Source organism: Cervus canadensis, chromosome 24, assembly GCF_019320065.1.
Source record: "Cervus canadensis isolate Bull #8, Minnesota chromosome 24, ASM1932006v1, whole genome shotgun sequence".
In the NCBI taxonomy this organism is placed as follows: domain Eukaryota; kingdom Metazoa; phylum Chordata; class Mammalia; order Artiodactyla; family Cervidae; genus Cervus; species Cervus canadensis.
Window position 1 is genome coordinate 39168162 of NC_057409.1, and position 118966 is coordinate 39287127.

Below are 118966 nucleotides of genomic sequence, written 5' to 3' on the forward strand. Positions count from 1 at the left end.
ATTAAAGTCAGGAAAAGTGGCCAGAATTTAGTTTTGCTACGTGACGATATCTAATGATGATCAGTGGTTTGATTTCCTTCATAGGGTCCCTCTCACACATGCAGTTCCTCGGCTGTTGAATCAGCTTGAGTATAGGAATCCAGTAAAGGGAAGGGACAGGGGAGCCAGAGAAAAGCCAATGAAAACATGTTGACCAATGTATTTTTAAAACAGTTACATCCTTTCAGGCATCCCCTGGTCAGTCAGTAAAGAGTCTGCCTGCAATGCAGGAGACCTGGGTTCAATCCCTGGGTCAGGAAGATCCCCTGGAGGAGGAAATGGCAACCCACTCCAATATTCTTGCCTGAAGAATTCCATGGACAAAGGAGCCTGGCGGGGCCATGGGATCACAAAGAGTTGGACACAACGAGAGACTAACACTTTGACTTTCATATCCTTTCATTACCTCCCTTTCACAGATTCTGAAGGCAAGGCTATGGAACAGTAACAGATCACATCAGGCCAATTATAAGATTATTTGGTAGTATAATAAATATGGAAAGACCATCAATATCTATATTTTGTTGTTGTGTAGTCGCCAAGTCCTGTCCAACTCTTTCCGACCCCATGGAGCCCACCATGGGCTCCTCTGTCGGTGGCATTTTCCAGGCAAGAATTCTGGAGTGAGTTGCCATTTCCTTCTCCAGGGAATCTTCCTGGCCCAGGGATCAAACCCATGTCTCCTGCATTGGCAGGCAGGTTCTTCACCACTGAAGCACCAGGGAAGCCTGAATATCTATATTCAGGGAAGAATAACTTGACAGATTTGCTTCAGTCTTTAGCTAATGTTATGCTAGACAGTTCAGTATCAGTGACAGCACACACACAAAGTCAGTTCAATCATTTTGTATTACCTGGATCCATTGATATGTTTGCTTATTGCTGTCTCTGCTCTGCCCTGTCACTTCAATTGTGTCTGATTCTTTGTGACCCCATGGACTGTAGCCCACCAAGCTCCTCTGTCTGTGGGATTTTCCTGGAAGAATACTGGAGTGGGTTGCTGTTTCTGTACTTTCTCCAAATAATTTGGTACCAACTGCTGTTTTTTGAACTACACTGAAATAGAATTGTCAGTCATTGCATCCTTGCTTATACATCCTTCTGAAAGAACCCGTTCCTCCCACAGACCAACCCTAAGACATGGGCCTAGGTGGCCATGTTTGCTCAAATGTCCTTACCACATCAGCCTCCCAAATGGACACACCTGACTCAAGGAGAAACAATCAGAGCTTTCTGTTGCTCTCTCAAGAAATTTGAACTCAGCCAAATGGATGAGTAGGTCGGTGTCTGAGTGACAGCAATGGTAGTGAACAGAAGGAGGCCACAAGGCTGTGTCTGTGAGGTCTGTGGATCCGGTCAGGTTCACTGCCTTCATAAGACTCGGCCGGGCATTGGTTTTCCTTGGTATAAGTATCATTATAACAAACCACACTTTTAGTCTAGATTGAATAGATCCTGTCTCTTGACACCACATGAAGCCCGGGTAAACTGCATTTTGAAAGAAAAGCACAGTGTTACACCTGGGCTTCCCAGGTGACACTAGCGGTAAAGAACCCGCCTGCCAATTCAGGAGACCTAAGAGATACGGGTTCAAACTCTGAATTAGGAAGATCCCCTGGAAGAGGGCATGGCAACCCACTCCAGTATTCTTGCCTGGAGAATCCCATGGACAGAGGAACATGGTGGGCTACAGTCCATAGACTTGCAAAGAGTTGGACATGACTGAAGCGATTTAGCACACGTGCGTACCTTATGGTTTAAGAAAAATTACAGTCGTTTATTAAAGTAGTAGTAGTCATTCCAGTGCTCAGATAGTTCAAGCTTTTGTTGTTGCTTAGTTGCTAAGTGTCTGATTCTTTTGTGATTCCATGGAGTGTGGCCCTCAAGGCTTCTCTGTCCATGAGATTTCCCAGGCAAGAATGCTGGGAAAAAAAAAAAAAAAAGAATGCTGGAGTGGGTTGCCATTTCCTTCTTCAGGGGATTTTCCCACCCCATTGATTTAACTTGCATCTCCTGTGTCTCCTGTGTTGACAGGAGGATTCTTTAAGTTTTGCATGACAAAGAGTCATGTTAAAAACTGCTGATACTTGTGCTTTCTCTGTAGTTTTAAATGGTGCTTAAGGTACAAATGACTCTCTGAAAATTCAGGGAGATTTCAGATGCTTCTACGATGCTTCTGTACTTCCATAATAAAATGTATGATTTTAAAACCATGGCTAATTTTGGCTTTTTTTTTTTAAGTCAGCATCTCATTTATAGTGAAGAAAACTTAATGTTAAGGACTTCAAGTGAGGTCTTGTGCCCTAATCCTACCACTTCCCCTGCCTCTTCTCGTGGGGTTCTCAACCAAAGCAGTGAGACCACCAAGGACAGTAACTGGAGGAGAACTTGCCTGTCCTCAACACACAGCGAGGCATGTGAGAGTCGGCCCTCAACATGCAGGGCTTCTTCACGGTAAAGCTGAACTAGATTGGAACGTGTAACTCAGACTAAGAAACTGAAGCAAAGCGTCCTGTTCCATTCCCCTGGAGTCACTTTTGCCCATCAGTTATCAGCCAGAACTAGGAGGGAAAGTCAGTGAATACAACCATGGACACACGCCACCTTTCAAGCCAGTGGCCCTGCCCTTCAGTGAGACTCTACCCAGTGGGTGTCAAGCACTGACCGATCAGATGATCAGCTGCTTCTCCAATAGGTGGACATCTAGGAAGGGGTGAGAGAGAGCCATGGGCAGAGCTTCTCTCTGGGGACACTGTAGGAAACATTCAGCCCCATCTCCAGCAGGCTGTATTTCCCAGTATGAATCAGAACTATCACTTGTTTGAACCACTGTGGGGTGACGGGATGCTCTACGATAAACGCCCATAGGAGAAGAGAACAAAGTGATTTTAACCACTCTACCTACTATCATACATCTGTTCAAAATTAATATAAGATACAGCATTATGGGAGGAGGAAAGTATTTGTGTTTGCTATTGGTTTAAAAGTAATGATTGTGCCATTTCAAAACTAATATCTTTCAGAGAATTACTATTTTGTTGTGTTTGTTTTTCAACTGCTGCACTGGTTCTCAGAGTAGCTTATTACATGTAATGAACCATCTTGGAAAATTCTCAAGTCTGGTCTTCCCATTAGGAGTCACTTTAATATGAGATTATTAAAAGATAATTTCTCCATGTTATTAAAACTGTCCGATAAAGGCATGAGGGAAGAATATTCCGTCGGAATTTTAGAGTATGACTCAGATAAAGTCATTATATATATAAAGTGGTTACTTTATTGGTAACTGAAATACAGATTAAGTGTACACCCTTGTAACTGTAGCAGGCAGTCTTAGTTGCCCTCTCTACAGCCCTGCTGCCTTTTTCCTGACTAACTGAACTCTGATTTTGTTGGGATGGTCAATGGGCCCAACCTTCAGCCGTGAATCTTGATAGATCTAATATAGTCTCATTTACCAGTGATTGGTCTAGGGGCAGGCATGTGACCCAGTTTTGTACCGTGATACATGAGGAGAAGTCATCTTCCAGAGGGGCTGTATGTGTGAAAGAGAGAGGGGTGACGTGGGGTGGGGTATGGAGATGGGGAGGGCAGAGAGAAAGTGAATGCATGAATGATATACAAGAAGAAAGCGCTTTGACTTCCACCTACTTCCTTCCTGTTTAAAATGTTCTTCTACCAGAATGTAATGCTTGCAGCTTGGAGAATCATTTTGTGGCAGTAAGGACAGACATCACCGGCAGGGTACCACCAGGAAAGCAGAAGTGTAGAAGGAGAAAAAAACCTCATGCCTGAAACCAAGGCCTCAATGACGTCAAAAAGCCTCAGAGCCAACCCTGGATCAACTTGAGAGTTTCTATCAAACCAATGACAAATATCATTTAAGCCCCTGTTGTGGTTTCTGTCACTTAAACAGCCAAAAGCTATATAACTTGATAGGGAAATAGCTTTTATTTTGTTATTGTTATTGGGAATGAATAGGAAATATATTTAGATAATTTAGACAATTCTCCCACTCGGGTTCCAAAGCTGTATTGACTTTCGTATTTTTAGTGTTCTCAGTTCCAGTTAGTAAATGTTACCAGCCTAGTTCAGTCCTAGACCAATAGTTTTCATTGTTAACATGAATCAGAATCATATGTCAAAAACACATTGCTGGGCCCCATCTGCAGAGTCTCTGATTCAGAAGGTCGTACATGGGGCCTGAGAATCTGCATTCTTCACAAGTTCCCAGGCGGTGCTGCTGTTGCTGATCTGGGGACCACACTTAGATAACCACTGCCCCAGCCAATGGGGCTTCCTAAATCAACCGCCTCCCCAATTCCCTTTATCCACACCTATAGTCCTGAAGCTGTGGTTTTTCCAGTTGTCACGTATGGATGTGAGAGTTGGACTATACAGAAAGCTGAGTGCCCAAGAATTGATGAAGACTCTTTTGAGAGTCCCTTAGCAGGCAAGGAGATCCAACCAGTCCATCCTAAAGGAATTCAGCCCTGATTATTCATTGGAAGAACTGACGCTGAAGCTGAAACTCCAATACTTTGGCCACCTGATGTGAAGAACTGACTCATTGGAAAAGACCCTGATGCTGGGAAAGATTGAAGGCAGGAGGAGAAGGGGATGACAGAGGATGAGATGGTTGGATGGCATCACCAATGCAATGGACATGAGTTTGAGTAGGCTCCAGGAGTTGGTGATGGACAGGGAAGCCCAGTGTGCTACAGTCCATGGGGTCGCAAACAGTCAGACATTACTGAGTGACTGAACCATAGTCCTGACACTCACTTTCTGGCCACAGGATTCCTCCCCACACTGACCAGCCCAGTGTTTTAGGACTTCTTCATGCCACCCAGACTAGTCCGCCACAATCCTCTGAGCTTTAGTTTTGCAGCCTCCCCACGCTCTCACAGACCACTGGCCCTGCCTAGAGTCTTATCTCACTGAAGCCTCCTTGGGTCTGACACAGTGGGGTGACCTTCCTTCTCCTGGACAAATCACTTTTTATCTCAGAAAGAAGGAAATTATGGAATTCCAACAGACAGAAATAAAGAGCCTTTTCCGCCCTCTACTCCCCGCCAGGTGGGAAATAATGTTGTATACAACCTTCGTTTGCTCCTTTGCTGGCCTTAACATGAGTGTCTTTACCTCTAAAATGGTCCTTGGCTAGAGCTGAATGCTTACTCATTCTGCAGAGGACACGGAAACGTTACCCACACTGACAGCTGAGCTGCTGGAAGCAGAGCCCGTAACCCTCCCAAGCCTGAGCAGCTGCGCTGTGCCTTAGATTAATTTCTTCTGGGCAGAAATGATAAGCCCTCAGAGATCTCTGATCACAAGCTTCTCACTTCATTGGTCCAAGGAAGCATGATTTCTATACAAAGGGCCGTAAGCAGGGTTTTGCAGAGGCGTGGTTTCCTTCTTTCCTGTAGGTACAATACCTGTCTCAGGGAAAGTGGCCCCAGATCCGAGTGTCTCTTGCCAAAGAACAGCATGCAGTAGTCACTCAAGTAATGCCACCAAGTCAGGTTTTCATCCACAGCCCCCAGAAGTCACTGCGATGATTGAAAAATTTCGTGATGCATCCTCAGTCCTCAAACAGACTTGACCCATCAGCAGTGTTTGACCTGGTGGATCATTTCCCTCTCTTCGTATCACTTGCCTTCCAGGGCAGGGCACTCCCGTGGTTTTCTTCCTACTTTATCCCATGAGGTGCCCCATTTTTTCTCTGTATCCTTTGCTAATTCCCCCTCTTCCCTTATAAGGTTGGAGTGCCCCAAGAGTCTATCCTTGGTTATCTTCTCTATCTACACTCATCTGTCAATAATTCCATTTAGTTCCATGGCTTTACATTCTGTCTGTGTGTAGGTAACTCTCCAACTTATATTAGCAGACTTTCATCTCTTCCAAAGTTTACACTTCTCTATTTTTCTTCGAATTCCCAGTTAAATGGCAAATAGGTAAATAAATTGACAAGTCCCAAATTTCTCTTTTATTCCAACATCTCACACCTCAGACTTGTTCCTTCCACAGAATCTCAGTGAAGGGGAACTTATCCTTCCAATTGCTCTAACCAAAATCACTGGAGTCATCCTTTACTTCTCGTTCCCTCACGTTCTGCATCCAAGCTTTTAGGAAATCCTATTGGCTCTAACTCCAAAGTATGCTCCTGTAAATCAGATAGTATTGAAATGGAGCAGGATTGTATGGTCCTTGCCACCCCAGCATGTCTTCTGCCTGCCTTTTGTGAAAGAGTAAGTTTAATCAGAGAAGTGAGAAATGCTGAGACAAAGGAAAACAGTCAAAGGAGACTAAATAATAATAATGTAATCATTAAGCATAGTCAGGGGTGGCTACAGTCTGTGGGGCTACTAAGAGTCAGACATGACTGAGCAAGTAATACACACACAAATACATATACCAAGTGCAACTCAAACATACTTAGGGCTTCACTGTAGCTCAGTTGGTAAAGAATCTGCCTGCAGTACAGGAGACCCAGGTTCGATTCCTGGGTCGGGAAGATCCCCTGGAGAAGGACATGGCAACCCACCCCAGTATTCTTGCCTGGGGAATCCCATGGACAGAGGAGCCTGGCGGGCTACAGTCCATGGGGTCGCAGAGTTGGACACGACTTAGCGACCAAACCACCACCACTACCAGGGACCTTTAGCTCTATCTCAAGGGCTGTAGATAATATTCTGGGCCATATCCTGTGAGCTGTCTTATAGATACCAAAACACCAGGTGGAGAGGTTCACTGCATGATGACCACACTGTACCCAGGACATGAGTGCCATAGTTCTGAGAATTGACCGCAAAGAAATGGGAACAAATGGACCCTGGAACTAAGGATTAACTGTACCTAAAACAGTCAAGATGATGCTGGTCAGACCACTGATGATCAATTTGAAGATGACTGTTCGAGATGACTGTGCTATTTCTGCATGTAACCCCTCACCCCTGCCTATAAAAGCTCTCACTCCCTGCTTGTGGAGGGGAGGGAGGCTGGCCTTTGGACAGATGTCTGCCACCCTCCCCCCTCCCCTTTCCACCAACCTGTCCTGTTTATTGGCTTTTGAGGGCCAAGCGGCCATACCCAGAAATTCCTTTTGGTAATAGCATCTCATCTATGTTTAAAAGTCTGTAGAGGCTGTCTGTTTACTTCAGAGAAAAGGTCAGAGGATGAGGTGGTTGGATGGCATCACTGGCTCAGTGAACATGAAACATTGAGTTTATGTCCGGGAAATGGTCAAGGACAGGGAAGCCTGGCGTGCTGCAGTCCATGGGGTCACAAACAGTTGGACACGACAGAGTGACTGAACAAAAAGAAAAGGTCAGATCTTTACAATGGCCTCTCCCCATCCCCACCCTCACCTTTGCATCTCTCATCTCTCCTTGGAGAAGGAAATGGCAACCCACTCCAGTATTCTTGCCTGGAAAATTCCATGGACAGAGGAGCCTGGCAGGTCATGGTCCATGGGGGCCACAAAAAATAGTCAGACATGACTGAACGACGAACATCTCTCCTATGCCTCTCTTCCATGCTCTTCCCACTCGGCTCTGGCAGCACTGGCCTCTTAACTACAACTTACATCTGCCAAGAACTCTCCCTCCTCAGAGACTCTACCTGGCACACTCTTTCTCTAAATGGTGCTTAGCCAACGCCTTCACTTCCTTCAAGTCTTTGCTCAACTTTGACTTACTGAATAGAGCCTGCACATGCCACACTATTTAATACTGTCATACTCAGCAGTCTCAAATCTCTTTATCCTGCTCTACTTTTTATTATATTCTATGGCACTTATAACAATCAGTATTATTATTTGTTCATGTATTGTTACTCCATCTCCCATACTAGGATGTCAGGGTCATTATCTGTTCTCTGATCTTTTCTAAGCACCTAGAATAATGCCTGAGACATAATTGTGACCAGTATATGTTTTTGTCCCTCCCTTCTAAATTCTAATGGCAATCATTACTATTTTTTGAAGTATATATAAAAAAGGAAAACCAGTAAATCCAAGGAAGTGAGCAGGTTTTCTTCTAGGGTGATATTATCTAGGTAGAATCCAGCACCAAAGTCTATCTTCATCCTTGCACACACAATAAGAAGTATAATTCTCGGGCACTATTAATCATCCTCAAAAAAATAACCAAAACTAATGATAGAACTAGAATGCCAATTTATAAGTCTTAGGTTTAAAATAGAACCATCCAGGATACCAGATGTCCACAGTCCTGAGAGTGAGTTTACTTCCTATGCAAGCTACATGGGAACACAGATTATAATCAGAAGACTTGGAGTCAGAACAAGGAAAAGTATTTAGATGAATTGGAAATCTGAAAACTTCAGACTCTAATTAACTTTATCTCCACAGTAGAGCCATATGCCATATGGAGTGTTTGAGACCACTGGCAGGGTACTCTCTTCCTACACAGTGCTAACTAGTCTCTCCTGACTGACTTATCCAACACATTTCTTGGGTGCTTACAACGGCTCATACAACATGGGAAACAAGTACGCAGGATACAAGGAATAACTCTGCTCCCAATTCTGATGTGTGGGGATCTTCCCCACCACCAAAATACTCTCTGAGATCAGCCACACGTCCTATGATTCAGCTCAGTTCTTAACGCTGTCCACCTGGAGATCGGCTCAGATCCCACAGGCTGAGAGCTCAGTCCCAACACACACACACACACACACACACACACACACACACACACACACACCACTTCAGACACCAATCAAAAGGTCAGACTGTCACCAGTGCTTCTGACCAACGGCTGTGTATCAGCAGTTCCACTGACTCTCTCCTTGGGCGAGGTTACTCTCCTAGAGCATCTCACAGAACTCAAGGAAAGAGTTCACTTAATAGATTACTAGTTTGTTTAAAAAAAAAAAAAAAGATATAACTCAGGAGCCAGATGGAAGAGATGCAGAAGGCAACATATGGGGAAAGGTTATGAAGCTTCTATGCTACTGTCCCCAAATCTCCATGAGCTCATCAACTGGGAAGCTCTCTGAACCCCATCCTTTGGGGGTTTTGTGAAAACTTCATTGCAGGAATGATTGATTAAATCATTGTTGCTATTCAGTTGCTCAGTCGTGTCTGACTTTGCGACCCCATGGACTGTAGCGCCATCTCTCAGAGCTTGCTCAAACTCATGTTCCTTGAGTCAGTGATGCCATCCAACCATTTCATCCTCTGTCGTCCCCTTCTCCTGCCTTCAATCTTTCCCAGCATCTGGGTCTTTTCCAATGAGTCGGGTCTTCGCATCAGGTGGCCAAAGCATTGGAGCTTCAGCATCAGTTCTTCCAATGAATATTCAGGACTGACTTCTTTTAGGATTGACTGGTTTGATCTCCCTGCAGTCCAAGGGACTCTCAAGAGTCTTCTCCAACACCACAGTTAGTAAGCATCAATTCCTTGATGCTCAGCCTTCTTTATGGCCCAATTTTCACATCTGTACATGACTACTAGAAAAACTATAGCTTTGACTATACGGAATTTTGTCAGCAAAGTAATGGCTCTGCTTTTTAATATACTGTCTAGGTTGGGCATTAGCTAGCTTTCCTTCCAAGAAACAAGTGTCTTCTAATTTCATGACTACAGTCACCACCCACAGTGATTTTGGAGCCCAAGAAAATAAAGTCTGTCACTGTTTCCTTTGTTTCCTCATCTGTTTGCCATGAAGTGATGGGACTGGATGCCATGATCTTAACTTTTTGAATGTTTAATTTTAAGCCAACTTTACACTCTCCTCTTTCACGTTCATCAAGAGGCTCTTGAGTTTCCTCTTCACTTTCTGTCATAAGCGTGGTGTCATCTGCATATCTGACATTATTGACATTTCTCACAGCAATCTTGATTCCAGCTTGTGCTTCATCCAGCTCAGCATTTCACATGAGGTACTCTGCATGTAAGTTAATAAGCAGTGTGACAATATACAGCCTTGACATACTCCTTTCTGTTGGAGTACAGTCTGTTGTTCCATGTCCAGTTCTAACTATTGCTTCCTGACCTGCATACAGATTTCTCAAGAAGCAGGTCAGGTGGTCTGGTATTCCCATCTCTTGAAGAATTTTCCACAGTTGGTTGTGATCCACATAGTCAAAGGCTTTGGCATAGTCAATAAAGCAGAAATAGATTTTTTTCTGGAACTCTCTTGCTTTACCGATAATCCAACAGATGTTGGCAATTTGATCTCTGGTTCCTCTGCCACTTCTAAATCCAGCTTGTATATCTGGAAGTTCTCAGTTCAGGTACTGTTGAAGCCAGGCTTAGACAGTTTTGAGCATTACCTTGCTAGCATGTGAAAACAGTGCAGTTGTGAGGTCGTTTGAACATTCTTTGACATTGCTTTTCTTTGGGAAACTGATCTTTTCCAGTCCAGTAGCCACTGCTTAGTTTTCCAAATTTGCTCGCATACTGAGTGCAGCACTCTCACAGCATCATCTTTTAGGATTTGAAATCGCTCAACTGGAATTCCATCACCTCCTCTAGCTTTGTTAGTAGTGATGCTTCCTAAGGCCCACTTGACTTCACATTCCAGGATGTCTGGCTCTAGGTGAGTGATCTAGGGTAACCATCGTGGTTACCCAGGTCATTAAGATCTTTTTTGTACTGTTCTTCTGTGTATTTTTGCCACCTCTTCTTAATATCTTCTGTTAGGTCCACACCATCTCTGTCCCTCATTGTGCCCATCTTGGTGTGAAATGTTGCCTTGTTATCTCTGACTTTTTGAAGAGCTCTCTGTGCTGCAGGCTGTGCTTAGTCACTTAGAGTGTCTGACTCTTTGCTACCCCTTGGACTGTAGCCCACCAGGCTCCTCTGTCCATGGAGATTCTCCAGGCAAGAATACTGGAGTGGGTTGCCATATCCTCCTCCAGGGGATCTTCCCAACCCAGGTCTCCCTCATTGCAGGTGGATTCTCCACTGTCTGAGCCACTGTCTTTCCCAGTCTATTGTTTTCCTCTATTTCTTTGCCTTGTTCACTAAGGAAGGCTTTCTTATTTCTCCTTGCTATTCTTTGAAACTGCATCCAGGTGGGTGTATCTTTCCTTTTTCCTTTGCCTTTAACTTCTCCTTTTCTCAGCTATTTGCGAAGCTTCTTCAGACAACCATTTTGCATTTTTGCATTTCTTTTCTTGGAGATGGTTTTGATCACTACCTCTTATACAATGTTGTGAATCTCCATCCACAGTCCTTCAGGCACTCTATCAGATCTAATCCTTTGAATCTATTTGTCACTTCCACTGTATAATCATATGGGATTTGATTTAGGTCATACCTGAATGGCCTAGTGGTTTTCCCTCCTTATTGGCTACTGGTAATTGATTCAGCCTTCAGCCCCTCTCCTCTCCTTTGAGGTCAACGGAGTAAGACTCAAAGTTCCAACCTGCTAAAAGGGAGGTTGGTTTCTCTGGCAACCAGTCCCCTATCCTTAAGTGCTTTGGAAAGTCACCTCACTAACCTAACCAAAGACAATTCCACATTCTCATCCCTTAGGAAATTCCAAGAGTTCAAGGAGCTCACTGCCAGGAGATCATCTGGAGGAGGAACTGTTCAAGTCAGGCTGCAATCCATAGTGTCACAAAGAGTCTGACACAACTAAGCGACTGAGCGCTGAGCATGCCAGGAAAGGAACAAAGGGACAAAACCCAAATGTGCACATTTCTCAGTATGAATCACAGCATCACACAGAGAGGAACAAAAGATCTCTCATTCCTGCCTCTGAGGAGTTTGTTTTCTAGTAGAAGCCAATAATAAGTTAACAAATAAAGAACCAAGATGACCACAGGTTGTGCTAATAGTTATGAATAAAATGGAGTTATGTGTTGAAGCTACTTCAGATCAGGTGTTCCTGGAAGACCTCAGGTGTTCCTGGAAGACCTCAGGGCTTCCACTGGTAAGGAATCCACATGCAATGCAGGAGATGCAGTTCAATTCCTGGCTCGGGAAGATCTCCACTGGAGAAGGGGTAGGCTACCCACTCCAGCATGGCTCAGTCGGTAAAGAATCCGCCTGCAATGTGGGAGACTTGGGTTCAATCCCTTGGTTGGGAAGATCCCCTGGAGGAGGGCATGGTAACCCACTCCAATATTCTTGCCTGGAGAATCCCTGTGGACAGAGGGGCCTGGCGGGCTGCAGGTCCACAGAGTCACAAAGAGTCAGATATGACTGAGTGACTAAGCACAGCATGGAAGACCTCAGGGAAGCCTGAAGAATGAGTTTGTACCCTTAGATCAATATCGCCCTTTCGCTGCACATGTCCTCCCAACCCTCCCGTCAGCCCCCAGCCTCTATAACCATCACTCTACTTTCTGTTACAACGAGGTTGACTTTTTTCTTTTTAAATTCCACAGGTGAAATTATGTGACATTTGTCTTTCTGTGTCTGTCATTTCAAATTCACATAATATTCTCTAGGTTCATTCATATTTCCACAAATAGCAGGATTTCCTTCTTTCTTAAGGATAAATAATATTCCATTGTATATATACACATCCCATTTTCTTTATCTATTCATCCATGGTTGAACGTTACTGTTGTTTCTTCATCTTGCCTGCTGTGAATAATGCTACAATTTACATGGAAGTTCAGATATTTCCTTAAGATATTGATTTTTATCTCCTTTGGATGTATACCAGAAGTAGGATGGCTGGGTAACAAGGTAGTTCTATTTTTAAACATATTGTTTTCCATAATGGCAGTACAAATTTATATTTCCACCAACAATGCACAGCGGTTCTCTTTTCTCTACTTTTTCTTGAGTCAACTTTGGTAACTTTATTAAAAGAGTTCATCATGTATGTAAATATGTATGTAAAATTATCCTGTAATTTATGTTAAGGGACTACCTACACATTTTAGTGTGTGATGTGTCAAGGATCTTCCTTGTCTCTTGGAAGTTAGAGTCTTCAGATGCATGTATAAGAGCTATCAGATATCAAACAGAATACTGACTGCTTCAAAAAATAGTTTCCATCACAACAAGGAGCAGTCACCAGTTTCTGATTGGTGTGGAGTCTGTCCAAATCAGGGCAAGTTGTGATGGTACAGGTAGATGGAACCCTCTTCTCACCTGCTTCCTCAGGGTGGAGCTGCTTTGTCTCAGAAGGTAAAGACATTGTGAATTACAAACTTGTGATTTACAGGCACTTCCGCCACAGTGGGCTTCCCAGATGGCAAGAGCAGTGAAGAACCTGCCTGCCAATGCAGGAGATGTTAGAGATGCAGGTTCGATCCCTGGATTAGAAAGACTCCCTGGAGGAGGGCAAGGCAACCCACTCCAGTAATGTTGCCTGGAGAATCTGATGGACAGAGGAGCCCAACAGGCTACAGTCCATGGGGTCACAAAGAGCCGGACGTGACTGAAGCAACTTAGCATACACACGCGCACTGCCATACTAGTAAAAAAAATGACAGCTTGTCAGTTATCTATGACGTTGAAGAAATATAATAACTTGTTTTGACTTATAACCCAAACAAACTATGAAAAAGAAAAAATGTGACTAAGTCTATGTGAACTTGAACCAGGAGGTGCAACAGTAATTAAAAACTCCCAGTTAACAGAAGTAAGTGAAACTAAAACTGTCCTCGGACCTTTCATCTTAGCTATCCAAAACCATCCAGGCTCAGGACTATCAATTGCTGCTTAAATTACTTTCCAACATCCCCTAGTTCATTCTCATGTACTTAAACATTTGTCTATTCAATTATATCATTTGCCTGGAACTTCAGACTATCAGACAACCTTCTTTTGGGGGGAGGGCAAGATTTTTGATCCATATAATCAATCAGTGCCAGAGATTGGCTCAAATCTCAACATGGCAGCATTCAGGAAAACATTTCAACCTTCCTCTTTTGCCAGGACCTCAAGTATTATGCTGTCTTGTTGCACATATAATGAAATTTAAAAACGTTAAAATCTGTTCTCAAATTTAAGTCTATATCACTCAAACAGATTTCCAGTGAGGCAGATTTTCTCCGGTCCTAAATTGTCTTATCTGCTCCCAGAAAATCAACAAAATTTGTAGAGAGAAAAATAAATTATACACTTTCCTCTCTCTACTTTATCCCATTCTTGTCCCATTACTAATCAATTTTCATTTTTCAAATGTCCCAAGTTTCTGGTTTTACAAAACCAGTAGTGCCATACTAATACTTTTTGAGAAGAAAGGAATAAATTGGCTTTTATTGGAGTTGATACTGATTTTTCTCATGGTGTTTTCTGAAGTGTATTGGTGACCACTTATTGTTGTAGCCACATGTTCCGGGAAACAAACTCATTCAGAAGGACAATGCAGAGAGTGAAGTGCAATTTATTACACCTGCAGGCCCGTGGCAGAGTCTCCTCTTAGCCAAGGATCCCCGACCAGTTTTTGTGAAAACCTTATATACCCTAAGCATAAGTGCTCAAACCCAGCTCCCCAAATTCCCTGAAACTAGTCTGAACAAAGGAAAAAGAAAGATACAATCAAAGTTAACCTGTGATTCATATGCCTTAAGCCTAGGTGGTTAACAGTGGACAATTATCAATAGGCTTGTGGTCATACCCCAATATATGGAATGTATTATTCTATTCAGTTACACAGATAATTCGGGTATTCTTTTAGGGGATAGAGGGCCCTGGGGCTCTTCCTTTCGGAGGTCTGGTTTTCCAGTTGGTATGTCGTTTCCATAGATACTGGGCATATAGCTCACAATCTGGCCCAAGATGGAGTTCTGCTTTCAAGATAGAGCCTGTTCTGTTTCCTCCTTCGTTATAATTGTTTTAGGAGCATCAATTGTGTTACAGGGAAGAGCCAATGCTGACTCTATCTTGGATCTGTTACTTTAGCCTTTGCTTCCTGTTGCTTTTGTTCACTAAAAGGGTACCGTTTATACATAATCTCCTGCCCCAGGGAACCCTACCCCTTTGCCTGAAAATTAATCCAAAGTGCCTTTGTTCAGGACCACATTCACCTGTGGATAGCTACAGGAAGGAAGAAATTAGCGCATCCCCTCCTGGAGGCTTGTCATTCTAGGAGATATTTGCAAGAGTAATAGCCTTTTTACTTTGTTTCCTCACCTCCCCCCATCTCCGTTCTATATAAGTGGTATCCAGACCCCTACAAGATGGTTGTTTTGAGAGAGTCATGCTGAGAATGCGAATAAAGTCATATTCCTTGCCTCAACACTTAACCTCTCAGAGCAGAGTGAGCTTGGACTCGTGGACAGCTGGGAGCGAGGACTCCCTGATGCCCTGGTTCTCCGGCCACTGCTCTTAGAGTCATGTACCCACGCGTGGCATTCCACCCCTTCTGAAAGACAGGCCTCCAGCCGCCTGGTGACGTTAATGGTAAAGTTCTAATACATTTGGGTTCATGTGACATCATTTTTAAAAACAAAACCTTATTAGGATTACAACAGATACATTTTTTAATTTGAACTTAAAATGTGTGTTTTCAGATTATACTTAAAACTTAAGAGGACAAGTGCATTCATAAATTATTATTATCCTTTTAAAGTCATATTTGGTGCCTTAAAAAATCTATAGCTCTCTCTGTGTGTTCCTAAAAGAACTAATAATCAAATGAATTAGACTCTATTCCTAGGTCAGTCTTATTACCTGGGATGGTTAGTAAGGTGGCTGTTACCCAGGATGTGGGGCCGTTCTTACTGTCTCCTAATCTCTACGGTAACCCCTGCTCTGGACAGCACACAGAAGAAGTTTTACTTGTCTCTCCCACACACACGAAATCAATATGAAATAGCCCTTTGAAACAGAGATGTAGGAGTGGCCTTAAATTATTCATCATCTTTATCACTAATGAATGCACTTCTGTGAGCCCTTAAAAACAGGGCAGCCTCGACATCAGTTTCTTGTGTCATTGCTGGGCAGTCAGAACAGGACATTGACTCTCCATAGGAATGCCACGTCTGACAATGTTACTACTCAACTTGTCCTTCTTCCAAAGCTGCTGAGTAACCACTGCAGAGTGTTTGACTAAACTGAGTCCCCAAGGAAACTAAGGAAGGTAAGGACCTGGCAAGGAGGCAGAGGCACTGTATTTCCAGGAGCGTTGTTGATAGGATGGCAGGCTGGACCCTTCTGCACCTACCTGAGGACTTCGGGATGGGCTCAGGAGAACACCAAGAAGCGTTCTAACCTGATGGCCCTTGCTACAGCTTTTCAAAACAAATCTTACTTGACTATATTTGGAACTTTCCTGGTTTGGGGCCAAGTCTGGTATTATAACTGTTGCTATCATATTTTTAAAGAAATAATGTAAATCAATTTTGTTTTGGTATCTCTCTTTGTAAAGTGTTGCTTATCTGCCCAATAATTTGTACCTTAATTAATATACTCATTAGAAGTAGAAGTCCTTTCTAAGCCTAATTATCATATAACTTTTAAAGACATTTTTCAACTGCTCATATTTAGAAATGTCTTACTCTTAAAACTGCTTAAGGTTTTATTATAAAACAACTTACTCTTTTTGTTGAAAGCAAACTGATACTCCATATATACACACGCACATAAATGCACACATATATGTAATAATGTGTTCAAGTAGATAGTATTTTTCAGGTATTTAATGTGTAGAATTATTTAATATAGTGCTATTAGAAATTCAAGCATTGAGAACTTCAAATTTTGTCCTTCAAAATTCAAGTAAATTTCTACTTTCTTGAAGTGAGAATCTAGTCCACTCTTAAAATGATAATGTCTCAAAAGTTCTAAGTATTCACCTACAGCATGATGACTATAGCTAGCAATACTGTATCATTTTGAAAGTTGCTAAGAGAGTAGATCTTAAAAGGTCTCATCACAAGAAAAAAGAGTATGATAATGATGTTAAAACTATTGTGGTGATCATTTTGTAATATATACATTTATCAAATCATTATGTTATATACCTTGGATTAATATAATGTATGTCAATTATACCTCAGTTTAAAAAAAACAGTTCTAAATATTCACCATATTAGTTTAAGGATCTGGTTCCAGTTTCTGAGATACAGCTCTAAATCCCTAGAGATGCTGCTGCTGCTGCTAAGTCGCTTCAGTCGTGTCTGACTCTGTGCGACCCCGTAGACGGCAGCCCACCAGGCTCCCCCATCCCTGGGATTCTCCAGGCAAGAACACTGGAGTGAGCTGCCATTTCCTTCTCCAATGCATGAAAGTGAAAAGTGAAAGTGAAGTTGCTCAGTCATGTCCGACTCTGTGCGACCCCATGGAGTGCAGCCCACCAGGCTCCTCCGTCCCTGGGATTCTCCAAGCAAGAGCACTGGAGTGGGCTGCCATTGCCTTCTCCACCCTAGAGATGGGACCCATATTAAAAGCCTCCCCCTGCTTTCCTATTTTTTATCCTCCCGGAGATTTCGGTCTCTCTGAACACCTTGTAGTCATTGCTCCACAGGTAAAAGGACTTTGCTTAGTTGTCTTTTTGCTTCCTATCCCACTTGAACCACTTCAAAACCTCCTGCTTAAAATATTGGTTTGCTTCCAGTTACAAGGACCTTCTTCCCAACTGTCTTTCCAGGAAAGTCCTAAAATGAACCTAGATAAACAAGGTAAGTATTATTGTTAAGTTTCTGAGCACAGTTCAAAACAATACAGAAGTATTTTCAGACTTCCGAGTTGCAAAGGAGTGACATTTGACAAATGCCTGGCTGATAAAGAAACTGGGGGATAGAGAAGATTTTTTCCTTTTTCTAAACAGAAATTCATAATATGTTGGGTATTTGGTCTGTGGCCCCCATAGCACCAAAAATAATTTAACAAAGACTTGATCTCAATGTAATTGCACTTCAAATTGCTATTCAAATACACAAAATAGCTCATCTCATTTATATATGTCTTAGTTTTTTATTATTAAAATGACATCATTGTAGGTATTTTAGTTTTGGGGTAAGTTTACAGTGCTATGTGAGGCCAACGTCGGGAAAGAGACTTTCCTGGTGGTCCAGTGGTTAACACTTCACCTTCCAAAGCAGGGGGTATGGGTTCGATCCCTGGTTGGGGAGCTAAGATCCCACATGCCTCACGGCCAAAGAAACAAAACATAAAACAGAAGCGATATTGTTAACAAACTCAATAAAGACTTTAAAAATGGTCCACATCAAAAAAAAAAAAAAATCTCAAAACAAAGTTGAGAGAAAAAAGCTCACAGCTGTTACTATATGAATATTTGACATTTGATATATGGACAGGGGGAAGCTGATTCCCTCTGCTTCCAGCATCTCTGAATGCCAGGGTAGACCCACGATCGGCATGTGGTAGTTTTATTTCAGGATCTAGTAGCAGTCTTATTCCTCTGGCTAAAATCTAGATTAACTTGGCTTGTTTTATGTAAAATTCTGCATGCTCCTAAGTTATTTATCTAAAACAGCATTCTGAATATTTCAAATTATCTTTGGATTTCTAAAATTGGGCCTTCATACTAGTTAAGCTTCACACAAAGCAGTAGATAATGTATTCAAAGCCCACTTTTCTCTCCATAAAGGAGTTTTTTTCCTACATGTAGTATGTCTGCATCAGAATCGCTGGAGGGTTTGTTCAAATGCTGGGCTCCACCTCCAGGGTTTGTGACTCAGTAGACCCAAAGTAGGGACTGAGAACATGCATTTCTAACTAGTTCCCAGGCCATGCTGATGCTGTCCACTTAGGACCACACTTGGAGGACAACTGGCCTAATATATCTCTTTCTGGATCATCCAACTACATGAGGGACTGCTGAAAGAAATTTTTATTCCATTCTTAGTATCTGTAGAAAATGACACATATTTATTTGGCTAAGTTAAAATATGAGTCGTTTAAAGCAAAATTTGTTCCCCAGTTAAATTGCTTCCATGAACAAGACCATATGTAGCTTATGTTATCATTTCTTTGAACATTGCACATTATTTTGTTTATAGCTTTGGGTCTGATACATCCAGCAATTTTTCTTCTTTTCTTGAGTTTTCTCCTACCAGCAGGAGAAAAAAAAAAAGAAGAAGAAAAAGCCTTGAGGAAGCAGGACTGCTGGTGAATCACCTGGGATGCTCGTTCATTTTCCCCACGTACTCTATCACAGCTTGCCATGTTATGCTGCATAGCTTCATCAGATGACACTGCAAAACATAATTTGACAGGAGTGTGATGGGCCAGATGGTAGAGTAGCCATAGAATCACTCTTCCACCACGAGCAGCATCTGGGAACCTGCAGACTCCCTAGTTTGCTGATTCTCTGTGTTCATTTGGTGCATCTGAGAGGAATCAGGGCACAAAACTTGGCCACTTTCCAAAAGGAAAACCAATGTTGTACATTACATTTTTATAAGTCATTTCCGTACTATGGTGGCTACTCTCCATGTGTTTTCCTTCTCCAGACATGGAGCAGAGAGGGGTGACTTCTTCCCTTCTCTAACACTGGACTCTTAACTGAAAGCTAAGCCTTTTTAAAATGTCAGGAAATAGTAAACAGAAGAGTTAAAACTGTAGGTCTCTGATATGGTTATACCTGTTCAAAAAAGAATTTTAAAAATATGGAGGGTTTTAAAATAAGCTATCTTGTTTAATGATAGTGTTAGGCACAGCCCACATTCCCCAGAGGTAGGTGTCTTTGGGACTTCCCTGGTGGCTTAGATAGTAAAGAATTTGCCTGCCATACAGGAGAACTGGGTTTGTTCCCTGGGTCAGGACTCATGATCATATATTGATCATTGAATCAGTGTATGTTTAGAAACAGGTCAGAGGTGTGCTCCAAGGCCTCAAGAGTGGGTCTGACCTGGTTCAGTGCCATAACACCCTTGAGTGGCTTAGAAGAGTGCCCCGCACTCAGTACCCACAGGTGGAACAGTTAGGACTTTAAGCCGCACCACTCAAGGGCAAGAAACAGCTGCATGCTTGTTTGTTTTTTACTTTTTGGCCTCGCCCCATAGCATGCGGGATCTCAGTTACCTGATCAGGGGCTGAACCCATGCCCCCTGCATTGGAATCACGGAGTCTTAACCACTGGGCCAGCAGGGAAGTCCTGAAACAGTCCTTTCTGAACCAAAATCAAGTCATCGCTTGGTATGAAATTTAGACTGAGTTGTCTGGGAAGCAGCCATCTCACAACAGAAATAACTCAGATTTTAATCCTGAAAATCTGGTCCCAAGTGTTCAAAACATCTGCTCTGAAGTGGCATCATGGCTGCCACTCACCCTGCTCTTTGCCCTTGGCTTTGGGGTCCACTTGAAGATGTGAGACTCTATGTCAAGACTGGACACAGAAATCCTTGCCAAGCCTAGTGGCTGGTCTCCCTGGTGACACCATACAGTCGTTCCCTCCACCCAGGAAACTGCTCATAATAGTAAGGGCAGCCCTGGAGTCAGCCCACAGATTTTAACCCCGGTTAGGCATCTCCCGCTTGCCTGTCCAGAGGTTAGCATCTCTCCCACCCCAGGGAAAAGAGAGGCATAGCTAGAACAACACTAACATCAAGATTGGTTTTCAAAGGCAAGGGAGATCCTAGAATGTCTGGATGTATATGGGTTAGGGCTGAGGGGCCAGGACAAAGGAAGAGGTTGAGATTCAGGCTGTGGGGGAAACAGCCAGGTGATATTTACCACAGAAAAGTCCCTCTCAGAGGCAACCTGCTCTGCTGACCATCCTGCATCTAGTCATGTTTCTTCTGGTGAAGCAGTGCACCTATTTTCTTGTGGAAGAACAACATCCCCCTGCTCTTAGCCCATGTAATTGTAGCAGTGTTGATTCCAACTCTCCTGCGCATGGATGGAATTGATTCTTGGGTGGGCCTTTCATACTAAGGCCTGAGTGGGTTGAATTCGGGGTGGCCCCCTAAGCACTGGCCCCTTAAAAGATGGTAAGGAGTAAAGAGAACTTAAGCCTGAGAACACACACAGAAATGGACGTGGAAACATTGCCTTTTCATTCTTTTAATTCTCCCACTGCTGTGAGAACAAGGAAGGAATTAAAATCACCATAATTTATCCTGCTACATGTTTTTGAATCAATGAAATCTCCCTCCTTCCCCCCAATAAGTCCTTGTTTTGTTTTGTTTAGGGCCCACTGTGTTTCTAGTCACAAACACTTCTCTAGCACACAGACCATTTATTCCCAATTGCCTGAGTTTTATAGTAATCAGCTGATGATAAATTTGAAAATAGCTTTATTTTCCTCAAGGCGTCTTCCCTTCAGCATAATCAATACAAGTCAGTCCTGGACTCAAAGCTTGTTTGCGTGTGAAATCTTGCCTCCAAGTAAGCATTAGGGTGTAAAGTCTACTTAATTGAAATTTGTCATCACAGGAAACATTAGTGATGCCATGTTGCTTGGCAGTTCTTTCTAAAGTGTGTGACTGGTCGCCTCTCTCAATGGCTGCCGCACCAATTTCAAATCTTCATCATTCCTCAAGTTTTCTGCTCACCATCTCCTCCTAACTCTGAGTGAATTTGTTCCTCACTTCAAAAAGAAAACAGAAGCCCTTAGAATGCCCTCTTCTCCCTAGCCATCATCATCTCCATATGTTTCTTCCTCTCAGGGAATGAGCTTCTCACCAGAGCTAATTCCTTCACCTATGTATCTTCTCCCAACCATTGCCTCTACCTCAGGGATTGTATCAGTTAGCTGTATTTCAATGGCTTGTGGGAGAAAATAGCTCAAACAGGCCTTATTACCTTGTTTAATTAATGACCCAAGGGAGGACTAGCTTGCTCTGGTCCTAGGTAACGTCACTAGGGTGACTTTTCTCTGTCTCCAAGTTCATCTCATCTCTTCTTTGTGTGCTGATTGTACACTCAAGCTACACACCCAGACGAGAGAGTAACTACCACTACAATCTCGGATTCCAAGTTCAAGAGGAAAAAAGTAATTTAAACAGAGAGTCCTTGATCCAAGTTTCATTGGTGTATTCCTTGCCTGATTTTGGTTATGTGCCCATGTCTGCAGAGGACAATGATGTACTCACTGATCAGGTTGGCCAGGCCACATACTCCCCATGGAAATAGGAGCGTTGGAATGAAAACAGCTAGAATTTCATGGACTAAAATTAGGGGGAGATTGTTCACAGAAGAAAGATGAATGGATGCTGAATAGCTAAGGTATGTGCCCTTATATGTTTAGTCAATATATAGACTTAGCTATATGAAATACGACCTGGATCCCTGCTTCTTGGACCCTCAACATCATCCTCTCTCCTGATTCCCTGTTTTGACCCATTAACATATTCTGGAATCTTGCCTACCTCTGAAAACAAGATTTAGGCTGTCTTCAGAGTATGGCTCTTGAAAGAGTTGTCTTTTTAAAACCCTGTGCAGTTTGATTTGGGCCCCCACATTCCCATAAAACTGTTCTTAGGGAGCCTTCAATAGTCAGGTTAATCATACACGGAGGTTACTTTTTAGCCCATAGTTAATCTCCTTGTGGCTCCCAGGGACTGAAGCATTGACTTGTCTCTACTTTCTGAAACTCACCTGCCTTGGCCTTTGCACCGTCGCTGTCTGCTGCTTTCTTTGGCTTTCCCTTCTCATCCTTCCTCTTGGGTTTCTCTTCCTCATGCTACTTAAGTGATTATGTTTCTCAGTCATACTGTTACTTAGCCTAATTTTATCTTCACTTAAAGCACTTTTCTTAGACAGCCTAATAGTTGAACATGCTTTTGCCCAAAGCCAGAGCTGCTGACTCCTAAGTTCTATCCCATCCCAAATAGCAACCCTGACCTCCAGACAGAGTCAAAAATCGAGGCCTCCCCGCTCTCCTGCTGCCTTTAGGGCCTTAGGCTCTCTGCGTTAAGAAATGGCCGAGGAGTCCAGCAAAGCCGTTAAGTACTACACTCTGGAAGAAATCCAGAAGCACAACCACAGCAAGAGCACCTGGCTGATCATACACTACAAAGTGTACGATTTGACCAACTTTTTGGAGGAGCATCCTGGTGGGGAGGAAGTCTTAAGGGAACAAGCTGGAGGTGATGCTACTGAAAACTTTGAGGATGTTGGACACTCTGCAGATGCTCGAGAATTGTCCAAAACATTTATCATTGGAGAGCTGCACCCAGATGACAGATCAAAGATAACCAAGCCTGCGGAAAGTATTATTACTACCGTTGATTCTAATTCCAGCTGGTGGACCAACTGGCTGATCCCAGCTATCTCGGCACTGGTTGTAGCCCTGATGTATCACCTCTACACTTCGGAAAACTAAACGCATTCTCAGAAGCCAGTGGAAGAAAAGACTGCTTTGGTCCGGGGAGAAAGAAGCCACCACTCTTAACTTTGACTGACAGAACCCTTCACCTGAAAATAATCTGAATACACCTGTTTTCCTTTCCTCCTACATTAGACACAAACCAAAACTGTTCCATTCTTTCAACTACTGAACTTCTAGAGTGTGCCTTCTTATTCGTCACCTTTGTTCTGATGTTCCATCACTACATCATTTGCTTATTGTGGACAAGGTCTTTTAAAACATACCACCATGCTGAGCTGTCTGTTGGGTATATAATTGTCTTTCATGTTTAGAATCTGATTACTTGGCGGTCATTTAATGCTCTCGTCTTTCAGACCCAAGTTGTCCAAGGTGAGGAGGGGTGTCCTTGGGTCATTTGTTATGCTGCTTCATCTAATTGAATGATCAGATTTTGCATGTTTCTAGTGTAGGGTTTTTTTTTTTTTTTTAAGGAAATTAAGGAAGGCCCAGAAATAATAGCTTAAGGATTGCTAATCATTGTTCTACAAAAAACAACCGAATAGATAATAAAAGGAGAAAGTGGCCTGCGAGACCTAGAAAAGATACTCTATCTTGTCTTTGATTAAAAACACCAGCAGTGTCAACAAGAAGCCTGAGAACCATGAGACAACATTGCCGCTGTCCCATCTCTGAGCTTAAACAGTTTGCACAAAGCTTCTGATTGCACAGAGATCTTCAGCTGACAGTTTCTCAGGTTCTACAGACTCTCCTTCAGAAGTGAAAACTGCTTTTGTGCCCCCATAAGGAAATCTTGATTCCCTAATCTGGCTTTTTTGGGGGAGGGATCTAACCAGCATTTATAGAGTATTTTCTTCTACTACATCAAAATATGCACTTTTAAGCTCAGACGAAAGTTTGAGTGAGGTAGACAACATTGTGGGTCACAATTCAAATTTAAGAGAATCGTACAAAGCATTTTCTAAGACTGTGAATCAATGAAGCTAGGCAGTAATGAAAAAAAAAAAAGCCGGAAATATAAAAATACTTGCAGGTGGAACAACACACTGCCAAATAACACGTGGGTCAAAGAGGTCTCAGATAATTTTAAAATGTCTTGAACTAGTGATTCACTAATTTGTACAAACACACACTTGAGATTATGGGACATTTGGAGTCTTGATTTTTGGAGAAATTTAGCTCTGGTGACAGGCCACGGGGAACTCTGGTGTGACTCTGATTCAACCATCCCATTCTTGTTTATTTTCTACCCTGTGCTTTTTTTTCCTCTCAAGAAACTTGAGAGATGAATTTATAGACTCGAAGTACATCATAGTTAGCTATGATTGTCCATTGGCATACTAGCCGACTGACGAGCCATGGCATTCATCAGAAATATCTAAAGCACATTAAAGAAGTTGTTTAAATTTCAGAGCATACATAGATTTTTATAATCAATGACATGTACCACCCTCTGCCTCTTTTGTGACTGGAGGTTGGAGTGAATGTTGGAGAGCTGTGGGGGAGGTGTCTGTATCACATGGGAAAATGCCTGGCAGAGGACTGCTTTGTCCAGATTTTAATAAACATATTCCTGGAACAAAAAAAAAAATCGAGGCCTGTTCAGCACCCTGAACAGCTCTCCTCTCCCAGCCAGTATTCTCGAAAACTGAGCTGTCAGTCTGGTAGCCACTAGCCACATGTAGCTATCAAGCCCTTGAAATGTGGTTAGTCCAAAATGAGATGTGCTACAAGTGTAAAAAAGACAGGAACAATAGAAAATATCTTAATAATTTTTATGTTGGTTACATCAGTTCAGTCAGTCGCTCAGTCGTGTCTGACTCTTTGAGAGCCCATGGACTGCAGCACGCCAGGCTTCCCTCTCCATCACCAACTCCCGGAGCTTGCTCAAACTCGTGTCCATCGAGTCAGTGATGCCATCCAGCCACCTCATCCTCTGTCATCCCCTTCTGCTACTGCCTTCAATCTTTCCCAGCATCAGGGTCTTTTCCAATGAGTCAGTTCTTCACATCAGGTGGCCAAAGTATTGGAGTTTCAGCTTCAGCATCAGCATGTTGGTTACGTAATAACTTGATAGATTGCCTGCTTGCTTAGTCGTGTCTGACTCTTTGCAACCCTTTGGACAGTAGCCCGCCAGACACCTCTGTCCATGGTGTTTTCCAGGCAAGAATACTGAAGCAAGTTGCCAGTTCCTTCTCCAGGGGACATTTCTGACCCAGGGATCAAAACTGAATCTCCTGCATCTCCTGCATTGCAGACAGATTCTTTACCCACTGAGCAAAGATTAGATTAAATGAAATACATTAAAATTAATCTCACCTGTTTCATCTTAAAATGTAGCTGCTAAAAATTTAAGCTGACATTATTTGACACATATTATATTTCTCCTATTGGACAGCAATATTCTAAAAGGTTCTCATGGCTACTCATGATGCTAGGAAATCTCTTTAAGCTTCTTATTTTCCCCACCGTGTGGAACCTTCTGGCTGTAGTCCAGCATTCCCAGTTTCTGACCTGTTACCTTTCACCTGGCCTCTGCTTGATCTCCAAGCCTTCTCAGAAAGACACCTTGACCGACATGTATACCTGACCTCTCAGATCACCTTAGTTCCAGGCTCTGCAGTCCAAGGACCATGCCCTGAATTCAAAGCCCAGGCCTCGGGGGCCAAGTCCAGGTTCCACATTCCTGGATTCCCAAGTGTCTGAGAGTGGGTTCCAACTGCCTACTAGACATCTCCATTCAGCTGTCTTATAGAAACCTCAAACTCAGAGGTTAAAAAATGAATCCCCCTTCCACCTCTATGTGCAAACTTTTTCCTCCCCCGTTATTTCCTACACTTGATCTCCCTTCCACAATCAATCAGCCATCAATCCCTGTCAATTTCACTAGCAAATTATGCCTCATATTTCCCTGCAATTTTCTCTCGCTAGCTCCATTCAGACCCCTATCATGTTACAGAAAGTAAAAAATTAAACCCTTCCCATAATGTACTCCTGTCCCTAGATAAATAAAGTTTGATAGAGAGTTTTACAAATTCATGTTTAACTCTGTAGTACATTCTGGTGTTATTTTTGTTTATGATCTGAACTGTGGTACCTATATCATGTTTTTCGAAAGAGTTATACATCCGATGGTCTCAATATTATTATTAAATAAACTATCATTTCCTCATTGGTATAAACCACTGACATAAACCACCAATATAAAGGGAAGTTGTTGATTCTCATTGAGTTAAAATATCATATTTATCATATGCTAAAACCCTTTGTATACATAGGTCAGTTTCTGATTCCTTCCTATTCCATTACCCTATCTTTCCTTGAAATAAACACACATTGCATTTATTCTTACAGATTAATTTTATATTGTTTTGTCAAGTTCCAAATGATAACTGGAATTGGGGTTGGAATTGCCTTAAATTTTGGGCTTCCCTGGTGACTCAGTCAGTAAAGAATCTACCTGCAATGTAAGAGACCGCCTGCAATGCAGGAGATCTGGGTTCCATCCCTGAGATGGGAGAAACCCCTGGAGAAGGAAATAGCAACCCACTCCAGTATTTTTGCCTGGGAAATCCCATGGACTAAGGAGACTGGGGGGCCACAGCCCTTGAGGTCCTAAGAGTTGAACACAATACAGGTACTAAACCACCAACCACCACATCAGTTTAAATTTATAGATTCATTTGGAGTAGAGTTCACATTTTTGTGATATTGAACATTCCTACCCAGGAATGGAGGAAGTAGATGTCTCCATGTATTCATATTATCTATAATGTCTTTCAGTAAAACTTTATAAGGTCTTATACAATGTTTCCTGTACTTTAGACTTTTTTTAGATGTTAAAATTACCTGTTATAATTATTCTTTAAAACAATGATCCTCAAAGTATAGTTCCAGAACTGAAAGCACAAGCATCGCCTGAGATCAGAAATGCAATTCCCAGACCCCCTCCAGACTCTGGGGGTAAGACCAGCAATCTGAGGCAAGATAAATTTGAAAACCACTGATATAAAAGGAGTTACTGATTCTCAAGCAACTGTCCAAAATCCAACCAACTTGCAGATGATCATCATGAATTATCTAAATAGAGATCATCCATAAATCTCTTCCTTCCCGAAATTCATAACTCTTATTTTTATGTTTCTGTAGATTAGAATTCCAAAACAGGGACAGCAAATAAATTCCTACTATATTATTACGTACCAGCTCCAATGGACTGATACTGACATTCTGGAGGGCTGTCCTTCAAGATCTACCCAAGAGACTCTGCCCCGTCTGGTACAGTGTGGAGGGGACAGAGGTGGCCCTGATGCCCTGAGGTTTGTCTCTCTGCTTCAGACTAGTACAGGCTCATAGTGGTGACATGGGCTGTGGGGCTGATTTTTCTCCTAGTTGAACTGGGGTATCTTTTGTCTACCACATTTATTAAAATTTGCCTTTTTATTTCTGACATTTTAAGTATGTTTTCTTCTCTTCCGAGATCATGTCCCATGTATCATGTACCAAGATCAGTTTTTAAAAATCAGACTGGCTTTAACCAACATATTCTGAGAATTCACTGATTCAATAGTTTTTTTCCTTCTTTTAATATATAAACCAACTGTTGAACAAAGTTTGAATTCCTAAACTAAATCTTTCTATATACTGGAACATAATTTTTAATATGTTCTTGAAAATGTTTGATATGTTTATCTTTGCTTTCATCTTATATAAGATATGTTTATTTTTTATATATCTGATTTAGGGGATATTTAGATGATACATTAGACTTCTGAGTTGATACTGGAACAATTCCATATTAGACAATTTTCCTTGGCCAGTTACACCAATTTCCTTCAAAGCTTCAACTCAGAATTTAACTCAGTTAAATTTTTTTCAGTTATAACAGTGTAATTTTTTCAATAAATCTTTATCAGATATTAGTATTACAGTTATGCCAGTGTCCTAAAATAAACTGGGGAGTTTTCTCAGTGTTTCCAGTTTTTAGAAAAGTTGAGTAAAAGTAATTCCCCAATCCCTTGAAAGTTTAAAGGAATTTGCCTGGAAAACCATCTCTTCTTATGGTTGTTTATCTTTGAAGACTGTTTCTCCTTGTTAAAAATCTTCTGTAGTAACTAATCTTTCAAATATTTTTAGTGAATTTTGATGATGTCTATTTTCTATTACATATATATTTTCAAATTTGTTGGTATAAAATTATACAGAGCATTTTTCCATTTTAAAATATTATCTGTATCTATAAATATAAATATTTTCTCATTTCTAATGTTTTATATTTTTTCCTTCTCTATTCTTGTCAATTGTTTGCTTAATTTACTTTTCTTACCAAAAAAGCCAGTTCCTGTTCCCGCCCCCCCCCCCAATTCTATTACTATTATGGTTTTGCAGCTTAGGTACTTATAGTATTGAGAGTCATTCTTTTTTCATCTTTTTAGCCCCTAGATAGTGCTTAATTTCAACTTTGATTTCTAAATTGACCTCATGACATTTATAAAAAGTTTAAAATATGTTTCACAATGACAACTTTAAAAAAAAGTCTTTTCATTGATTATTTCTAGTTTTATTGCATTGTGGGCCAGAGAACGTGTCATTTCTCTAGTTCTGTAATATTTCTGCTACTTTTGAAATTCATTAAATTTTCCTTGTGGCTGAATCATGATCAATCCTATCATCTGGACCTGAGTCATTGAAATAAATTCTTATTTCTAATTTCACCAGTAACCCGTTCTTCACAACTGATGGACTGAGCTTTATAAAGTTTCTATCAATCCCCAGGAGGACTTCCTTGGTGGCTCAGTGGTAAAGAATTTACCTGTCAATGCAGGAGATTCGGGTTCGATCCCTGGGTAAGGAAGTTCCCCTGGAGAAGGAAATGGCAATCCACTCCAGTGTTCTTGCCTGGGAAATTCCATGGACAGAGGAGCCTGGGCTGGCTACAGTCCACAGGGACACACGACTTAATGACTAAATAACAACAACATCAATCAATTCCATGCTTGCAAGAAAACTGCAATCTCTTTAATGAACTCACACCAACCTACCCCACGCCCTCCCTCCCCCAGCTCTCTGATCAGCCAGACTGATCTCCTTGGTCCCCATACACCTGTGACTTTGCACCAGCTCTGCCTAGACCTGGGAAATGCCATTCCCCCAAACCCTTCACCTGACTTAATGCCCTGAAGATTTCCTATTTTTCCTTCAAGAGTCAGCTCTCACTTCATCTCCCCTGAGAAATCATCTGTCTGCACTCCTATGTGTTTAGCCCTATTATCAGTTCAGTTCAGTTGTGTCCAATTCTTTGTGACCCCATGGACTGTAGCATGTCAGGCTTCCCTGTCCATCACCAACTACCAGAGCTTGCTCAAACTCATGTCCATTGAGTCGGTGATGCCATCCAACCATCTCATCCTCTATCGTCCCCTTCTCCTATTGCCATCAATCTTTCCCAGCATCAGGGTCTCTTCAAATGAGTCAGTTCTTCACATTAGGTGGTCAAAATATTGGAGTCTCAACTTCAGCATCAGTCCCTCAAATGAATATTCAGGACTGATTTCGTTTAGGATGGACTGGTTGGATCTCCAAGGGACTCTCAAGAGTCTTCTCTAACACCACAATTCAAAAGCATTAATTCTTTGGAACTTAGCTTTCTTTATAGTCTGACTCTCACATCCATGCATGACTACTGGAAAAACCATAGCTTTGACTAGATGGATCTTTGTTGGCAAAGTAATGTCTCTGCTTTTTAATATGCTGTCTAGATTGGTCATAGCTTTTCTTCCAAGGAGCAAGAGTCTTTTAATTTCATGGCTGCAGTCACCATCTGCAGACCAAAAAGTAGTCTGTCACTGTTTTCATTGTTTCCCCATCTATTTGTCATGAAGTGATGGGACTGGATGCCATGATCTTAGTTTTCTGAATGTTGGGTTTTAAGTCAACTTTTTCACTCTGCTCTTTCACTTTCATCAAGAGGCTCTTTAGTTCTTCTTTACTTTCTTACATAAGGGTGGTGCCATGTGCATATCTGAGGTCACTGATATTTCTCCTGGCAATCTTGATTCCAGCTTGTGCTTCATCCAGCCCAGCATTTTGCATGATGTACTCTGCATATAAGTTTTAAAAGTAAGGTAACAATATACAGTCTTGACGTACTCCTTTCCCAATTTGGAATCAGTCTGTTGTTCCATGTCCAGTTCTAACTGTTCCTTCTTGACCTGCATACAGGTTTCTCAGGAGGCAGGTCAGGTGGTCTGGTATTCCCATCTGTTTGAGAATTTTCCACAGTGTATTGTGATCCACACAGTCAAAGGCTTTGGTGTAATCAATAAAGCAGAAATAGATGTTTTTCTGGAACTCTCTTGCTTTTTCTATGATCCAACGGATGTTGGCAATTTGATCTCTGGTTCCTCTGCCTTTTCTAAATCTATCTTGAACATCTGGAATTTCACAGTCCATGTACTGTTGAAGCCTGGCTTGGAGAATTTTGAGCATTATTTTACAAGCGTGTGAGATGAGTACAATTGTGCGGTAAATTGAACTTTCTTTGTCATTGCCTTTCTTTGGAATTGGGATGAAAACTGACCTTTTCCAGTCCTGTGTCCACTGCTGAGTTTTCCAAATTTGCTGGCATATTGAGTGCAGCATTTTAACAGCATCATCTTTTAGGATTTGAAATAGCTCAACTGGAATTCCATCACCTCCACTAGCTTTGTTCATAGTGATGCTTCCTAAGGTCCACTTGACTTTGCATTCCAGGTTGTCTGGCTCTAAATGAGTGATCACATCATTGTGGTTATCTGGGTCATGAAGATCTTTTTTGTATAGTTCTTCTGTGTATTTTTGCCACCTCTTCTTAATGTCTTCTGCTTCTGTTAGGTGCATACCATTTCTGTGCTTTATCGAACCCATCTTGGCATGAAATGTTCCCTTGGTATCTCTAATTTTCTTGAAGACATCTCTAGTCTTTCCCATTCTGTTGTTTTCCTCTATTTCTTTGCACTGATCGCTGAGGAAGGCTTTTTTTAATCTCTCCTTGCTGTTCTTTGGAACTCTGCATTCAGATGGGCATATCTTTCCTTTTCTCCTTTGCCTTTAGCTTCTCTTGTTTTCTCAGCTATTTGTAAGGCCTCCTCAGACAACCATTTTGCCTTTTTGCATTTCTTTTTCTTGGGGATGGTCTTGATCCCTATCTCCTGTACAATGTCATAAACCTCTGTCCATAGTTCATCAGGCACTCTGTTTATCAGATCTAATCCCTTGAATCTATTTCTCACTTCCACTGTATAATCAATCATAAGGGATTTAATTTAGGTCATACCTGAATGGTCTAGTGGTTTTCCCTACTTTCTTAAATTTAAGTCTGAATTTGGCAATAAGGAGTTCGTGATCTGAGCCACAGTCAGCTCCTGGTCTTGTTTTTGCTGACTGTATAGAGCTTCTCCCTCTTTGGCTGCAAAGAATATAATCAATCTGATTTCGGTGTTGACCATCTGGTGATGTCCATGTGTAGAGTCTTCTCTTGTGTTGTTGGAAGAGGGTGTTTGCTATGACCAGTGCATTCTCTTGGCAAAACTCTGTTAGCCTTTGCCCTGCTTCATTTTGTACTCCAAAACCAAATTTGCCTGTTACTCCAGGTATTTCTTGACTTCCTACTTTTGCATTCCAGTCACCTGTAATGAAAAGGACATCTTTTTAGGGTGTAGTTCTAAAGGTCTTGTAGGTCTTCACAGAAATGTTCAACTTCAGCTTTTTTAGCGTTACTGGTTGGGGCATAGACTTGGATTACTGTGATATTGAATGGTTTGCCTTGGAAATGAACAGAGGTCATTCTGTTGTTTTTTAGATTGCACCCAAGAACTGCATTTCAGACTCTCCTATTGACTGTAATGGCTACTCCATTTCTTCTAAGGGACTCTTGCCCACGGTAGTAGATATAATGGTCATCTGAGTTAAATTCACTCATTTAAGTCCATTTTAGTTCACTGATTCCTAAAACGTCGATGTTCACTTTTTGCATCTCCTGTTATAACCCTACTACAAACGTACATATTTTGTTTCTCCCTTGACATTGAGAACTCCTGTTTTTTTGTAATGCCCTCAGTACCCAGCATAATACCTAGGACCTCATAGTCACTCAAATCTTGGGTGTTTTGTGTACATGAGAGGGGGACACATTAATGAATAAATAAACAAATATGAATAGCTATTTTATGTTGACTTAACTGCAGATGTCTCTATAAGCAAGCTTTCACACATAGTAGAAACTTGAGAGATACTTTCTAAATTTGTGGTGTTTTTTTCTACAGCTATTCCTTCAGACATTCATTTAACAAATATATATCATGTATTCCTTTGAAGACACAGATGATTCAAGCAAGAAGATCCCATCAAAGATTGGCCATTAGAGAGAAATGAGCATAAGGCAAAATAGAGAAGGCCACAGGCTGGGAGAGAGGTCAACCATGGCAGTGTGGGAGTGCTGAGTCAGAGAAAGAATAATCATGGGCTTTCATGGGTCACCACCACCATTTCTACCAGCATCATCTAAAATGATAGCAAACACCTGTAACGTCAAAGTGTGACTTGCAACCCATTTGTGTGTCATGAAATCAGTTTAAATGGTTAAACTAGAACTTTTTTTTCATGTTTATGTAGGTTATTTATTTATTCTAAATTTGAGAATTTTAAGTCTAGATAATATGAATTCAGTGGTCAGTGGCATTCTTTTAGATTTTCCTTTTTCTAGAAATGAAGACTAATCATTTCAGTCTCAACCAATCAAAAGTTCTATTTTGAGGTTGTTATATGTCTCTTAAACAAAAATCAAACTTGAAAGATCAGTGAAACAAATTAAATTGTAGGTCCTCAGCAGAAGTAAGAGAGATAATTATCTGTATTTTCTTTTTTAAATCATGTGAATACCCTAGGAGGAGAGTAATGTGATCCCTATTAATCTGATGAATACACTGAAGATCAAAGTAAACTAGTTTCCCCAAAGAAAAAAGGAAAGAATGGACCTAGATATGGCTCCAGCACTTTCTCTTCTCCACACTGTGAAAGGGGTGAATACATACTCTGTGCCTGGTAAGTGCTCAGAAATGCTAGCCACTATTGTAGTGATGTTGGTGGTGTTAAAAGAAGGTATATTAATAATTCTTTTCTGATTATAAAAGTAACATGTGCTCTTCACCAAAAATTTAGGTAATATTGACAAGTAGGAAGAAAATAACCAAGAATTCTAGCACTCACAGATACACACTGTTAACAATTTTGATGAATGCCACTAGAAATCAAGCTCCTTGTGGCAAGAATTTTTATCTGTTAACTGCTATGTTCAAGAGCCTGGACTTCTGCCAGGGTCATATAGCAAGAACTCAATAAAAATCTGCTAAATGAATGGATGGATAGGTTTTGAGTAATTTTCATAGATGCATAAATATGTGTGTACATATGAGTAGAATATGTTAACAATTTATATTCTACAGATAGTTTTTTGTCTTATTGTTTTGTTTCACAAGGTCATTTTGTTTTTGTATAAAAAGCGGATAGCTTCATAGAGGAGTCCTCCTCGTTGGGGGACTGATTACTTAATGTAGGGCACTATGAGAATGCTCTCTAGTGCCACCTGCAGCCTAGGATAGTGTTGCTGTTTAAGTTGCTAAATTGAACCTATGGACTATATAGCTCACCAGGCTCCTCTGTCCTTGGGATTTCCCAGGCAAGCATACTGGAGTGGGTTGCCATGTTACAAGTGTTTGATATCATTTTAGATGATGCTGGTAGAAATGGTGGTGATTACCCATGAAAGCCCATGATTACTCTTTCTCCAGGGGGTCTTCCTGACCGAGGGATTGAATCCATGTCTCTTATTTCTCCTGCGTTGGCAGGAGGGTTCTTTACCGCTAGCACCACCTAGAAACTTTTTTCTTTTTTGGATCACACCTCATAACTTTTTGGAGAAGGAAATGGCAACCCACTCCAGTACTCTTGCCTGCAAAATTCCATGGATGGAGGAGCCTGGTGCACTACTGTCCATGGGGTTGCAAAGAGTCAAACACAACTAAGCAACTTCACTTTCTTTCTTTTCTTTCATAACTTATGGGATCTTAGTTCCCTGACCTGGAATCGAACCTGGGCCCTCAGCAGTGAAAGCACAGAGTCATAACCACTGGACCACCAGAGAATTCAAGGATACTGTAGAACATTATTATTTGCTCCCAGGTAGGAAAGAGCAACGGGCTTCCCTGACAGCTCAGTGCTAAAGAATCTGCCTGCAATGCAGGAGACACGAGTTCAGTCCCTGGGTGGAGAAGACCCCCTGGAGGAGGGCATGGCAACCCACTCCAGTATTATCGCCTGGAGAATCCCATGGACAGAGGAGCCCGGTGGGCTACAGTCGCAGGGCTGCAAAGAGTCAGACATGACTGAAGCGACTTAGTACTTGTACCAGGAAAGAGCAATAGCCCTTGTTTTCCTCACCTGCAAAATAAAGCAGGGCTACATGCTCTCTTGCCTTTCCAGGTGGCTCAGTGGTAAAGAATCTACCTTCCAACACAGGAGATATGAATTTGATTCCCGGGCAGGGAAGATCCCCTGGAGAAGAAAATGGCAACCCACTCCAGTATTCTTGCCTGGGAAATCCCATGAACAGAGGAGCCTGGGGGACAGGGGTACAGTCCACAAAGAGTCAGATATGACTTAGTGACTAAGCAGCATAACATGCTTGCTAGGATTTCCTTACAAGATTTATCTAATGGGAGAGTCCTTTATCTATGATATTTCATGTTTTCTTTACAGATGCCCTTAATAGTATTGAGAATTCCACTTATAGAACAGCCTTCAAATTACGATCACTGCAAACCCTGTGTCAATGTAAGTGCAGGCTTTCTTGAAACATTGAAATAATCTGACCCTGATAAATAAAGTAAAATGCACAAAGAACCGAAAACTCCCCCATGTGAATGACTGCTGAATCCAGAAGGTTGGACCTGTGCATGTACCCCCCTTGTAACAGAGAAGATGAAGTGGGTAAGATACTCCTGTGTATTCAGACTACATGCAGCTTTGATAATTATTTGTGGATGAGAATTTTAATTCTTAAAAAAATTTTTCCTACTTGTTTCTGGAATGTTTTTGTTGTTGTTGTTTATTTTTCAGGATACCATTATTGATACAAAATAAAATCACAAAATAAGTTAGTTTAACTTGTAGATTCAAATATAAACATTTCTAAATTCCTCCTACCACTTAAAATTTGCATTTTTAAGCTGTTCCCCCTATCTGTTTCTGAACCTGCAAAAGTAAGTTTGGAGGAATAATCCTCAGGCCATAAAGTTTAAAATTTTCTTGAGAATTTTCTGAACTGCTCTTTTGCATCAAATTTTATCTGATTGAATGCCACCATTTCTTCTCCTATACGGTTATAACTAGGTAAAATGTGGTAAAATATAGTAAAATGTTTATCCCGTAAGAATTCTCCAAAACAAAATGACTGGGTCCTGACCATGAAAAACAGGCATTCAGCATATCTAAAGTGTTGATTTCTAATGAGTTTTATATTGCATTTAAAAATCACTTCATGTGAAATGATTTATGACATTTATTACAGCAGATCTAAATGAAAATTTTTTACATATATATATACATGTATATATAAAGGTTGAAATTTTTTTATATATTACTTTCTGCCTAATAGGTTAGATAGACTAGTGGTTTCCAAATTGCTTCAGAGTGGACATGGGTGTGAAGTAGGATAAGAAAGGGTCAGCAAAGCAGGAAAAGGAAGTACAGGCAAGCCAAGAAAACCCAAAAGACAACCCAAAAGTTGTTCCTGCACCAGAACAATTCTGTTTTTCTCTATCTTTCATACTGCACTTCTGTGAAAGAATCCCTTTGAAGAAGGAATTCTTGGCCTAAAATGTTTTTATTCATGGATATAGATAAATCACTAATTCCAGAAATTCACAAAAGACAGAATATGCTCAATAAAAAATTCACCCTCAATTATGCTGTTTTCCTGGAGAATGTCTCCTAGTAAAGAAATTTAGCAGCCAATGTTGTACGAGCCTCCATCATTAATGCCTGTAATTGATGTAGTGTAATCTGAGGATGTACCTTTTTCAACTTTTTATTACACCTGGCATCAGAAACAGTGAATATAAATAATACTCATTGGAAATAGCAACAGTACACACAGGAAGAAGCTGGAAACTTCCACCTATAGAAGATAGCCACACAAAATTGGAAAACAAAAAGAAAAGTCCCAGACACCAAGATAAAGTATATCGTGAGCTCCAGGTGGCAGGATCTGGGGAGCTAGAGAGCGTTGCTGCCCAAATCTGGTGGTGAGATGAATGGACACCACTATTATCTGTTTTGCTGTAGTATAGAACTCTCTGCGGAAGATGCAGCCTCCTGTGTACCGCAAGCCAGGCTGAGGTGATAGGTTTTGCGATTGAATAATGATAAAAGAGTTTGCAGCCTCCACCACCTGCAGCCAGGTTTTTATTAAAGTCACATCCCCAAACCTACCCCCTCACTTCCTTAGACTCTCCCTTAAAAGCGGTATCAGAGAACAAATAAAAAATTTTTATTATACTTGCTAGATTTCTCATCTGTGAGGTTGATTTACGAAGTAGACAGAAACGCGGGGTTTTATCACTGCACAAGCTGAAGCATTTTAAATGCCAGCAGCTCTTGGTGCCACTGACATCCCCATCTCTCAGATGGCACGAGTGGGTGTTTATTCATTTTGTCTGTCATTCTCCATCTGCAAGAAACCATAGGGTTGGTTCTATTTCATTCTCCCTTATCTTTGTTGCCTTGTAACATTTTTAGGAGAATGTGATAAAAAAAAATATGTAACAAATAAACCATTATTTTTTGTAAGCAAACTTGGTTTTATTAAGTGCCTTCCAGGATAGTAATACTGATGGGACCAAGATCAAAAAAATAAATATTACTAAGGCAAGAGTGATACCTAAAGAGTCTGATAATTCAGCAACTGTTCTCTTATAAAGATCACTGGGTTTTTTAAGTAATGCAAGTATGTTTTAACATACAATATTCCTTCTCGAGCTAGGCCATGCACCAAGAAAAAAAAGTTATGTAAACATGAAAGGTGAATTTTCTCAATCCACTTAATAAAGAGTATAAAAAATGCTTTTCCCAACTTATCACCAGTATTCTAAATTCCTCAGAAAGCTGTTTTCAAGCTTTTCACTTCTTTACCTTTTAATTTCCTACTTTAAAGTCACATCTTAGAGGTTATACTGGGAATAATGTTCTAACTTTCCTTTGCTAACAAATGCACTTTTCTAAAATCAAATTAACTGTCAGCATAGGAATGCCTTAATTATGTACAAAATGGTGGCTCAGATGGTGAAGAATCTGCCTGCAGTGTAGGAAACCCAGGTTCGATCCCTGGGTGGAGAAGATCCCCTGGAGAAGGAAATGCATTCCAGTATTCTTGCCTGGAGAATCCCATGGAGAGAGGAGTGTGGCAGGCTTAGTCCATGGGGTCACAAAGAGTCAGACAGGACTAAGCGATTAATACACTGTATCCAAATTGTGGTCATATGTAACTCCCTTAAAAACTAGCTGCCATAAAAGAATGTCTTATAGACTAGATGCTGTTTACTTTTTTTGAAGCCTTTTGTTCCCAACACAGATTAAGCAGTGTTTCCTTTGCTTCCTGCAGTGGACTTGATTGGCAGTTCTCTGATTCAGCATGTCCTACTACGTCAGCATCTCTGGGAGGCAGGAGAAAGCACCCTCTCTCTGCAGCAGCTTTTTCAGGCTCTGCAGGCGATGTTCCAGAAAGTCAGAGTGGAAAAACCAGGACAGGTGCACCCCAGGGCTTCGGAACTCACTCTGAGCCTTCTCACTACGATGTATGACAGGTGAGGGTGAAGAGATCAAGCTGTGACCTAACAGGGGGTGTGCAGTTGCCTCCAGTCATTGACCAGCTGAGGATGCCTAATATTTGCTCAGGGTTTGAGGTCTAAGAAAGCTTCTTTGTTTGTTTTCCTCAAATGTATTACTCATTCAGAAGGGGAACAAAGAAGTACATGCTTAACAACCTCACTAACATAAATGAATCATGCAAAGCAATAAGAAGGAAAATCCACATTTTCATACAAACTGCATTTCCACTTCAGAGAAGCATGCACACCTTTTTCTAGGGCAATTACATCTATAGATACTAAAAATTACACTTTTTCTTGTTCAGTTGCTAAGTCGTGTCTGACACTTTGCAACCTCATGAACTGCAGCATGCCAAGCTTCCCTGCCCTTCATTATCTCCTGGAACTTGCTTGAACTGATGTCCATTGAATTGATGCCATCCAAGCGTCTCATCCTCTTTCCCTCCCTTCTCTTCCCTTCAATCTTTCCCAGCATGAGTCCCCGGTAATTTACTTCTTTGTTTATTTCTTTATAACCATTTATCAGTTTCTGTTTGTGGGATAAGATTGAATAACTCGTGCATAAATGGCTAACCTCTTGTCTTAGTCTGTTTGGGTTGCTACACAAAAATATCATAGACCAGGTGACTTAACAGACATCTGTTTCTCACAGTTCTGGAGGCTAGGAAGTCTAAGATCAAAGGCAGCTGCAGACACTTGGGTCTGGTGAGAAACCACTTGCAGGCACTCAGAGGTCCGTCTTCTGGCTGTATCTTCACGTGGTGGAAGAGAATGAAAGAGTTTTCTGGGGTCTCTTTTATAGTAACAGTAATCTAGTTCATGAGAGTTCCACCTTTGTGACTTAGTCATCTCCCCAAATCCTACCTCTAAATAGTAGTCTCTCACTAGGAGCTAGGATTTGACATATGACTTGGAGAGGGAAGGTACATAAACATTTCCACCTTGTCAAAACTTGATTATGCATGCTCTGGAGTAAGTGATGTTGTGTGTGTGTGTGTATATGTGTGTTTCACTGAACCCGAGTTTATCACTTTTTTGCTCCACTTCAGCTCTGTTTATCTATGTAGTCTTGACCCAGTTGGCTTCATCTTGTAGAATGGACTTTTAAAAATTCGCAGTGAATATAAAACATTTGGAAAGTGCAGAAAAGAGTAAGGAAGAAGCAATATCACCCCAAAGCCTGCATCCTAGAGACAAGGACAGTTTAACCATTTGGCAAATTCCTTACTAATTTATTGTTTCTTTTTTGTGGTGCAAATAATAAGTATGTCCTCAAGTGATTTTTTTTTCTTGATTTCAGGCTCCTTAGGCATTAAGCTTTTGGCTGTCCTTTCTATATTCAATGCCTGCCTCTAACAAACCACCTGCCTCTGATACATTGTTCTGTAGCTTTCAGAACTGCATAGCTGGTGGGCACAGGCTGATGAGGCTCTAGGTAGTGACCTGAGAAGAGGAAGATTTTTTTAACATAAAGGTTTGCTCGTTCTGCCTGCCCTTTGGTCCTTGTCTCTCTTGTTTGTTTTCTGGGCCCGTGAACCCTAAAGAAAATGAGATCACCTGGTCCAGGAAGAGAAGGTGCACCCCTGGGTCCCCAGCGCCTAGGCTAGTGCTTTGTACCGAGAAAGCACCCAATAAACATCTGTTGAACACATAAATGGATAAATAATGAAGGATGAAATATTTCTATTCAGTTCTTAGTCCTGTCAAATTCTAGACATAGGAAAACAGACCATGAAGAGCATGAACTTGTAACATGATGTCAGAAATGTTCCTTCGTAGTCATGGTTTTTAGAGAATAACCCTGCCTTTCCTATCCTTGCCTCTGTTGTTTTGTTGTTGTTGTTGCCATGCAGCACAGGAACGGGTTTTCTCAAGCTTTGCACCTGCAGCCGCCGCTCTGATCACCCTCTCAGGGGACAGTCCTCTTACAAAATACAGAGGTAACATAAGTAGGAGTTTAGAGTGTCTGAAGTGTGGTGACCACCAGACCTCTCCAACACATGATAGTCTTCACTCACTCCTGTATCCCCACTGCCACATGGCTCTGGTTCAGCTTGTACCCAGCAAAACTCAGAATTTTCCAAAATGTTAATCTGTGTGTTCTAACTATTCATAATTTGGTTATCCTTGATATTTGTTTGTATAGAGATTATTCAGACATCAGTAGTTCTTATTCTCTTAAAGCAGTCCCTATTCCCATCACCATTCACCAAACTCATGGTCTTTGCCATTGATATGCTCAATTATCAAAAATTAGAAATGTGTGTGGATCTTCACTACTTGTCAAGTTTCTTAGTTTGGGAAGCCTTCAAAATAGCAAGCGGATAATCAAGAATTATAACTTTCCCCTCTTTCCCCCTTTAGATCCTAAAAATTGTGTTTAGGATTCAAAGCACATACTCTTCAAAGATATATGGCAAGTATTCAACTAAAGGTTTCTCTTCCCCCTTATATGTCTAGCTCTTTTTCAGCTCTATGCAGAAAATAACAGGGGAGGTCATGATTTGGGGGCACGCATGACTCGAAGGGTTTTGAGAAACCTACTAACAGATCTACAACAGGTAAATCTCTAATGCTCAAGAGTTCTAAATGTGTTCCAGTTATATTTGTCATATTAATTATTAAAGGATCTTATTCTTTACAGTGTCGATTCTATCTTGATATAGTTCTCCAAGCAATCTCTCTCTTCTCTAGCCACTGGTAATATCTGAGTGTAGTCTGACCTATTGCAATTATTTCCTAACTGGTTTGCCCAACTCAGGCCTCTCCTTTCTCCAACTCTTCTTCCACACAGCAGCCAGTGACTCTTCCAAATGTCAATATAAATGCCTAAAATTCCTCATTGGCCATTTCTGGCTATAGAATAAAACCTAAACTCCTTAGTATCACAAGCAAAGCTTTCTCCAATCTTATATTTTCAAAAAGAGGTAAAATCATGATACTTATACAAATTTAAATGAATGCAAACAAATAAATATTTGTAACTCAAATATGGGTAACTTAAAAGTAAGTAAATATAAAAATGTATTCAATTTTTTATTTATTAACTATAAGAGGGCTCCAGTAAGATGTCACAAGTTGAAAGAAATAACTAAAGAACAAACTGATAGATTAAGAATGTTGTAATGAATTTGCAGGTGGACCCAAGAGTGGCTTGGGAAGGGGTGGGAGTTGTCACTCAACCAGGAGAGAATTCATTTGCATGTCCATAAATAGGAATTATTTGCATTGTGATCAGTTGTCAACAAGTTGACATTAATCTCTATAAAATTATAAGGTAGCCTAGTCAAAGAGAGTGATGCACATCTCTATAGGTTCAGATAATCCCCAATGAAAAGAAATCCAGTGGTTTCCTTTGTGTATTAATTTTTCCTGATACTCCTTCCAGCTTTGTCTCTCCTGCATATCAAAATCCTTACTGTATCTGACATGCTCCACTCCTGGCTTGTGCAGGTACATCTATCCACACACACTGTCTCTCCTTTACTTGACAAATACTGTTTGTCTTTCAAGTTTACTCAAAATATTAGTCACCTCGTCACTGAAAACTTCTTAAACTCCTTGTATATAACTTTGTTATAGCACTTGTCAAATTTTGTTGCAATCATGCCTTAGATATGTGCTTTTCCCACTAGGGTGCTTCTCAAGGGCAATGATTATATCTCAGTGATCTTTATGTCTCCAATAGCTTGAGAAGTGCTTGATACTAAAGTCTTCACGTGTGCATGCATATGTGCTAAGTCATGTCTGACTCTGCAATCCAGTGGACAGTAGCCCACCAGGCTCCTCTGTCCATGGGATTTTCCAGACAAGATTATTGGAGTGGGTTGCCATGCCCTCCTCCAGGGGATCTTCCTGACCCAGGGATCGAAACTGCATCTCCTGAAGCTTCTGCATTGCAGGCAGATTCTTTACTGAGGAGCTACCAGGGAAGCCTACTAAGGCCTTTAACAAGTGCTTAATGAAAACATAGATGAAATGCAGCCCTGAGTACTCAATAGTTGATTTCCATCATTTCCTATGCTTTAAGAATGTGCAAATAAAACATTGTTTTCATCCAATTAATAAGGAATCTAACCTCCTTAATGTAAATATGCTTCTTAATTGTAAAAAATGACATAACCAAGCAAGGTCTTCTGCAAATGGGTTATGTAGGCTCTGGGTTATTTTGTGTACAAGTGATTACTGTCTCTATATCTTTTACCCCTGCTTTAAGGATGTCTTTATTATTCTTCAAGCCCCTGTGAAATCCTCAAACTAGGTTTTCTGCACTGTGAAACTACAGTAATTTTCTGTGCTTTTCCCCCTGGTTCTGAACTGTAGGGAAGAAAAAAATTCTTTTTCCCTTACCCATCTTAAGTTCTGTGTCTGGGGCCCTGTAAATTAGACTTGTAAAAGAATTAACAAGAGAAAAACAAACCAAAGTATATTCATGTGTGTGGTGCCTGGGAACACCCAGTGATGAGTAACTCAAAGAAATAGATACGACTCAGGCTTGTAAGCTATTTTACACTACATAAAGGAAAGGGGACTCTGGGCTTCTAAGTCGGGGAGGCAAGTTTATGAGAAGATGATCAGGAAATAGATGGTGAACAAGGGTTGTTTAGTAGGGTTTGTTTGTTATGCACATTTAAGTCTGTGATTTCTCCACTAACAAGGGTTGTTAAGGGTCCTCCTCTTCCTAATAGGTAGAGGCAGACATTATTGGTAAAAACAAATTTCCTATATAAATGTAAGTTACCTTTACAAAAGGAAAACCTGTGTCCTATTTTTAGAGCTTTTTCTGCTTCTATTGGCTCTCAATGACTTTTAGTTCAAAATAATACATATGCCAAGGAGGTTTATTTGGGGGTGGCATATTCTGGTACACTGGAGAACCAAGGATTCTGAACGGGGGATTATTACAGTAAGAGTGGGAGGTGGATAAGGAGAAAGATTATCAGACAAGGAATACGATTTAGGAAAACCTACCCAAATTACCTTACTTCCCTGGTGGTCCAGTGGTTAAGACTCCACACTTCCACTACAAGGGGGATGGGTTTGATCTCTGGTCGGTATATCCTGCATGCCTGGCATGCATTGCAGGCCATGCAGTGCTGCCAAAAAATAAAATTAAATAAATAAAATATAATTACTTTTCCCCAAAACAATAAAAATTTAAAAAGTTACCCTTGCTTTGATTTGGTCTTAATATTAAGAGTTTATGTTCATACTGATTGCAATAATTAGTACTTAATTTATTCTGTAAATTTGAAACAACGTTTAAGATGCTCATAATTCTTAAGTGGAGCAATGATCTTTTTTTCATTTCTAAGGTTCAAACCTCAGATGTAGTTTTCAAAGACCTCTTCTGGTGGTTGCCCCAGCACACGGATCCTGTCACCAGTTTTCTGCTGACTCCCAGGCATATCTTAAGAAGTTACTGCCCCAACAATCCCCACATTTGAGGGGGAGACTGGGAAAATCTGCCCATCCCTTTATGCAATCAGCCTAGTTAGACTGAAGTGGTGAAGTGGATGTGATGAAAGAAGGTGGACGGAGGGGCATCTTCCTTCTGCAATCCTATGCCGCTTCCTCACTAGGACAGCTGGGCCCAGGCTGGCTCCCCACCCACGAGGCCCTAAAAATCTGCCCTTGTTTCAGGCTCAACCAAGGTCAACGAGCTGCTGAAATGGCAGCTCCTGCTGCGCCCTCTCCCCCTCATGCATCAGTAGGCTTCTGAGAAAGCTGTTAGGAAGGTGGAGATTTGCATAGTAAATTATCATCCCATTGACTTCCATTAAGAACACCGAGATGGGTTCCCATAGAAGACTCCGGGCCCCTCTGTGTGAGCCCACTCCCTCCCCCGAGAATCCTAATTATCATTTCAAGCGGTGTTCTGCCTATGCTGCAGGCCCTCTAGCCACATTTAATTCTTCCTTAGATTATCTGCAAGAAATTAGTCAAATGGGCACAAAATCTTTGTGCACACACTTAAGAGCCAAAAATGTAGGTTAAAACCCACAACAGAAGTGAATTTTCTTTTGACTGATATCAGAATCCCAGAACTGGCTAGTGGATCCTATCTGATTCACTTTCCTTACTGTACAAATGAGGCTAAACCTCTTTCCCAGGGCTCAAGATACCATCCAAATAAGTGGTTCAGTTCATCAGTATTCGCAGGCCAAAGTAGGGGTAATGAGTTATTTTTTCAGACAAAAGCCAAATAACACATCATGTTTAGTTCAGCTGGTGATGGGGTTATTATTAATTTAAAGTACAAGCCATCTTGTCACGATTACACAAATGTTTGTTGACTTCTGCCTGGCTAATTGTCAGCAAAGTGGTTCTAAGTGCCACTTTCCTGATTAGAAGAATGTTTATTCGAGTTGATGGACTCAGCAGGGGGGTCTTTGAAATTACTTCTGAACTTGGGAGCAATGCCTGCTGACAATCTGTGCTGTAGAAGGCATCAGACATGAAATTAGGACACGTGACCAAATGGGCATAAATGGAGGTGACAGGTACATGTATCTGTGCATATAGTTAATGTCAGGGCCAAGTCCCTGGCCATCTCAGCAGTCACAGGGTGTTCTCGGTCCCTTAGTTAAACTCCTTAATGTGGCTGAGTGAAAGATGGAAACCACTGAGTGAGGTAGTGTTAAATCAAGCCACTAGAATACATATCAGGTCCAGGTGTGACAAAGCTTTGGGAGAACCCCTCAGCAGAGTAGTCTTGGAGGGAGATCTCATTTGTATAGCAATTCACATCTGTTTTGTTTGTTTGTTTTACCTTGAGCAAAATATCAGATCTCAATTATTTCTTGTTGTAAACAAGGATAATAACTGCCCTACCTCAAAAACTGGCATTTATTAAAATGAGATGATGTGTGTTTGAAAGGTTTTCCTTAAACTGCCCTGAACTTTAATATGGTATTGTTGTTACATGTAATTCGTAGGTGAACGAGGGCAAGTTCAGTTCAGTCACTCAGTCATGTCCGATTCTTTGCAACCCCATGGACCACAGCACACCAGGCCTCCCTGTCCATCACCAACTTCCGGAGTTTACTCAAACTCATGTCCATTGAGTCGGTGATGCCATGCAACCATCTCATCCTCTGTTGTCCCCTTCTCCTCCTGCCTTCAATCTTTCCCAGCATCAGGGTTTTTTCCAATGAATCAGTCCTTCGCATCAGGTAGCCAAAGGGTTGGAGTTTCAGCTTCAGCATCAGTCCTTCCAATGAATATTCAGGACTGATTTCCTTTTGGAGTTTCAGCTTCAGCATCAGTCCTTCCAATGAATATTCAGGACTGATTTCCTTTACGATGGACTGGTTGGATCTCCTTGTAGTCCAAGGGCAAAGAAAGGTTAAATAATTTAACTGGGGTCACGAGAGAAACATGGAAGCCCTCCCTGTATTGCCCTCATTGCCAGAACTTCTTACTCTCCTCGTCCCAGCCCCATTTCTCCCCACTTGTTCATTCTTTGTCTCTATTCATACACTGCACAAAATCCACACGTCTCGTTTGCCTAACTGAAACAGTTCATCCAGCCTCAGACACCAGATATGTGTGACTCTTTGGCCATAAGTGCCACTGCTCAGGTGTGACTAGCGGCCACCCACTTCTCCATTTCTTAATCACTGACACAGGGTTTCTTGCCTCTTGTAGATTCCAACTGTCGTTGGGGAAAGTCGTGCTCTGTGCTCTGTGGAGAGTGCTACACGCAGCTGTTTCCAAGGGGTGAGTGCCACGCACATGTCCTTGGGAACTGGGGGCAGACACAGCTGCTGACCCATTTCAATCACACACCTACTACTCCACACGCATCCCAGACAACCTAATTCAGGAGGTAAATTCACCTAATTCACCTTTGCACGAGATAAACTTCTTCAGCAGAGTCAACAGAAGCAGAGCCAGAAGAGAAGATGAAAACACATCTACAAGAGACTGCAGTCCTGCTTGGAGACATATTTGACTGTGCCACTGTTTTTCAGGTGTTGAGCCCAGTAATCAAAGAAGAGAAATTCCTGTCTTGGTTGCAGTCTGAGCCTCCCATCCTCTTATGGATCCCAACCTGCTACCGACTGTCAGCCACTGAAATGGCCACTCACCCTGTTCGCTGTAGAATCTGCAGGAACTTTCCCATCACAGGACTGAGGTACAGTCACTCATCACTGTTACACAGACCATCACTCTCCAAATGGATCTAGAGTTGGAGATTCTTCTCTCCAGATTCTTTTGGTTGTCTAACTCACACTTTTAGAACTCAGCTAATTTGGTGGGGGCAGATAATAATTTCCTGTATGAATGATCCTGCTTATATTTTATTTTGCTTTCTATAATTAATGGAATATTAAGTTCTAGTGACACGTATTCAGACCACTAGATATTTTTATTCCTTAAAGGGAAAATGTTGTCTTTTGTTACCAAAACTCTTTTAAATATTTTGTAGTTAACCATAACGATAACAATAGTTTACATATTTTGTTCTTTAAAAATATTTTTGAAGTATAATTGATTTACAGGTTTGTGTTAATTTCTGCTGTACAGTAAAGTGGTTCAGTTATACACACATGCATTCTTTTACATATTCTTTTCCATTATGGTTCATCATAGAATATTGACTATGATTCCCTGTGCTATAGGACCTTATTTACGTTTGCTAAATGTTGAACAAATATTAGGTTGTGTGGTTCACATGGATCAGTTGTGGAAAACGTTATAACTCCATATAATAAATGGTGTTATTATGCCTAATGGTGGTATTATTATTATTTAGCAGAGAAGCTAAGTAACCTAAGCTTAAGCTCACATGGTTAGCAAGTGGCTGAGGCTGCGGCCCGAATCGAGTCCCTGCTCTGCAACCGTGATGCTCTGCTGCCTCCTTGTGCGGACAACTGAGAACATTCCTTGAAACCAAAGAAATGATGAGGCTTTATGGGAGCTGCTCATGCCAGAGCTTCTCTTTTCCTGGAGGAAAAGGCAGATTTGAAAGCTAGGTTTGGACATAGGAAATTCAGATCTTTCCATGGCTTTGAGATGACAGTCAAAATCCCATCTTAGGAAAAGGGTATTGTAGGTTTCCTCTAAATAAAACAATAAAGAAGTAAAATTTGAGTTATTATTAAAGATGGGGAGGAGAGAAGGAAGCCAGCAAGTGGGGGCCAGGCAAGTGGGTGACCATCACCATGGATGAACACAGGTGTAACAGGGGCTAGTGATGTGGTGGAACTGATGAGCTAGGACAACCTGGGAACTCAAAACTGGTTTTAAAAGGGGGTATGCGCAGAAGGGGCAGGAAAAGTGACATAAAATAAGTCTGATATAAAATAAGTCTGTTGAGCTCACTAAGAACTGGAAATCAGGTTTTAATTTTGCTGAGGAAGTAAATTGATTTTGCAGAGAATTCTGAGGACACAATGAAATTTCACTCATAGAAACTCTTCACAAATAACACAAGTTGAGACAAAAAAACATACCAATGGCCCCAACTGTTGGTAACCAAGCAAGCTAAACCAAAGAAATATCCACACTACAATGAAAAGTAAATTCTCTTTTTAACTGGGCAGTGGGAAAACATTAATACGATTTTCAATATTACAAGTATATCATAATCATTTACTCAATAAACAAGCATTACATAAGCAGTTACGCTGTGTCCTGTACTGGGCCAGAGACAGAATTTGTTTTTGCAGTTACATAAAATACAACTTTAACATTGACGTATTTTTTTCAAAATCATTATATATAACATAAAGCATGTATTATTATTTTTATTTGATCAAGGAGTCTTAGAATGTGAATGACTTGCTTAGGTCATTAAAAAAAAAAATAGCAAAAGCATGGGGCCAAATATGCCATACTATAAGTTTTAGGTTGTGTCCCTACCTACTAAGAGTAAGATTAAGCTGCTTCTTAGAAATGCCTCTGTGTGACCCATCTTTCCTCCTAGAAATCTAAGGCAATGTATAGTTCTCCTATATGCAGACAGCTGAGTCATCTGGGCATGACCTCGAGCTTCTCTAGACCACAGTTTCTTTGTAAGCAAGAGAAGGATGGGTGAATCAAAGGATGACTTAGGCTTCTCTTAGCTGTAACCATCTGAGCTTATTAGAAAGTGCTTAAGTACATTATAGGTCTAACCTTAAACCTGTGGTTTTGACTCTCAGAAAACCCCAGCTATAGCATCAGGGCTTTTAGTTTCAGTGAGAGTCACAAAGTCATCTTAGAGCAGAAGTGTTCGCAGATCTGGAGTTAGCAAGAAGAGGGCAAGACTTGGCCTCCTAAAGTCGGAGAGAAAGACCAGAGATTGTTCCTAAGTTGAGGGTCCAATTTTAGCAGGACGTGTCACACTTATACTCCTGAATAGCCATGTAAGTTTGAAATGAGATTAGGGGGAAATGACGTGGTCCTTTGTGAGTAAAAGCATCAACAACAGACCAGCTCATTATCCACACTGCACCCTTTCTCATGCCTCTGTCGGTAGTTTCAGAGCACGGAGGAAATAAGCCAAGGTTAGTGTCACCATATTGTCCTAAGGAATCAACTGCAACCATACAGTAAAGCCAAATAAAGCAGCCAGTACAGATGGCTTATCAAATCATCTTAGTAAAAAATACTTCATGTTATACACATCACGTCTCCCCGAGTACGCATGTTGAATAATTTTCAAAGTTTTATAAAACTTTACAAAGGCCTCGGCTACCCTGGTGGCTCAGACGGTAAAGTGTCTCCCTGCAATGCGGGAGACCCCGGTTCAATCCCTAGGTCAGGAAGATCCCCTGAACAAAGAAATGGCAACCCACTCCAGTATTCTAGCCTGGAAAATTCCATGGACTGAGGAGCCTGGTAGGCTACAGTCCATGGGGTCGCAAAGAGTTGGACACGACTGCGCGGCTTCACACTCTTACAAGGCCTAGAGGTCAGGATTTACTAGCCCCATTTTCCTCCTTGAAGAAACGAAGTCATTCATTTAACTCAATCAATAAATGTTCATTGAAAACCTACCATGTGCCAGGTATCTTCAATGAACTTAAGTTTCTGTTTCAAGGTCATCTAGTAATAGTGGCATGTGACTCTAATCAAGTCTCCTGCCTTGGTATTCTGTTTTATATATACATTTGGTGGTGGTTTGGTGGTTCAGTTACTAAGTTGTATCTGACTCTGTGCGACCCCATGGACTGTAGCCCACCAGGCTTCTCTGTCCATGGGATTCTCCAGGCAAGAATACTGGAGTGGGTTGTCATTTCCTTATTCAGGGGATCTTCCCGACCCAGAAATCAAACCCAGGTCTCCTGCACCTGCAGGCAGATTCTGTACCAACTGAGCTATAAGGGAAGCCCTTGTATATATGTGTATTTATTTATTGTTTACTTACTTGGTTTAACCAGGTCTTAGTTTCAGCACTCAGGATCTTCTAGTTGCAGCATGTGATCTCATAGTTGCGGCACATGGGATCTAGTTCCCCAACCAGGGATCGAACCCAGGCCTCCTCCATTGGGATTGTGGGGTCTTAGCCACAGGACCACTAAGGAAGTCTCCCCTTGGTGGTCTATTACATGGGTTAAAATAGCTGGCTCTCCATTCAGATGGTATCCCTGGACTCAAAGCCTAATTAAACCATTACCAAGTCATTGTGTAACTTTGTGCGTTTGCTTAATATCTCTTTGAGTTTTAAGAACTGATTTAAAGAAATCGGTTTCTTCAAATGAGGGTAACAATAAGAATGCCTTCCCTTAAAGAACTTTCATGGGGATTAACTATGTCAATGCATGTCCCCTGCCAGCTGCATAGTGAGGGCTCAAAAATGTTTTCAATGCTACTATGATAGCCCTTCAACACTACCCACTGTGAGTCTAGGTATCAGGGACAGCAGTGAACAAGGGCCATGAGAGCTGGCCTCATGGCACTTGAATTCTCCTGCTTTGCCTTCCAATGATTTTGTTCAAAAACCCTTCTGCCATCTGGCCTCAGGAACATTCCAACTTTTTATTCCTCTGTTCTCCAGAGTTATCTGTAGGTCTGATAGATCTGACAAGCTCTAAACCCTTCTTCACCCCAGTCTGCATTACCTCATACCTCCTCTTCTTTCTACCTGGGATTTCTTTCACCTTAATCTCCCACCCAGCATTCTACACCCAGCACGAGCCTCACTTCTTCTATGAAAGCTAATCAGACCATCCCATCCCCAGGTGTCTTCACCTCTCTTCCTACTGCATTTATTTTCCATGCCTCTCACTCTGCACTTCATCACACGGTACTTAATTTTGCTAGTTAGTATACCTCAAGCTTCCCTATCATGTCTTTGCAGCAAGATAGAAAACTTGAAGAGTATAGGAATCTTGTCATAGTTTTACTTTTGTAACTGGAAACAGGAATTGAAAACTTAAATGCTTTCTGGGGCAGGACAAGTATATAAACGAGGGGAAGAGGGTAGGGAGGAACTGTCCTAAAGGAATAGCTGCCACTTTGCCCTCACCCATTGCTGCCACTGATGGGGAAGACACGACTTTATGTCACAGAATCTGTAGTTGCATATCAGTTAAAATATAGGGAAAAAGGTATAGATAGAGAAGGGACCCCTCCTACACTGTAGGTGGGAATGTAAATTGATATAACCATTATAGAGAACAGTATGGAGGTTTTGTAAAAAACTAAAAATAGAGCTACCATATGACCCTGCAATCCTGGTCCTGAGCATATATCTGGAGAAAAACATGGTCCAAAAGGATACACACTCCCCAGTGTTCTTTGCAACACTGTTTACGATAGCCAAGACATGGAAGCAACCTAGCATCCATTCACAGAGGAATGGATAAAGATATTTTGTGTGTATATATATAATATAATTGAATATTGTTTATATAATGGAACATGGTGTGTATATATATACATTCCATATATAATGGAATATTACTCAGCCATTAAAAAGAATGAAATTATGCCATTTGCACCAACTTGGATGTACTTAGAGATTGTCATACTGAGTGAAGTAAGTTAGATAGAGGAGAAATATTGTATGACATCCCTTACATGCAGAATCTAAAAAGAAATGATACAAATGAGAATTCCATGGACAGAGGAGCCTGGCAGGCTACAGTCCATGGAGTTGCAAAGAGTTGGACACGACTGAGCGACTTTCACTTTTGGGAGATACATGTACACACTGCTATATATAAAATGGACAACCAACAAGGTCCTACTGTATAGCACAGGGAACTCTGCTCAATGTTATGTGGCAGCTTGTTGGGAGAGGAGTTTGGGAGAGAGTGGATACATGTATGTGTATGTCTGACTCCTTGTCCACCTGAAACAGTCACAACATTGTTAATCATCTATACCCAAATGCAAAATAAAAAGCTTTTTTTTGGAAAAAGTATAGATCCCTGATATTTTACAAATGGTATGATTCTATTCATCCTTGAAAGTTACTAATTCTTGACTGTGTGTTCTCACAGCAATGCCCCCCAAAAGCACAACATTTTCCCTGAGTGCCTAAAGACACCCTTCCTTAGCAGAATGTCTCAAGATCTCCTCTCCTCCGACAGGCGATTTAAGGTTGTAACTGTTCATAATAGAGAGTCTGCAGAGCTGGTGTGTTCACAAACTTGGCTGTGTTTGTCACTCAGTCTTGGCTGTTGGAGAAGGAAATGGCAACCCACTCCAGTACCTTTGCCTGGAAAATCCCATGGATGGAGGAGCCCGGTAGGCTGCAGTCCATGGGGTCGCAAAGAGTTGGACACGACTGAGCGGCTTCGCTTGGACTTGGACCTTGGCTGATGGGGAACTCCCGCTCTTCACTGTATTCCTTCCTACGTACAAATTTCTAAAAAAAATGACACATTTATTTTAGATTCTTTTATCTATGATTTTATTTTCCCCAATACCACACAGAAATGCAGGTCCAATATCATCAGATCTCACAAATTCTCAAGAGAATTTAGAATTCTAACTTTTTGGAAATCTCCCAGGTTTCTTTAGATTGGCAATCGCATTGAAATTGCTCATTTTGTGCAGCTACCCAAAATGTGGCCGCAAACTTCAGAGTGTATCTTAAGGGTTGTTGCACACAGTCCCATGCGTATAAAAGACACTTGGTATTTTTTGGTGGGGGAGAGGATAAATCAGGCCTCTTTACTATAGTTTGTTGACAAAATTATATTCATTTGATGTCATATTATAAAAATGACAAATAAAATGAATGATAAAAAGAAGACCTAACTATACACTCACTCAATAGCTCAGATCCTCAGATATCTCTTATTTATCTTAGGATGCTCCTTCTTCTGACTAATATTTTCTTTGCTCACCTATGAATAGTGATGTAAGTCACACTTCCACTTTAATTGGCAGATACCGCTGTCTGAAGTGTCTCAACTTTGACATCTGCCAAGTGTGTTTCTTATCTAGTCTTCAGGGTGAGTCCCACCAGAAGTCTCATCCCGTGGTTGAGAACTGCATCCAGGTAACATTTAATGCAATGTACCAAGCTATTCATAAGTCTTATCAATGAGAGCTACAGCAATGAAAAAAACGTTCCCATCAGGAAGACCACAGATTCTACTCCTTTCATACATTACAATATTTAAAATTAAAGAAGTGGCAAGCTCAACCTTAAATATCTCTCAATATACATATACTTTACACTGTAGATTTTAATAAAACCTTTTGGAGACAATGGGCCAGAGTCTAATCCGAAGCCACTGACCGGTACTATGTGTAAGAAAATATCTGAGGAATAAGAGGGGAGAGGCATCGGAAATGGATACAGATTAAAAATTTTAAAACTCTCATTTGGTAAAAAAAACAAAAAACAAAAAAACGATGCAATGAGGTCTCTAGATGCTAGTGCGTTTCAGAAGTTTTCTTTTTTAACATGTCTTTTCCTCGGCGCTAAAATTCAAGTATATTTTTCCTAGTAAAAACAAAAGAGAAAGATTACTATCTCAGTTTTGACTGGAGCCAGTATAAAACTAGACTTTATAGCTGACTTTCAAAAAAGATTTAAAGAAAACTATAAATATGCAGGAAGAGAATTCATCTCATGATAATAACAAAGAGAAATAGGATACTTTTAAGGCAGAGAGCATTTAAGATTTTCCAGAAATCACTTAGTAGAAATCAGTTTCTCCATGCAGTTGGCCTCACTCACAAATTCCAAATAGTAAAAGCTGTTGACTAATTACCTTTACTGAAGACAGTTTTCCCTCATGATCTCTTTACCGTGAATGGTCCACCAAAGTCAAGTGCCTCAATCTTGCCAAATAATTTTCAGAGGATATTGCTTTACTAAACTTTATTAACTCAGCTTCTCAGGTTTATTAGCGTATGATCCTCCTATCTAGGGGAAAATAGGTCTTATCGATGTTAGACTGACACCATGTGGTCATTTTGTTATTACACTTTAGATTTCAAGAGTTGAACATTCTGTAACTTCTCATTACTTTGTTTCCTTTTGGCTTACTTGTGGGGTCCATGGATGGACTTCAGGTGGCCTGTGAATCCACTGAACTTTTATGGAAAATTAAATTTATAGGCATTTTTCTGGAAATAAATTTCCAAAGAATCCCTCCAATTAGCATCCATAGACATAGTTCTCTTTCACATCCTCTTTTAGCTTTAGAATTCCACATTCCAGAAGAGGAGTTATTGTGGAAGTTAGGGGGTATTTAATTTGGAAATGGATATTATATGTATGTGAATAGAGAGAGAATGTGAAGAAGTTCAGATGGGATGCAAGTAAAATGATTTTTCTGTGGACATAAAAATTAGTGAAATAATCTTAGAAACTTTCATGGCGGCCAGTCCACCCAAGTAAGGAAAGAAGACTGCGTTAAGGCTGATCTGATGCCCTTTGTACTGTTGGCCATCCCAGCAGATGTCAGCAAAGGACAATACAAAACTCATCCTCAGGACCCTCAGAAACAATCTGCTCCAAGGGCGCTGTAGGAGGAAAGAAGCTGCAAGAAGGCAATGGCTCCTGCACAAGGTGAATCCAAAGGATATGGCTAATCGTGCATGGGCCAGGTGAGTGGATTCCTGCAGGGTGGCAACCCGAAGCCTGGTACTGGGGTTATGCAGCCAGCCCAGGGCATCTGCAGCGGGGGAAGGGGTAAGATGCTCTAGAAACAACCTTTAATTTTAAAGTAGAACAAGAGACAAAACTACCTTTAAGTGGCCCGTCCCATCACTTAGTTATCCCAGCTGAAGACCTCAGACAGACACAGATTTTTAATATTAGAGGATTTGAATAACTTTCTCCAACATCTTTCTTTTTCATTGGTTTACTTTGGAAAGCCTAATTCAGAATTAATATTTTATTTTAAAAAAGGAAAAGAAAGACACATTCCATCACTCACAACCATATGCTGTTCACATTTCAGTATTACCAAATCAGGAATTATGCTGTGGATACAGATTTTCATTCTTTTTTCCATATACATTAAATGGAGAGCATTTGTCCTGTCATTAGTGGTGCTAGTGGTAAAGAACCCGCCAGCCAATGCAAGAGACACAAAAGAGGTGGGTTCAATCCCTGGATCAGGAAGATCCCCGAAAGTAGGAAATGACAACCCACTCCAGTATTCTTGCCTAGAGAACCCCGTGGACAGAGGAGCCTGGTGGACTATAGTCCGTAGGGTCGCAGAGTCATACAAAACTGAAGCAACTTAGCATGTAGCTTCTTCCATCATTTCAATGACCTCACTCTCATCCTTATAAAGAAGTGCCATAATTTAGAAGCAATCCCTTAACATTTTGATTCTTTTCAAATTTTGCCCCCCGCTAAAATTCTGTAGTCAACATCCCTATATGTGCATTTTCCTATATGTTTAATACTTCGTTAAGATAAATTCACCCAAGTAAAACAGTTGCATTAAAAGTTGTGAATTTTGTTAATCCGCAAAATTCAGAATTCCAATCTGTGTTCCAAAGGGCTACTCAAAGGACACCCATCACCCTGGTAACTGAGATCATCCATCACACACTTGAGTACCAGCCTAAAGGTGACCTTTTAAAAGTCATCATGACCTGAAAGTTTGAAGTCACTATTTCTTTATAATTTAAAACTCCAGAAGATAAAGAAAGAGGCACTATTTCCATGGGCTTATGATCATGAAACTTTTGGAAGGAAAGCAGCCAGAATAATCCATGCACTCTTATTTTATCTACCAGAAGTGTAAAAATAGATCACTTTAATAAAATTGATATTAATTTGTTAATTTCTTCTGTAATTCTCTAAACTTCTCAGATATCTATCAGCATATTTCCATCTCAATCCTAGACCCTATTTGTGTGGTCATTTTGTCACTTTATAGTTTGGTGTAATTTCATATATTTTTATAGCTTTCTGAAAGGAAAAATACGTATTGACTTGGAAATTAGATACCATGCCTATACCTGAACCACATTTACCTAGCAGGTGGTTACCACCGGACTCATAAAGTTAGAGAATTTGGCTAACTCTAGTTCATCTTCTCTTTGGCTGCGCTTGGTCTTGGCTGCATTTGCGGGCTTTCTCTGGTTGCGGTGAGTGGGGTCTCCTCTTGGTTGTGGTGTGTGGGGCTCTTATCGTGGTGGCTTCTCTTGCTGTGGAGCACAGGCTGTGGCGCTCCGGCCCAGTCGTTGTGGCACGGGGATTTAGCTGCTCAGGAGCATATGGAATCTTCCTGGACTGGAGATCAAACCCATGTCCCCTGCATTGGCAGGCAGAGTCTTATCCACTGCGCCATCAGGGAAGTCCTGGCTATCATCTTGATGTATATCTTCAACATAGCACAAATAATTTAAATTTAAAAATAAAAGCAAAGATATTAGGTAGCAACTCATCTGTCATCTTCAAGCCATTTATTTCACCTTTCCCTAGCAGAGTAACACTAAACTCTGACAATTAGTCAGCTGGATTTATTGCATACTTGAAATCTTCTCCAGATCCCTCCATTCTCATAGTTAGAACACCAAGATTGATGCTCTTATTTGCATTTCTTTTGGCCACAGAAGCCTGGCTGATCTCTAAAAAAAAAACAAAGTAAGATGGTATTCCTCACACATTCATTTCTCCCAAACTTACTGTAGGCCTTAAGCCCCTCCATTAGCTTCGCATTGTTTTTAAGCTAAAGACTGAACACTGTAAGATGACTTAGAAAACTCCTGCGTGTTTGAGCCACGCTGGGAACCTCTCCAGGTCCATTCTCCCCTCCACACCTCTGTTCTCCAGTTCTGTTCCTCCCTCCTCACCATAGGACTAAGCCCTATCCCCCAGTCTCACAATTAAAACCTTTACTTTAAAGAACTGGTATCCTTAGACCACCTCTTTGCATGGCTGGACTCCTTACCTCTTAAATACTCGCAAAAGGTCTAGTCAGATGTCAGCTCATCCTTAAGGCCCTGCCTGACTACCTATTTTACCATTTTATCCCCTGTCCCCACTCTGACACTCCCAAACTCCCTCCCTTGTTTTATTTCTCTTCAAAAGTATTTCATCAGCATCTGATGTTCTATATATTCACTTTTTTCGCTTTAATGGAAACTCCATTGGGGGAGGGAACTTTTATTGTTTCCAGTTGTATTTCCAGAATTTACAGCAGCATCTCAGTATGATAAATGCACAATAAATATTTGCTGAATACTGATGGACTGAATAATAAAATGAGTGGATGCATGATAGAGGAATTGATGGATGGTTGGATTGATAACATGGGTCTCTTAGAATGGAGTATGAAGTGTCACAAGGAGTAATTAATTATCCAGTGTTGGAAGACGTTCAGTTCAGTTCAGTTCAGTTCTGTTGCTCAGTCATGTCTGACTCTTTGCGACCCCATGAATTGCAGCACGCCAGGCCTCCCTGTCCATCACAAACTCCCGGAGTTTACTCAAACTCATGTCCATCGAGTCGGTGATGCCATCCAGCCATCTCATCCTGTCATCCCCTTCTCCTGCCCCCAATCCCTCCCAGCATCAAGGTCTTTTCCAATGAGTCAACTCTTCACATGAGGTGATCAAAGTATTGGAGTTTCAGCTTCAGCATCAGTCCTTCCAATGAACACCCAGGACTGATCTCCTTTAGGATGGACTGGTTGAATCTCCTTGCAGTCAAAAGGACTCTCAAGAGTCCTCCAACACCACAATTCAAAAGCATCAATTTTTCGGTGCTCAGCTTTCTTCACAGTCCAACTCTCACATCCATACATGACCACTGGAAAAACCATAGCCTTGACCAGATGGACCTTTGTTGGCAAAGTAATGTCTCCGCTTTTTAATATGCTATCTAGGTTGGTCATAACTTTTCTTCCAAGGAGTAAGCGTCTTTTAATTTCATGGCTGCAGTCACCATCTGAACTGATTTTGGAGCCCAAAAACATAAAGTCTGACACTGTTTCCACTGGCTCCCCATCTATTTCCCATGAGGTGATGGGACCAGATGCCATGATCTTAGTTTTCTGAATGTTAAGCTTTAAGCCAACTTTTTCACTCTCCTCTTTCACTTTCATCAAGAGGCTTTTTAGTTCCTCTTCACTTCCTGCCATAAGGGTGGTGTCATCTGCATTTCTGAGGTTATTGATATTTCTCCCCAGCAATCTTGATTCCAACTTGTGCTTCTTCCAGCCCAGCGTTTCTCATGATGTACTCTGCAAACAAGTTAAATAAGCAGGGTGACAATATACAGCCTTGACATATTCCTTCTCCTATTTGGAACCAGTCTGTTGTTCCATGCCCAGTTCTAACTGTTGCTTCCTGACCTGCATACAGGTTTTTCAAGAGGCAGGTCAGGTGGTCTGGTATTCCCATCTCTTTCAGAATTTTCCACAGTTTGTTGTGATCCACACAGTCAAAGGCTTTGGCATAGTCAATAGCAGAAATAGATGTTTTTCTGGAACTCTCTTGCTTTTTCAATGATCCAACAGATGTTGGCAATTTGATCTCTGGTTCCTCTGCCTTTTCTAAATCCAGCTTGAACACCTGGAAGTTCTCAGTTCACGTATTGCTGAGACCTGGCTTGGAGAATTTTGAGCATTACTTTACTAGCATGTGAGATGAGTGCAATTGTGTGGTAGTTTGAGCATTCTTTGGCATTGCCTTTCTTAGGGATTGGAATGAAAACTGACCTTTTCCAGTCCTGTGGCCACTGCTGAGTTTTCCAAATTTGCTGGCATATTGAGTGCAGCATTTTCACAGCATCATCTTTTAGGATTTGAAATAGCTCAACTGGAATTCCATCACATCCACTAGCTTTGTTCTAGTGACGTTTAAATCTGGGACAGAAAGATAAAGAAGTCTTGTTCTTATCCAGTGAGTGGCCTTGGGGAATGTTTCTAAGACTTTGTTTTTTTCACGTGATGATAGAGATAACTTGTTCTTCCTACTCCCAGAGTAGTGTTTATGGAGATAAGATGAAAAAAGGGAATTGTAAGCCCTATGCAAAGCTAGGACTTGCCAATATCCATTGGATCATAGAAAAAGGAAGAAAATTCCAGAAAAACATCTACTTTTGCTTCATTGACTATGCTATAGCCTTTGACTGTGTGGATCACAACAAACTGTGGAAAATTCTTAAAGACATGATAACAGACCACCTTACCTGCCCCCTGAGAAACCTGTATGCAGGTCAAGAAACCAACAGTTAGGACCAGGCATGGAACAGTAGACTGGTTCAAACTTGGGAAAGAGCTATATACATCTGTATACAGCTTTATACATCAAGACTGTATATTGTCACCCTGCTTATTTAACTTTATGCAGAGTACATCATGTGAAATTCTGGATTGATGAAGGGCAAGCTGGAATCAAGATTGCCTGAGGAAATATCATAACCTCAGATATGCAGATGAAACCATCCTTATGGCAGAAAGTGAAGAGGAACTGAAGACCCTCTTGATAAATGTGAAAGAGGAGAGTGAAAAAGCTGGCTTAAAACTCAGCATTCAAAAAATGAAGATCATGGCATCCTGTCCCATCACTTCATGGCAAATAGGTAGGGAAACAATGGAAACAGTGACAGATTTTATTTTCTTGGGCTCCAAAATCACTGCAGATGGTGACTGCAGCTATGAAGTTAAAAGACACTTGCTTCTTCGGAAGGAAAAAACTATGACAAACCTAGACAGCATACTAAAAGCAGAGACATTATTTTGCTGAAAAAGGTCCATCTAGTCAAAGCTATGGTTTTTCCAGTAGTCATGTATGGATGTGAGAATTGGACAGTAAAGAAAGTTGAACGCTGAGGAATTGATACTTTTTAGCTGTGGTGTTGGAGAAGACTCTTGAGCATCCCTTGGACTGCAAGGAGATCCAATCAGTCCATCCTAAAGGAAATCAGTCCTGAATATTCATTGGAAGGATTGATGCTGAAGTTGAAGTTGCAATACTTTGGCCACCTTATGCAAAGAGCTGGTTCGTTAAAAAAAAGACCCTGATGCTGGGGAAGATTGAAGGAAGGAAGAGAAGGGGATGATAGAGGACAAGATGGTTGGATGGCATCAATGACTCGGTGGACATGAGTTTGAGCAAACTCTGGAGTTGATGAAGGACAGGAAGCCTGGCATGCTGCAGTCCGTGGGGTTTCAGAGTCAGAGATGAGTGAGGAACTGAACAACAGCAACGTGCAGAGCTAAAGGTTCTTAAAATGTCAGTGTGTTATATTCTGTTCACCAGAAAGTGCCGGCCCCGTAAACACACAAGTGCAGTGTACCGCAGAGTAATCACTTATTTTCTTATACTCTCATTGCATTCTGTAAAAATAAGTGCGCTATGTCAGAAATGATTGTATTTGTCTGTTCATTAGACATAAATTCTCTATGAGCAGGGAGTTCTCTTTTTTTTTTTTTTTTTAAGTCTTTTTTGTCTGCAATAACTCAAGATGGTAAGATACTTTAAATAGCTTTTGAATGAGGGAATGAAATTAAATGCAGTTGTATAAAATGAAATATGCCTGACCTTAAACTACTCTACTCTATGCTATTTTAGCTATGTTGGTAATAAACACATGTCTGCATTTACCCCTAGTGTCTGACCCGGACAGGATGACCTGGGAGATTTTCTGTAGTCATCCCTGAACTTCTTTACATTCTCATTTCTAGATTATCAAGAGGAAAGGGAATGGAAGTTTTGTTCCTCTTGTTGGTTAATTAGCTCCATATCAACTAAGTAGTTGAAAGAGAGAGACAGCACAGAGAAAAAGCTGAACTACTATGTTGTTATTTTTTTTTTATATTAGATTGAATAACTGACTTAACATTTTCTAACAAGATTCTCCTCAATGTCACACCTGATCATTAAAACTTATTACAACCTCTCATAAAATCCTACTTTTATAACAGGCTCTCCAGTCAGTGTAATAGATCTGAAGGACCAATGTATGAGTGTACAACTGAACCAGTAGAAATAGCAGCCTCAGAGACCTTCAAACAAAAGCTTCAAAGACTATCTCAGGCTCAGCAAACCAATGGCAGCAACCCACATCACCAGGTGAGACCAAAGAGGAAAAGAACAATCAAAGCACAATTAATCTGGACTTGCATTGGTGTGGTGAACTGCCATGGGCCATTCCTTAATTTGGGGAATATTTTCAAGCTGCTAATATGATCAAAGAAAAATCTAGGAGCGTCTTTCTTTTTTGAAGCTCATTATAAGCTGTTTTTATTGTCATTCAAGCTTCAAAATTATCAACACAGCTAAGAACTAGGTTAGTAGGTTTTCCTTCTTCTAATCCACTATTAGGAATGTATTTCTTAAAATAGCTTATTTCCAGTCATAAAGTGCTACATATTTATTGTAAAGTTTGGAAAATTCAGAGACGAGCAAAGAGCAAAATTAAAACTGCAATCAATCTCTAACTATTGTTAATATTTTTGGTTTCTTATTTTCTCTGCAAATATTTCAAATATAGTTTACATCATACTGCAAAATGTGTTGATCATATAGTTCTATAACTGTAAGTTATATTGTGGGTGTTTTCCCATTGCTGTTACAGTTCTTCAAGAACATCTTAATGGTTGTATATTTTTTACTTAAATGGACTGAGCAATATTTATCTAACACCTCCTCTGTTGTTGGATATTTGGGTTATTTCCAACTTTTGCTATAATTTCAACATTTACTACTGAAATCTTCATACCTTAATCTTTGTACATGGCTCCCCACTTATTTCATGAGTGTATATTTTGTGAAGTGGAATCACTAAGTGAGAAGTGGGAACATTTTAAAGACTCTTCATACAAAATTGCTATTTAAAAAGGATATACCAAATTACACTCCTAGTGAGTTCAAGTAACTCTCTGAATCTTTGTTAATATTGACTATTAACAATTTTAAATTTTGTTAATTTTATGAGGAGGATATAGTTTATTTGCCATAATTTCTATTTCTCTGATTAAGGGTGAAATGAAACTTCCTTTTCCCCACATAGTTTAGAAGGTAGTTATATTTCCTTTCTGCTGTTTGCTGCTCATTTGTACTGATGCATCAACTTGATTTATTAATGGATTTTAACTTTTTAAATGTTAAGCTTAACTGTGCAGAACCTTTCTTTATAGTTATTTTCTTTAATCTTATTTATAATGTGTCTTGTTATATAGACATTTTCAATTCTTATGAAAGTGCTCTCAATCTTAACATTCCTGTCTTTTTACACAGCTTTATGCTAGGAAAGTTCTTACCATTAAGAAATCAAATGACTTTTTAGCTGTATTTGTTTTAACACTATTTGATTGCTTTTTAACATTTTTTTTTCTTTTCTTTTTTTTTTTTTATTAGTTGGAGGCTAATTACTTCACAACATTTCAGTGGGTTTTCTCATACATTGATATGAATCAGCCATAGATTTACACATATTCCCCATCCCGATCCCTCCTCCCACCTCCCTCTCCACCCGATTCCTCTGGGTCTTCCCAGTGCACCAGGCCCGAGCACTTGTCTCATGCATCCCACCTGGGCTGGTGATCTGTTTCACCATAGACAGTATACATGCTGTTCTTTCGAAACATCCCACCCTCACCTTCTCCCACAGAGTTCAAAAGTCTGTTCTGTACGTCTGTGTCTCTTTTTCTTAAAGTTTAAATATAGCTGGCTGTTATTTTGATACATATTAGAAAGTGAGGGTATTCCCTTACTCTTACTTTGCATTTAAATAGCCAGTTTTCTCTGACTTCAAGTTAATCTTTTCCTTTTTTAAAATTCTATGTAGTGGTTTATTTAGTATATATTATAATTTTTACCATTTTAGAATGTGTTTTATTGCCATTTATTTGGCTCAATTGCTTTTAATTTTATTTTTAACACAAGAATATTTTTTAATCATTCTAGCTTTAATGGCAACCCACTCCAGTGTTCTTGCCTTGAGAATCCCAGGGATGGGGGAGCCTGGTGGGCTGCCATCTATGGGGTCGCACAGAGTCGGACACGACTGAAGTGACTTAGCAGCAGTAGCAGCTTTATGATACCATTAGCATATTATAGAACAAATTTGCTTTCTTCAATTCAAAATGCATTCATTATGATCTTTCACACCATCAATTTAACTCACATGGGATAATTCACAAAGTAACCCAAAGTTGATAGTTTCCATTTTTGTTTGTTTGTTTTTCCTATTGAGATATAATTGATATATAACATTACATTAGTTGCAGATGTACAACATAATAATTCAATGTATGTACAACTGTGTTATGCTCACCATTAGTCTAGTCAATGTCCTCCACGACACATAGTTACAAACAGTTTTTCTTTCAGTAAGAATGTTTAAGATCAACTCTCTTAGCAACTTTTGAATATACAACTAACTATATTACTAACTATAGTCACCATGCTGTATCAGAGCTTATTTACTTTTTAACTGGAACTTTGCATCTTCTGATCACCTTCATCCATTTTGTCTACCTCCTATATCCTGCTTCAGCAATCACTGGTCTATTTTTGGTTTTGGGGTATTTTTGCTGTTTTTTTTTTTAAGATTCCACATACAAGTTAGATCATGCAGTATTACTCTTCCACTGTCTACTATTTCAAATAAAATAATGCCTTCGAGGTCCATCCACGTTGTTGCAAATGAAAAAATTTCCTCCTTCTTATGGTTCATTTATATATTTTATATATAGACAGATAGATATAGATATATCACATTTCCTTTATCCATTCATCCATCAGTGGACATTTAGGTTGCTTCCATGTCTTGGCTATTGTAAACAATGCTGCAGTGAAAATGGGTGTGAGACTATCTTTTTGAGTTACTGTTCTTGTTTCCTTTGGATAAATATTCTGGAATGGACTTTATGGATCGTATGATAGTTCTATCTCTGATTTTTTGAGGAATCTCCAAACTGTTTTCCATAGTGGCTGCATCAGTCTACATTCCCATCAATAGTGCACAATGGTTTCCTTTTCTGCACATCCTCACCAACACTTGTTACTTCTTGTGTTTTTGATAATAGATGTTCTAATAGGAATGAAGTGATATCTCATTGTGGTTTTAATTTGCAAGTTCCTGATGAGTGTCTTCTCATGTTCCTGTTGGCCATTTGTATGTCTTCTTTGGAAAAGTGTCTATTCGTAGAAATTCTGTTCATTTTAAAAATTAGATTATTTGTAGTTTTTGTTAGTTATAGGACATGTGTATGTGTCTGTCTGTCTATCTATATGTCTGTGTGTCTGTGTACATTTTTTCTTTGACCTTTGTGTTAGTTCAAACTGCTGTCTTTGTTTTCTGTGATCCCTAGGCATCTAGAATGCAAAAGTAGGAAGTCAAGAAATACCTGGAGTAACGGGCAAATTTGGCCTTAGAGTACAGAATGAAGCAGGGCAAAGGCTAACAGAGTTTTCCAAGAGAAAGCACTGGTCATAGCAAACACCCTCTTCCAACAACACAAGAGAAGACTCTACACATAGACATCACCAGAATGTCAATGTGGAAATCATATTGATTATAAGTCTTTGCAGCCAAAGATGGAGAAGCTCTATACAATCAGCAAAAACAAGACTGGGAGCTGACTGTGTGAGCTCCTTATTGCCAAGTTCAGACTTAGATTGAAGAAAGTAGGGAAAACCACTAGACCATTCAGGTACGACCTAAATTAAATCCCTAACGATTATACAGTGGAAATGACAAATAGATTCAAGGGATTAGATCTGATAGACAGATGAAGGTTCGTGACATTGTACAGGAGGCAGAGATCAAGACCATCCCCAAGAAAAAGAAATGCAAAAAGGCAAAATGGTTGTCTGAGGAGGCCTAACAAACAGCTGTGAAAAGAGGAGAAGCAAAAAGCAACGGAGAAAAGGAAAGATAAACCCATTTGAGTGCAGAGTTCCAAAGAAGAGCAAGGAGAGATAAGAAAGCTTTCCTCAGTGATCAATGCAAAGAAATAGAGGAAAAAAATAGAATGGAAAAGACTAGAGATCTCTTCAATAAAATCAGAGATACCAAGGGAATATTTCATGCAAAGATGGGCACAATAAAGGACTGAAGTGGTATGGATCTAACAGAAGCAGAAGATATTAAGAAGAGGTGGCAAGAATACACAGAAGAACTATACAAAAAAGATCTTCATGACCCAGATAATGACGATGGTGCGATCATTCACCTAGAGTCAGACATCCTAAAATGCGAAGTCAGGTGGGCCTTAGGAAGCATCACTATGAACAAAGCTAGTGGAGGTGATGGAATTCCAGTTGAGCATTTCAAATCCTAAAAATTGATGCTTTTAAAGTGCTTCACTCAATATTCCAGCAAATTTGGAAAACTCGGCAGTGGCCACAGGACTGGAAAAGATCAGTTTTCATTCCAATCCCAAAGAAAGGCAATGCCAAAGAATACTCAAACTACTGCACAATTGCACTCATCTCACACACTAGCAAAGTAATGCTCAAAATTCTCCAAGCCAGGCTTCAACAGTAGGTGAACCATGAACTTCCAGATGTTCAAGCTGGATTTAGAAAAGGCAGAGGAACCAGAGATCAAATTGCCAGCATCTGTTGGATCATTGAAAAAGCAAGAGAGTTCCAGAAAAACATCTATTTCTGCTATTGACTATGCCAAAGCCTTTGACTGTGTGGATCACAACAAACTGTGGAAAATTCTGAAAGAGATGGGAATACCAGACCACCTGACCTGCCTCCTGAGAAATCTGTATGCAAGTCAAAAAGCAACAGTTAGAACTGGACATGGAACAACAGGCTAGTTCCAAATTGCGAAAGGAGTAAATCAAGGCTGTATATTGTCACCGTGCTTATTTAACTTATATGCAGAGTACATCATGAGAAATGCTGGGCTGGAGGAAGCAGAAGCTGGAATCAAGATTGCTGGGAGAAATATCAATAACCTCAGACATACAGATGATACCAACCTTATGGCAGAAAGTGAAGAACTCAAGAGCCTCTTGATGAAAGCGGAAGAGTAGAGTGAAAAAGTTGACTTAAAACCCAACATTCAGAAAACTAAGATCATGGCATCTGGCCCCATCACTTCATGGCAAATAGATGGGGAAACAGTGACAGACTTTATTTTGGGGGGCTCCAAAATCACTGCAGATTGTGACTGCAGCCATGAAATTAAAAGACGCTTACTCCTTGGAAGAAAAGTTATGACCAACCTAGATAGCATATTAAAAAGCAGAGACATTACTTTGGTAACCAAGGTCCATCTAGTCAAAGCTATGGTTTTTCCAGTGGTCATGTATGGATGTGAGAGGTGGACTCTAAAGAAAGCTGAGCACCGAAGAACTGATGCTTTTGAACTGCGATGTTGGAGAAGACTCTTGAGAGTCCCTTGGACTGCAAGGAGATCCAACCAGTCCATCCTAAAGGAAATCAGTCCTGAATACCCATTGGAAGGACTGATGCTGAAGCTGAAACTCCAGTACTTTGGCCACCTGATGAGAAGAACTGACTCACTGGAAAATACCCTCATGCTGGGAAAGATTGAAGATGGGAGGAGAAAGGGGACGGCAGAGGATGAGGTGGTTGGATGGCATCACTGACTCAAGGGACATGTGTTTGAGTAAACTCTGGGAGTTGGTGATGGACAGGGTTGCCCGGCATGCTGCAGTCCATGGGGTCACAAAGAGTCGGACAGGACTGAGAGACTGAACTGAAGGCATCTAGAATGTGATGAGACAGGTTAGACAGAAGCCACTGCATTAGACAGAAAAAATCATAATAGTGGTCTGTGGTCCAGATCTTCCCTTTCTTCTCCAGGCAGAAGCCGAATGTTCTTGTATTGTTGTTCAGTCAGTGTATCTTGATGGAAAGGAGGATCCAGGGCTTGCTTTTCCACCATCTTGATAGCATCACTCTTATTTTTCAAGTGTTGTTCAGTCACTCAGTCGTGTCTGACTCTTTGAAACCCCATGGACTGCAGCATGCCAGGCTTCCCTGTCCTTCATCATCTCTCTGAGCTTGCTCAAACTCATGTACATTGAGTCAGTACTGTTAATAAACAATTATTCTTCTAGGAAATCTTTAAAATCGTTTGTAAGATGCCAAATTAGTCTGTTAGTATTTCATTTAGACTTGCATTAAACCTATATGTTGTTGTGACAATATCTGTCATCTTTGTGGTATTTAGGTCTCTACTTTTTTCAGCTCTTTCTCAGTAAAAGTTCTCAGTAAAAAAAGGTTATATGTAGCTTACTTCTTATCATTCTGTGTTTCTCACTGGGGACACCCTGGGTATCACATATTTATTGCTATTGTGAATAAAGGTTTTTCTAATTTTACCTTTTTTGTAGCTAGATTGATGACGGTTATGGATTTCTGAATTGGTATCTTGTAAAGAAAAACCTTTCTGAACTCTTAGTAATTTCAAATATTGGTTTAGCTTGAATCTCTTGCTGCTAGGTAGGCAATCAAAAGGTTTGTTTCAGTGTCTTTCTTTCTAGTATCTAAACCTCTCATTTCTCTTTCATGTCTTAATTCCTGGGAGGCTCCAGATCTTTCACAACAAAATTCATTAATGCAAGAGATGATGGGGCTTGTATCAGATGATCTTAAATTGGATCAACTTTAATGGGTGTTTTTCTAGTATTTCTTCATTAAATACTATGGTGTTAGTTGTCTGTTTGAGATTCCTTCTAGTATGGGGAAAGTCATTTTCTTTTTCTTTTTTAAGAAATTTTTTGGGGGTATGCAGTCAGAATTGATTTTGAATTTATTTGTTTTATATCCCATGTTTTCTCTTCTTGAAAGCATTGCACTAATAGCATCCCTGATAGTAAATATTCCTGGGATTGTGGGGACTAAAAGCTAAACCTGTTTATAGTAAATTATTCTCTAACTACACTTTAGATTTTATTTGCTCATTTTTTATTTAGAATTGCATTATTTATGAATCAGAATAGTCTCTTTTTCTCTCTCAATATGATTTTTGTTGGTTTTGAGCATTTGAGGTTTGGTAGCTACATGTAAGCAACTAGTTATTATTCATCTTAACAATTTTTCTAACATAAGGACCATTTATTTCTTTAGACCAAGTTCAAGAGTAAAAGCTTAGGACATGGGAACCTTTATAATATTTAGATAAAATTTTCAGTTCACAGTTCAAGAGTTAAATAGACACAATTCAAGAAGACCCGAGGACATTGGAATCTTTATAGTATTTAGATAAAGTTTTCTGTTTCCTCAGGCTTAGTAATCTCTTCATACTTCTTCATACTTTCTTCAGTTAACTTTGATAATTTAATTTTCTTGAAAAAATTATCTACTTCATGATTTTCAAATTTAATTAAGAAAGTTATTTTAAACTTATTATTTCATTCATTTTTCAATTCTTCAAATTTCTTTTAATTCAACTCAAATATTCTCAGCTTTTACCCCAAGAGAAAAAAGTGGCATTTGTATCAGAAGGGTCAAACTAAATATGTTAGGAAAACCTGTAATACGCTCAAAATACAAAACTGCACATCTGTCTTTGGCCTATTTAATACACTTAATTGCATAGCTTTTCCTGAATATAATAGATCAGGTTAATCTGATGTTCACAAGGATCAAGTACATCATAACTTTTCTATCCAGTTAAGAACTATGAATTAATGGCAATGGTGATATATGCAATTAATTACAGTATAATTTGTATTGCCCATTTGCAGTATTTTTAGAAGACTGCATAGTGACATTCTTAAGGAGATACAAACCTAACCTTATTTACATGTAGATGAGGAACATAAATGTTCCCTTACCTGTTGCCCCCTAAAGAGTGGGCAGTTCCAACCCCAGCACATGCTACCTCTGATGTACAACTGTCTTGTTCACTGCCTTAGTAGATAAAGTTTAACTTTGAGAGGACTCTGCCTATTCAATTTTGATATCTTTAAATTACTCCAGTGTCCATAGATAATAAGTCTCCTCCCAAAACTTCAAAATAAAGCTTACATGCAGACAAGGCTTTCTTCTGCCCACAATTCCTTAATTTGACAACTCAGTATCCTAAGATTCTATGTATTATAATTTAAAAGTTGGGAACGTGGGGGAATTAGTTCATCTGTACATAAAGAATGGATAAGGCAATGGCAACCCACTCCAGTACTCTTGCCTGGAAAATCCCATGGACGGAGGAGCCTGGTAGGCTTCAGTCCATGGGGTCGCGAAGAGTCGGATGCGACTGAGCGACTTCACTTTCACTTTTCACTTTCATGCATTGGAGAAGGAAATGGCAACCCATTCCAGTGTTCTTGCCTGGAGTATCCCAGGGATGGGGGAGCCTGGTGGGCTGCCGTCTATGAGGTCGCACAGAGTCGGACACGACTGAATCGACTTAGCAGCAGCAGCAGTACATAAAGAAAATGTTCAGGAGTTTTCAAAGGGAAGAGTTGAGACAGAAAAGTGAAAGAAGCATAAGAGAGAGGAAACTTAAAAAAGCAAAATCCCAGTGAAATATTTTTTCATCAAAGGGATTAGAAATGCTTCCTGTTTTTTTTAAGCGTACATTCTGCAACTACTTTATCATGTTTCAATCAGTTGTTGATTTGCCCTCCCATGTGTAACTCCACTTGTAGGCGTTCCTTTCATCATCATAATCAGTACAGTCAGATCCTAAGGAAGGTCTTCAAAATATGATCATCTGTGATGTTTTTCAATCAAAGAGAAATTAGAGTTCCCATATTGCAGTTGCTCTGGGTAGCAGTGCGGGTGGAGAGTAAGTCTTGTGACCACCCAGGCATGGGCTGGGCCGCTGCCTCTGGGCGATGGCCTTTCAGATCTGCGTGCGTTTTCATCAGCAGCTCAGGCAGCCAAGCCCCTGACTGCCTCACTGCACACCCAGCAAGGCTTCTGGCTGGAGTTAGGCATGGGGGCGACCAACGAGAAGCTGTTCCACCTCCTACATTGAATAAAAGCGGAAGAAAAGTCATTCTCACTGAGCAGTTTGTTTCACTTTTTAAATGTTTATCTTTTTTTAATTGGAGCATAATAGCTTTACAATGTTTTGTTCGTTTCTGCTGTACAGTGGAGTAAATCAGTTATATGTTTACATAAATCTCCTCCTTCTAGAGCCTCCCTCCCTCCCCTGCCCCATCTCACCCCTCCAGGCCATCTCAGAGCCCTGAGCTCTCTGTTCTATATGGCAGCTTCTCACTAGCTATCTGCTGTACTCATGGTCGTGTATATATCTGAAGAAGGGAATGGCAACCCACTCCAGTATTTTTTCTGGAAGTCCATGGACAGAGAAGGCTGGTGGACTACAGTCCATGGGATCGCAAAGAGTCGGACGTGACGGAACACTAACACGTTCACTTTTCAGTGTATATGTATCGGTCCTACTCTCCCAATTCATCTCACCCATCCCCTACTGTGTCCACACATCCATTCTCTATGTCTGCACCTCTATTCCTGCCCTGAAAACATTTAAAATTATACAAATAAGACTTGAATCTGTTTGCCTTGTATTTTAAAACAGTTAAAATATTACAGATAAGGGTAAAGTCCTTTTCAGCCATAATTCCCAGCCCAAATCTGGTCCCTAGTTTTCTAGAGGTTATCGGTTTGGGGTATATCTTGCAGACCTTGTACGACACATACAACTATTCAAATATTCATTTGTGTGTGTGTGTGCCCAAAGGGGACAAATGGCTACTATCTATTAAACTTAATATCTGGGGGAAAACTTAAAACCTGGAACTTGCACATATATGCACAAGAAGGTATGAACCACTTTGTTCACTGCAACACTGCTTATTAATTCTGAAAAGTTGGAAACAGAGGAAAAGTTGGAAACAGGAAGTATCCTTCCGTTGCAAATGACTAAGTCATGATGCCTGTTCTCTGGATATACCATGATACATCCATATGTGCTAACCTTTAATGCTTCTCAATTGCAGGACGGTATGTACCATATGATAACATTGATATTAATGATGTAGATTCCACTGATTCACCATGACCTATGCTAGGCATGTAGAAATTGTTTGAATATTTGAATGAAGAGGTAGACAGGCACGAGTCACTCAGAAGGGCCACAAAGAGCAGGTACCCAACCAGACAATGTGACTTCAAGTCTGTAGCTCACTTTATTTCCCTGCCCCACCCTCTTTCTCTTGTAGGCTATTCTATGGAAGAACGTTCCCCAAGTGCCCAGTCCCTCTTCAGATTATTAATAGGGAGGAGAGAAGGCCACAGGGCATAGCCGCAGCTGCCTATCAATGTAGAATAATGAAATCTAATCTCCCATACAGACCTGTGGTCTGGTACATGGTGCCCCAGGAGCCTGGGCCAGGCTGGGTCAGGTCAGGACTTGCTCTTAGGGTGCAGTTCAGGAAGCAGCTAAGTTTGGTGAGAAAAATCCTGTATGAGAACTGAGCTGATGATTATTAACTCAAAGAGACTTGGTGAATGCCAAGAGAAATGATGAATCTCAATGCACATGAAATGGAAAGATAAGAAACTTTCAATAGGAGGTACAAGTGAAAGATTTCTTGAGCCAAGAGAAATAAAATAATCCAGCTGCTTTTTGCAGATGCCTTTGGGGAAGATGTTCTGGGCAACAACGAAACTCAGGCAAAAGACTATTGTGACTTATTTTTAAAACCTAAAAATTTTACTCATGTTTGTATATCTTTAAAGAGAAGTGTCTCATGTAAAAATGAGATGATATGATAGCACTTTGAGCATACAAACACTCGTCACTTTTTGAAAAAGAACATTTTTGAAATATCATTATCATGTTATTATGAATTTTTAGGAATATGGATTAAATTCAAATCAAAGACTTATTTTCTCTATTTCTTGCTTCTCTAGACCATAGTCAGCATTAGGAATGAACTGTGGAGGACCCGTGAATCCATTAATGCTCTCCATAGAGACAGAAGGTAGGAACCACATGTATGTGGACAAATACTAACAGCAGAGACACATCAATAGCATTACACTTTGCTTTTATAGAAAAAAATTTTGCAAAGTTTTTACTGCGTTGTTTCTAATCTGGAAATAGTCCTTAAATGGAGAAATCCTATGATTCCATATGAAGGTAACGGGGAGATTTGAGTGGTTAAGCATGACAAAAACCACTTGGATAGTTAGATTAAGTTTTAGGTTTTAATTTATTTTATTCCTTGAAATTTGCTTAAGCATTTTCAGTGAGGTATTCTGTGTGTCTCTTGTGTGTCTCATCTGCTTCTATAGAAATCAGTATACCTTCTCTAGCAGCATCTTTCTTGAAGGTTTATTAGGTTGGTTGGAAACTGTTTACCATCTTATTGTGTCTCAAAGGCAGATCATTCTTTGAGTCCCTGTATCCTGTTGTCATTCCTTTAGAAGACAGAATTCCTGGCCCTCAATAAGAAGGACGATCTGAGGGAAGATCTTTGTTTGCACGCACAATACTTGGTATCTAGTAGATGCTCAGTAAAGCAATGTATAAATATATGTTAATAAATATGTATTAAAATAAAAATGCTGTCAATAAATTTATTGAACATTTAATATAGCTTCATCATATATATACCCATAATGAGATGGGTATATACATGCATATATATACATAATGAGATGTGCTTCATAATATAAAAATATGATAGATAAGGAACATTTAAAAATTCTATAATAATTCATGAAAAGAAGCTTAACAACACTTTTAAAAATAATTTAATGTTAAAAACAATGTTGATCTTTTTTATCTTTTTCGTGATGTCATTTCAGTTCCGTTTAGTCTCTCAGTCATGTCTGACTCTTTGTGACCCCATGGACTGCAGCGTGCCAGGCCTCCCTGCCCACCACCAACTCCTGGAGCTTGCTCAAACTCATGTCCATCGAGTCAGTGATGCCATCTCATCCTCTGTTGTCCCCTTCTCCTCCCACCTCCAATCTTTCCCAGCATCAGGGTCTTTTCCAATGAGTCAGTTCTTCACATCAGGTGGCCAAAGTATCAGAACTTCAGCTTCAACATCAGTCCTTCCAATGAATATTCAGGAATGATTTCCTTTAGGATGGACTGGTTGGATCTCCTTGTAGTCCAAGGGACTCTCAAGAGTCTTCTCCAACACCACTGCTCAAAAGCATCAATTCCTTCGTGCTCAGTTTTCATTACAGTCCACCTCTCACATCCATACATGACTACTGGAAAAACCATAACTTTGACTAGATGGACCTTGGTTACCAAAGTAATGTCTCTGCTTTCTAATATGCATCTAGGTTGGTCATAACTTTTCTTCCAAGAAGCAAGCATCTTCTAATTTCATGGCAGCAGTCACCATCTACAGTGATTTTGGAGCCCCCCAAAATAAAGCCTCTCACTGTTTCCATTGCATCCCCATCTATTTGCCATGAAGGGATGGGACCAGATGCCATGACCTTAGTTTTCTGAATGTTGAGTTTTAAGCCACCTTTTCCACCCTCCTTTTTCACTTTCCTCAGGAAGCTCTTTAGTTCTTCTCCACTCTCTGCCATTAGGGCGGTATCATCTCCATATCTGACATTATTGATATTTCTCCTGGCAATCTTGATTCCAGCTTGTGCTTCATCCAGCCTGGCATTTCTCATGGTGTACTCTGCAAATAAGTTAAATAAGCAGGGTGACAATATACAGCCTTGACGTACTCCTTCCCCAATTTGGAACCAGTCTGTTGTTCCATGTCCAGTTCTACTGTTGCTTCTTGACCTGCATACAGGTTTCTCAAGAGGCAGGTCCAGTGGTCTGGTATTCCCATCTCTTTGAGAATTTTCCACAGTTTGTTGTGATCCACACAGTCAAAGGTTTTGGCATAGTCAATAAAGCAGTAGATGTTTTTCTGGAACTCTCTTGCTTTTTCAGTGATCCAACAGATATTGGCAATTTGATCTCTGGTTCTTCTGCCTTTTCTAAATCCAGCTTGAACATCTGGAAGATATGGAAAGTAAATTAGAAATAAACTTAAGGAAAATAGTATAGAAATAGAAAGGCATTTTTGAAACACAAAATGTAGAAATAAAAAGGAAACTTTGAAATTTAATTCTTAAAATAACTGAGCCAAGAATTCTCTATTAAGGAATGACAATAGGGTACAGAAATGCAAGGATTGATTTGTTCTTTGAAACACAATAAAAGTATTTCAAGCTATTGTTTTAAACTAACTGATTCCATTTTATATACTTCATACCCACTAAATACACCTTTGGTCTCCTAGTAAAGTATTTATCAACACATAATACCAGTGTGAAGTTAACTAATGAGTAAAATCTATGTGAAGGCTTTATCTTTGTTCCTGTCTACACCATTGTGTTCATCAAAGATTTGGATAAAATAGTAGATAGCATACTTCACAAATGTGTGTGACATGATACCAAAAGGCATAAATAATAAGTCAAAATGGAGTCTTAAATCTCTAAGATGCTGCAGTCTGGAATAGTGGGGCAATTAGTAAAGACTAAATTTTAAAAGATTAAATGTAAATCCTATCATTATAGGCCCAGTTTCACAGTAAATAGTGTGGAAAGGCCTGAGATAAATTAGTCAACTATAAGTTTCATAACAGCCCACACTGTGTCACTGATTATTTAAAAAGCAATGTAGTCTCAGGCTACATTACAAGGAAGAGTATCATTCAATTACTAGTTGTCTATTTGTTACTCTCTACTAGGTGTTGATCAAGGAAAGTAACTATCACTACTCTGTACATGATTGATTTGCCTTGTGAATATTTGTGTTCTGTTTGAAGGCCTCCTACATAGGAGATTCAAGCTCCTTAGCCTCAGAAAGCAGAACTACATGTAAAGATCTAATTTATAAAGACAGATTTCAGATCACTTGAAAGGAATTATTTCTCAAATAATCTGAACCATATTAGCAGTGAATATTTGCCTGGAAATATGGGTACTAGGTAAATTATGTTCACCAGAAACTCTTTATGATAATTTCTCCATTAAAAAAAAAAAAACAAAAGAGAGTCAGAAAAGAAATGCAGGCTTCCCCTGCTTTCTCCTGGATTGTCCAAGATGGGAATGTGTGTCTATGAGGTGTTCAAACATGGTGGATGGGCCAGAGGAGGCAAGGGACGGCGGTGACAGGCAGTACAGCAGAAAATGGATGTCGTTACTGGTCATAACAAACACAGCACTCTACTTATAGAAAATACTGTCTAGAGAAGCTTTTGGAGAATGCTTCTTTGTCGTCTGCTATATAAAAATCTCTCAGCTGACTCTTCTGAAAAGTCCATCATAAAGATGTACTTGAAATGCTAATTACAATCAAAGATGTTAAAGTCAGACTCTTGTTCCACCTGTGTGGCTATCTGGAAGTTAGAGGGCCATCTTTTAGAGATGCCTGCTTTGGATATGAACCCCAGCTAAATTCCAAGACCTCTCCAAGATCTGTGGCAATTAACATTTTCAATGGCTCTAACACTGAAAATGTTTGTTTTGTTTCCTACCAGGGAGCCAATGTCCACAAATTCCACAAATAGAACAGTACTGGTCAAATAATAAGACTGTGCTTTAAAAAGCCAATTTTAGTTGTATATGTACTTTGTAACAGGAACTGTTTTAGGCCTGGGTTTGGGGATATGACAAGAAGCAAAATAGAAAAAAAAAAGTTGCCAGAATAAAGACACAATAAGTAGTTATTAAGTAATAGAATAAATAAAATAAGAGTGAAGTAACAAGTAAAGCAGTTAGTGTGTCTTAAAAGTGACTATCCAGAAGTCTGAAGACTTGAGACTAAGTCAAAATCTAGGATTGTGTCTTGTTCTGCAGCAATTAGATGTGGCAAAAATCCATGGAGACAAGGAGATGGGAAGGACTGGGGAAGGAGATGGGGGATGATGGAGGTGAGGTTGCGGGTTCTGGTTTGCAGTTTCAAGTAGAGTAGTGAGGGAGAGCCTCACTGAGGGTAAGATGGCAACTGGAAGCTTAAAGATGATGGGATGAGTTGAGCAAAAACCTAGGGAAGGAGAATTCCAGACAGAGGGGCCCAAAAGAGCCAGCTCTGAGGGGAGTTCAAGCAGTTACCAAGAGCTCTGTGTGGCTGAAGGGCAGTCAGTGAGCAGGAGAAGTTAGAGATGAGGTCAAGGAGGGAAGGGAGATTCTGGCCATCTTATCAAGTTTTGGCTGCCTCTGTAAGGACTTTGGTTTATTCTAAATAAAGAGGGGGAGACACTGGAGGACTTTTAGCAGAGGAGCAACATAATCTCCCTCATGTTATGAAAGAATTACTCTGACTACTTGATTCATTCTGAAACCAATGAACAGCTAGACTTAGGGTGAGAAGCCAAGATAGACCCAGAATTCACGAATTGCTTGATTGCTCCTTCCCTTGTGGTCTTGGTCAGATGTTAGGTATTTAGCCATGACATGCATGCCGTCATTCTAAATGGAGTATTTATGGACAGAAGGATGATGAATAAAGTCAATAGTCACGTGTAAGGAGCTGCTGAAGGTATGCTGTCAAAAACATTCCATAATAGGCATGATGAATTTCTGAAAACACCTCTAAAAACACTGAAATTCTTGGGATAATTGTGTATATAGTAGACATGAAAACAGCGGTACAGGGTGAACAGGTTAAGGCAAGACTGATGAATGTTAGGTGTTATTAGTCAAATCCAGGCTTCTCCAGCACCTTCTTCCACAGAGATGACCCGGTGTACATTTCGCTAGGGCTCTTGCATCTTGCTATACTGGTGTCTTGCCCTTCCAAGCCACTCAGACCTGTCCTCTTTGCAGGCTCCTTAAAAAGCGGTTAAACCGATACAAAGACAAGTTGCAAGCCATCTATGCCTGCCAGGAAGAAAAAAGTTGCAGATATGATACAAAGATTCACAAACTCACAAGTCAATCAGGACAGTCTGTGGACCAGCTAATGGGACAGGATCTACAGGTATAGAATGTGGGAGACACTGGTCATCTGGACCATCTGGAGGTCTGACCTAGAATCCTTGGGCTGAGGGTGGGCTGCAGCCTGAGGCTCTTGCACCTCACTCTGATCTCCCTTTCCCACTTTTCTCCATACCCTGATCAACTCCCCCTTTCATCAGCCAGATGATATCTTCCACTTTTCTGAAGGTAGTGCCATTGGGAGACAACAGCATGGGTACCATTTACAAACAGTAGACTTGGGGCAAAAAGGTACTTTATAGCATTGATTCTTAAACCTTTAGTCTCAGCATCCCTTTTAGATTCTTATAATTTTTTGAGGGTCCCAGAGAGCTTTTGTGGGTTATATCTATTGCTATTTACCTTAATCAAAATTAAGACTGATAAGTGGTTTTAAAATAAATTTAACTAATTTGAAAATGAAAATAATAAACCTATTATATAATATAATGTTTTAAACAGTAATTAAATATTTGTGTGTGTGTGTGTGTGTGTGTGGTAGTTGCTCAGTTGTGTCCAACTCTTTGCAACCCTGTGGACTATAGCCCACCAGGCTCCCCTGTCCATGGAATTCTCCAGGCAAAAATAGTGGAGTGGGTAGCCATGCTCTCCTCCAGGGGATCTTCCCAACCCATGGATTGAATCCAGGTCTCCTGCATTACAGGTGGATTCTTTACCATCTGAGCCACCAGGGAAGCCCATATATTCTTATATATGTATTTAATTAGAAGACTGGCATTGTTTTATGTTTTTTTACAAATCTATTTAATGTCTGGCTTCACAAAGACAGTTGAATTTTTCCTGCTTCAGCATTCAGTCTGTTGCAAGATGTTTTGGCTGAAGTATGTGAAGAAATCTGGCCTCACACAGATTTGCAGATGAAAAAGAAAGAAGCATCTTAGTTGCCTTTTCAGATAATTGGAGATCTTCCTTGATACCAAATCAAAACATAATAAATGATTGTTTCTTAAGAGAATGGTTGCAATATTGAATCTGAAACCAGATGTCTTTTGCACCCTGTTTCATTAAGACACAATATTCTGTTGTGCTTTTTGAATGAATCTTCTATCTAGGCATGATTTTGTACTATCATACATTGGTCAGTTGGAAATTTACCAAGCTATGCTGAACTTCCTAATGCTCACCCATTTCATTATACAAGATTTTAAAAATCATATTCATTAATATTACCATGAATCTTGTCGGAAAAGTCTTTAAGAATTGGAATGGAGGCAAGCTCATGGTAGTGGATGCAAGTTTTATAAAATTCTAGTGTTTGCTTAAAAGCTCAGCTATTAAAATTGTCTTCAGAGAACATTGTTTTCCTTACTGCAATAGTCTCACTTCATTCATTTTTGAAAAAGATGTTTGCCAAATACCAAAGCTTAATTCTTTTGCATAAGAGACAATTTTTATATTTCAGTAAACATCAGAAATGTTTTATGCATACATCACATTTCATCACATACAATATTAAGGAGACATGTTACTGAGAAAAACAAGAATTTTTGCTACACCTTCAAGGATATTCTTTTTTCCTTTTTTATTGGAGAATAGATGATATACAATGTTGTGTTCAAGTATACAGCAAAGTGATTCAGTTATACATAAATACATATATTCCTTTTCAGATTCTTTTCCATAAAGGTTATTACAAGATATTGAATATAGTTCCTTGTGCTATAGAAAGGGTCTCAGGGACCTCCAGGAGTCCACAGACTTACACTTAGAGACCTGTACTTCATAGGCTGCACACTCCCTAGATTTTATACCTATGGCTTATTTTGAAACCTACCTAAGTAGATCATTATGAACTTTTTATTGTAATATTTTTATCTATCAATACAATATATCATGACATTTTCAGATATTCCTTTGATATTTTGGAACTTAAACTTTCAGAACCTAGAGTTTTCCAAAATTCCTTATGATTATTCCCTGTGATCTTTTTAGAATCTAAACTGTTCTAACTTTTGTAGATAGTTTTAGGGTGACATTGAATTAGCAGCATAAAATAAAATTGCTAATATTGTAGAGACAAAAAAGAAAGTATGGCATTAAAATTTCCTATTGAAATATTGAAATTTAACACATAATGAAAAGGTAAGAAAAATGTTAATTTCTTCATAAATAAAATTTTCTTTACCTAGGCAATGTTGCAGCCCCTCCATCCTTCATCTTTTTCCTGGCAAAATGTGATTGCCAAGGGTGACCACGGAAAGGGTGAAGAAAGATTTCAGAACAGGGGAGGAGATTCTTCCCAGATCAAGGGTTCCACTGAGGATGGTTCACAACAGGAAACACTTCCTAAGTCCACCGTGATTAATGGAAGCCACAGAGGTCCAGCGCCTGCAAGACATGCTCTACCAAACTCAGAATTACCAGAGGCCACCTTAAAGCCGAGGCCAGCGCAAAGCCCCAGGGCACAAAGCCAAGCACAGAAGACCTCAAAGGAAACCTCTAGTGCCCTGCCCAGTTCCCAGGAAGGACGGCTGCAGGACATCCCAAAAATTCCTCCTGTTGAAATGACTGGTCTTGCTCTGGCACCAGGGGAAAAGAAAGGGGCAATGAACATCCAGGAGAGGAAGGATGAGCTAGAGGAAGAACTGCAAGAGCTGTTGTCAAAACTCACAGATCCCTTCACTCTGGAAGCGCCTTCTGGTAAGATTCTTACAATCACTAGAGATAATGATGAGCAGGGGATCGGGTTGCCTTTTAAAACAATTGAGTCCATAATATTAGCCCAATAGCTGTAATTCATCTAGTGAGTAACAGAATTGTGAGTCTTTTGGATATTAATAGCTTCTTTAATGGAGTAGGAAATGGCAACCCACTCCTGTATGCTTGTCTGGAGAATTCCATGGATAGAGAAGCCTGATGGGCTCCAGTCCATGGGGTTGCAAACAGTTGGATAACGACTGAGAGACTGAGCACTCTTTGAATTGATTTCTAGTATTGCCTAATTGATGGTGTTATTGTGAGCCTTAGTTGTGATAAGCCATGTGAGATTTTATTATAGCACCTGGCACATACCAAGAATTCAATAAATGCCTATTATTTTGTTGTGGCAACTGTCATTATCAATAGTACTAAAACATATATAACGGGGCAGCCTGATGTGACCCTTTTAAAATGAGAGTAAGAATGATAGTCTTTCTCTGGAGGATAATTGATGAATGTTTCCACAAGTAACACCGTCATCATCAGCACCCTTATAAGCTGTGTCTTGTTGCTAAATCCGAGGGTTCTTTTTATTAATTCTTTATTTATTAAATTCTATTTATTAATTCTTTATTTTAGCTATTTCTTCTGTTTTGCGGTGACATTGTCTTATTTATAGAAGATTTTGTCATCTTAATATATCTATATCTGTATTTACATCCCTTTCTTTTTAAGATCTTTTATGTTGGAATGAGTCATCTAGAGACCAGCGATAAAACAAAGGTTAATGTTCTCATATGTTTTTGTATCAGAGAAGACCTTCCCCAAATATTTCTGAGTTGATGTATTAGCTTACTAGGACTGCCATAATGAAGAATCACAGATCGGGTGGATTAAACAATTGAATTTTTTCCCTCACACTTCTGGATGCTAGAAGCTGGAGATCAAGGTATAAGCAGCACTGGTGTCTTCTAAGGCCTCTCTCTTGGCTTGGCAATGACTGTCTTCTCCTTGTGTTTTCGCATCATTTCCCTCCATGCATGTCTCTATAATGGGCTTCCCAGGTGGCTCAGTAGTAGAGAAACTGATGGGTTTTGATCTCTGAGTCAGGAATATCCTTGGGAAAGGGAATGGCAACCCGCTCCAGTGTTCTTACCTGGAAAATTCCATGAACAGAGGAGCCTGGTGAGCTACAGTCCCAGCCCATGGGATCCCCAAAAGAGTCAAACACGAGTAAGTGACGAAACAACAAAATGTCTCTGTCCAAATTTCTTCTTTTTTATAAGTCCATTGCTCATATTGGGTTAGGATCCAGCCACACAAAGTTCATTTAATTTAATTAACTCTTTAAAGACTCTACCTAGAAATACAGTCACATTTGGAGATAGTGGAAGTGGAACTTCAGTATAAGAATTTAGGAAGGGAAATATGATAACAGTTGGTGAGCTGTAAGATGGGAACATGATAATGTCAGTTAACTTGGTAGAGCCAAGTCAATGAAGTAATTACCAGGTAATTCTAAAAATATCTACTATGAAGAGAGCTGGAGTTATAATCCTGTATTAGAGAAAGTGAAATCACAAAAATGCCAGAAGTATGCTCAGCCTGCCTGAGATAAAGACTAGACAAGAACTGCTTGTTCCTGATTCTTAGGCCAACACAAGATTCCACCCACTTATTTCCATCCAAACATCACTGGGGTCATGATGAGTATTCCAAAATAAAGTCAATATCCACTAGACCTTTTTAGGAAAATTTCACATAAAAATGTGGTTTTATTTTAGAAACTCTTCTAGGATTTCACATACTCATCCCATTTTTATTTTTTGTTTTTGTTTTTATTTCTCCAATTGAATTTATGAAAGCTATTGATTTTTAAAATACTAAAAATATTGGGTTAGCCCTCACAAATGTGGTTCACTTCAGATTCTTAACAGACTACATCTGCTACACATATTTGGGAGACAATATCCCAGCACTGTATACTGGTGTAAGATGGCGTAGTAGAAGGGCATGCGCTCATCTTCTCTTGCGAGAACTCCAAAACTAAAACTAGCAGCTAAACAACCATTGACTGGAGAATGTTGGATCTTGCCAAAAAAGATACTCCATACTGTAAAGGAGAAGCCTCAGCAAGATGGTTGGAGGGGTGAAATCACATTTAGAATCAAACCCCTTACCCACCAGAAATGCTCAGAGGGCTCAAACAAATCTCGTGCCCACCAGGACCCAGAGACCCCACAGAGACTGAGCCAGAACTGTGTCTGAGCATCTCCTGCAGGTACGGGTCAGCAGTGGCCTGCCACAGGGGCAGGGGTTCTGGGTGCAGCAGACCTGGGTATGGCATAAGCCCTCTTTGAGGAGGTCACTATTAATCCCAGCACAGAGCCACCAGAACTTACACAGGAAACAGACTCTTGGACAGCACAAACAGAACCTTGTATGCACCAAGACCCAGGAGGAAGGAGCAGTGATCCCACAAGAGACTGACCAGACTCGCCCGTGAGTGTCCAGGAGTCTCTAGCAGAGGCGTGGGTTGACGGTGGCCAGCTGCAGGGTCGGGGCGCTGAGTGTAGCAGTGCCTGCATGGGACCTTTTTTTTTTTTTTTTTTTTTTTTATCTTTGGCTTAGATGTTCTTCCTAATTGTTTTTTTTTTTTTTTTTTTTTTGAATTTTTTAATTTTTTTATTAGTTGGAGGCTAATTACTTCACAACATTTCAGTGGGTTTTGTCATACATTGATATGAATCAGCCATAGATTTACACTTATTCCCCATCCCGATCCCCCCTCCCATCTCCCTGTCCACCCGATTCCTCTGGGTCTTCTGCATGGGACCTTTTGAAGGGGGTCACCCTTATCTTCATCACCTCCACCATAGTTTGGCCTCAGGTCAAAAAACAGGGAGGGAACACAGCCTGTACATCAACAGAAAAATAGATTAAAGATTTACTGAGCATGGCCCCGCCCATCAGAACAAGACCCAGTTTTCCCCTCAGTCAGTCTCTTTCATCAGGAAGCTTCCATAAGCCTCTTATCCTTATCCATCAGAGGGCAGACAGAATGAAAACCACAATTACAGAAAACTAACCAAACTGCTCACACGAACCATAGCCTTGACTAACTCAACGAAATTATGAGCCATGCCATATAGGGCCACCCAAGATGGATAGGTTATGGTGGAGAGTTCTGACAAAATGTGGTCCACTGGAGAAGGGAATGGCAAACCACTTCAGCATTCTTACCTTGAGAACCCCATGAACATCATGAAAAGGCAAAAAGATGGGACACTGAAAGATGAATTCCCCGTGTCAGTAGGTGCCCAATATGCTACTGGAGATCAGTGGAGAAATAACTCCAGAAAGAATGAAGAGACGGAGCCAAAGCAAAAACAACACCCAGTTGTGGATGTGACTGGTGATGGAAGTGAAGTCCGATGCTGTGAAGTGCAATATTGCATAGGAACCTGGATTGTTAGGTCCATGAATCAAGGGAAATTGGAAGTGGTCAAACAGGAGATGGCTAGAGTGAACATAGACATTTTTGAATCAGCGAACTAAAATGGGCTGAAATGGGTGAATTTAACTCAGATGACCATTATATCTACTACTGAGGGCAGGAATCCCTTAGAAGAAATGGAGTAGCCATCACAGTCAACAAAAGAGTCTGAAATGCAGTACTTGGATGCAATCTCAAAAACAACAGAATGATCTCTGTTCGTTTCCGAGGCAAACCATTCAAAATCACAGTAATCCAAGTCTGTGCCCCAACCATGAATGCTGAAGAAGCTGAAGTGGAATGGTTCTATGAAGAACTACAAGACCTTTTAGAACTAAAACCCAAAAGAGATGTCTTTTCCATTAGACGGGACTGGAGTGCAAAAGTAGGAAGTCAAGAGATACCTGGAGTAACAGGCAAATTTGGCCTTGGAGTATAAAATGAAGCAGGTCAAAGGCTAACAGAGTTTTGCCAAGAGAACACAGTGGTCATAGCAAACACCATCTTCCAACAACACAAGAGAAGACTCTACACGTGGACGTCACCAGATGGTCAATACCGAAATCAGATTGATTATATTCTTTGCAACCAGAAATGGAGAAGCTCTATATAGTTAGCAAAAACAAGGCTAGGAGCTGACTGTGGCTCAGATCATGAACTCCTTATTGCCAAATTCAGACTTAAATTGAAGAAAGTAGGGAAAACCACTAGACCATTCAGGTATGACCTAATCAAATCCCTTATGATTATACAGTGGAAGTGAGAAATAGATTCAAGATCTGATTGACAGAGTGCCTGAGGAGCTATGGACAGAGGTTTGTGACATTGTGCAAGAGGCAGTGATCAAGACCACCCACAAGAAAAACAAATGCAAAAAGGCAAAATGGCTGAGGAGGCCTTACAAATAGCTGAGAAAAGAAGAGAAGTGAAAAGCAAAGGAGAAAAGGAAAGATATACCCATCTGAATGAAGTGTTCCAAAGAATAGCAAGGAGAGATAAGAAAGCCTTCCTCAGTGATCAATGCAAAGAAATAGAGGAAAACAATAGAATGGGAAAGACTAGAGATCTCTTCAAGACAATTAGAAATACCAAGGGAACATTTCATGCAAAGATGGCACAATAAAGGACAGAAATGGTATGGACCTAACAGAAGCAGAAGATATTAAGAAGAGGTGGCAAGAATACACAGAAAAATTATACAAAAAAGATCTTCATGACCCAGATCTTCATGACACGATGGTGTGATCACTCATCTAGAGCCAGACATTCTGGAGTCTGAAGTCAGGTGGGCCTTAGGAAGCATCACTATGAACAAAGCTAGTGGATGTGGTGGAATTACAGTTGAGCTATTTCAAATCCTAAAAGATGATGCTGTGAAAGTGCTGCACTCAATGCCAGCAAATTTAGAAAACTCAGCAGTGGCCACAGGACTGGAAAAGGTCAGTTTTCATTCCAATCCCAAAGAAAGGCAATGCCAAAGAATGCTCAAACTACCACACAATTGCACTCGTCTCACACGTTAGTAGAGTAATGCTCAAAATTCTCCAAGCCAGGCTTCAGCAATACGTGAACCGTGAACTTCCAGATGTTCAAGCTGGATTTAGAAAAGGCAGAGGAACCAGAGATCAAATTGCCAGCATTTGCTGGATCATAGAAAAAGCAAGCGAGTTCCAAAAAAAATGTCTACTTCTGCTTTATTGACTATGCCAAAATCTTTGACTTTGTGGATCACAAAAACTGTGGAAAATTCTTAAAGAGATGGAATACCAGACCACCTGACCTGCCTCCTGAGAAATCTGTATGTAGGTCCAGAAGGAATAGTTAGAACTGGACATGGAACAACAGACTGGTTCCAAATAGGGAAAGGAGTGCATCAAGGCTGTATATTGTCACCCTGCTTATTTAACTTATGTGCAGAGTACATCATGAGAAATGCTGGGCTGGAGGAAGCACAAGCTGAAATCAAGATTGCTGAAAGAAATATCAATAACCTCAGATACACAGATGACACCACCCTTATGGCAGAAACTGAAGAAGAACTAAAGAGCCTCTTGATGAAAGTGAAAGAGGAGTCAAAAAGTTGGCTTAAAACTCAACATTCAGAAAACTAAGGTCATGGCATCTGGTCCCATCCCTTCATGGCAAATAGATGGGGATGCAATGGAAACAGTGAGAGACTTTATTTTGGGGGGTTCTGGAATCACTGTAGATGGTGACTGCTGCCATGAAATTAGAAGATGCTTGCTCCTTGGAAGAAAAGTTATGACCAACCTAGATGCATATTAGAAAGCAGAGACATTACTTTGGTAACCAAGGTCCATCTAGTCAAAGCTATAGTTTTTCCAGTCGTCATGTATGGATGTGAGAGGTGGACTGTAATGAAAACTGAGCACAAAAGAACTGATGCTTTTGAGCTGTGGTGTTGGAGAAGACTCTTGAGAGTCCCTTGGACTACAAGGAGATCCAACCAGTCCATCCTAAAGGAAGTCAGTCCTGAATATTCATTGGAAGGACTGATGTTGAAGCTGAAACTCCAATATTTTGGCCACCTGATGTGAAGAACTGACTCATTGGAAAAGACCCTTATGCTGGGAAAGATTGGAGGTGGGAGGAGAAGGGGACGGCAGAGGATGAGATGGTTGGATGGCATCACTGACTCAATGGACATGAGTTTGAGTAAACTCCGGGAGTTGGTGATGGACAGGGAAGCCTGGTGTGCAGCAGTCCATAGGGTCACAAAGAGTCGAACATGACGAGCAACTGAACTGAATTGACTGATCAGAGCACTGTATGCAGTTTGATGCCTAAAAGTTCCATGAATATTTTAAGTAGCTTTACCAAGGTCTATACATATAGACAAATGGAGCTTCCCTAGTAGTTCAGCTAGTAAAGAATTCACCTGCAATGTAAGAGATTCCAGTTTGATTTCTGGGTTGGTAAGTTCCCCTGGAGAAGGGATAGGCTACCCACTCCAGTATTCTTGGATTTCCCTTGTGGTTCAGATGGTAAAGAATCCGCCTGCAGTTCTTGAGACCTGGGTTTGATCCCTGGGTTGGGAAGATGCCCTGGAGGAGGGCATGGCAACCCACTTCAGTATTCTTGTCTGGAGAATCCCCGTGGACAATGGAGCCTGGCAGTCCATGGTGTCACAAAGAGTCGGAAATATCTGAGTGGCTAAGCACGTACACATAAATGGAGGCTTCCCTGGTGGGTCAGCAGTAGACCATCAGCCTGCAGTGCGGGAGACGCAGGAGGCACACGTGAGACAGATCCCCTGGGGAAGGGAATGGCCGCCCACCCCAGTGTTCCTGCTGGGAAACCCCATGGACAGAGGAGCCTGGAAGGTTGCAGTCCATGGGGTCTCAAGCAGTCAGACATGACTTGGCAGTTAAACAGCAGCATATATATATATATACATATATATATGTATATATTGATATATCTATATATACACCCATCATTAGATGATTAAAAGGGATATCATGAAAAGGCAAAGTTTATTTTTAAATTCAGATGAGGCAATAATGTAAAAAGATACGATTAGCATTATCCAATCTTGTAGATAATATAAAAAATATATATCTCAAAAAATTTACCTGTTTCCATTTACAGTAGCACCATTGACCTGCTTCTGCAGAAAGCATGCATTATTAGACACACATGCTTATGATATTAGCAGGAAAGTACACCTTTCCCTTTTTGTTATTCTATTGCATTGTATACTTTGTGATAATTCAGCAAGTACTAACTGTAAGGTTTAAATTTATTGTTTCATTTCTTTTACATCAATTTAATTTCTTTGAGGTCTTTAAGCATAGGATCTATGTATACCTTCATGGCTACTTTTTACATTTATTTAACACTGCCATTATTTTTTTTTAATTTATTTTAATTGGAAGCTAATTACTTTACAATATTGTGGTGGTTTTTGCCATACATTCTCACGAATCAGCCATAGGTGTACATGTGTTCCCCATCCTGACCCTCTCTCCCACCTCCTTCCCCATCCCATCCCTCTGGGTCATCCCAGTGCACCAGCCCTGAGCACCCTGCCTCATGCATTGAACCTGGACTGGCGATCTGTTTCACATATGTTAATATACATGTTTCAGTGCTATTCTCTCAAATCATCCCACCCTCACCTTCTCCTGCAGAGTCCAAAAATCTGTTATTTATATGTGTCTCTTTTGCTGTCTCGCATATAAGGTCATTGTTACCATCTTTCTAAATTCCATATATATGCATTAATATACTGTTTTGGTGTTTTTCTTTCTGGCTTACTTCACTCTGTATAGTAGGCTCCAGTTTTATCCACCTCATTAGAACTGATTCAAATGCATTCTTTTTAATAGCTGAGTAATATTCCATTGTGTATATGTACCACATCTTTCTTATCCATTTGTCTGCCGATGGGCATCTAGGTTGCTTCCATGTCCTGGCTATTGTAAACAGTGCTGCGATGAACACTGGGGTGCACGTGTCTCTTTCAATTCTGGTTTCCTTGTTGTGTATGCCCAGCAGTGGGATTGTTGGGTTGTATGGCAGTTCTATTTCCAGTTTTTTAAGGAATCTCCACACTGTTCTCCATAGTGAACACTGTCATTCTTTACTCAAATATTTCTTATTAACTTTTTATCCTTGTTCAGTGATGTATTGAATATAATCCTGTTTGTAAACTCAACTTAGCCATTGTTGATATGGATTATAAAAATACCCCCTGTAATTTGTACATAACCTATGCATGCCTACCAAAATCACACCAAATGTAATCAGAGACAGAAATGTGATAACCACATTTATGAAGATGTGGAAAGGCAAACAAACTAAATTAAGGTATTGGTCGTTTTTATTTTATTTCTATCTCTGTTACAGATGCATCAGATAACAGCAGGAAGTTTCTAATCATTTTACTGCCCCAATTTTTAAATTTTTTTATTTGAGAATTGTTAGAAAAACCAGAAAGATCCATAGTTTGTAAGATACTGATTTACTCAGACTATCAATATATTCCCTGAGTGTTGTGATTATCCTGGTAACTGACTAGCCTTCTGAGTTGGAGCTTTGCTAAGAAGTCAACATAGTTTGGAAATTAAGACGAACTGTATATGACTATATGACTCGGGCTTCCTGGATGGTGCTAGTGTAAAGAATACACCTGCCAATGCAGGAGATGCAACAAAAATGGTAAGCTTCATGGTCAGTTTGGCATAGTTGTTGACATAACTGAATAGAGTCATTCAGTATCGAGATCTAGGATAATAGAATTTCAGGAGACTCTGAGAACTTACTGGAAAAGAAGAAGTGTATAGAAGGGTCTCCCCAAACCTCTTTAAATTCCAAATGTTGGATTGAAAATCAGTGGGAAATGATTTGTTCAAACTTGAAGTAAAGAAATTAGATTTGAAGGAGCATCTAACACTATTTATTTTTATGGTGACAAAAAAAGGGCAGCATACTCTAGTCTTACTTTCTCATTAATTATTTTCTTTTCATTTATGAGTGAAATTTCCAATGTAAATCTATGAAATCCTTTCCTCTGCTCCTCTTCCATCTCTCTGGCTTCTGTTTACCACAGCATGTTTCAAGGATGAGAAGGCGAGGGAGTGATGAGAGGGTTAGGAGGCGAGGTTAAGGGGGATGTGGGAGCATTATTCCATTTCCTTTATTTCCCACCCGGAACCGTCATCTAAACTATTATTTTAAATAATCTGAAAATGAAGCTTGAACTTCAGCAGATTGTAGAAAAATAAAGAGCAGTGCTTAAGCAACACTGGATCTTTATCTCAATTATTTAGAAAGTAGACTTCTCAAAAGTAGCCATGAAGGTATACATAGATATACTGCCTAGGAATCCTAAGTGTATGTACTGAAGTCTTAGTCTTTCTCTCTTTGTCATATATACATGTACACATATATATGCACATATTTGAAACTCACTGATAGGAAATGGTACACAAAATTCTAGCATTAAGCTCCATGAAGGTAGAAAAAAATGTGTCTAGTTGGTTCATCATTCATTCATTCAACAAATAGTAATTGAACTTTATGTGCTAAGAGCTGTGTTGGATCCTGAGAATTCATTCAGAAAGGGGTAGATTTATGTTGTTACAAAACTGACATTGTGTGGAAAATGACTTGAAGAAGGACAAGAGGGTTTGTAAACAGACTGGATGAGAGTCTATTGTAGTCTAGGCAAGTGACAGTGGCTTAGCCTGCATGGAAGGTTATATACTTATTGCAATGAGGAAGGCTGGGAAAGCTAAGACAGAGGTCAACACATCAGGAGTTCTGTCTTGAACACATTAAGTGTAAATTGCTTGGAAACAACCAAATAGAAATATCAGAAGCAATTAACATGTACAATCTGGAGCTCAAGAGAGAGGTCTTAGTCCAGAGAAGATATTCACTATATACTGGTTTGCCTGATTAATTATTCTTGTAAGGAAGGCATGGGATCAGTATTTCCATTGCCAGAAATCTAATGCAGACTAGATAATCTAATATGTTTAAACCTCTGTACCCATTATTTTGATAGCCTTCTCTCACATCCTTATTTCATTCAGAGCCCAGATTGATTGTTAGTTGCAGTCAAGTGAATTATTTTCCAATTGCAATTTCCTCCGGACTGTTGGGTGATACTAGTGGTAAAGAATCCACCTGCCAACGCAGGAGATGTAAGAGATACAGGTTCGACCCCTGGGTCAGGTAGATCACCTGCAGGAGGGTATGGCAACCTATTCCATGGTGAATTGCCTGGAGAATTCCATGGACAGACGAGCCTGGCAGGCTACAGTCCGTAGGGTCACAAAGAGTTGGACCCGACTGAAACAACTTAGCATGCACCCGTGCACACTGATTTCACAGGTGTTCCTGTTAGAGGAAGGGGGACCCCCTCCAGGGCCCAAAGGTGGGCTCTTGTATAACACATGGAAGTGAATAGTCTGAGGAGACACACAGGCTGACAAAGCAAGAGACTTATTGGAAAAAGGTGCCCGGGCAGAGAGCAGGAGGGTAAAGGAACCCAGGAGAACTGCTCTGCCATATGGCTCACAGTCTTGGGTTTTATGGTGATGGGATTAGTTTCTGGGTTGTCTCTAGCCAATCATTCTGACTCAGGGTCCTTGCTGGTGGCACATCCATTGTTCAGTCAAGATGGATTCCAACAAGAAGGATTTGGGAAGGTGGCAGGACACGTGGCCTCTCCTTTTGATCCCACCTAAACAGCCTTGAAGAGCTCCTTTCCCAATTTTGAACCAGTCTATTGTTCCATGACCAGTTCTAACTGTTGCTTCTTAACCTGCAGGAGGTTTCTCAGGAGGCAGGTAAGGTGGTCTGGTATTCCCATCTTTTTAAGAATTTTCCACATTTTGTTGTAAACTGACTTTAGCATAGTCAATGAGGCAGAAGTAGATGTTTCTCTGGAATTCCTTTGCTTTTTCTATGATCCAGCGGATATTGGCGATTTAATCTCTGGTTCCTCGGCCTTTTCTAAGTCCAGCTTGTACATCTGGAAGTTCTCAGTTCACGTACTGTTGAAGCCTAGCTTGAAGGATTTCGAGCATTATCTTGCTAGCATGTGAAATGAGCACAATTGTGCAGTAGTTTGGACATTCTTTGGCACTGACCTTCTTTGGGGTTGTAATGAATATTTCCCAGTCCGGTGGCCACTGCTGAGTTTTCCAAATTTGCTGGCGTGTTGAGAGCAGCATTCTCACAGCATCATCTTTTAGGATTTGAAATAGTTCAGCTGGAATTCCATCACCTCCACTAGCTTTGTTTGTAGTGATGTTTCCTAAGGCCCACTTGACTTCACATTCCAGGATGTCTGGCTCTAGGTGAATGATCACACCATCATGGTTATCCAAGTCATTAAAGCTTTTTCATACAGTTCTTCTATGTATTCTTGCCACCTCTCCTTCATATCTTCTGCTTCTGTTAGGATCTTACCGTTGCTGTCCTTTATCGTGCTCATCCTTTCACAAAATATTCCCTTGATATCTCCAGTTTTCTTGAAGCAGTCTCTAGTCTTTCCCATAACACTTTTTCCCTCTACTTCTTTGTACTGTTCATTTAAGAAGGCCTCTTACGTCTCCTTGTTATTCTCTGGAACTCTGCATTCATTTGGGTATATCTTTTCCTTTCTCCCTTGCTTTTTGCTTCTCTTCTTTCCTTAGCTATGTGTGAAGCCTCCTTAGACAACCACTTTACCTTCTTGCATTTCCTTTTCTTTTGGATGGTTTTGGTCACCGCCTCCTGTACAATGTTATGAACTTCTGTCCATAATTCCTCATGCACTCTGTGTACCAGATCTAATCCCTTGCATCTTTTTGTCACTTCCACTGTATAAACATAAAAGATTTGACTTAGGTCATACTCAACTGGCCTAGTGATTTTCCATACTTTCTTCACTTTCAGCCTGAATTTTGCAATAAGGAGCTGATGATCTGAGCCACAGTCAGCTCTAGGTGCATATCTTCGGCTATTTTAACATCTCAAGGGACTGGAACTTTAAAAAATAACAACTAAATTTTTAAAAAATGTATGAAATGGAGTGTTGTTTCTCTATTTTTTATTACTGTATTTAAAGTTCTTATAACTATGGGCTGAGAAACAGAATATTCTAAAATAAGTTGGCCACTGGACAAGATTTTATTCGGGCAATAAAATATTATTTATTCAAGGTTCTTGTAGTTCTGGAGCAGTGTTAGAGAATAAACAGTAAAAAAAGGCATGAACCCTCTCCTCTTATGTTCAACAGAAAACAGCACAGATGGAGCCAAAATAAATCATGTAACTGAAGTGTATAACTAACAAAATAAGCCTTTCCAAGTTTTTATTTCCTGTGATCTTATTTTTATTAATTACACAAACAATATTATGCTCATCATAAAATTAAAATGGCCAAGTGCACATGCTTTTTAAAAATGAATTCACCATCATGACCTGGCACCTATTTCTCAGAAGTAAACATTGTTGGCAGTTTAGTGAATTTTTCTTCAGACTTTTTTCTTTGCATGTATGTGTCTCTACTTTCTCAGCATAAATTAGATTGTACTTGTTTTTGCTCTTTTCACTTGCCAATATACCTTAGACATTGAGCAATGTCATTTTTAAAGTGCTACATAATATCCCAGGGTATAAATATATAATAATTTACTTATTGGTATGTAGTTAAGTTGATCCCAATTTTTTATTAAGAATGTTTTGGTGAGTATCTTTATAGCATATATATTTGCACTCATGTGTAAATATGTTTGTAGGATCAATTCCTAGAAGTGGAACTTTTAGCTTAAAAATTATGCATATCCATTTTTTGGTTGATAACTGCCAAACTGAAGATCTTTCTACAGCATGATTCCTATTACAATAGATCATACAGGACCACTCAAGCCATTAATCAGTAACTATAGAGCAGAGGTCTCAAAGCATCGTCCCTAGGCCAGCAGCATCAGTATCACCCAGGAATCTATTAGGAACACAGTTTCTTGGGTCCCATCCCTGATATGCTATAGCAGTCTGAGTTCTCCAGAACTGATGTCTCCTTTTGAGTCCAAAAGCAGAAGAAAATTGATGCCTCTGCTGGAAAACAATCAGGCAGAAGGAATTCTCTGACTCAGACCTTTTCTATTCAAGCCTTCAATTGATTGGATGAGGTCCATCCACCTAATTAGGGAGGGCACTTTGCTCTGCTCAGCCTACTCATTCAAATGTTAACCTCATCCAGAAACACCTGCACAGGCACACCCAGAAAAATGTTTTACTAAATATCCAAGCACCACACTCTATTCAAATTGACACATAAAATTAACCCTTGTGTATACTGAATCTGAACTCTGAGCCTGAGACCTAGCAATCTGTTTTAATACTCTCAAGGTGATTTTAGGTTTTCTTTGGTGGCTCAGATGATACAGAATCTGCCTGCAGTGCAGGAGACCCAGCTTCGATCCCTGGGTCGGAAAGATCCCCTGGAGAAGGAAATGGCAACCAACTCCAGTATTTTTGTCTGGAGAATTCCATGGACGGGGAGACTGGCAGGCTACAGTCCATGTGATCATAAAGAGTCAGAAATGACTGAGCAACTAACACAACAAACAAAGGCGATTTCAACATACACCAGAGTTTGAAAACCGCTGCTCAAGAGTGGGCTTTCTGGTTACTCAGAATGCTGCTTGGACCTATGGGAAAATTCTCTTTAAGAACCACAACTTGTCTCGATTGGTAATTGATCAAGGTAAATGATACCCATCTCATTTGCAGGCTAGCTTAGAGAAAGGGCATTGCCACCAGGAACTGAAGAGAGATGAATTTTAGTTCTTCTCTGTGCTAGAACTTTATTCAGATCAGTTTAAGGACCTACAGGTGCTTTTCTCTGAAGGACTTTCCTTCTGCTGATTTCAGACCTGCAATCTTCAGTAAACCTGGACCTGTATTGTGGAGCTGAGGGAGTGTGCAGGGCCTTCTCTGCCCTTGTTGATCAGATCACCTTGACCGACCTGAAGTGAAAAGGAACCCAGATTCCAAGGCCCCTTAAGGTGATGACGAAGCATGTTTTCAAAATCTGTGCTGACCGCACTAAATCTTCTACCTCTTTCTTGATAGTCTGCTATGAAGCATGACGCAAATTTTATTTTTTTAATCTCTCTCCTCTTGTGACTTATTCTTCAGAGTAAAGCCTTGGGAGTGAGGAGAGGTAGAGGGAAATGGAAAGAAGAAGCAACTCAAATCTAGTTGTGCTGTACTTCCAACAGAGGCCCTTTCTTTGAATACATTGGTAGTCGTATTCAAGTGTGTGGTCTACAGGCATTTGTGCAACTATCTTCTTCAATATCTAAATTTCCAAATTGATGACCTAATTTTCTGTCTAGATACTTCTGCTGGAGAACAGGCTTGGCAAAGAACAAAATAAACACACACACGAGTGCATGCAGAACCTGTCAGATCTGAATAAACCTTGCAGATTCTATCAATGTCAATTCTCTGGTTGTGTTATTGTACTATATAGTTATGCAAGATGTTACTATGGAGGGAACCTGGATGAAGGGTAAATAGGATGTCTCTGTATTATCTCTTACCATGTGTATGACTCAGCAATTGTCTCAAAATAAATTTATTTTAAAACATGAATGTTTCTTACTAAAATCCCACATTCAATGAATCTGATCAAAGTACTTCTGTGCTTCCCTCCTCTGTATGTATGATTAGGGTATTTAACTGAACAAAGTTCAAAGTAGTAACTAACACTTTTAAACTGTGAGAGTGTTTAGCTTCTACACACCGTATATGTACTAGCTCATTTAAACCTCACAACAAACCTAGTAAATAGATATCTCATTTTATAAGAAAATTAAGGCACAAAGATGGTCAGTAACTTGTCCAAAGTCGTCACTACCTGATGAAGTTGAGCCTCGAACCCAGCTCTTGAGCCTGTACTCTAACCACTGCTTTCAACTTTGAATAAAAATTGCTTTGGTTCCATTATTTCACCTATTGTCTGGATGTGCAGTTCGTGTTACACTTAGAGAGACTGTGTGCTCTTTTTCATATGATCCATAAATTCTAGTAATGTTTCCAAAGTGAAATTATGTCCAACTGGGTAGGATTAAGACTATGTTATTCCTGTTCAATCTCATCCTAATCTTTTTGAATCTGCTTTTTAGCCTAACATGATTTTTTTTTGTGGGGGGGCGGGGGTTGTTATTCAGCATATTCACTCTTTCTTACTTCCTCCCAGCTTATTCCTTACAAGTTTGATAAGGATGCCCCAGAGCACCGGTCAGCAAACTACAGCCCAAGGGTCAAATCTGCCCACTGCCAGTTTTGTGCTGGCTGTGCATAAAGAGAGGTTATTACGTTAAAAAAAGAAATAACTGGAAAACGTCAAATGACGAATAATGTTTTCTAACACTTGAAAGTGACTTGGAGTCAAATTTCAGTGTCCACAAGCCAAGTTTTATTGGAACACTGCCATGTTCATGTATTTACATGTTGTCTACAGCTGCTTGCCTTCTACAAAGACAGAACTGATTAATTGCACCAGAGACTAGATGGCTCACAAAGCATCAGAAAAAACTGGCAGCCCCTCTCGTGTAGGACCGAGGTGTAGGAGGAGTAAGGGGCAAGCCGTGCAAGAATGGCCTCTCTTCAACGATGTATAACAGATAATGAGTTTATGTGATACTTTTTAAGAAATTGATATAAGACATTAGTGAAAGTAGCACAAAAGTAAAACTATGACCCTCTGTAGAAATGGTAGTCAAAGAATGGCAGCTCTCAATGTGCTCATTCTTCTAATCAAGTTAAAGCTGAGGCTGGGCCCCCTTCTCACTTCCTTCCCCAGACTTCCTTCCCCTATCATCAGGATCTGGTGAATCTTCAGATGCAGCTATGTCTTCTAATGTTAACCCTTTGGATAAGATTTATTATTTAAGGAGGCCCTAAATCTTCAGTGAAAACACTTACTGAGACTTCCTTTGGATCTAGGAAAGCAAGTGAATTGCTAACATAGCTGAAATTCACTCTAGTTTTCAACCACCAGTTATAGTAGTCAGAATGATTGGCAAGATGAACATAATTAGAGATAAAAATAGCATTATGTCTGGGACTCAAATAAATTTGCTAATTGGACTTCTTTGCAATGAACCTTATTCAGGCCTGGTCATTTTGAGGAAAAATATTTTTATGGGTTCTTTTCTTATAATGCTGCTTTTATTTTTAGTTTGTTTTTCAAAGCAATTATATCAATTATGGTCATAATATTTAATCCAATAGAAAATATACTAATTGGAGAAAAAATTTATACTTACTGCTATTTTGTTAGAGTTTGGATTATCATTAATGGTAACACTGAATATTGAAATAAAAAGACTTCAGTAACATTACTTGGGGTCCAGAGCTTTTATTAATCTTGTTTCTGTTAGTAGAATTGCTTCATTTTGTTTTTCGCATCACTCAATTCAAAATATTCAAAAATATTCTTCCAAACAAAATTCAGGTAATTAATAAGTATAGTATCATATGCCTGTGCATAAGCAATTCAGTGATTGATGTCTTTGAAGCCATGCAGTGTATTCAAATTAAATGTCTAGCACTCCAGTTCATTAACAATGTCAAACATCCCAAAACAATGACCAAAATGAATATAAAGAATCTGAGTAGCCCCATCCAACCCCCTCCAGTATTCTTGCCTGGAGAATCCCATGGACAGAGGAGTCTGGGGGCTACAGTCCATTGGGTCGCAAAGAGTCAGACAAAACTGAAGCAGCTTAGAATTCACAGGTCCTCTCTTTCAGACAGTGGGATGATCTGACAGCATTTGAAGGAACGTGCTAGCAGCCTAAAAGAATGAAGCTAAGTACTCCGAGGGAATGTGGTTTAATATTTATCTTTTTACACTCCCATCATTTCAAGTAAATGAATGATCAATAGTCAAGAAAAATATATATATTTGTTTAAATGCCAAGATGTGTGTAGCTCTGAGGGTAGATTTATTTTCTCTTTATTTCCAGGCCACTGGTCACTTTTCCAATGAACTTTGATCTGCTCCTATGCACATGCATGCTTATCAAGTCTTCAATCAATTCTTTCTTCTTTAGGGAAGGGGTTCTTGGTTGCTGAGAATAGGCACCTGAAAGTAGAAAAAAGGAACTAATCATTAGATCACCAAAATATTTTCAGGCTGATTAAACATCAATGACTTGATTTTAAAAAGAAAATTTTCTGCCACTCTATTTCTGCTACTCTGCTATTAATGTTCTGTACAAATTTATTGCAAAGGTATATGTGTAAATTTTTATTTATGCAAAAATTTGTGTTCTATAATGTTTAATTATGTAATATGAATTAAGTAGATTATAAGAAATACATTTCCTATTGGATTAATATGTATTAAAGTATACTTTTCTGACTAGAAAAGTTAAAAATTGTTATATAATATAAAAATTTAAAAAAAAACTTTAAACCATCTATAGTATAATCTTCCAAAGAGAATCATAATACATACTTTATGCCATAATTTAATTTATCATTACCTGACTATGGGACATTTAGATTATTTCCAATTTTCTGTTACTATAAATAATATTGCAGTGAAGAAACTTGTACTGCAAAATTGACTACAGTACCAAATGTTTCTTTAGAAAGATTCCTAGATAAGTAATTTCTGAATATGCTACTTAAAAAATTTCTTATAGTGAGTAAAGTAGAAAATCAAGCATTTGTAAATCTAATTTGTATTTCTAAAGCATTGTTTTGTCTTCTGCTTAGTGTTTAAAAAATAAGCACTATGAACATTTGTCAGCTAGTTAGACACCAACTGCAAACATCATCAAATTCTAAATCTAAATGTTAATTTTCATGTCAAAGAGGAAAGCAAAGACTCACAATTTTTCTAGACCATCCAAACTACCAAGCTCTGGAAGGCAAGTTTTTCTGTTCCTCTCAGGGGCAGAGCAAGATTTGTTGAAGCAAGGAATCATCATTTTTGATACAAACAAGGATATGCTTAAAAATCCTTTCATTTGTATTGAAGCCTTTACTAACCCATGAGTTAACCTCAACTCTGTTATTTTCTACTTGGGAGACATTATCAGCTTACACTTTTCCTAAATCAATTTATCATTTTCTCTCTCATTCTCTCTGCCTATCTGCCTATCTGCCTATCTGCCTGGGTATAACCTCTTCAGTCTTCTGAATATTTCAGCATTCAGTTTAGCTGGTATTTTTCTAGACAAATTAATGATGCTCTTCTGAGTCTTTTCTCAAACAATGATATCTTTAGGTCTCAGAATTTTGGCAATTTTCATTTCTGGATCACCTCTGTTCCTGCTCATCATCATTATAAAGCACCACAGTGTCTAGGTCATCACTAAGCTCAGGAAGTTATCCTTGGAGTAAAAAGCTCTTTCAGATTCTTCCTATAGGTAAATCCATGCTTTTCATACATTCATTTTTTATAAGATCACAGAACATCAGAACATAGAACCTTAAGAGACATTACGGGTCTTCTAATTTTTTCCATATCCCTCTTTTTCAGATGAAGAAACTAAGGGTTAAATAAGTCAATTAGATTGCCCAAGGTTATATAGCTATTTGATATCTCTTGTTTTTATATTTGCTGACTCAGTATTAACAAATATATTAAAAAAACAAATATATTAACATACAAAGTTATATAGAAGTTCTGTGTTTTTAATAAGGTATGATTCATTGCAACATTATTCAAGTGTATTTAAACTATTTAACTTGAAGACATCAAAATAGCAAGAACCTTTTTGTGTATTATGGAGACACTTATTTTAGTTCTTCTCTTCTGCTCTGATGATGTAATTTTCCTGAGAACTATGGGGACAAACACCTCTTCACTCTCACCCCATCCCAACCTGATAGAATATTAATTCCCTGGAGACAAAAAAAAAAAAATTAGTAGAGAATCTGTGCAGGTACATCCAGAGTCTAGTTGAGCCACTAGAGATTTAATCAAGCCTCTTGAGATAAAATCTTAATGTTCCTGCAACTATTTAGCTTTAAAACATGGTGTCTCCTTGACCCAAGACCCTCTTTGACTGTGACTATACAGTACAAATGGAAAGTCTTACTTCCTGATATGCAACAATTGATTATGTCAAACATTAAAATAACTTCAATAAAGTAAGATGTTTAGTCCTACTGCTTGCAAAGTTTTCAGATCAACTGGGTCAATAGCATCTCTGTAGCAAGACGAAGGAAGTGACTTGCAATGCTGAAGACAAATCCACCAGTTTTTTTTAAATAGAAATGTTGAAGTGTGCTCAGAAAATTACATGTAGTCTCAGACTATTTTGATAGCCTATTGCAAACAAGCAAACTGAAAGTATTGTTTGAGATTCTATGTATATCTACATAATTATAATATAGAATTATAGTACATAATATATAATTATAATATCATTATATGTGATATATTTATAGATTATTTTCATGTTAAGTTGAACACAAATATTATTATTTTCATTTATTCTATAGATAAAGTAATTCAAAGTGAGTGTAAAATACAAAACCAAGAAATACTGGTAGTAATTTGAGTATGACAGCTATATAGGAAAAGAGTGGTGGGATAAAAAGTCTATAGTACACATGAAGAAAATATACAGTGCTTACTAATGTCAATATCTGGGCGGCCTCTGTTCAAAATATTTTCAAAATATTGGCAACCAACATTTATAGACACTCATATTGTACTTCTGCTTTAGTAACTAAGCTGGTGAAAGAATACTTCCTCTAGGAAGTGAATTAGTTTAAGTGACAATAACATTTGCCAAAACAATAAATTTATGTATAAATAATTCCAGTGGATTATCTGGTTTTATGGATCAGTTAATCATATCTTTTGTTATTGAGATTAAAACAAATTAAATATTTAAATGTTCTACAATATCTTGAGAAAAGATTTATCTAGAACTATCACTGTTAGTTGCTATTTTAATAGATTTTTCCATTTTACAATTATATAACAATTCTCACAACAAAATGTGCAAATGAAAAAATTATTTTATTTTTCAGTTTTCCACTGCTTCATAAACAGTTAGTGCCACTCGAACAGCCCTTTTTGCAAGCTTTAGAAGTTCATTGGTTGAAAACAACACAGAAAAAGGAACAAAGACAGTATGAATAAGGCTGTTATCTCTCAGCTTACTCACAGTGCTTCATTCACCCTCATTCTAATTCTATAAGGGAAATTTTTTTCTAGTGCCCCCAGAGAAGACTGATACATGTAAGACTGAAGATTTATATATCTTAAAATATTACATATTTGAATATATATTTATTCAATGAAAAATCTAAATTTGTAGGAAGTCCCAGATTTCTAAAAATTAATTACTCAGCTTGCTGGAAGTTAATTACTTATTTGAGATTTGTTCAGAAAACAAGGAAGAGTGAATTTGCAAGCCAGCTGATTTTTCTACCATTTATATCATCAACTAAGTGAATTTCAAGGAGTCCTTCTATTTATATGAAAACATTTGGGTTATTTTTTTTATTTAAAAGGGGTAAGAGCGCGTGTGCTGTAGGTGTTCCTCAGGCTTATATTCAAACTTCCTGATTCCATAGCAAGTAAACACAGGTTATGACTACCAATGTTGAACCTAACTGAAAAAAAAAATGTAAATTTTCGGGCATCCCTTTATACCTCGATATTGTGTTTTAGGAATCATGTCTTTTCTTACTTGTCTATCTGATTCTTCTTTGCTGCTATTTACCAGAAGTATGAAGATGAGGACAATATGTTGATTTTTTAAAAGCTACCGCAAATTACAAAAAGAAGTGTTAAGTATCTTCCTATCACTTGTGTGTTCTTTGGGTTCACCCCCAAGAAGACTATGTGTGGCAATGGATTCCCCTAAAGCCATTTCCCTGTTCCTCACAATTCAGCACATTCATGCTTGGTTACCCTTTCAAGAGACATGGGGCCTGGGATGGACCACCTTTTTTTCTCCCTGTGTGCTGTGGATGCACTGCTGAGATCTTCACTTCCTCTCCAGTCAATTGTCTTCTTCCTAAGCCATGGTTTCTGGAGAGAACACAGTCCACATAGATGTCCCAGAAGAGTTGGGCCAGATCCCAAAACAATGCCCCATGCTGCAAGTTTTCAGATGACTTCAGGTAGATCATAAAATCCCAGAAACCTGAAACAGTGTTAGAGATTCGAGGCTTCCACATTTCCAGGAGGAGCACTGAAGAAGATTCCCAGCACTGAGGATCAGCTTGGTTAAGAGCCAGCAGATCTGTCTGGCTATGACAAAAGAAAGGAGACACACAGCACATTCCCACAATGAGCAGGGAGCAGGTGAGACTCAAGGGGTGGTAGATCCTTCCTCTGTTTCCAGGACTGGCCATGACCTTGAAACTGCACAAGATGGAAATATTTCATATGAGTCCCTACTTGTGCTCTATTCGGTAAAGAAAATAATTATGTCCTTTAAGAACCGTGGTGCCAGCAATGGAAACATACCAGTATCCTTAGGAAAAGTCTTATCCTACCTCCCACAAGTCCCACTCTATCTAAAATGATGCATTGTCAAGCCAGGTAGCCTAAAACAATGATATTTAGATTAAGAAAGATTTACTCCTAACAAATGCTCCTTTGTAAGATAAATAAAGCTGTTTTTCCCTAGTACTGAGAAATATAGTTTAAAGGAGTATTAGGTGAAATTTTTCAGTCTTGCTACATGGCTTTATTATTCTATAATACCATAATTTAGCCTAGCTATCCTAAACTAAGACTCCCAAGCAATTAAGAATTTGAACATATTTTACCTTTGAATGCTTTCTTATTCTGGTTCCTTTCATTATTAAAAAAGGTATATGAATTGTAAAATGTTACAAATAAAAATAAATACAAGACAGTGTGTTAAAAGTATGGGATATATACTTATCTATATACTCATGGAATATATACACATATATATTCAACCCATTATAATAGAATTAATAAACAAATATCATAAAATTAATTTTACAAACATCTAAAATGTTGTGCAATTTTTACATAATTTTCACAAAAATGATATTTTCTCATTTTTCTCTTCTTGCTATAAATCTCAAGTATTTTAACAAAAATTATTTGTCTCTTGTTCAACTTTTCCGGCTTTCAAAGCCTGTTGCAATAAAACCAAGACATCCTTACACACTTTGAAAATACTTTTAACTTCAGACAAGCCCAATGAGAAATGATGTACTTAACATAATAATTTGTCCCTGAAAATGACTTATCTGAATCTTCACAGACTATATCACACTTAACCTTAAAGAAAAAGCAGGAGATTATATACAGCTCACTTTCACTTTTATCTTATATTTCCAAATCTTTTAGATGTTAGTATAATGAAGGCAAGCCAGGCACAGCTCATGGGACTACTCTTGAGGATATGTCTATATTAGAATACTTAATGATAACACCATAAGATGAATGTTTCTTTTCTGTACAACAGCAAAACATGTTGTTTAGTCACTAAGTCATATCCGACTTTTTATGATCCCATAGACTGTAGCCCACCATGCTCCTCTGACCATGGAATTTCCCAGTGGCAAGAATACTGGAGTGGGTTGTCATTTCTTTCTCCAGGGCATCTCCTTTAAATCAATATTTCAGAAACTGCCTTTGAATAGACACATTCCTGAAGAGGCATATTGAGATACAAGGCTATTCAAAAACATTTCCTCTGTATTTCATATTATTTACACAGGATTGACATGAACAAAATCAAACTCTTCTGAACTAAAATACTAAAGTCGAGGAGATGCAAAGTTAATTTTTCCTTAGTCAAAACTGTGTGTCAATGCTAAGTTTATCAGACGACCGGGGCGGGACACTGTCCAGGGTGCTGAACTCGGCGAGTCCGGGATTCGCTGTCTGCTAGCGCCACGGCGCTCACCTCGGCTTCGGGTTCCCTTCCCTTTCGAGTCTTCCCCGAGCCTTGGAGTTCCCCAACCCCGGGGTCCCGCGTGTGTCTTGCTACAAGCCTCGCGGTGTGCTCCCCACGTCTCGATCCTGAGCCTGGTTCTACCGTCTCTCCCTCCTCAGGGCGGAGCTGCCTGGGACACTCGCCGTCTTGTGCCCCATGAGACTCCTTACTCCGTGGCTTTACTCGCAGGGGGCAGAAGGGCGCCCCTCCTCACTTACCCTTGCAGCGCTGTCTGGATTCCTCGGAGTGCGTGGAGAGGAAATGCTCAGACTGCTCCCCGAGCAAGCGACGGTCCCCAGCTCCGGCGTCCTGGCGGCCACGGTGTCTCTTAAGCAGTGGGAGTGCTCGGCGCCTCTTCAAGTCTACGTCAAAACGCCCCGGGAAACGGCCGGCACCTCTCGCCCCCAATTCCATCTCCCACACCCTCTTCTTCTCTCCCTCCCCTTAAGATTTAGCTTCAGGAAACCAGCAGGCTTAGCGGCACACACTTCATTGACTCTGACCCACACCCACCCTGCGCCAGCTCAGTTGAGCGTTTGTGCGGTTGGTTTCCGGGTCCTACCTTGGGAGGCGAAACTCGGCCGGCCGAAACTGGAAGGTTGCGACCCAGTTCCGCGCCCGCCTAGGAGCGAGTGGGGCTCCCCCGATCTCTACTCTCCAGACGTGCCTTGTTTGAGAATAAGGTGATGGCAGGGAAGACCCAGGACCCCTAGGGTGGGAGAATGCTCTTCGGCGCCCGCCCAGGTGTCAGTCAGGGCTCAGAGGAGAGGAAGGTGCCTCAGCGAGACGCCCTGAGTGTGAATATCTCCTGCTCGCCTGTGGTCCTGGGCTGCGGAAAAAAAACACACTCTTGGGGCAAGAATGTGGGTGTGGACAAGTTGCCGCTGGAAGCTCCCTTTGACCGGGGACAGGAGACCTGTAGTCTCCAGACTCTGTGTCTTGGATCACCCCAGGAACCCAGGATTGCTGCTGGTATTGCTTGCGTCAGTCAACACTCTGCCTCAGATTTCACAGAGGGGGTCCTGCTTTCCAAGAAGAGGAGATGTCTGGGATTCTCTTCGGTTTTCAACTCAAAGCTAGTTAATATCCTAGTCGGACATGTCACCTTTTAGGGACTCTGCTGAGCTTTAGGGCCCACCCTAAATGAAATACATCCAGACTAGGAGCCCAAGGCAAAGGTCTTACCTTTGTCAGTGTTTCCAGGCTTTTTCCCTTCACCCCAAAACTCTCTAGGCATCCTGAAAACCACTTGTAGCCTCCACTAACTGAAGGCGTTTGTGCCAGCTCAGAACCAGTATCCATGGTTACCTTCCAGAGGGGCACAGGGTGGAACCAAGGCTTATAGCAAAGTTTACCAAAGACGAGAGGAATGTTCCCCTCTACCCAAGTAATAGGAATCAAGAGCTCTCGAGAGGATTCCTGAGGGGTTCTGGACTGTTTCTCCTCCTCTGAAATTAATTTCTCAATCTATGAACCAGACATACTAATGTTTGTTTCTATTTATCTTCTGAGGAAGTTGGAAGAGGTCATGGGTGAAGGCTTCAATTTGCTTCCTGAATTTCAAGGAGCTCTCGGCTTCTTGGAGAAAATAATTAGAGAAGCATAGTGCGTGAGCATAAGGGACAGTGACTGGCATGGGAGAACCCTGAGAAAGGAAAGGGGGAAGGAAGGGGCAGAGATGGCATCTTTGAGGGAGTGACTGGTGAGCTTCTTGGAGAGGAGTTATACAGGTGTCCTGGAGCCATTGGGGTGGGAGATGGTCTCCTCCAGGCAGAGAACTTAGCATGAGCAAAAGCATGGAGGGACTGCTCAAAGAAATTCTGTGCTTTTGGGCAGCAGAGTCAAGGGAAGGAGTGTAGAAAGAGAAAGGAGAACCGAGGTAAGGATGTGGAAGGTTAATTCTGGTTTTAGACATTTTGAAAGTCACATTACCATTGAAAACATTGGTGTGTAATAAATAGGCAGTGCTTACTTTATTTTCAAGTGCCTGCATGTCAGGTACTATTCTAGATGCTGTATACACAGAAGGAGCAAAACAAAATCCTTATACTCATAGAACTTACACTGTAGTGGTGGTGGGAGAGGAAAATTTACATCTTAGTTTAAAAATTAAATATATAATCATCTGTGTTTCTAGTTTCTATGTTAAGTGATGAGCTTATAGCTATGCATCAAAAACAGACAGACAACTGGCTAATTAAATAAACAAATATGCCATGAGTCAATAATAAGAGTTTAGTATTCTAAAACCCAAGGAAAAAGTATATGTGTAATATGTCAGTGATGGTAAGAAAAAACAAAAAGTCACCAATAAAAAGTAAAGTGGGACTAGGAAAGGATGATGGGAAAGAGTTATTTTATATAGAATACTGAGAAGTCCTTCCTGATAAGAGATAGTTACCTAAAGATTTATCAACATGAAAGAGTCATGCACATACATGTGACAGAATGCTCCAGGAGGAACGTAAGGGAAGCATAATGGCCTTGGAACATATGTGGTGTCATAAAAATGTTTTCTGGGTACAGTGGCAGGAGATAAGGTCAGAAAGGTGGCCAGGAATCCACTCCAGTTGCTCAATAGAGAAGAAACTAGAGGGGAGCAACGATAGAAGCAGAGTCCGAGTAGAAGTTACTGAAATAATCCAGATGAGATGTGCTAGCAGCTTAGAGAAGGATGCGTGTGTACACGCTAAGGTGCTTCAGTTGTGTCAAACTCGGAGACACTGTGGACTGGCGCGCTGCAGGCTCCTCTGTCCATGGGGTTCTCCAGGCAAGAATACTGGAGTGGGTTGCCATGCCCTCCTCCAGGTACATAAGGATGGTAGCAGTGCAACTGCTGAAAGTGATCAGACTCTGAGTATATTCTGATGATAGAAAGGACAGGATTTATTGATAGATTGGATGTAGTATACAAGAAAAAAATTCAAGATGACGCCACGTTTTGGCACTAAGCAAATGGAAGATTGGAACCATGAGTTAAGACAGAAAAAATGGTTTGAGGAGTAGGTTTGGGGAGGAGAACTCAAGAATTTGCTTTTCTACAGGGATATATTTACAGCACAGGAAATGGAGCCAATATTTTATAGTTACTTTAAATGGACTGTAATCTATGAACATTTTGAACCACCATATTGTACAGCTAAAATTAATATAATATTGTAAATTAGCAATACTCCAATTGAAAAAAATAATTTGCTTTTCAACATGTTAAGTTTGAGATGAGTGATATCCAAATGGATAGGCTGAAAGGAAGGAAGAGGGGACTGAAGATGTATACTTATCTAGCACTTGGGGTGGGGGCGGAATGTCTAGATTTGGGATTTTGTCAACCTATGGGCAATAATTAAAAACCTCATAAGCTTAATTGTACTAAAGTGGGTACAATAGTAGCCTAAGGAGAGGACCTGGAAAATGCCAATATTTAAGTGATTAAGAAAAAGAGTTAAGAGAAACAGGGGAATGTGGTGCCTTGGAAACCAATGAGATTAAGATTTTCATGAAGAGTGAAGGAACAAACCACAGCACACCGATTTAGAAAAGGGGGTCGATCAAATGAAGACAAAGCAATTTCCACTGGAAAATAGAAGATCACCAAATTGCTCATTGAGAAACATTCTGACTGAGGTTGGGGGAGAAGTGGTGAGCTGAGACAGAAAAGAAAAGCAAGGAAATGCAGACAGCCCCCGGGAAGCACTTTCTATGAAGTTTAGAATAGCAGGGGAAGAAGAATTGGAACAGGAGGCGAGTGTTGGGTCTTAGTCATGTTTACAGGCTGAGGCAGAGAGGCCCACAGAAAAGGAGGAGCTGAAATTCAAAGGTGAACGACTAGCAATCTCAGAAGATACAGAAGCAATAGGATAAGGGAATAAGGAGGAGCCAGCATTTCATAGAAAGGATAGCTTGCTCTCTGAACAAAGAGAAAGAAAGGCTCCCTCTGGTTATGGATACGTTTGTGTATAGCATTTAGATGGGGGAACAGGAGTTGAGAGAGATGATGGGGCATGGTCTCAATTTTCTTAATGAAGTAAGGTCCATAATCATTATTAAAAAAATTAACAGGAAGACGTATTAAGTAAGGAAATTAAGATTCTTTACCAACTGAGCTACCAATCTGTACTATAATAATAATAAGTATAATAAGATAATGAATTGAAATGGTTACTCAGCTTTATAGCAGCTGAGAGTGGGTAACATTGCATCACAACCAGAAAGACTAGGACAACTCTTACCAATAGGAGCTAAGACTTTAAAAATAAATATTTCTAAAAGCCTAGTTATCGTCTGCTCGTATACTTTTTCATTTTCAATATAATTACTTGGAACTGGAAGTTTTGACCTTCAGTAAAATTTTTTATAGTGCCAGAATGGAAACATTTCTCATTTAAGAGTTTACCAACTTACACTTGAAATTTAAGTAGTCATCTTATGAATATTTTTCTTTAGAAGATCCTAATAACTATATATTCTGTTGTATACATACATTTATAACTTCCTTGGTTAGGGCACTTTAGAGAGATTCTTTGGAAAGAAATATGTATCTTTAATCTAAAACTTACTAGCAATTGCAAGAGGAAAGTGTCACACTAATTCTTATACTTCAGTTATAAGAAAGCCACCATCAAATCATTTGAATGAAACACTTAATACTCTGTTAAACATATACGGATACTTAGTTTGATATCTTATCCCCGTGGTTTCATTTCCACAGACTAGATGCTCTCTAACGATGACACACATTTGATCAGCATCTCCGTTTTATAGAACGTTATTTTCATTATACATGGTCTCACATTTTACTCTCTTTTCCTCCAGTTTGCTGTTAAGGGATTTTCCTTGAGTCAGTTAGTTGGTAAGAATTAGAATATGGTTCTGTTTCCAAAGCTTAGCTTTATTCACTGACATTTACCTATCCTAAACAGCATGCTTACACAAACATAGAGACAGTCACTCTATTCTCTTCACAGTGGTCTATCCTTATTGCCCTATTGGCTCCCCCAAAACAAGCATATGGCAGGTACAACTTACAGAGAGAATAATTTTCACAAGTTATATCTGGAATCAATTCATTACATCACCATTCTGACTGATTAAAAAATATTCGGGAAACCAATGGGTCATTTAAAATTACATGATGCTAAATAACTGGTTTGACTGGCATTTGTTATCCAGAGAGTCGTTTCAGTTTTGTGTAGTTGCAGCCCAGGGAAAGAATGACTAGTGGAAAAGTAAATTGCAATTAGCTGAATATGCCCCATGGGAAGATTTGCTGATTTTTGCCACTTGAAGCAATTCTCAAAGACATTAAAAAGGACTTCCAATTAATTTTAATGAAATTTGAGAGGAGTTATATAGATAGCTTGCATCTTCAGCAGTGCATTAATTTGCAAATGATGGGGCCAGCCTTTAAGAATAGGATGTTTCTTTAACATTTAGGGTCAGATAGTAAAAATAATTACTTTCTCTCACTTTTTTATGCTTTTCCATCATTTGAAGGTGGCAATAAACAAGAACAATTTCCTGGAATGCCCATTGGGGTAAGTGGATGAGTCAGTTTTAAAGTGTCATCAAATTTCTAAGGTCAAGTTGAAGTAAAGTAGTCAGATGAAATTGGACGTTGATTCTAAAATGTGCAGAAAAGGAAAGTTACTCAGGGATACAAGAATGGCTCATTCATATTTCTTCCTACTTATACAAATGAAAATACTCTGGTTATGATAACAGGTTTAGTTGTGATTTCTTTCTAGGGTACTTTCCAAAATGCATTCATCTTTCCCCCATTTTTTCCCAGTAGGTTGCAAGGCCCATATGGATTCTTGTGGCTTTGTCAAATGTTGAATTTATGTCTTTGCAATAACGCCAGTACTTTAAAAAGGCCACTGTAAGTACTGGCTTTACAGAATCGTCCTGTCTCTTGGGCTACTCATTTCCAAAGGAGACTACACTACAAGTGACTTATTTTCAATTTGCTTTACATACCAAGGCAATAAGAACAAGGTCTAAGCTTTTAGCAATAGTAAGTTCTTCTCCTAAGACTTCAGTTATGATGGAGTGTCAAAAAACAACATAAAATCTTTACTTCAGCACAACAGGGGGACCAAAGAGAATCATAGCTCAGAAAGCCAGAGGTCTACTGACAATTAAGGACTTCTGCCAAGAAGAAAATATCCATAAAATGACAAATAAGGACATAGACCTATATGTTGAAGGCATGAAACATCTGACAGTATGAGCAGGGTTCCCGGGATAAGAAACTTTCCTTTGACTTATGCACATCTAAGGGATTTAACTCTATTTTGTTCTAAATCTCTACATAATTATGTTCATATTTCCATTATGTGTTAGTCTCTCAGTCATGTCCAACTCTTTGAGACCCCATGGACGGTAGCCCACCAGGTCCCTCTGTCCATGGGATTCTCCAGGCAAGAATACTGGAGTCTGTAGCCATTCCCTTCTGCAAGGGATCTTCCTGACCCAGGGATTGAACCTGGGTCTCCTGCATTGCAGGAAGATTCTTATTCTATTTGTTATACACGCTTATCTGTCCCTCCTCATTATCCCCCTCCCACCTAACCAGCAGAGAGCTCCTTCAGACTGGGAATCGAGTCTGACCATTCCTAACTTTAGAGCCCAACACACATATGATAACTTCTTAATTAATGTTGGTTGAATTTATTTATAAGAACAGTAGTCTCTTTTTGAACAAAATACTGGAGTAGTGAGTCTCATTAGTCAACTTCACATTGATAACATTTCTTTCTCATATCTAGAAAAAGAAATCAAAATGTCCATCAGCCAATTTAGGGTTTTTTTCCCTTTATTCAGTGCCTAATTTTTTTTTTCAAATCATATTTTTGCTGAATGGAAATATTGTTTTGATGTGATTATGGACACATCTTCTGAAATGGGGTTCTTGATAAAAAGACTATAATCTAAAAGTAGATGCTAAGTATAAATGTAAATATCATTTTCCCTGAGGGAAAAAACAAAACATTTTCTCATCCAATGACATGATTTTCATGTTCAGTCACTGGAAAAAGAGAAACATCCTAAATGTAGTTTGAGATCATTTTTGTAACATGGTATATTAACTAGGAATCCACTAAACTACTAGTAAAAGAAAATCTGACTATGTTGCTTACTGGAAAAGGGTTTGTTTTTCTTACTAATAAATCTAGAGACATGCTGTTGCTGACGGCAGTTCAGTGGCTAAAGGACATCAGACTCACATTTCTGTGATTCATTTAAACTTTCCTTGGACTTATAGGTTAGTTGTCACAGCTCCAGACATCACATCTACATTCAAGGCAGAAAGAAGGTGGAAGGGTTGTTTCAGCCCAGTCACATCTGTTAATTTTTAATCAAAAAATTAATCAAAAAATTTAATCAAAAAATGAAAGCATTTCTATAACTTTCATCAGTAGAATAAAACTTAATTCATGGACACATGGTCACATGGTCATTTATAGATACAAGCAAAGCCTGGGGAAAACAGCTCCAGTATAAGACATTAAAGTGCTTTTTCCAGAGAGCTAGGAATGGTTTGGGAGGAAACAATCAGCAAAGTTAACCCCATCAAGCAATATGAGCTGATGGAAAACTGCATTGAATAAATTCAATTTTAATGCTAAATTGAGATAAATTCATTGCTGTTTACTTTTTTATTTTCTTAAGTCTTAATTTCTTAACCAAATAATAAAAAGTTTTAACATTATTCACCAAACTTTGCATATTTGAGAAACAGGAAATGCTGAGAAGAATGTCATGATGATTGCTAAACTGCTTGGTGATAGATCTGAAAGCCCCTTGTTTCTAGGACTTTGAGCAATTTATTTCCTCTCTCCTGTGTATCAATGTTCTCAGCAAATTACATGGGTCCAATTGGATAATCTCAAAATTCTTTTCTGCTTTAGCAATTTATTATCTTATGATTTGCAGTAATTAGAAATCCAGGGATTTAGCAAATAATTGGAATTAAGAATTAGAAGTGGTACACTGTAGAAAAGAGTGAAGCATTGATACATCCAATGAGTAAGCAATTATACCCCTCAATATAAACACCAGAGAACTTCTTATACTTTACAGTGAAAAATATACGTAAGAATGTTTACAGAGACACTAATATAGAAAATAACTAGAAGCAACTCAAATGCCAAAAAATAGGGAATAAATGAGTAAGATGTAGTATGTTCACCCAATAGACTATTTTGCAGCAGTTAAAAGGGAGTATAGCTAGTTGGAACATCAACTAGCGTACACCATGTACGCTTTTATAAATATTATTGAGAAGAAAAACATGAGTCTCCAAAGATTATATTCAAAATTTCAGGCCCCTTTTGTAAAGTTGAAATAGCTAAAACAACACATCTGGGCTTCTTAAGTGGCACAGTGGTAAAGAACACTCCTGCCAATGCAGGAGATGCAAGAGACTTGGGTTCTATCACTGAGTTGGGAAGCTCCCCTGGAGGAGATAATGGCAGCCCACTCCAGTATTCTTGCCTGGAAGATTCCATGGACAGAGGAGCCTGGTGGGCTACAGTCCAAGGGGCCACAAAAAGTTGGAATGACTAAGCACATACACACAGCAACACATTTATTAGGAGAACGTAAAAATATGTAACTATATATGTTTTCAAATGGCAATGAAATGATTATTATAAGAGTCAAGTAATAATTACATCAGGAAGGAGGAGTCCAAAAAATGGATGAGAAGGAAAAGTTTCACATAGATAATGTTAGCTACCATCAGTGTTCTTATTATCACACTGAGTAGTAGGTTTGTAACTATTTTATAGGATTTTAAATAAAGAAGTAGGTGGAAAATAAATATATACTTGCATACGAAAGACTGATGGACTAATGATAGGAAAGGGTGGGACAAATTGAGACAGTAGCGCTGATGTATATACGAGACTATTTGTAAACTAGATATCCAGTGGGAAGCCTCTGTACACCACAGGAAGCACAGCTTGGTGCTCTGTGGTGACCTAGAGGGATGGGATGGAGCCTGTGGGGGTAGGAGGAAGACTCAAAAAAGAAGGGCCATAGACATACTTATGGCTGATTCAAGTTGTTGCATGGCAGAAACCAACACAACATTGGAAAGCAATTATCCTCCACTAAAAAAATGTTAAAAGAAGAAAAATTACGTACTTCAGAAACTCAGATTAACCAAAGGAAAAGGAATATGTCAGAGAAGAAATAAATGATGACAAAACAGACAAGCAAAAAAAAAAAAATACCTTAAGCTAATGTTCTTCATTTTTCATATAAAACAAATGATGCCAAAATTCCCTCACTAAAAATAGCATAATTTTTTGGTTATTTAGAGTGTCTCCTATTAGATCACCTAGTTATTCATTTGGTGCTAATAAAACAAGGAGTGAAATCACAAATATACCATGCCCTGCCCTGAACTCAGTCCCTCTGGACATGACGTGAGTCACTGTTCTCTTTGACCACCAGTCTCATCCTTGTGCTCCTTCTCTGGAGTGAGGTGGGGACAGTGAGACATGAGAGTCCATCCACAGCGTCCTCCTGAGCAGAAAGGAGATTATGGAAATAACCAAATACTTGGTATTTCAAAGCATGTCCTGGCCTGGGTGAAATGAAAGATTATCAAGGTACGTTTTAAACCGTGATGAATCCCCAAATAATGAGGAACACAGCAGATGAAGACAGGCAAAGAACAAAGCATTGAAATATACTGACACATGCCCAAACCAGAACAATTCATTTGATATATATTACATACACTCACACACACACACAAAACATGCCATTTACTACTATAGGCATGGGGGATATATATCAATGGACAAAATAAGCAAAGTCTTTGCTCTTTAGAACTTACATTCTACTGGGAAAGACTGACAATATTTAAGTAAACAAATAAACAAGATAATTTAAAAGAGCAAAAGTAAAATGAAGGAAACAAAATCATGTATTATAATAGAGATTTAAGGAAAAAATTTTGCTTTAAAGCACAAATGACTTCAGTCCTCTAACTTTTTAAAATCTTCAATCCATGCAACCTTTGAGATTGCATCAGAACTCATTAGAACAAAATTGCAGACCCTTATGCTTATAAAATTGACTTGTATCAACCAAATTCAAGTGTCATTAGGCACACATATCTGAAACAATTGAAACCTACCAAAATAAGTGGAGCGCATACACCATTTCACCATTCAGCCACTTTGCAATCAGGGTCCTTTGGAACCCTCCCCTCACTTTTTCCTTAAAAAATCTTCAGAAGAATAAATTTCTTTTAACAGGTCCCATGCTGCTGACATATCTGAAGGTAATAGCCTAAGAGAATTTAAATTTATACAAAATTTTATTAGCATAGATTTAGAAAAGCATGTTACATATTCAAATCAATATATATATATACATAAAAACGTATGTATATATATGTATGTATATCCATCTTATGCTGGGATCCTATATCTAGATGAAGTTTCTTACCTAACACACTCTTGGGGCATGCATTCACACATGGCCTTGAACTAATAATCATGCAAGAAAATAGTGACATCAGCAAAGGCATTGATTAAATCTTAGTGAGAAGTTTACAAATTATCATATATAAGTTCATGGTTTATCATATATAAGTTCATGATTTTTCCAGAACTGCTATCAGAAAGCCGATCCCCTCTGCTTTCAAACATGACATCTGCACTTCATACCCAACATAGCTTGTCATCACCAGCAGAAAAAGAAATTTGATTTTGCCGCAAATTTCTTGAGTTTTCAGTTCAATACCTCTTCCTCATTAGGCCCCAGACATCAGTGAGAAAACTGTCCAAAAGATCTATTGTACAATCACTGCATCCATCCATGTTAAGACCAGAAGTTTTAAGCAACAACTCACACACCCGGAGCTTTTGTATTAAACGGTGTATTGAAGGCCCAGCAGTTTTGGACACACTCCAGTGTGCTGCTGGTTGTAAATACTGTTGAACCTCTTTATTACCTTCTTCACGTATAAATGTCTCAGACATAAAACCTTAGACCAAGGGAGAAAATCAGAGCAAACACAATAAAGTTAAAGTTATGCTCATCTGCTGATAGACCCAAACTCTTGTCTCTCACCATTTCTGAAAAGTCGTATTTACAAATATGACCCAGTTTACTTCTAAATCACCATGGTTGAACCGATGTTCAGAACCAGGATCCCAGTAGCTTTCTGAAACCACGCTTCTCCCTTTCTCAAAAATGATTCCCATAACAAGTAATACATTTAACACATTATAAAAAATAGTCTCTCTCACAGTAAATAGAAAGATTAACACATACTCAGGCCTTTGTAAAATCTAGAAAGGAGGAAGAGTTGTATTATGAGAGGTTGGTATTATTTTGCCAGAGATGCTTTCAGGGTTTCATTTTTCTATGGTAGAAAAAAAAACCCTCTTGTTTCAAAAGCAAGATGTCAATATCATTTTTAGCTGTCAATTACTGGTAGCTCAGATGGTACAGAATCTGCCTGCAATGCAGGAGACCCGGATTTAATCGCTGGGTGAGGAAGATATCCTAGAGATTGGAATGGCTACCCACTCCAGTATTCTTGCCTGGAGGATTCCATGGACTGAGGAGCCTAGTGAGCTACAATCCAGGGGGTCACAAAGAATTGGACACAACTGAGTGACTAACACTTTCACTTTTTGTGCAAGAAGTTCAGTTTTAGATATCAATCACTCTTTTGTTCAAGGAATTCAAATTTTAAACTCTTTCACTATAATAAAAGTAAATATATATAAAGCTTTTAAACCAAACTAACTGCAAAGCTATTTAGCTAACTGTCAAATTATTGCAGGAACCTACCCAAACAGAGATGATTTTTTGTCACAAAATATTTATAATAGTCTGCTAATATCAGTGATATGTGATCTGTGGATATACAAATTGTTTGCCTTCTGGCAAATAATTCTATAAATTGCTCAGACTTCACTAGTCAGGAGATTTCTTCCATGGTCATCCATCTGTAATTCATTCATCTGTAAAAAGCCAGTCTTTTTATATTATGTGAGCAGCTACCTACTTGGTATAGATCCTGAGAACAAAGCAAAAATGGACTGAAATGATTTCATTTCCCTCCTTTCATCTGAGAGTTTGGTCTCATATAAATATTTGAGCACAAGTCTTTCTGAGAGTTTTTTTTAACTTTAATAAAGAAAAATTTATTTCTTTGTAAGGATAAGCAATGAAATGTGGCTCCAAGCAACACATCACCATGAAAGTAGAGGTTATACAACTTTCTGAGCATTCAGTGAAGTACAGAGCCATTTTGACTACTTGTAACCATGAGTTTCTACTTGGATTGGCTCCTTTTATTTCTTAAATTCAACTCAGTCTCTCAAACTACCGAATGCCCAATTAAAAAAAAAAGCCTTAAGCATCATCTCTCTCTGTGTGGCATTGAAAATGTAGTTTTGAGACTCATGAGAAATTACCAGCTTTCTTTTGTTTCACCTTATGCCAACTGTCTGCACTTATGTCATAGTGGCCCAGGAATGATATCTTTCTATGGAGAGTTACCATGAAGTTATTAATAAACAACTGTGTGTGTGTGTGTGTGTGCACGCGCGTGCACGCACGCACACACACACGCATGAGCACTCAGTCATGTCTAACTCTTTGTGACCCCATGGGCTGTAGTCCTCCAGGCTCCTCTGTCCGGAAGATTCTCCAGGCCAGAATGGGATTCTCCAGGCCAGAATACTGGAATGGGTAGCCATTTCTTCCTCCAGTGGATCTTCCCAACTCAGAGATCAAACTCGGGTCTCCTGCATTGCAGGCAGATTATTTGCAGTCTGAGCCACTAGGGAAACCCAGCGCTGACCCTAATAAAAAACTACTCTGTTGATAAATCAATATTTGGCTCCTAATAAGTAGAGTCCCCTCCATGGATCACTGCTTTGTTGTGGCGAAGGAGCTTACATAACTCAGTGAAAGTCTATATAGTCAAAGCTATGGTCTTCTAGGGGTCATGTATGGTTTTGAGAGCTGGACTGACTGTAAAGAAGGCAGAGTGCCAAAAACTTGATGCCTTCAAACTGTGGTGCTGGAGAATACGCCTGAGAGTCCCTTGGACAGCAAGAAGATCAAGCCAGTCAATCTTGAGGGAGATCAACCCTGAATTCTCAAAAGGACTGATGCTGAAGCTGAAGCTCCAGTATTTTGGTCATCTGGTGAGAATAGTCAACTTACTGGAAAAGTCCCTGATGCTGGGGAAGATTGAGGGCAGAAGGAGAAGAGGGCATCAGAGGATGAGGGCTGGATGGCATCACCAATGCAATGGACATGAACTTGGGCAAACTTCAGGAGATGGTGAGGGACAGGGAGGGCTGGCATGCTGCAGCCCGCTGGGTCACAAAGAGTCAGACATGACTGGGTGACTGAATAACAGAGGAGAGGAGTGACATCCTGATTTCTTATTTCTGGAACACTGAAGTGCTTATAATTTCAGTTTTGGACCAAAATTGTATAATTATGGTTATATTCATGGAAGTAAGAATTAATTTTAATTAATTAATTAATTCTTTTTGCAACATGGAAATATCATAAGTTTATTTAAGTGTAGACATCCCAATTTTCCTCAAAATTTTTTCAGATATCCTACTGAAGCTCACAGTTTTGGGGGTAGTTGAGTTGTTTGTTGCCCTTTATGGAAAGCAGTTGTTAATTTCATATCAGTTGGAATCATGGCTATAGCAGGAAGATCAGATTCACCCTTTTTTGTTCAATTCTTGTGACCAAGAATTCAGTTCTGCTATCAGTAACCTTTGAGCACAAAGTGTCAGTCTCATGAAAGGAATCTTCTTCCTCTGCTGCATTTATTCCATATTTCTTCCAATCTTCATCCCTTCCCCTCCCACACTCTCTTCCTTTCCCTTTTGATGATAGCTCCTTGTGAAATTGCCTCCAATTTTATGGTTTAAATCATATTTGTAGATGGTTCTCAGGTAAATATTTCCACCTTAAACCCTCTAAGGGGTCCTGTACCCTCATTTCAATATCTTTGCTGGACATCCTCACCCGGGTTTCCTTCAAGCTTCTCAAATCCAACAGATCTGAGGTGGAAGATATCTTTGCACCCTAGATCAGTATCTCTCCCAGATTATCCCCATCCTTCCAGTCACCAGGGGTCAAACTCCTCTCCTCGTACTTCCCACAATCAGCTGCCCACTTCTGTTGATTCTACCCATGTGATCTATCCCACTTCTTTCCACATTGCAGAAACCCTGCTTCAGTTCTTTATTACTCTGGATCTGTGGTGTGGTCCTGGTATTCTATCTGGCTTGCCCACTTCCTGCCTCTCTTATTCACAGTCCATCTTATATACTGTTACCAGACAGTTTCCACTCTTCCAAGACTCAGGGGCCTGCTTGCCGTGGCCAAGTCCATGCAGGACAGTTCAAGATCTCTCCAACTTTACCCAGAGTTGCAAGTCACTCCTCGCTTCCTCCTTTCCACTTTCACACTCTGCGTGCATGTCTGCTCAGTCGCTTCCATCATGTCATACTCTGCGACACCATGGGCTGTAGCCCACCAGGCTCCTCTGTCCATTGATCTCCAGGTAAGAATACTGGAGTGGGCTGCCATGCCCTCCTCCAGGGTTCTTCCCAGTCCAGGGGTCGAACCAGCATCTCCTGCGTTGCAGGCAGATTCTTTACTACTAAACCACCAGGGAAGCCCTTTATATACTTTATGCTCCAATAAAATCAGTCCCAGATAGGGCTCCCTGTGCAGCAGACTCCAAGGCAGAGATTAGAGCAGAATTTTATTAGGGAGTGCTTTTCTGTAGCTGTGGCAGGGAAGTGATGGAAACAAGACTGGGCAGAGGAAGATGAGCTTTCATGCAGGCCCCTGAAAAGGAGGCGCTTTTGAAGCCCGTCTAAATCCTGAGCTGGGTTGGGCGGGGTGGACCTCGAGAACCCTGCACTGCTCCATCTTTGGATACAGCCTCTTCAACCAGGGCAGTTTTCTTCATTAGGGGGAGCCTCCAAAAGGGCCAACAGCTGCTGCCCATCTTCTGGCAGCCCTCCCAGCACATAGAGGAATAAACCCTTTATCAGTAGTTCACAACCATTTTGGCACCAGGGACTGCTTTTGTGGCAGACAGTTTTTCCATGACCTTGGGAGTGAGGATGGATTTGGGATGATTCAAGCACACATTTATTGTGCACTTTATTTCTATCATTATTATTACATCAGCCCCACCTCAGATCATCAGGCATTAGATCCCGGAGGTTGGGGACTCCTGCTTTACATAATCCCTTTATTTCTCAAAGTAGGTCCAAGGGGTACATCACACACCCTGCCAGAGGCACTTTTCTATAAGTGCAGTGGCAGACTGAGAGCTATCCTTTGTGCGCATTTATAAACTTTTTGTTTAGTATTAATATGCCCTCATTCCTGTTAAATTTCTAGTCTCCTTTGCCACTAGACACGACACAGTCCCAGCCAACGCTTCTGATAAAAATTGATACATGTCACTGTTAGATTCATATCAGAAGAACTGATAGGCCCTCCAAGTCTCCTCCTTTCCTCTTGCTTCCTGGAAGGTAGACAGGCTGATGGGGGCTGAAGCAGAGAATTCGTTTCATGAGACAGAAGCTATGTATTAAGGATTTCACAGCGAGAAGATGGAGGGTGTGTGGAGCCACCTATTAGCTCCGAGTGGCTCCTGCAAGAGGGAAAAGCTTCTATCTTTTTTAAACTACTGGTCTTTTGGTCTTTGTTATTTCAGTTGAACTTGTTCATCTACTGAGTTCAAGTTGCAACAGTTTTCTCCCCATTTCCATGTCCCTGATGCATGCTAAGTCGCTTCAGTCATGTCCAACTGTGTGCAACTTATGGACTGTAGCCTGCCGGGCTCCCCTGGCCATAGTTTACCAATTCTTCAGATACTAGTTTAAACGTTTCCTTATCTGGAGAATCTTGTTGATCTTCCTACACCCCAAAAGAAGAAGTAGTATTTTCCTCTGCTGATCTTCCATGGTAGTTTATCTAGCATGACCTTTTTATCGTAGATAGTCATTCTTGAAATAATACCATTTGTAGTAACATTGACAGACCCAGAGATTATCACACTAAGTGAAGTAAGACCAATAAAAATATATAATATCACTTCTATGAGGAATTTTTTTTTTAAAAAAATGGTGCAAATGAACTTATTTACAAAACTGAAATTGATTCATAGATATAGAAAACAAACTTAATAGTTACCAAAGGGAAAAAGTGGGAAAGGATGAATTAGGAGTTTGGGATTAACATATATGCACTACTATATATGAAATAGGTAAGCTACAGGATCAACGGTGTGATCACTCACACTCACCTAGAGCCAGACATCCTGGAATGTGAAGTCAAGTGGGCCTTAGGAAGCATCACTATGAACAAAGCTAGTGGAGGTGATGGAATTCCAGTTGCGCTATTTCTAATCCTAAAAGATGATGCTGTGAAAGTGCTGCACTCAATATGCCAGCAAACTGGGAAAACTCAGCAGTGGACACAGGACTGGAAAAGGTCAGTTTTCATTCTGATCCCAAAGAAAGGCAATCCCAAAGAATGCTCAAAAAAAAAAAAAAAAAAAAAAGAATGCTCAAACTACCACACAATTGTACTCATCTCCCATGCTAGTAGAGTAACGCTCAAAATTCTCCAAGCCAGGATTCAGCAATACATGAACCGTGAACTTCCAGATGTTCAAGCTGGTTTTAGAAAAGGCAGAGGAACCAGAGATCAAATTGCCAACATCTGCTGGATCACTGAAAAAGCAACAGAGTTTCAGAAAAACATCTATTTCTGCTTTATTGACTATGCCAAAGCCTTTGACTGTGTGGATCACAATAAACTGTTGAAAGTTCTGAAGGAGATGGAAATACCAGATCAGCTGACCTGCCTCTTGAGAAACCTGTATGCAGGTCAGGAAGCAAGAGTGAGAACTGGACATGGAACAACAGATTGGTTCCAAATAGGAAAAGGAGT

At 39.8% G+C, this 118966-nt stretch overlaps 3 protein-coding genes across 3 annotated transcripts; 2 read left to right on the forward strand and 1 right to left on the reverse strand.

The window, feature by feature from the left end:
* Positions 1–22764: 22764 nt before the first annotated feature.
* LOC122426596 (cytochrome b5-like) lies at positions 22765–24807 on the forward strand. The gene has a single exon (XM_043445638.1). The coding sequence runs from the start codon at positions 22809–22811 to the stop codon at positions 23211–23213; it is 405 nt and encodes a 134-aa protein (XP_043301573.1). The 5' UTR covers positions 22765–22808; the 3' UTR covers positions 23214–24807.
* Positions 24808–33235: 8428 nt separating this feature from the next.
* DYTN (dystrotelin) lies at positions 33236–93037 on the forward strand. The gene is given in 13 exon segments (XM_043444780.1): positions 33236–33296; positions 35010–35084; positions 37912–38113; positions 39991–40015; positions 40017–40077; positions 40598–40698; positions 45788–45859; positions 46114–46277; positions 52472–52583; positions 53997–54145; positions 76229–76382; positions 78529–79039; positions 92934–93037. Coding segments are annotated over 13 exon segments (1791 nt in total).
* Positions 93038–96013: 2976 nt separating this feature from the next.
* On the reverse strand, positions 96014–100406 carry FAM237A (family with sequence similarity 237 member A). The gene is made up of 2 exons (XM_043445579.1): positions 99995–100406; positions 96014–96159 (listed from the first exon to the last, which is right to left on the reverse strand). The coding sequence occupies exons 1-2, from the start codon at positions 100404–100406 to the stop codon at positions 96020–96022; spliced, it is 552 nt and encodes a 183-aa protein (XP_043301514.1). The 3' UTR covers positions 96014–96019.
* Between the last annotated feature and the right edge of the window lie 18560 nt (positions 100407–118966).

Bases quoted from the DNA above. Each gene is read 5' to 3' on its own strand.
- FAM237A (XM_043445579.1), bottom strand. From the start codon at position 100,406: ATGGCCAGTCCTGGAAACAGAGGAAGGATCTACCACCCCTTGAGTCTC. The intron at 96,160-99,994 runs GTGGTCCATCCC...TTCTACTTTCAG, and splicing joins GCACACAGGGAGAAAAAAAG to GTGCCTATTCTCAGCAACCA.
- LOC122426596 (XM_043445638.1), top strand. From the start codon at position 22,809: ATGGCCGAGGAGTCCAGCAAAGCCGTTAAGTACTACACTCTGGAAGAA.